This window comes from Phragmites australis, chromosome 3, assembly GCF_958298935.1.
Source record: "Phragmites australis chromosome 3, lpPhrAust1.1, whole genome shotgun sequence".
Lineage (NCBI taxonomy): Eukaryota > Viridiplantae > Streptophyta > Magnoliopsida > Poales > Poaceae > Phragmites > Phragmites australis.
The window spans coordinates 30,262,976-30,407,154 of record NC_084923.1 but is presented as its reverse complement, the minus strand read 5'-3'; the positions used below and the strand labels follow the sequence as shown (position 1 = coordinate 30,407,154).

The window sequence follows — 144,179 nt, the reverse complement described above, 5'->3', positions numbered from 1 at the left end:
ACTCGGAAGGGAGTAGTGTGCCAGTCTGAAAAAAAATAAGTATGTACGGCGAGGTCAGGCACGGCCTTGTTTAGGCAAACACACATTTTTTTTGGGGGGAGCAGGTGTAGGAGAGGAGGACGGTGAGAGTGAGAAGCCGAGGTGGGCATGCAAGCAGGGGTGGATAATGTGGCAAGAGGTTTGACACTACAACCGATTATATTATCAATATCGGCTAAAAATATTATCAGTGGTGGTTTTTAAACTAATAATAATTACTCAATACTCATAGTCACGGACTATCAGTGCCGATTCCCGATTTATGAACCGGCACTGATAAGACTATTAGTATCAGTTTGTTGAACAAGTCGGTACTGATACGGAGAATATCAGTGCCGACTTTTCATCATAAGCTAGCACGGATGGCCTTCCCCATGTACAGAAAACAACACACAAAATAGTTCAATTTCATTAAACAACAACATATATCCTCAGCATTTATCAGCACACAAAGCAAGCTTACAAAGTGCATAGCACTTTATTCTCAACATTTTCTTAGGGAAAATAAAAGCAAATGGTAGTTCGATTTTATTGACCAACAACATTTGCTCATACAGACAGAGATCTTTTTTATCATCAATCCTCAACATTTTCTTTTGGAAAATAAAAGCAAATGGTTGAAAGCAAGCTTGTTGGATGAGAACTAAAGTCTCGAGATTTTTGTTCAAATCACAGGTGGTGGCTGCTCTTGCTGATTTCTTGGAACCCAGCGGAGAAACCAAAAAATGGTTGTGGCTAGAGTATCTTCAATCTTCACTTGTGACGTCAAAAGTTGGCTTCAATGCCTTCTCAAATACTAATTGTGCGAAGCTTCTCTTCCGACAACTTATGCTTTGCACAATATATAAGACAACTATGAAAATATTGGTAATAGTTATAAGGCCTTGGCAAATTTGATTCTAATTATCACACATGTTCATGATTTGCTATATGTGATTACATTTGGTTCTAATTGGCCTCGGATTGAACACGAACTATTCCTTTTATATACGTGTGTGTGTGTGTGTGTGTGTGTGTGTGTGTGTGTGTGTGTGTGTGTGTGTGTGTGTGTGTGTGTGTGTGTGTGTGTGTGTGTGTGTGTGTGTGTGTGTGTGTGTGTGTGTGTGTGTGTGTGTGTGTGTGTGTGTGTGTGTGTGTGTGTGTTGGCTCAGATTAGGGACAATTTGAGCTCGGATCGGGATCAATGGGGCTTGGACAGCAAGTGGCTCAGATTAGGGACAATTTGAGCTCGGATCGGGATCAATGGGGCTTGGACAGCAAGTGCAAGGAGGAGATTTGAGGAATTTATAAGAACCCTAAAGTCAAATCTTAATATTTATCCCCAAATCCGAAACCCTAGAACCTAATTTTAGGAAATTTCTAGAATCTAAAGTCAAACCCTAAGATGTGTCCCCAATCTAAAACCCTAATCTCATTTTTGCCCCAAATCCAAAACCCTAAAGTGCAAATCCCCCAAAATCCCAAACACTATACCTAAAGGAGGAGGCATACTTACAATTTTCGGTCGCTGTTGCGGCCGTCGAAGCTCCTGGACCTTTCTTCTTCGGTGTGTTCATCTCCTAGGGCTTATGTCGCTTGTGGATCCTTTCGTCTCCTGCGCCTTCATGACACCACTGCCACCTCCTGCGTGCACGTCGGCTCCTCACTGGTGCAGTCTCCATTTTCATCGCGCGCATCGGGCGCCACCACAGATCCATCGACGGGTCCGTGCGCAAACTTGGTCCCACGCACGCGTCGGTGGGAGGAAGTCGGTGTGAGAGAGAGAGGCCGGTGATGGAGTGTGGAGCTGTGGGCGTGCAGCAAGAGATAAGAGAGAGAGAGAGAATCGGGGCTGGACCTGAGGGCATCAGCTAAAATCACAGTACATCAAAATTTCAGGTCTGCATTCCTTATTAGTGTCAGCTCAAATTATAAACCAATATTAATAGTATCAGTGCCGGCACTTATTAGTATCAGTGCCAGTTCAACCTGGCTTGATCATTGATCAAGTACGGGAAATTACGAACCGGCACCGATACTTCATCAGTGTCGGTTCTAGCGTAGCAGGTACTGATGATCTGACTTGGATGACTTGTTCTGTTGTAGTGTAATATTGGAGGGTGGCATGGAAGTTACTTATGCACACCATAGCTTTTGAATTTTTTTTCCTTAAGCACAGCATTGATTATTTCTCTGCCGAGGTGGAGAGATCGCCGGGGACGGTGGCAGTAGCAGTGGCGAGACCATAGATGTGCATAGCTTTCGATTTCTCTCAAGGGCAACGTTGATGCTTTTTTGGGTTCAGTCCCATGAATGTGTTGCTGGATAAGCAAATATAACTCTTAACGTATCTTAATTTTTTTTTAAGATATATACAAGAGCTCCTAATCCTGAATTTTCAACCATGATTTTTTTTTCTCTCTAAGATTCTTTCAGGTATATCTGTTTCAAATTTCTTGGTGCTTGTATAAATGCATGTATTACTGCACCAATGTAACAGTTGTCCCTATTGCATATTCTGCAGAATTCCACAAGCAAAGAAGACCAGTGAGTCTGTTACAAGATTGAAACACCTCCTCTCTGCCACTGTTGGTATTTTGTGAAGTACCTGAAAACTCCCTGTGTCGTCTGCTTACTCAACTCTTTTTTTCTTGGACTCAGCATCCTAGTGAAGAATTGAGTAGAAGTTTCTATAAGAACTGTTGCGATAGCAAGAAGGCGTTTCTCAAAGTATGCTCTGGATTAATTATTATTGATTTCATGCCTTTTGTCATCTCCCCTTCTGCTTTTTGCTTTTTTAGAACAACTTTTAACTAGTAATGTTGGTTGGCATGTTTGAGCAATACTATACCACACACAGTCCATTAAAATATTTTTCTTTTTTGAGAGACACAGTCACTCATTATATGGGCATGTAGGGACGAGGTTGATGTAGAAAAATCATCAATATCACCCTAAGATACTGTTTTAGAGACACAGTCACTCATTATATGGGCACGTAGGGACGAGGTTAAGGCTACCACACATAGTCACAATAGATAGGTTGGTCCAATCCGTTCAGAAGTTTCTCTTGCAGTACTGTAAGTTATATGATGAACTTCTGTTGTTACTAGACAGTTCCTGCTGGTTTTTTGCAAGCGCTCATTCTACTTACATGATCTGAAAATTCAAAATGCACAGCAATTCATGGTGTGGACAGCTTGTTTTGATCATAATGGCCTCTGCGTTCTTGGCTTTTTCATTTGATTTGACGGTCGCCATATAACTAGAATACAATGTTACATATTCAGTACGGAACACTTATTTAGTTGCACCCATTTTCAAAAAAAAATTCTGGAAGATCGGTTGATTGCACTCTTATGGACTGGGATTAATCGGGGAATGACTGTCGAAGTATTTTCGTATTCACATTTTTGTAGAAACAAAATGTTGAATTTTACAACTCTTTCATGCACAGATGCACTTCACTACTACTATTATACTCTTAACATTCACAACTGTGGACTCACTAAATTCAGACCTTTTTAAAGAGTAGCAATGTCTCGGTTCATCTTTTTCTCTCACAACTTTAATAACAACAATGGAACTCTCTTAAGTTACTTCCTAACTTCTTATTTTTTCCGAATAGGGCTGGATTATCTAAAATTAAAAGAAATACATCCCCACATTACACAGAGAACCCTAAGAAATAAAAAATTTACAAAGATAACATAACCAGGTCATCTTCTTTACCTCCAGTAATCTCCGTCATTCTTCGCCTTGCCCTGTAGCAGCTGAACAAAGTAAATTGTCAAAATTGAAGTTGAAATCTTCTACCAACTCTGACAAAGAACCGTAATCCTTGGATAGCCACAATAGCCAACATCTCAAATCTGCTATCCAAACACATATGATACTCTGAACAAACATTTGCAATATCCTCGTCAGAAGAGGTAAATGATCAAATTTGGCGCCACCTTCATCAAATTCAACAGATCTGGTAGCCTAGAAAAAAAGACAACCACGGCTGACAACGATGAAGCTATCAACCCGGAACAATAATCGACACAAGGGGATGATTAGTTCTCTAACCTTTGTTTTTTTTTTTAAAAAAGTAAAAAAAGAGAGGCACAATGCTGCTGTATCAGGAGCTCTTTGACGTGGAACGTCTAAAGAGCTTTTGGTATAGCAACTTCGCAATACCTGTTTCTATTTTTAGATTTAGGTATAAAATACTTTACCTTTAACATTTTGGCATAGAGTTTTTGTCTTAAGTTCGACATCAAATTTAAGACAGACTCATGCTAAAAAGTTCACAATAGAGTATTTTTGCATATCTAAAAAGATTATCACTGTCAGTTTATGTCTTGAACCGATAATGGTAATATCACTACTACAGAACATGTCATAAGTAACGTTCTATCAGTGTTGATTGTGCAAAAACCACTACTGAAGATGTATTAGTACATGTTGTTAAACTCCCACATATAAATAATGGCTAAGGCACTAAAAATCAACACTGAAAAGTCACTATCAATATCGGTTTATGGCTGAAACCAGTACTGATACATCATTATCAGTTCAAGCCACGATCTGACACTGAAAAGTCAGTATCAGTGCCGGTTCATGCCACAACCAGCACTGATAATGAAAGGACTATCAGTGCCGGTTCGTGCCATGAAATACCACTGATAGTTGATGATAACTGATTTTCCGAAATTCATTACTTTTTTCATATGGTGTCGGATGGAGATAAACTTTATATAAAAATTATAGCTTTTAATGAGATCTATAACTTTATAGTTGAGAACGTTTTTATTTGAAGTAATTTAGATACCGAAATAATCATGAAAAACTTTTAACATGAGAGATCAAAAGGAAAATATCTCATAGTGCTATCAGCAATTAGAGATAGACGAGATGGTAAAGAACATACGCGCGAGGGAGGAGATCGAGGCTTCGAATCCAATAGAACGTACATGCGTGAAAAAACATGACGACGGCGTGTGCTTGTGGGGTAGCTCAGGACTCGGTCGTTGGTTGGTTGCAAAAAAATCCATTTTTTAGCTTCGGAATGTCGATTTTTGGAACCGACTATCAGTACCAGTTTCAGTTAAGAACTGACACTGATAGCACTTTCGGTGTCGATTCCATAATCAATACTGATAGTCGGTGACTATCAGTACCGAGTAAAATCAGCGTCGGTTCAAGAACCGCCACTAATAACGATTTTGAACCGACACTGATGATCTGTTATGTGGTAATGTATGTAACACTACTTGTTCAAGGCCTAGTAGTAATACTCATGGATTATTATTGTGGCTAATTCACTATCGGTTCAAAACCGATAGTGATGTTAATTTTGAATCGACAGTGATAATCTATTTTATAGCGGTGGATGAAAATGGAGTTGAAAGTTGAGATCAATTAGTTGAAAGGTTTTCACACCCTTCTTTCTGTAATATTGAGTACGAACAAACAAACCTGGTTAAGCCACGTCATCATATAAATAATAGCCGTATATCATTCCGTAGCAAAATCTTGACCACTGTTATTCACTAATGGACCCACGCTGCTCCCGAACGAGAAGACGCATGTACTGCACACAGAGGCGCAACAGAGGACGAGTGCGTTCCGTCGGCAGCAATCCTCGTCTCGCCTCCATGCTATCCCTGTGACCCTCTTCAGGCGAAAAGCAAGAAGTGATCTATCTCTCTGACACACCCTCTAGAACCTTCAAGATCCCTGAAACCACCAGCCCAAGTTTTGATTCCGCATCCCCCGGTCTTTCATCAGGTATGACTTCATAAGAAGGAAAATCGATGTATAACCGAAGCATCACGGGCTTCAGGTGTTGGCTTGTCACGAATACAGGAAGAAAGAGAAGTTACGTGGGAGACGCGAGCGCTGATTGAGCCCACTGCATACCCGCTGCCTGGTATTAGCAGTTCAGCAGTGCACCTCGTAACTTGCCAATTAGGATTCATATGATTTGTTAGCACATCTTGCAGAATGTGGGAGCATGACATAGCCATCAGAAAAATACTAGTTCACACTATTATAAAATAAGTCATTCCTACTTTTTTTTTCAGTACCAGTTTATAAGTTCAACGCTCGATCAACCATTGAGTCATTAAGAATTGATATAGATACCCACTATCAGTGTCAGTTTATGCTACGAACCGATAATAATATATTACACCGGTTAGTGTCATACACCGATAGTGATACTTCTGTTATCACTACCGATTGGTTCCTAAAACCGACATTGATGTTTGCGTCATGGACTAACTGTTATACTTCTTTATCACTACCGATTGATGCATAAAATTGGTAATGTGTCATAGTATATAATCACTTGTTCAACTATCAAGCCTGAACAGAGAACTTCGGCTCTGTTCTGCTTGGGATGGCTCTTTGTGACGATCTTGCACGGTGAGACTTCAAAATTTAGAGGAATCCACATGACCCAGATGCTCTAAGATTAATAAGTTTATCTATATTTTATTTGTACTTAGATTTAATTACTAGATTACTCTAGATTTTAAAAATTAATGCTTGTTCCATGATGATGATAAATTTTGAAGGAGCTAGCTCTAATTGACTTAGTGAATTTAAGATAATTAATTTTAGATATGCATTATCTAGGTTAGTAAGTTCATCCACATTTCATTTGTACTTATATTTACTTATTACATTGCCATAGAGTTTGAAAATATGTGCTTGTTCTATGATGATAAATTTTGAAAGAGCTAGAGCTCTAATTGGCTTAGTGAATTTAAGATAATCAATTTTAGGTTTTTCATATTTTATGTATGAATTTATTTATCATTATTTAGCATTATATTATATTTTGTTGATAATAATTAATTAAATGGATAGTTATTTCATATTAATTCAATAAATTTGTAACAATTGATAAAATTACAGATGGACCAAATATAGATGTATGATGCTGTCTGTAGCGGTCCAGAGTTTTTTTAATATCATTGAAGCTTTTTTGAGCATTGCCGCGGCGTTCAAGTCAAATAATTGTGATGCTATACATATTGTCGATACACTGATTACAAGGATAGAAAATAGTTTTCAAGCATAGAGCAGATCCGTGCACACTTCTTTAAAGTGGTTTCAAGCCTAGATATACCCGTTGGACTAAACATAGTGAAAATGAGGAGATTGAACATGAAGGGCAACCCACTATTGAAGAAGATAGAGGGAACGATATGATGGCTAATGAAGACAACGATATGTCGGCGTTCGAAGATACTTTTGTCCACAACGATGAAGATGACATATCAGATGTTGCGCGATGAGGAGGGTGATTTCACTAGTGAAAGACAATATCAAAAGTTCTAGCTTATGATTATTAATTGTGAGGATGGACACACAAAGTTGCATGCGGTGTTAACATTGATGCAATTAAAGGCTATCAATGGTTGGTCGGATAAGTACTTCAACGAGTTGTTATCAATGGTGTGTTTGTCTCCACCGGCATGCTTGCGCTTGTCGCCGGCGTGCTTCTGTTCTGTGATGTCATTCGGCCATCGTGCCGTGATGCCTAGAGGCGTTAGGCCTCTTTTCTTTGCAGGTTGGCCCCTCCCCGTGCAGGGGAGGTGCTGCCCGTTTTTTCCCTGCGTCGTTGCCCCCTCTCCGGCCATGATATGGTGTCGTTCTTGCCACGGCCGCCGTCGATGAGCTCTCAGCTGAGTCAATTGTATCGTGTATTAGGCCGACGTGCTTTCGTCCTCGTGAAACCCCTGCCGGAACACTTCTTCGACGAGCTTCCCAGTGCGCGTCGCCGTCGATTCCTCGCTGCTGACCAACTTCCCCCTCCCCGCGCACGCGCATGAAGCGGCCTTGGACCGTGGCTTGGCTTGGCTGATTAGGCTAGCCTGGCTACCAAAGGCCATGTGTCCATGGGTCGTCTCAACTTCCTTAGCCTGTTAGCCACCAGCCCAAGAACTGAGCAGGCTTGCACTGTGCGGGCCCAGCACTATGCAGCCTAGCCCCATCCAAGCCCAGATTAAGCCCAACTCAGCCCATCCGATCACTGTTCATGTGGGCCCCACTAGGCTACTGTTCAGTGGGCCCCCATTTGCTGTTAATGTGGGTCCCACCCGTAGGCCCCACCATGAATAGTAACATTTGGTAATTTTCCTATTTAATTTAGATTAAATCTTCCAGGACCCATAACTTCTCCGTTGTGGCTCTGATTTTGATGATTCATTCGTCGAAATTCATCTAAAATCAAGATCTACTCATCTATCACATTGTGATATCTATTAGGTTTCTTTTGGCTTTTCATTTGGTGTTATTTGATTCTTCTTTAGTATAGCCAGTTGTTGACCGTAGCTGTAATTGTAGAAGCACACAAATTCTGCAAGTTCTGCGCAGAATGTGTCAGAGGCGAGGAGGATTCTGATTACAATCAAGACATTGGCGAAAACTCCGGAGAAGGAAAGTCGTTTCTCCTTGATTATATTGAACCTATGTTTTCAAATAATCTACATGCTCAACTTAAAACTGGACTTATATCACATGTGTTATGTATTGCGCTTTTACAACTGCTTATGGTAGCTGATCCTATTAAACACTTGTCATGCTATAAATTTTATCATCCAAAATACATATCACCCTAGGATTACCTATTATTATCTATATTAATGACAGATGACGTCTTGATATCTAGCATGGTTAGGATTTAATACATCTCCTCGGAGATAAGATTTACTGTATCAAAGATAACTCATATACCATGAATCCTTGATGGTTGTGAATGCTGTGATGGTTGTGAAATCCTTGATGTTGTATGAGATGTGGAGGGTGACGTATAAAAATGGGTGAAAACTATTTTGGCAGGGCCAGGTGGAGTAGTACTCTGGATGATGATGCTCTTGGGGGCTTGAGTTACCTTTGTGGTATTTATTGCCGAAAGATACCTGCCTTGGCCATTTAAGGACCGAGTCATTTCACAGCCATGCCTTAGCAACCCCCGTGCAACCATGCATCCTGAATGGGCAGGAATTGACCTCTCCTTAACCGGACTGGGTTGGGCATCATACTAAGAGACTGAGAGTAGCGAGCAGCCAAGAGTCCATATATCCCGCTGTTTGGAGGTTTTAGGAACCGACTTAGGCTTAAAAAGGGAAGCTAGCCTTCGGAACATGCAGCTTTGGTACTTGGTGTGTCTCGTGGAAAAGCCCAACAAGAAATGTGTTTGAAGGGTCTCGATATGATTCGCTCCTCCACTGACTATGGATGAAGGCTGATCATATCGTGTGGGTAAAGTTGTACAACCTCTGTAGAGTGTAAATCTATTCGAATAGTCGTGTCCACGGTCATGGACATGCGAAGTCAGAACCTTTTTGACTAGACTCTGGGTGCGTGTGTCTTGATGAGTGAGTGTGTGGACTAGATGTTCGTGTGATGAGGTTGCTGGCTCAATCTGCCAGGATTTGTGTGATACTAGAGGTACACTAGATATGACAAAAGGGACTGTGGAGTATAGTGTAGCCCATCCCAGGACCGAAAACCCCCCAAAATATAGCTTGTTGAACTACTTAAAATGTTTTGAAGTCGATCATAGTTGATACAATTGGATACCTGCATAAACTGTTTTACGCTTAAATCTAGACCGTAAAGCTTTATCCTTGAATAACCCCTTTATGCATCTATCAATAGCTTGAAGTAGTATGGGGCTTACTGAGTACCTTCTGTACTCACTCTTGCTATCATTTAGATAAGGAAGTCGATGCCAACTTCACCGGAGGTGAAGCTGAAGATGAAGAATAGTCTTAAAAAGGTCGCATTCGCACCCTAAGCTGCATGTGGCTTGGGCTTTTGCTTTCCGCTATGCTTATTGGTCTCTCGGCTAGGTTTGTAATATACAGTTTGGTTTGTAAACCTTTTATGCTCTAAATTGTAATACTTATGTACGAAGTTTGACTGTGATACTACTACTATTACTGTGCGTATCAGCTACTTGATCCAAAGAGTGATACAGGAGGTACAGGAGATCTCGGGTCTGAGGTCTTACAAGCTGGCCCTCCTTCTACAATCCATGGATGGGGACCATTTAGATGTGGCCCGGTCCCACCCTGGTGGCCAACCTAGACGGCTTCAGGGGGCACAACAAGGGCGGCCGCAAGGCACACAGTACCAACAGCAGTCGTGCCCTGGCATCCCCTCACAAGCATTCTTCGTAGGACCGCCCCCCAGTCTCTTCTTCATGCCGCCACAATCGGCCTACCCACCCCAGCAGGCACCTGCACCACCACCAACTATGCAGCACCCTCCCAGCACCTAGACTCCAATGTCTTTCTCATGGGATCAGCAGTCCCTAGCAACCACGTTCAACACCATGACCCTTGCTCTGCTAGCCCCGACTAATTGGTACATGGACTCCAGGGCATCCTCACACCTGACATCCGATGCCGATAATCTATCCTCCACTCATTCGCCACGGTCCTTTACTCCTTCATCAATAGTTGTCGGTAATAGGTCCCTTTTGCTCGTCACCTCTACTGGCTCCATTGCTCTCCCTAGTCCCTTTCATCTTCATAATGTTCTAATGTTCTATGGGCTTAAACAGGTGTCGTGTGCTTCGTACAGTCACTTCGCCTCATATTTGTTGTCCCTTGATTTTGTGGAGACCAAGACAGACACGTCGCTGTTCATCTTTCACCGTGGTGCTAACACTATTTACTTGCTTTTCTATGTTGATGATATCGTCCGGACAGCATCCTCTGTACATGTTCTCCACCGGATCAGTGCTGCCCTTCAGGGAGAATTTTCCATGAAAGATCTTGGCGCACTTCATCATTTTTTGGGTATCCCTGTGTAGTGGAGTTCGATTGGAATATTCCTCTCTCAACGACAGTATACTTTGGATATTCTGGAGTGTGCCGAGATGTCAGACTGCAAACCATGTAGTACGCCTGTTGACACTCATCCCAAAGTGTCTGCCTCTACTGGCTCCCCAGTGAGCGATGCTACTCAGTACGAAGTCTTGCTGGAGCTTTGTAGTACCTGACCTTCACAAGACTAGATATCTCCTATGTCGTCCAGCAAATTTTCTTTCACATGCACAACCCTTGGGAGCCTCATCTTACGATGGTCAAATGAATCCTTCGGTATCTACACGACACCCTTGATTATGGTCTCGAGCTTCACTGATCACAGTGTGCGTCCCATGGTTTATTCTGATGCTGATTAGGCAGGATGTCCCGATACGCGCAAGTTCACATCGGGCTACGCTGTGTTCCTTGATGATAATCTTGTCTCCTGGTTGTCCAAGTGTCAAAATATTGTGTCTCGCTCCAGTGCTGAGGCTGAGTACAGGGTTGTCGCCAAAGCCATTGCAGAGGCTTGCTAGCTCCATCAACTGCACCATGAACTCCACAGCCCTCTTTGTCGTGCCACTGTGGTTTACTGCAACAATGTGAGTGCCATCTATTTATCGACAAACCCGGTGCAGCATCAGTGCACTAAACACGTCAAGATTGACCTTCACTTTGTACAGGAGCGTGTGGCTTTGGGGGATTTTCGGGGTCTTCACGCCGTGACTTCATCACAGTACACCAACATCTTCACCAAGGGGCTATCGACTTCCATCTTCACCAAATTTAGGTCTAGTTTGAATGTTTTTCTTGACGACGTTCTGACTGCGGGGGCGTGTTAGACATGATTTCTTTCCTAGCTTAGCGTTGCTCTTTTCGTCTCTCATGCATGTCACTATTAGCCTTCCATGCATGGCTCTGCATGCCCGTCGCCTCGTGTGTGCATGACTGCTGGTGCCTCAGCTTCTTGCTTGCATGACGCTTGCTCTTCCGTGGTGAAGGGATCGGTGACGTCCTGTGAGGGGGGTGAATTAGGACACTTAGAATCTATCTAGCTCTAAAAACTACATATGATAAACCTATATCAATTTCTATCTAGATGTCCTCTAGGTTCATCTAGTGTGTCTACTCTACTGATCAAAGCGTTTGCAACCTATCTAAGAAGGTAAATCGAAAGAATGCAAATACGGAAACGTAAATAAGGTAGAGAGAGCAAACTCAGCACAAGGATATTTATCTCGTTGTATCGATCGCATGAATGCCACCCTTAATTCACGTTGGAGATCCTCAAAGGATATGCTCCTGGTCGGCACCCGGTCACGACTCTTGAGCTACCAAGTCACAAATACAAGGCCTCCACCTGAATGAGCCACCAAGCCACCAAGACAAGGTCTCACCACTAGCCTCTCTTTCAGTTCCTCGCCGCTGTGATCACTTCAGAGCTAGAGCCACCAAGGCAAGGGTCCTCACATCCACGTACATACTTCTCGTCGTCGCTCCCACAAAGTTGGAGGGTTAACAAGTTTGCCGGTGAGTGACCAAGACTCTAAGGTGCCGACATACCAAGAGGTACAAGCTTGGACCACTCCTTGGTCCACTCTCTAGACCTATAAGCACTAATCACTCTCTAATGATATGCTTGATCACCATGGATAATCACTTTAAGTATTTTGGTGGCTTGGATATCTTCTCAGGTGTAAATGAACTTCTCAGGACTCTAGCTGCATGCCACGCCTTCAAATGACTAAGTGAAGGGGTATTTATAGCCTCAAACCCACGCACTAGCTGTTAACCCAACAGCTCAAAAAAGTTGTTAACATCGGGAGATCCGGTGAGAACAATAGTACTAACACCGGATCATCTGGTGAATACACTCTCACAAACTAGCCGTTGGAACCCCACTCAAGCCTCTGTGAACACCAGACACTCTGGTGTATACTTTATCTCCATTACCGGACTATCCGGTGAATTATCCTGAGTCATCCGAGCCTTTCTTTTTTCTTTGTGTAAATTGCTCCGGTAAAAGCATCTGGTGCACATCATTTCATCGCTGGACTATCCAGTGCCTTGAACTTTGTTCTTCAACACTTGGCACCCTCACTGTGTAAATTAGTCTGGTGTTAAGCCTCCGGTGTGTACAACACATACATTGGACCTTCCGGTGTGTTGAACTCCTTCTGTCCATTTGCACTGTTTATTGTCCGGTGAGTGTAACACTCAACTTTAATGGCTACAACCTTCTCTGGTAGAAATACTCTGGTGTGTACATTTGCTAATCACCAGACCTTCCGGTGAGGTTTTGAGGGCTCTCTCTCCCCCTTTGTCAAATATGCTCCGGTGAGTTCAACCCCTAGAGAACGAACCATCAGGTGAGGCAAATCTTCCTGAGACTTCTCCAATTCAGTCCAACTTTATCCCGGCTGCGGTGGCTTCTTCATGTATTACATCCATGAGACCTACTAACATATATTCTTGACAAACATGTTAGTCTCATTGACTATGTTGTCATTAATCACCAAAATCACAATCATAGCCTAATATTACCATTTTCTCTACACGTGGGATGACGTGTTCACATGTTTGTTGTAATCTATATATATGTAAATCATGTACTCTATTTTCAATCAATCAAATATAGCGTAACTTTCCTCGCACACAACATTGTTTGATTTCTATTCCTTTGTCCTGCTACGAATAATCAAACCTTCTCCATGGGAAGTCGAATCTTTGTTAGACACCATTTGTTTCATCTTTTCCTTATCATGCAAGGCCTCATAAACATCTTTCAAGGTTAGAGTATCATGACTATATAATATGGTATCTGTGAAGTTTGCAGACATACTAGTTAGCAAGCACAAAAGAATAAGATACAAGTCCTCATCACTATATTTTACCTCCATAGACTTTAGGTCTGCAATGATCTCTTTGAAGACCGAAAGATGATTCAACATCGAACCACCCTTTTGCAACTTTTGTGTGAACAACTTCATCTTCAGATGAATCTTGGTGGTCAGATCCTTGGACATGCAGATCAATTTTAGCTTTTGCCATACGGCAACAACAATTTTCTCTTGCAAAACCTCCTACAAAATATTATTTGATAAATGATGATAAATTTGGAACAAAGCCTTACAATCTTTCTTTTTCTAGTTCATCAGAACAAAGGCCCTAAAACTAATGCAAACTCAAGAGATTCAATTGAAACCCATGCCTGTTTAGCCCACCTTTGTCGGTCGGTGCACACCTTGTACCAATTGGCAAGGCCTAGAGAAAATCCTCATCATGAGTCCCATGTTGATTGGCAGAGTTGTTTTATGGCTAAGTAACTCGGGATCTTCCAGGATCAATTGATATGATTGACTAGATATTTCGTTATGGAAATTCGAAGATTGCCAAAGATATGATCTTATCGTTAACTCAATTATGGAAATATATTTATGAGAAGGCCCACATGGAAGTCACAGACATCTTCTAGACGACCTACGAAACTGACTTCGTGAAGACTTAGCACCGAAGGCAACCAAGAGGGTCATTGCCGATTGGCAAGGCCCATTGCACCGATCGGCAACATGTGTCCCTCCATCATCTTGGGGGAGAGGCAAGTCCTCGACCCCTAGCCTATAAATAGAGGACTCCCGACACCCTGCCGATCATCATCGACCAGAGAGAGACAAGCCCACCTGGAGTTGAGAGCCAGAAGAGAACTATCTAGGGTATCTCTATTGGATGCAATAGAACTGTTTATGGATGTTCATTTGTTAGTCTATGTTGATTCGATTCAACCTTGGAATACTCTTAAGGAAAAGTTACAGTTAATATCGTGCACGGTTTTATAATTTGAGTGCATAGAAGTCACCAACAAAGTCCGGTTTGCTGAAGCCCTCAAGTGCATCATCCAGATCACTATGTGTAAGTACTGCTTGTGTCTTGACTAGTCATAAAAAATCTTTTATCTCAATCTAGTAGCATAATATCATACTTCATTGAAGCCATGACCAAGAAAAAATCAGCAACAAAATAACCTGCAAGGCTTGTGTTTACGTAGCAATAATCTGTAGACTCATGTATAGTTGTGTGTATGAACGGGAATGGCTTGTGAAGCTTCCTGGTAACCTTCTCAAGTGCGCTTAGTACGATCACCAATTTCCTCTCTCTCATGGCAGAGAAGCAGCGAGAGCGTTGAAGCCAAGGTAAGAGCAAGGTTTTTTTTCAAAACAAATTGCATTTCTTTCTATTGGTATTTTTTTTCTTATCATGCATCTAAGCAAGTAGTTAAATTCTATTATTATCCCTCGCTTTAGTTGTGTTATCACCAATCACTAAAAAGGATGAGATTGAAATATCAATGGCGCTACCATATGGTTATTATGTTTTGGTGATTAATGCTAATATGATCAATGGGATTAACAAGGTTTGCTAGTGTGTAAAGGTTTAGTCTTATGGATGAAGAAGATGAGTTTAGAGTTCCAAACACCTCAAAGGAGTTGACATCAAGGTCAAACAAGAGCTTCATAAATACATAGGACATATTGCTTATGCAGGTAATCATAATGTTAAGAGCATCAATTCTATAGATAGGTTTATTTATTTTAGCCATACTATAAAGAAGGGTGTGTGTTTCGTAGTTTGATCTAGTATTTTTAGGCTAATAGTGTAGTCTAGTGTTTATGCACACTAAGTTTATCTAGTCCTAATAGACAAGAGAAAGGTCAAGACATTGAGAATTGAAGCCGGACAAAAAGAAGCGAATCTGGCACAAAGATATGATTGAATTGCACTTGCCCCGTGAATTTGAATTTGAAAAAAAATGGGTTCGAGTTCAAGATTTTAGTGGATATACGTAGAGCTCAAGATTTTGATGAAGTCTAAGATCATCAAAATCCATGTCCGTAGTGAAAAATTATGGCTAAAATATGGAAAGTATTTTTTCTAAAAAATAGAGGCAGTGGATTGTCCGGTAGTGCAGCAGATTGTCTGGTGATTTTTGTAACTTTTTCAGGGCCAATTAAGCTCAAGCGGTCCATAGGAAAGTTGGAGATATTTTCATAAGCTTTTTTTATAGAGTCCAAGATCATTAAAATTAGGGTTCGGAGAAAAAATTATAACCGAAATATAAAGAGGATCACTTGATTGTCCGGTGGGGTCACTGGACATCCGGCGGCCACCAGACAAATTGTCCAGAGAGGGCTGTTTTTGAGGCTCCCACTCACTTGTTTGTCTGGTCGGATCATCTGATCGCCAAGTGCCCCTATGCTATTGCCCAACAGCTAGTTTGTTCTCTTCAATGGCTAGTTTTCTATGTTAGGCCTATAAATAACTCATTTTTCGGATTGGCTCTCACCCGTTGAAAAGCTTAGACATATATTGAAGAGGTTGAGAAGCACTTTGGTAATAATATTAAAGATCGAGGCAATTAGCATAAGATTAAGGATTGATTAGTGCTAATTTAGACATAGTATGCATCTAGTTAGATGATTAGTTTTAGAGTTGTATCAAGTGAGTTATTCATACTTGATACTCTTGGTGCTTACAAGCACCTAGACAGCTTGGTGGTATCATTGTCTTGAGACACCCTCAGAGGAGGTTGTATAGAGGCTGCAAGCTTTGCAAGCAGTTAGAGTGCACCATACCTGAATGACAAAGCACTATCTTAATGAAAACGGTGGTGAGCTTCCAGGGTGAGGCCTAGTAGAATACTCACTGGCGTATGGAGGGGTCTATTGGCTAAAATCCTTAGAGTAGCTGTTGGGGCAAGAGTTCGTCTTACCCCAACAAATACGGTGAGAGTTTCTTCTAAGGAGGAGACTCAAGCTTGGAGACGAAGTTTGAGAGGAAGGAACACCACGAATATATTGATGATAGGAAAATGTATTACTTTGGGAGGACTATCACAACGTTTGTTGTGATGCGTGTTCTTTTTCGCTGTGACCTTGGGTTTTTTCTTCTCTTTCCAGAGGATCATGACCTCCTATTTATAGGGTCATGCGTAGCTTGACGTACAAGTTATCATAATGTACAAATATCCGAGATTCCGCTAAATTGCTGAGCCTTATCCCGGATAACTACCTTCTATCATGTCAGGAGATAAATATCCACCGTGGTAATTATCGTGGTGCCTGCAGCCAGTCGCCAATTGCAGCCTAACGCTATACTGTCAGGGGTGTCAAGAAAGGTACCATCATGCCGAGGTGTCAGAGCGGCGTTCACTAGCCTAGGCATTTAATGCTGGTCACCTCCTCGCAGGCAAAGTACGACTGGTTCTTCCCTTTTGGCAGATTTTTCCTAAGGTCTGATGACTCACCCAGTAACCTCCGGGAAGCCGGCCCGGGCAGCGGGAGGCCGAGGCTTTGGGAGGTCGATCCTTCGGGAGGCTGAGCTCCGGAAGGCCGGCGTTTCGGAAGGCGGAGGCTTTGAGAGGCCGAGCCTTTGGGAGGCTGAGCTGATGAAGCCAAGGGGCCGTCGGGGGTCCTTAATAACGACCCCCAACAGTAGCCCCTCGCGAGGGCGGCCAGCGGAGCGGTTGGGCCCACGGTTCCTTCGGAGGAGGGCCCCCGATGGTCCTTGGCTTGTGGTTGATGGCTCGTGGTTCGAGAATCGCTTGGCTTGTCCAAGACGGCTTGACCCGGGTGACGGAACAACATGCTGGATGACGTTGGCGACAGGGGGCATTGAATGCGCCCTGGGGAGAGGTGTAGTCCTGCCCTATCTGGCGGGGCGTGGGACGCGTGTCGTCTTGTCGTTGGGGGGGGGGGCAAGAGAGTCAATTTTGCTCCCCCACGATTTTGGCCTGGCAAGCGAAAGGACGGCGCGTGCGCCCACCACCTGGAGGGGGCAAGTTGCTCCCTATTTGTAGCAGGAGGGGGATTGCCCAGAGCAACCCTTTCGCCGACTCCTCGTTCTCATATGCCTTTGTCTTCGGCACCTTTTGCCTTGTGCGAGTTGTTCTTTCATCCCTACTCTTCTCTCTCTTGTAATTCAGCGCCTTTCACCACCCTCTTACGGTTCATATGGCTGATTTGAGTACCCCGAGTGAAGCCGAAGCTCGGGCGGCGGGGGAGATGGCCGGAGTAGCTGCGGCAGGGGACCCTCAGGTGTCATCGGCTTCCCCGTTGCTGATGGGGCCACTGCCAGGAGTGGAGCTTTGGCGTGCCAGCAAAAGCCACTTCCAGCAAACCACTGCGCTGGGAGCATCTGTCATCGGTGACGAGGAGCTCGACCGGATAGTTAGGGATGGGAAGATTCCCACTCGAGCTGTCGCTTGGCCTTCGCTGGATGAGGAGGTCCTGAAGCCTCTGGCCCATGTGGTCGTGGTGTTTGAAGCCTTCTTCGAGGCGGGCCTGGGTTTTCCCTCGGTGTCATTGCTTGAAGAGGTGCTCCACCACTTCTATGTGGAGCCTTCGCAGCTCCACGCCAACGCCATTGCCCGCCTAGCCACCTTTGAGTGAGCCATGCGGGCAGAGGGGTGTGAAGGGAGGGCGGATATCTCCGCGGCCCTCCACTTTGCCAACTGCTGGCCGAAGTTGATCAAGGTTGAGGGGACGAAGAGGCCCCTTAGTTTCGGGAGTATCAATTTCCAGATATGGCCGTAGTATCGCGATGCCTTCCCGGCGAAGGCAATTAACGGCCGGTGGTATACCGGCTGATTGCAGCGGTGGTTTTATTACAGCGTCGGCCCTGATCGCCCCTTCGCTCCATGAACTGGGATATCGCGTATGTTCCGGAGCCGGAGAGTGGGATTACGGACGACCAGTTTGCCTCACGACTAGCCCTTCTCTAGAGGATGGCCGAGAAGATGAGCATGTGTGACCTCGTGGAGGAGTTCACCATGTTACGCATTCGGCCCCTTCAAACAGGCTGGAACTGCATTTTCGACCAAGGTGCAGAAGAGTGGCCGAAGGTGTATTCCTGTCCGCCCGTCAGTGCTGGTGAGTTCTCTTTGTAGTTGGGTTCTCGATCTGCCGATGTGAGCCGTCTTCTTTCTTTCAAAGAGCTGCCTCCCGCTGGAGTGCGCGGCGGAGATCGCGGAGGTGATCTTGGGCCCCCCTACTATCATGAAGCGGGAGCGGCGGGTAGCCCTGACACGGAGTTGGGAGCGGTACAATCGTGTTTGCTTTTACCTTGGTGTGGGGGCTCCGGCATGACGGGATCCTCCAGAGCCTACGGCTGTTGGAAAATGAGTACGTGCAGGCCCCCCCATTCGTGCGAGGACGCTCCAGGACTGATGGCCTTCTGCATCCAGAGGCTCGCATACTGGTTCGACAGCCGAGTCGTCAGAGGTGTCCCTAGTTCGCAAGAAGCGCCTGAGGCTGATTGGGAGCGTGAGCGATCAGTCCAGAGGCGAGGGCCAGGGTGGCAGTGATGACCGAGGGAAGGATCGGGCCTCCCCTGATATTGCGGGTCACGGCCAGAGCCAACGGGGAGGCGTGGCCTCCGTGGACTTTGACTTCGGTATTGTTGACTCAGATGCTGAGGATGCTATGGGTCCTCCTGAAAATGTTCGGGGGAACCAGGTGTGATTTTCTTCATTAGTCATATCCCCCCTTTTTTTGTCGTGCGCTGGGATCTTAATTTGTGTTTCTTTTTTGTAGTGACCTTCGAGGTGGATGCATCCTTAACTCCACCCCTCGAGGCCCCGGAGGCCAAGCGAAGATCGGGGACTCCTCGGGAGGGGTCTCTGAGGGTCGTCTTGGGGGACGTGGCTTTGTTCCTGCGGGGCCCTGAGTCAGCTGGTGGCCCACCCGCGACGACTGGTGCTTGAGGCACTGTGCCCTCTGCCGAGAGTCCCTTCGGAGCGGTTGAGGGGGGCCCTGGCCTCGGGGTCTTGACCCCAGACGACTTCGTGCTGCGCCCGGAGGCATCAAGGGCATTCTCGTGGCCTCCTCTCTACTCCAGAGTGGAGAGGTCGAGCGATCGTTGGTACAGCGTCCCTTGAAGGTGCTGGAGGCACGGTTGGCAGCGGCGGCCCTTCAGGTTGGTAGTATTAGTTATGATTGTTGGGTCCGGTGTTGGGTCTTGAGTAGCTCATCTTGTCTTTTTCCATCTTTGGTGGTGCCTTGTAGCAAGTAATTTTGACGAGGGCGCTGGGAGGTGGCAGACGCCAGGCTTTGGAAGAGGCCCGAAAATGGGCGGAGTCCGCGGAGGGCCGTCTTCATGAGGAGATGGTGCTTCGTGAGCGTGCGGAGGCCGAGGCATGGAAGGCTACCGAAGACCTCCATGAGGTGAAGGAGGTTGCCGATGCGGCCAACGCAACCCGCGTGTCCACCGAGAGTAACGTTTACACCCTTCGGGCGGCGGTGGTAAATATGCGGCGAGAGCTAGAGGAGGTTCGGGCATCGGAGGGGGAACTGCGTTCGGAGTGCCAGCAGTTAATGGTGCTTGCATCGGAGGTGACCCAGATTACCTCTGATGCCTTGAGCGGCCTAGGGGCTAGGTGTCCACCACTGCCCTCCAACTCGGAGTCATCGGTCATGCCACTCTTCTGGCTTCGATCCGTCATGAAGGTTATGGTTAGGGCTGCGGAGGTCTATGCGAGGTCCAGCGCTCGTATGGCCGCTGCGCTTCAGCTAACCCTGCTGCACCAGGCAGGGGTTGGCCCCTTCAAAGCTCTGGAGCGGCAGGTGCCGGACTCCGTGGTTGAGGCTTTTCAGCCAGAGGCACCTTCGGTGGAGCTTTGCGCAGCTTTGGAGAGCTTTCATCGCTTCGTACGGGTGAAGCATGGCCAGAGTGTGACATTGCACTTTGTGGCTGGTCAGGGGACTCCGGGTGCCTCGGGGGGCCTTTGCCCGAGTTCTTCATTGGGGGGTCCGGTGCTTCACCCAGAGTCTACGGCCCTCTGGGGGAGCTTTCTCTGGCGTCGTTGCTCCGCCGAAGCCGAGCGTGGATGCCCCGAAGGTGTAGCTCTACCACGACTGTCTTTGTTTTCTTTTCTTTCTCGGGGAGTGGGGTTGAGTTCTAGTATGTTGACCGCCTCCTTCTGTTTCATGTATATAACCTTTCCTTTGTTTGATGGAAACTTCACCTGTCTTCCTGTGTTTTACCTGTGTTGTTTCTGGGATGTTTGTGCCTTTGAGTTTTAACCGGAGTCTGCTCTGCGTGTATAGGTACGGCAGCCCGAGGCCAGAGGAGGCCTCGTCCGTACCTTGGATAGTGCCTCTAGGGAGGGTCGAGTGCATCTGGTGCATCGGGGGCTACTCCGTTCGTTCGTCGGCATAGTCGTTTCGTTATGCCCCATGATCCTGAGGGGCGTATTGACTCGCAGGTGGCCGCCGATGTCTTGGTTAAGGTCGAGCCCGAGGATCCCCTGGTGTCCACTCCGAATGTATGTTTTACCGCAAGAGACGACTGGTGTGCCGCCCGAACGGCCCAGGAGGTTGCCGGCTCACACTTCTTATGACGCTTCGTCTTTCCCCGGGGTTCTGACAGAAGGGTGCCCTTGAAAATCCTCAAGTCTATCTTGGGTGAGGTGAAGGTGGAGGAGGCATAGGCCGCCGAGGAGGAAGAGTTCGTCTTGCCCTAACAAATACGTTGAGAGTTTCTTCTAAGGAGGAGACTCAAGCTTGGAGACAAAATTTGAGAGGAAGGAACATCACGAATATATTGATGATAGGAAAATGTATTACTCTAGGAGGAGTATCACAACGTTTGTTGTGATGCGTGTTCTTTTTCGTTGTGACCTTGGGTTTTTTCTTCTCTTTTCAGAGGACTATGGCCTCCTATTTATAGGGCCATGCGTAGCTTGGCATACAAGTTATCATACTGTACAAATATTCGGGATCCGGCTAAATTACTGAGCCTTATCCCGGTTAACTATCTTCTATCCTGTCAGGAGATAAATATCTACTATAGTAATTATCGTGGTGCTTGCCCCGTGAAGGGTGCGAGCCGGTCGCTAATTGCGGCCCAACACCGCACTGTCAAGGGTGTCAAGATAGGTACCATCATGCCAGGGTGTCAGAGCGACGTCCACTAGCCTAGGCATTTAATACCGGTCACCTCCTCGCAGGTAAAGTACGACTGGTTTTTTTTTTTAGCAGATTTTTCTTGAGGCCTGATGACTCATCCAGTAACCTCTGGGTAGTCGGCTCGGGCAGCGGGAGGCCGAGGCTTTGGGAGGCTGAGCCTTCGAGAGGTTGAGCTTTGGAAGGCCGGGGCTTCGAAAGGGAAGGCTCCGGAAGGCCGAAGCCTCGGAGACCGAGCCTTCGGGAGGTTAAGCTCCAGAAGTCCGAAGCTTGGAAAGGCGGAGGCATTGAGAGACCGAGCTTTTGGGAGACTGAGCTGATTAAACCAAGGGACCGTCGGGGTCCTTAATAACAACTCACAACAGTAGTCGATCAGAGAGCTTAGCTATTGTAAGGGTCTCCAACATAGGTCTTGGAAAAAATCATCGTGCAAGTTTGCATTATCTTCCTTTAGATTCCACGTTTCTTTCTTCCACTTACTTTTTCGTATTTACCTTTTCTAAAATTATCATATATAGTTTGTAGAATTAATTCCAAAGATGCAAAACTTGGTAGCGGTAGACTAGAAATATTGGAAAAAATCTAAAATAAATTAAGATTGAAATTTATTTAGATTTATCTTATTAAAATTAAACCAATATTTATAAAATCCATATTTCAACCCCTTCTTAGGGTATGCTCTACATGTTCCTATGCATATTTCTTTTCTCCTGCCCCATGCGTGCACGTCTCGATGAAGGATCTGACACCCCTATATATTTCTTATTGCCAATCCAACCATATATATCTCGAGTCGTGATCTGAGCATACCTCGGCGATAGCAACTCTGTCCCACACAGTCTTGGGACTAAATTAGAATGTCTTGTCCTTGGATCATAAGTTGTCGCAAATCAGAAGACATTCATCAAATTGGAAGCCTTTTATTCCCCAAATCAATAGTTTATTGGCCGAATCAGAGCATTGAATCGGAAGTTCGATGCTTGAATTGTAATTATTTGCTACCAGATTGAAAGTTCTAGAATGGGGATAAATAGGAGGCGGACATAAGCTTTTGAGGCTGCCTATGATAAGTGGACGAAGGAGAGGCGATGGAGAGGAATGAGATGGCACCATAGGGGAAGTGGAGGCAACCTCGAGCTCTAGCTGTAGGGAGGGGCAGGGGAATGGGAGTACGGGCGCGACGAAGTCTAGGCGGTGGGGAACAAAACATAGGAGGAAGACAACAGATAGCGCGCCACGTGGCGGGCACGGAGACGGGCCACGCGGTAAGCCAGAAGAGACCGGCCTCTAAATAATGCCTTTTTTTTTGGCAATTGCGAAGCGACATGTTTCAGTTGTGGGCTGTGATTCGGCCCATTAGAGGACATTGGGCCTCGTTTACTGTCACGTGAGTCTTCTCTATAGGGTGTAAATTGAAGGGATATTTTCTGACATTCCGACCGGTTCTAAATAAATATGGAATTATCGATATCCGTGTTTGATATTGTTCGATACTATTAACATGTATTTGATTTAATATCTAAATTATCTAAAGTATCTAAATGTTAGGTGTTACAATAAAATATATTATGATTTTAATTAAAAACATGATAATATATAGATAGATTATCATATATCTATACACAGATAATATTGAATACTTTTATTTTTACATCTCACAATTGCTATCTATTTGTACTCATTTTGATTGTACCTCTATACTATTTAATGTGATATGTGGAAATACAAATAAATTCAAAAAAAATTATCTATCCAACCATCTAACTGCTCGAAGAGATCCAAAACAAATATAGAATGACCAATATTTATGTCTGATACTGTTTGATACTATCTATATCTAATCTAAATTAAAAAAATATAAAATAAAATATAAGATGAACAATATCCGCCAATATCCGTCTATATCCAATTACACTCCTGTCGAAGATTAGTTCCCGATAATATATATATATAAATTGAATGGGTACCTTCGAGAGTAAGGATTAATCACGAAGAGAGACAAAATGATGTATACAGGTTCGGGCCTCCAATTGGAGTAATACCCTACGTCCTGTAGGCATGTTGCTGCTTTGTATTGATGATCTTGAGTATAAGCAAGGTGGCTAAGACTATTACAGGGAGTTGATTGGATCTAATCTATCCTAGGGTTAACGTCGTCAAGTAACTCCCCTATTGTTGACTTTCGTGTTTCTCGTAGTTCCTTGTTCGTGTCTAGTTGTGGTTGTCCTCTCCCCCCAGCCTTTCCACCTTATATAGGGGTGAGGTACCGACTCCTATCTAGTCGTAGTCGATAGAGAGTTATTTTTCTTAATGTCCAAGTAGATATATCTGTTTTAAATACAGCTCGTATCGGTTTGGGTAACCAATCTAATCCTTCTCAGTATGTACTTCCTTGATTTTGGTATATCAGGTACAGCTAATTCGGTTCTGCGATATTTGGGGCTGCCAAACATACTTCATATATACCTTGTTTGTATATGATGTACTCCTTATACGCATATACCCCATAGTTAGATATTCGACAGTAGCCCCCTAATTGTACTCCGGAGAAGAGATTTCCATAAGCAGCTACTCGAGTACTACCAAGTTTAAGCTTGGCCGAGTAAAGTAGATCAAGCTCATGGTCAAAAGAATTGAGTATGGACGGATCCTTTCTCGAGTATTGCATTGCCTGCTAGTCGTGCAGCTCATCCAGGGCCGGCAGTTAACGTGTCATGGCCACCACAGTGGGGTCATTCTCACGCATACCCATGCCTTCTAGGGTCTTCATCCGAGCCATCCAGGTAGAACGACTTCTTTCCACCGGGGGAAAGAACCTTATTGAAGTGTGGCCGATGGGCTTCTCATAGATCTGGCAGAGGTGACGCAGGGCCTTGCAAGCGGCAGTCTGGTAAGTGTCTGCGAACCTAAACCCTATGGTAGTCACACTCCACGGCATCTTGTCGGGGTAGTCCTCGCTGCCTCCAATGTGGATGGTGACTTCACAGCACTCGGTGCCGTATTCCTCATACTTCTTGCCAACATACTCCAGGTGCTCCATGATACCCAGCCTGGCTATGGTAGCGTACAACACCTTCGGGAACCCAAGGGTATCCAAGAGTACTCGGTAATTCATTCTTGATCTTCCATTTGCAGAGGGAAGGACATCGCTTGAAAAAGGGTTTTTCAATGGATGAGAGAAGAGCAGAAGGTTTTGTAACATAATTTTTAAGAAAAAATTTCACGTCCAGGTCTATGGTCTCGTCCTACAGCCAAGCTTGGCTCTGATACCACCTGAAGCGCCCCGGGTTATCCCCGGTTATACCAGTCTCTGGAAAAGTCGCTGGTAAATAAGAGTGTTACAACAGATGATATCTTAGTCATACACGCGGGGAGTGGTGATTACGACCCACCCTCCCATAAATACATAAAGGATTCCAACAATCAATAGGATCCACGTTATCAGAGAGCACAGCAGGAACGACATGGAGATCACGCCACTCCACAATCAACTCGGGTGTGGACGCGGTCGAGACCTATTCATCAGTCTCACCGTTTGCTCCGGTAAAATCCGGATCGTCCTCTGAAAGTATGAGAAAGGGTGAGTACAAGAGTACTCAGCAAGCCTCAACCCTTGCCCTACAGCAGGGGTAAATATACATGCATATGATATCAACAAGGATAGAGCTATATGGTTAACTTTGTAGAAAGTCTAAGTTTACACATGCACGGTTTATTTTCCATTAGGCAAGTTTTATGAAATCAACATATCATTGTTAGTGAATGAAGGGGGTATTGGCTATGGTGGAAAGTCACCAGAGCTCAGGTTTTAATGTTGTCGGACACCCTGTCCACAGCAACCCATGGCACACGGCCGGACCTATCATCCAAAAACGTGCACTCCTTGCCCACTCACATTCCAAGGAAATGCACACAACCCATGCTAGTTGTTGTGATCGAACCATAATTCGTTCATGACCGTAGACATGGCTATTCGAATAGTTTAACCTCTGCAGAGTGGTACATTTTATCCACAAGCTGAGTTTGGCAACATACCACCATCGTGACAATGCGACTCAACAAAACCATTACCCACCACAGTATCATCACACTAGCCGCCTACGGGAGCTAATAAGGGGTTCATGAACTTTAATTAGGCCTCCAACCAGGTCGCCAAGCCTGCACTGCCTGCACCTTCTACATGGTTTCCTATTGCACACCTGCCTCCAGACGACAGTAGACTAGCTGGCGGGGTTTAGGCTAAGTCCTGCCCATACAGGGTCATGTGGATGTACTATGAAGACTAGGTAGGATGTCACATCAATTCGGTCCTTATGCGAACCAGGGCAAACATCTCCACATGAAACCTGTCACACAAGCAACACTCCTTACAAAGCCTAACACGCAGGCAGCACTTCAACTCCCAAGGCGTCCCCAACGAAACCTTGATTTGCCCCAGCTCTAATCGGTTCTCATTTGTTATCATCATCCGACAAGTTATCCCACCCCACAACTCACTCAACACCAATCACCAAATTTTACACAGTTCAGAAAAATATTCTTGTTTAAGCATGAAATAACAGTAGTGGTTACCATCCTAAGAATACTAGCAACAAGGTAATCATCTTAGCATAATTACAATAGCGAAGAAGAAAATCCTAGGGTTACCAAAATTGCAATCAGGGTATTCACAAGTAGGCCGGCTAATCTACAATAGGACATAACCAGCTCAACAGTTTAAATTATGCCAATAAGTAATACATCATGCAATTAATCGGTGGAAAACGGTTGCTAGGGGATGTGGGGATAAAACTGGGTTCAATTGATCAAAGGGAAATGGATTGAGACTTGCCTTCGTTGAAGTCCTTGAGGGGGTCCTGCACGAAGTCTGGCGTTCCGGTTCCTTCTCCTCCTTGAACACTCCGGTTTCTAAAATACAGCACACAAACAACGGCACAATACACAAATAAATACAAATAAAATATAAATAATTTTGGAATAAATATGAAATTGGTATGAATAGATAGAGCTTGAATTTAGATGAACATCGACGGAAGAATAGTTGAAATCAGAGTTGAAACGGAGGAGAAATGGGCTTTGGAAGTCGGTCGGCAAATTAAATCGGAAAAAGGGAAAGAGGAGTTGGAAATCCGGTTTTTCGGAAAAATAGGAAAAGTCACTATTCATTTGGGCTTGGCTTGAGCTGGGTTGGGCTTCTGCTGCTGGGTTGTGGCTGGGCTGGCATTGCGGGCTCGGCTGGCCACTAGGCCGTGGCAACCTTGTGCAGCCCGAGAGGAAATGGCGCCCGGCCGAGAGGCTCACGGGAGGCGCTGCCGTCTGCTCGCCGGGTCACGGCGGTGAGCACGCCGGAGCCTCGTCGGAATAGGCCTCCCGGCCGCCGTTCTCGATGGCGAAGACACCGGGAGAGAGAAGGAGGTGCGGGGAATCCATTTTTGCGGAAGCCCGAGTGAGCGAGGGAATGGGGCTGGCTAGTAGTGAGCCGCCATGGGAGCGTGTTGGTGAGCTCGTGGAGAGGCTCGGTGGAGGCCGAAGGGGAGGAGATGAGTGCAAGGGAGGTCGGAGGTGATTGATGTGGTGCTCTGGAATGGCTCGTCGGTGGAGGATTTGCTAGTGAGGTAGACCGACGATGAGGGGCAGAAATGAGAGAGGCAGAGTAACAAGGATGAGAGAAGAGTCGGAGCCTCGCCGGAATAGGCCTCCCGGTGGCCGTTCTCGACAGCGAAAACACTGGGAGAGAGAGGGAGGTGCGGAGAATCCATTTTTGCAAAAGCCCAAGTGAGTAAGGGAGTGGGGCTGGCTGGCGACGAGCTACCATGGGAGCGTGTCGGTGAGCATGTGGACAGGTTCGGTGGAGGCCGGAGGGGAGGAGATGAGTGCAAGGGAGGTCGGAGGAGATTGATGTGGTGCTCTGGAACGGCACGTCGGTGGAGGATTTGTGCTAGTGAGGTAGATCAACAACGAGGGGCGAAAATGCTTGTCTCGGCGGAGAGAGGCAAAGTAACAAGGATGAGAGGAGAGTAGATCTTGCCTTGGTAGTTTGGCTAGCGGTGGTGATGGGCAAGGGGGCAGTCGGCCGGTTTTTATAGGCAACGGAGGGCGACAGTGGCTGGCAATGGAGTCCACGGTGAAGAAGCACACACGGTACGACGCAATTTTGGTCAAGGCGAGTAAATGTCGATGGTGTAGAGGCGTGGACATGCGCAGCGTGCAGCGAGGAAGTTCGGTTTGACAGTCGAGGCAACGACGAGCTGTTCCACGCGCGCATGCTCTCGGCTAGCAGTGCTCTAGGGCACGGTCGCCGTTCGCGGTGGCAGTGGCAGCGAGGTGGCTAAAAGATGGTGTGGATGGCGACTTCGGGGTGGTACGGTGCGGCAGAGTAAAGGTCAGTAGCTGGTAGGTGGCAGTTGGTGGTGTTGCAGCGGCCAATGGCTTAGCATGAGCGCACGGCACGGCACGTGCGCGTGTGCACGTGAACAGGACGAGAGGAGGAAGAAGAAGAAGGGTGCCGAACCGGTGTGGCGCGCGGGCCGTGAGAAAGAAAAGGAAAGAGGTCGGGGAGGGAATTGGGCCGGAAAGAAGAGTGGGCCGGCTGGGAAAAAGGGAATTAAGCCCAAAGGGAGGGAGGAGTAAAGAGAGGTTTTGATTTTGATTTTTTTGTTTGGGTTTTGAAATTGGAGATAGATTTGAATTCTTTTGCAAAGATTTTTGAAATTCAAGTTCGGCCAAAAACTAGGATGTTACACTCCATCGACCAGAGTTATGGAAACCTTGATGTTAAGTATGGTCGACTGAACTACGACTGGGTATCGTCCAGGATGTGGTACCATGGCTGGATGGTCGGTTTGATCAAAGGTGATCAGCTGTTCTGATCACTTAAGATACCGAGTAGGCCCAGTCGGGCCAAGTTAACTTATCGCTCGACCGCCTTGTACTGTCTCTTGGACTCCTACATGGTGGATCCTCCGAAGATGTGCGTCAAGCTATGGTCAGCCTCGTGGAACTGAGGCTTGTCACCCTCAATATTAGGCTTAACCTACTTACTATCACGCTCAATATTTGCCTTGATCTTCTCATCAAGTTTCTTCTTGAAAACAAAGCACTCGTCAAAGTCATGCTGGTTGCTCCGATGGATGGGGCACCACTTTCCACCACCTCGACTGAGGCCTTTATTGTCCCTAGTGTTGTGCAATTTGCTCATGTCGACCTTGGCTATAGTCGTATCGGGACGCTTGCGCTTATCACCAGGTTTGTTCTTCTATCCTCTATTCTTTGAGGACTCGGGTCTATCCTTGCTAGATTGGAGGTTTTAGCGTGTACCTGTTCTTTTGCTCATTTTGCGCACTTGCCGACCAACTTGAAAAGCTCTTTGATCGTACGGATCTTCTGAGTAGCCATCTTTCCATGTAAGTCTATGTCCTGAACACCTCGTTTGAAGGCGATAATTACCGATTTATTTGAGATGTCTAGGATCGTATTACGCTTGTTGTTGAACCTGCAGATGAAATCTCAAAGAGATTCGTTGTCACCTTGGTGCAGCTGGTGGAGGTCGTTCTCCGTTCCTGGCCACTCAAACGTGCCGTAGAAGTTGGCTATAAACTAAGCCTTGAGTTCTGCCCACGAACGAATCGAGTTGAGCGGCAAGTTTAGCAACCAGGACCTTGCGGGTCCATCAAGGGTGGTTAATAGATAATTGTCCATTACTCGATTGTCACCGCCGGCTGCTTGAATTGCAATGGTGTAGATCTGCAACCACTCGTTGGGATTGATCTTCCCGTCGTATTTCTGGATTGGGCCCGCTTTGAAGTTCTCGGGCCACCGAACCAATCGTAGTTCGCGTACAAAATCCTCGTAGCCCCCGTCGAACTCTTCAGGAGGAGGTGGAGGAGGATTGCCACGCCTCTCTCTCCGAGCGGGGGAGTCGTATCGACCATCTCGTCTTGTAGATCTGCGGTCGTAGTAGCAGCGATCGTCTTCACGGAGTTCCTCACGACGGTTTTCGATTGCCATACATAGATCACGCCGGTTGTGAGGAATAAGGTTCCTTAGATCTTCCTGATACCCGCGCCTATGGATAGGGTAGCTACAGTTTGGCCCACAGTATCGTTTTTGGGCTCGACCACCTGAGCTTCTAGTCTGGGATTCCCCTACTTGAGAGCGTTCTCACCTATGGTTCCTTGAGCCAGGATAGTTCCGACTGGGGGCCTAGAGTTGCAGGGATTGTTTGCTCGAGCGACTTGGTTCTAAGCCGCATCGAGTAGGATCTTGACTTGATTGATCATAGGAGTCAGTGGATTCGCCGGATCCAATTCTGAAAGGGATCTGAGAATCAGATGAGCTCCTTGCACGTCAGCATCTTATATACTGAATATGTCACTACTGAGGCTCAGTTGCGGTCGAGCCAATGAAGCCTCACGATGATTGTTCAGAGGGAGCTTGTCCCTTGAGCCGTGGGCTATTGCGGGCGAAGGTACACCCACTAGAAGTCATCGGGAGAGGCCAGGAGGCATCTGCCTTCTCGTGGTCCGCTGGTGGAGGGCCGTGTCGGGTGCACGTATGGCTCCATATGTAGATGTTTCGCGTGGTAACTCAGCGCCAGTACCATCGGCATCGACTGCTGTCACTCAATCTCCAAGGATTTCCGCACCGTTATCGACCACAACGTTTGGATCTACTGTCGCTGGGTCAGCCAATGGGAGGTCTTCGCCTCTAGCCATAAACACGAATCAATCTATTCGGTTGCTTTGGCTAGCGTTAGAGTCACTGTCGCCACCCTCATCGCTATCGGTGTTCATGCAGTGGAGAACATTAGGTTCCGCGGGATCCCACTCGAGATGTCCCACCTCGCAGTACGCATTCGATGGTATGGACTCGAGGGTACCAGTGTGGATTAGTCCACCTTGATCGTGCCAACGGAAAACCTTAGTTCTAAAGAAGATTTTCGAGTCGACAGAAGGGGACTCGAAGACGTCCTCGGTCAACTCAAAGCAATCGTAGAAGTCAGTGTCGGAAAATCCGACGCAAGAGTGAGTCTGAGACATGATTAATCCTACAAAACAAAAGAATGCCCCTACCTGGCGCGTCAACTGTCGAAGATTAGTTCCCGATAATATGTCCATAAATTGAATGGGTGTCTTTGAGGGTAGGGATTAATCATGAAGAGAGATAAAATGATGTATACAGGTTCGGACCTTCGATTGGAGTAATACCCTATGTCCTGTGGGGATGTTGCTGCCTTGTATTGATGATCTTAAGTATAAACAAGGTGGTTAAGACTATTACAGAGAGTTGATTGGATCTAATCTATTTTAGGGCTAAAGTTATCGAATAACTCCTCTTGTGTTGCCTTTCGTGTTGCTCATAGTTCCTTGTTCGTGTCTAGTTGTGGTTGTCCTCTCCCCCAGCCTTTCCGCCTTATATAGAGGTGAGATACCGACTCATGTTCAATCGTAGTCGATAGAGAGTTATTTTCCTTAACATCCAATTAAATATACCTGTTTTGAATACATATCATATTGGTTTGGGTAACCAATCTAATCCTTCTCGATTTGTACTTCTTGATTCTAGGTATATCAGATACCGCTGATTCGATTCTATAATATCTGAGACTGTCGAACATACTTTATATATGCCTTATTTATATATAATATATTCCTTATATGCAAATACTTATAATTAGATATTCGAAAGCTCCTACGTCTCTTCCACTATTGCCCTACTTCATGGCAAAAATGCAAAATTAGACAATATACGTGACCGTATCTACTGAAATAGACAACATATTATCGTATTTATAATTTTAGCGTTCATATTTGGCACTTTATTTACCAAAAATTAATTTTCAGTACACCATTCCCCGAAAATACGTGTGCAGAATATGCGGCCATGAACAGTGTCACGCATGAACAGTAATATCACCACGTTTGAATTTCGCTTTCCCTCTTCTTCAAAACGGTGGTCTTCTGTTACTCCAAAAATTTTAAAACTTTTTTGATGTGTTCCATAATCCATGTGCAACCCATTTTAATTAGATTCACCGAAAAATCCTTTGTATATTTTAAACTAAAATTCTCCAAAAAAAAGATACTTTTATAACTTGTAACAATTGTTAGTGTCTCAAATAAATTCCCAAAAATTTAGAAAAATTCACTAATATTCTTCTTATGTGATGGACTAATTTTTAAAATTATTTCGAGCCTTAGGTTATATGATGAAAAAGTGAATTCCTTTGTACTGCTCTATTTATATGTATTTTTATCATTTGTTATATAAATAAAGCATTACAAATGAACTCACTTTTTTATCATATAACTTAGAGCTAAAAATAATTTTAAAAATTAGTCCATCACATAAGAAGAATATTAGTGAATTTTTCTAGATTTTTGAAAATTTATTTGAGACACAAACAATTGTTTCAGTCATAAAAGTAACTTTTTTGAAAAAAATTTAGTTTAAAATATAAAAAAATCCAATTAAAATAAGTTACACATTAATTATAGAACACGTAAAAAAATTTAAAATTTTTTTAATAGCAGAAGACCACCTTAGAGGAGGAGAAGTGAAATTCAAAACTGATATTACTGTTCATACGAATATAGCACTGTATACGAAAATCAATTTTCCGCTAAATACGAACACTAAAATTATAAATACGATAAATTATCTGTTTCTATCACATACGTTATCTAATTTTGGATTTTTCCCCTGCTTCATCCACACAAGTCTTCACCGCCGGTCTCCTCCCACCAGATCTACGCGTCGTGAACCATCCGCCATGGCGATTCCACCGCGCCGTCACCTGCTGCTCCTCCTCCCACTCCTGCTCCTCGCCGTCGCCGCCGCACCCGCCGGCGCCGACGACCTGGTCGCGGAGCTCCAGTCCCTCCGCGCGCGGTCACCCTCCGGCGTGATCCACCTCACCGACACCTCCGTCACCCGCTTCCTCTCCGCCCCGGTGCCGCGCCGCCCCTACTCCGTGCTTGTCTTCTTCGACGCCGCCTCGCTCCACTCCAAGCCCGACCTCCACCTCCCCCAGCTCCGCAACGAGTTCGCGCTCCTCTCCGCCTCCTTCCTCGCCCACAACCCCGGCTCCGGCGACCTCTTCTTTGCCGACATCGAGTTCGCTGAGTCGCAGCACTCCTTCCACCAGTTCGGCGTCAACTCGCTCCCCCATGTACGCCTCGTCCGCCCTGAGCACGACCGCCTCGCCGGATCCGAGCAGATGGACCAGTCCCACTTCGCCCGCCTCGCCGACTCCATGGCCGAGTTCATCGAGTCCCGCACGGGCCTCGAGGTCGGACCCATCGTCCGCCCGCCATTGCTCTCCCGCAACCAGATCATCCTGATGGTCATCCTCTTCTTGATCTCCATCCCGTTCATGATCAAGAGGGTCATCGAAGGGGAGACGCTGCTCCATGACCCCAGGGTTTGGATGGCCGGGGCGCTCTTCGTCTACTTCTTCAGCGTGTCTGGGGGCATGTACGGGATCATCAGGCACACGCCCATGTTCCTTACCGACCGGTCGGATCCCAACAAGCTCGTGTTCTTCTACCAGGGGTCCGGGATGCAGCTTGGGGCCGAGGGGTTTGCGGTTGGGTTCTTGTACACACTCGTGGGTCTGATGATTGCTGCGGTGACACATTTGTTGGTGAGGGTGGAGAGCTTGCGGACGCAGCGGTTGGCAATGCTGGCTGTCATGGCGATTGGGTGGTGGGCAGTTAGGAAGGTGATCTACTTGGATAACTGGAAGACTGGGTACAGCATTCATACCTTCTGGCCAAGCAGCTGGAGGTGAAATACTGGTTGCGAGGTAATGAATGCTTCTTTCCTTTGGTTTCAGAGGTATGAATAATATCGCTCCTTCATTTTACCTTTGTGAGATGGCATGTTGGTTGAAATTGTTGGATTAACATTGGGGCATCCATGAATGTCAATGTTGCTAGCTGGGATGCATAATTTAGTAGTTCAAAAATTGGTTTTCAGCAAAAAAGAATTGTTTAGTGAGTCGAAAATTCAGAATTGACATCCCTAAATTCTGATGATAATCCAGCCTACAAATAAGTGGCATGAGACGTCTTCATGAAACTGCCAGCTTTGTCTCGCTAGTACTTAGTACTGGTAGCTAGGATACATCCTTGAACTTAATCCTAATATTCTAAAAACTTATTATGCTACATATTTGGTCATCTTTCTGAAGATTGTTATATTGGATATTTGAATATTCCTTGAGATTTGCAACCATAAAATATTTGATGATGTCTCATTGAGTTTTTAGCTGAGTTTTCTCTTATGTATCCTTGAGCTACTGTGACTGAGCATTCATGCAAACTGGGCAGAGGTTTTAGAAAAAGATTTTTCTTTTTTCCTTTGCCACTGCTGTTTGGGATTTTCATTTTCTTTCCATCTTTTCTCTCTCTCCTTCGACCCTTGTGCATATTTTGTCTTTAAAGACATATTTATACATATATGTTTTAGGAGTCCTCCCCTACTGTTCTCATTAAGAAATTTGACAATTGACATCTATTGGGTCCTCCCCTACTGTATTCAACATCATATTGTATTATTTAAATAGAAGGTGCTATTGTACTTTACTCTAAGAATGTTCTTCTATTGGGGATTTTGACTGCCTGTATGCTTTTTGTTTGGGTTCTTGTGGAAGCCATGAATTTGCTTCGTAGTTTTTATGACATATTTTGTTATCAGCTTCCTCAATGGAAACTGGGGTCATGCCCTTAAAAGAAAATACAATTTGGATCTAGAAAAATTGGTATTTATTATATATGGAGAATCCACTCAGCCTGCATGTAAGCTAAATCTGTTGCATGTCCTGAAACATGGATAATATCTTTTAAAGTTTTATATAGTGTACTCCGTCCAGTCACAAATACTTGACGTTTTGGACAAGATCCGGACAAACTTTAAAAACTTTGACTATCAATAGCTTTTGAAATATTTAGTTTGGAAACATGAGAATCATATGTGTAGATTAATATTGAAAAATACTTTCATGATATCATAAACTTTTTGGACCTTATAAATGTATTCTAATAGAAAATAGTGGTCAAAGATTAGCTTTTGAGACCGTATCTTGTCCAAAACGTCAAATATTTAGTACTTGAGGGAGTATTACTCTAGGACTAATACTTATCTTTAGTCTAGTGTAGTTTGTCCCATGCACTATATGGCTCTATACATCGGCCCTATTCACATGGGGCACAATATCAATACATCAGTTGTCTATCTTTGTATTGATATAAGTGTCTTCTTTAATTGTCTTGCATGAACCAGTAATTGTTAGAAGTTCTTGAAGGATTTGGAAAGTCCAAAAGTGTGATGAAGATGTATAAACAGTTTGAAACATCAAGTATTATGCATCTAATGATTCAGATGTGCTACTTGTTCAGATGGCTCCTCAAAATCCTTTTTAGTACTTAAGTTAAGAACTAACTCTTGTTTTCATGACGTACGACGCCATTCGCTTACAGTACAGTGAGGTATTACAATCTATAGTGAATAGATGTTTCTGGTTACTTACAAAACCTACATCTTCATAATTCAAAGTGTGTTAAACATTTGTTTCTAATAGTTGGAAAAAAGATTACATGATTGAATTGAATTAGTTTGTAACTTCTTCACAGTGTTTCAATAGCGGGCTATAGAGGTAATGTGTCCTAGAAGCTTAATCAAGCATGATGATTGCTGTCCGCGTTTACCACGCGGTAATGTGTCCTAGAAGCTAAGCTACAGGCTAAATCACTGCTATTTTGGCCACAGATGGAAATAGCATCACTGTAGCATGTAGTGGATAGCAAAACGGCTCCTTTGCTACATGCAATACGACTATTAAGTTGAAGGTTTGCGTTCATATAAGTTGAAGGTTTGATCTTGTTCAACTTATCAAATACAGATGACACCCCGTATAGGTGTAGCATATGCATGGTAAACTTATAAAGTAGTTCAGCATAAGTCCAACATTCATAGCATGGTAGCTGCACCTAATTATTTAATTGCATTAGTGAAAAATTATAGGTACTGTCCTTTGGCTAATGTCTTGATCAATATAGATTTGGTAAATTGTACATATGTGATGCCTGGTGGTGTGTTTTTTATTGTGTTAGTATCTTTCTGCAATGAAAGGTCTCCGCTTCAACAACATGCCACACTGCCACTTGATTTGTTTGGTTCGCATCAAAACCACTAATACTTTCTTATTTTTAGGTCAAAACCACCCATTACTTTAGAGATCCTGTTTCTACAATTTCTGTTCACTTAAGCTTCTACGCCGATTGCATTGACATATTTGCCCTGCTTAAATTCTGATAGCTTGTTGATATCACTCTGTCCTACCTATGTCTATTCTCGTAGCTTCTCCAAATAGAATTAAAGACCCAGATGGTTGATCGTATGATGTAATTTGTGAAATGTCCCTTTGTGCAGTCTGTTATTTTGAGGTCCTCGTAGATGGTTAGTATAAGGTAGTTCTCTTCATGGAAGATGCTGTGTGGTGCTGGGTGCGACTGAGAGGGTGGGATGGAGCACGGCGCATAAGATGTGATGAACTAAAACAAGGGCAGCAAATGGATGAGGGTTATGTTGCAGTTTTCAGCAAAAGTCTACTTTCCAAATTGTGCAAAGTAGCAGAACAGACGGTTATTGATGGAATGGTAGAAACAGTAAAGAGTGAAATTTAATTGGTATTAAACTGAATAAGTTCAATGCTATTTTGATATAGTGGACATTTATCAGTTCTGCATAGGCATTATTATTATTATTATTATTATTATTATTTTTGTAAGGGTCTGATCAGATAAAACAGTGGGGACTCTGCACAACCTGTTTTGACATGTCTAATAACTGGATAGAGGGGTTTGTCTAAGCTATTGGCTGAAAAGTGCTACGGAACCAACTGATACTCTCTCTTATACTATTTAGTGACATTTTCTTGCAAGTCAAAATTGAGAGGATCTAGTTTGTTGTCTAGGGGCATGCAGCAGCACAGAAAACCACTTGATTCCTGTACTGATGCTGCAGGCGTATGCATTATCATGGTGCCCTTGTAGTTTGTATATATGTGCAATGTTGATTTTATGCTTTGTTTGTCTAGGATCACTTTTGTCATGTTCCTCAAAGACTTGTTGCGAATATTTTGCAAAGATCAACAAGTTTTTAAAATTTGAAAGAATATGTCATAGTAGCTAAAAGATTGTAAGTTATAGTTGTGTGTAACAATCTCTGGTTCAGGTGAAGCTTGTCTGCTGAGGTTGTGAGGTCACTTCTATATGTATCCCTATTCCCTCCATCTGAATGTTTGACTTTTTGTTGTGCTCCAACAATTTGTGGTTCAGGTAGAATGTGTTTGCTGAGGTCTGTTCTATGTATTTCCATACTCTCTCCAGCCACAAGTTTTTTGAGTGTTCAAGGTTAATGAGGTGGCACTTTGACAACTAAAATTTATAACTCATGTTCAGAAAAGTGTTATAAATTTATAACGCTATGAGATTATTTCTTCTGGGAAATCACTGTACATTTTCACATATCAAAATTACTTGTTCTAGAAAATGCTCTTGCAAAAAATTAATCTGGTTTGACTGCATGTTTCAAGAGTGTCACATTTTATTCTTGTGGATGGAAGGTTTCAAATCGTGATTTTTGCGGTCTAGAAAAAAAGCTGTAGGAAATATTGCAGAAGCTATTCTGCATTTTTAATTTTACTTCAAACCTTTTTGAGGCATTTAATTAATATTTAGTGTGGAGCTGTGGCCTAAAACTAATGAAAATGCTACCATAACATAAAGATGATTATATTACGATTACAAATAAAATATCAAGTATTTTCATTTCACATTTCCTACTCTATTGAAAATCATGAAAAAGTTGTAATGAGATGGTCTAAACAGTTGTTTCCTGTTAGGAATAGCAACCTGTATTTCATGGAGGCCATAAGCTAGTATATGTACATATACAGGTGAGCAATATGCAAAGAGCCCCCTTATTGCATGGGGATACTACACGGCCACAATAAATGACAACATATCTCAACATTTCCAACTTGCGGTGCCATGCTTGGGCTGTAGTATAATAAGTTGAGTTGTTAAATAAGAATGGCTACTGTATGTAATAATGCACTTCACATACAGTTTTTCCCACCATCCACGAATCCTGCAAACGGAGGTTTGGAAAAACAAGTATTGGGGGAGGATAAAGGGCAAAAGCATTTTATAATTAGATGCATGCTCTATAGCCATCTCCCTTTAGGTATTACAGTGATGTTTTGGCTTAACCTTTGGAAGCTCAAAAAAAAAAAAAGGAGCTGTAAAGTGTCCTGGTGAACAATACGTGCATCAGATTTTATCGCAGTTAAAATATGCGCTCGACTTGCATTGTGGCTATTAGTGTACGCCCTTAGTTAAATACTTTGTGGACACTATATATTGCATGGGAGTCTTTACTACATTTTTCAATGTCAACTTAAATGCTGCAGTAGCATGTTTTTTTTTTTTTTGTACCGAGTGATTTATCGAATTTTGATCAATTTTCGTGTTATGACCATAAATGTATGCCTGTTAGTGTGTGCATGACCTACAAAATGTGAACTCCCTCCGATTAAAAATGTAAATTGTTTTAGGATTCTTGCTAGTCTGACTTTTTTAGCTTTGACCATCAATATATAAAGAATCACATAGATCAATGACGAAAGTTCAGTCTCGCGAGATTCATCAAAAAATTACTTCCATAAAATATAATTCTTTTATTTGAAATAGCACATGTTCATAGAAATTGACAGTCGAAGTGTCACCTCGCAGACCGTATCAATGTGCTAAATGACTTGTATTTTGTATCAGAGGGAATAGGAGAGAACTATTCAAGGAAATTTTTAGGGGCCTTTTCATTGTCAGTTAGCATCATCATGTCTCGAAGCTACTAACCTCCGGTGGTCAGTATGCGGTTCTTTGACTGCTTTCAGACCCTTCTGCCGTTGGGTTTGATGATTTTACCAGATAGCCAATACTATTGTATCAAGCAAAGAATAGACTGGAAGCAATACTACTGGTGTAATGTTTTTTTAAAAGATACTACTGTGTAATTTATGTGCTCTGGAAAGTTGAATTTGAGTTACCATTTTATGAAACAAGTGCATAGTTAATTCTAGTGGCCCTCTATTAGTTCTCATACATCTATAAACAACTATTTCATGGGTTGCTTGTTTTTTTGCAGAATATGGAATCATCCGATTTGACTTCCTGAGATAGAGCATCGTTTGGATTGTGACAACGGACCACAAGTTTAGATTGCAGTTTTCAGCTGCTGTAGTATGACACAGAGAGAACCAATGTCATTTTAGCACTTTGCACTTCTGATGCGCAATCAGTGAAGTCCAGATTTTGTACTTCCATGCGATATGATATGATATTTTTCTATATGATTTTACAATTTACAGGCTAGTAATTTGTGGGTTACAATGCTTTCTTGCTTCGGGAAACTGATTATGCACCCAAGATTGTCTGACACGTGAGGTCCAAGCCTTGATTTTATTTTTCGGGTTATCCTATCGGTTATGGGAAATTTGAAAAGGCTTTTTCGGTGTAAGCATTGTTTTCTGTTTTTTGAGCGTAAGGTCTAGCCTGTGGCAGAGTGGATGATGAACATTTTGCAGTTCTGGGCTTTTATGTTCCGAGATGCCAAGTTGGAGAGGGCAAGACTGTAATCTTCCTGTTGGCTCTTGAACAGGGTTAAAAAAACATCGAAAACTACTCAATATTTATGAAAACTCGTCAACTTGATCCGCACCGAAATTCTGAATTCGATTGGTTTTTAAATTTCAATTTAAAAAAATCAAACAAATAATTTTTTTAAAATATTATAAAAATATTCTAAAAATATTAGAGATAATTTTAAGACCTTCCATGAATTTTTTTTAAAATAATGTCATACATCATATTTATATATTTTATATGGAGAAGATTTTAAAAAATATATTAAAATGGGTTGTATGAACATGATGATTTGGTCTATCACATTAAGAAAAAGCTTAATATATAAACAATTTTTTTAGAAGAGGTATTTTAAGAGGATTTTAAATTTTGTTTTATTTTAATTAGAGTTTTATTGATTTCTCTATATTTTTTATAAAGTTCACAAGTATAAAGTGAACATGTTAAGAAATAATATTATAATTAACTTTTTCATGTCTATCATTATTTTTCCTATCTAAAGCATAGTATAAGTAAACTAATAAAAGTGGTTTCACTAATTTTAGAGGTGTGATGAGTTAGTTATGAATTAATGTAGTTGTAATAAATTTACACAATCCTGCGTATTACAATAGCTATTTCATAAGTGCATGCATTTTTAAAAGACATAGCATCATGTAAGAAAACTAAAAAAGTTGATTTCATGATTTTCAGATTAGAAAAGAATTAACTATGTATTTAACTAGGTTTAGAAAATATATTTTTTCACAAAAAATATACAATTTTTTTACGAGTATAAATACTTTTATCATGTAGATCATGTTACAAGAAAACTAAAAAAATTTGTTTCACTTGATTTGAAGCTTAGGTGAATTAGTTATCAATTTACAAAGTTGAGCAATTTTTTTTCTTGAACTTCACTGAAATTCGATAAAACCAAACGGTTTTTGGTAAAATCGAATGGTTTTTGATGGAATTTAAGCGGTTTTTTATTACAAACAAAATGCGGGAAATATGGTCGGTTTTTGATGGAATTCAAACGGTTTTCAATGAAATTCAAGTAGTTAACAAATGGTCGGTTCGCTCAAATTTTGCCTCTTTAAAAATGGACCAAGTGAATTTGTCGGAATTCTCGCTGGATTTTGATATTTTTTATTTATTTTCACTAATATCAAAGAAACGCTGAGGGGCAGTTTTTGTGTCCCAAACGAATTTTCAAACCTTGCTCTAGAAGCATATGGAAACAAAGTATATCGAGCTTAACAAAGGCCATTTTGAAATTGCATCCTATGTTGAGCAATACACCTATGTTGCGCCAACCAACAACATCCGATGTTGCAACGGTATATGTCGTGTTGTTGGGAAACATGGAGCGTATCACCTGACGGATCGAGCGGACACAATTACATTTGCTGCTGAGTCATGATCTGTATATCTTTCACAACGGAATAAGAATTTCAATTAGGATGAGAAACAAAAACATTAAAACAGCGATAGCTAATCACATGATGCCTCATAGTTTATGGATGTAAACTCTATGAAAAGTCAATTCTACACAGTGGCAAACTCAGAACTAAAATATTCGGATGTCTCACTTGTTAGGTTAGAGATTAGGGTGTCCTATTTACTATACCAAAAATGTCCTATGAGCCTGATACATATAATGTATCGCTGAAAAACGCAAAATTATCTGGTATCCTATACACTCCCTAACTTCAACATAGGTTCACCCCCATTCTACACCTAGGCCGCTAGGCGCATACCATACATTGATTTGTATACTTTTGTATTTTCAAAAATCCTAAAGAAAAACGTAAAAGTAGAAAAATTCTAGAACATGTTCACCAAAAAAATAATATGGCCATATGTAGCCTGTAAATAAAAAGAGAGTTTTATTCCTTTTTTTTCATCTGGCCTTTTTCTTTTTTTCACAGCTTACATATGGTCATTTTTTGCATAAGTTTTTTGTAGATGAACATTAAAAAAGGAAATTAAAATTTTTGGAAACTCGCAAGTTAACTTTTCATCCCAAACAAGTAGGGCCTTGGTTGTGTATCTTAGTTTCTATGACAATGGATTAACGACTTTCTCGAGTAGCAGTTTATGGTTGGCTTCTGGATTAAAGCTAGCTACTTGGCTGATTTCAGCCAGTTGCTTTTAATCCATAGCCATACACCGTGAAGATTTGAGGAAAAAAACTCATGTATCTTCTCAGAAGGCTTGTAGTATAACACATCAGTCACCATCGTTATCAAGGTTGGAATAATCGTGTCAAATCCTTCTTAATGAACTAGAAAGAGACAATGCTTTAAGTAAACTTGCATGTGTGCTTCGATTGCAAGATTAATTATTCAAAACAAGGAAAGAGACAGTGTACTTACGGTGGCCCTTTTCGTTTGCCAATTTTCATGTTGACTCTAGAAGTATGAAAATATAGTGGACTCACCCACAGCTATTATTGTGTTTGCTTTCATTTCCAGTTCCATCTCGCTAAGATAGAGCATCGTTTGGATTGTGACAATGGACCGCATCTTCAGATTGCAGTCCTTAGCTGCCGTTGTACGAAACAGAGAACCGATGTCATTTTAGCTGACTTCGCACTTCTGACGCGCAATAAGAGAAATCCCAGATTTTGAAATGCGATGCCATATGATGTGGTATTTTTTAAAAGAAAACTTACGAGACAACGGTAATTTGTGGTTGGTAATGCCTTCTTGTAACTGGAAACCGATTTTGCACCTGAGATTCTATCTCCCATGTTCACTCGTCGAGGTTCAAGACTTGATTTTATTTTTGGGTTATCTTCTCGATTATGGAAATTTTTGTTCGAACTATCGGTTAGCGCATCTTTTAGCCTGAGAGTAGCCTGTTATTTTTGGATTCTTTTTCTCTTCTTCCTGTATGTACCCTCCAGGCCACATGTTTGTAAAACTCACTTCTTTTATCAATAAAATAGGCACAACCTCACACCTATTCATTAAAAAAACGTAGCGAGAGGAGTAGAGGTGAAAACGGATTGAATATAAAATAGAAAGTGATCACCTATAATTGTATTTATTTTTTCTAAGCTCGAATACGAATCGAATGTTGTAATTGTAATGAACACGAATAGAATATCTACTTATAACGGAGGTGGTTCATACCAGCCACTATCGCTAACATGTTTTGAAAATTATGGATCGGTTATGTCAGCTTCTACGAATGAATAGAGACAATTATTTAAATGAACTTACCCGTGCTTCCATCCTAAGAATAACCAAAACGACGGCATTCGTTTTCCATTTTTTTCCTGTTGATTCTAGAAGCACGAAAGCAATGTATATTGAGCGTATCTAACAACGATTGCGCGTGCTACATTTCAAATTCCGTCTCGTCGAATACACACTTGGGCTTACCAAACGCCCATGGAGCATAGGACCTGACGGAGCGGCTGGACACAAAATTACATTTGCTGCTGGGTCCTGACCTCTGCTGCGTGCCCTCTATGTTTCACGACGCAGTAAGAAGTTCATGGAGGATGAGATAGACTATCATCTCCTGGCCGTGACCGGCCTGTGCTTCCATAGAGAAATATCAATGGCCGGCCGGCGTCGTTACCACGGCGTGTCGCGATGAATGATTGGCACGGCCGATGGCTGCGTCCCCGGTTGCAGCCTCTCTGAAGCGCCCGGCAGCAGGTGAGGCGTCGACCTCGGCGGCGGGGGTTGTCTGGGGAAGTTTCCGAGGCAAGCAAAAACAATGTCCAAGTTGAATGTGTGTGTGACTTGGACAACCTTCGTATGCGACAGAACAGTGGTAGGTGGTAACCTATGTTACTCTTTGAGCGTATTCTAATCTCCTAGGCGAAAGCGACGCGACTTACTCAGCGCAGTGGTCACTTCGCGCCAGGTACATGATACATCGCGTCGGGACCTTTTTCAGAAACTGATCGAAATTGTTTCTTTTAGTGTAAGAGTAGAATGAGAACGATGATCAGATGATCAGAGAGGGTAAATAAATGTTTTAATAAATTTTTTTAAATAGATGATTTTTTTTAACTTAACGCACTCAAAATGCTCAAGCGGAAATAAAAGATTCAGAGAGACAAAATCAGAAGACTGATTCTATGGCAACATGACTTTATGGATGGAATATGAACCATATGTTACATTTAAGACTATTCCATATGTCTTTGTACTCAAAACTCGTAACTTTTAAAGAAACTAGAGAAGATGAATACCGAGCAATGTTATTCTCCAAAATAATAGTCTAGTGACAAGGGGACTCAAGACCTGCTCAAATACATAAGTATGTGAGTGTTTAAGCCACTAGCATCAAGAAGAACAACCCTGAAAAGATGAAAAACTGCAACTCAAAGAAAAGATCACCGGGAAAAGAATCCCTCCAAGTTGAAGATCTAGAGGCAAGGATACTCAAGACTCATAAGCATACACTTATATGTAAGTTTTTATGCCTCTAGTAACAAGAAAAATGACTTCACAGGGTGCTGAAATTTCAGTCTAAAATCAAAACGAGAATTAAAACCGAAAACCGAAAAACTTGCAAACTTGTAAAGAAACCAATAGAGTGAAACTAGAAGGAGAGGAATTCAAGCATATGAAAAAAACATAAACTTCATTATAAAAAAAATCAGTCTTATTTTATACGGATTACAAAGATTTATATCTCAAAATTCTCACCTATTACATAAGCTAAACACTCATCATTCTCTCGTCTAAAACCCTAACTCTAAGGCTCTCAAATGGGTGGCACAAGGGATGTCAAGTGGCTAGTTCAAACTCTCCTATAGCTCTACCCCTCTATTTATAGACTAGGAAACTTAACTCCTAAATTTTATAGCTTTTTTTCAAAACACTCATCTCTTGTAGTACACTCATACTTATCATTGAGGGTATTTTGGTCCATTTTCTTCTCCACTCATCGGACGGCCGCGGCGCCTTCACGACTTAGCTTCGCCTCGACGTAAGTTTCGTGATGGTGCTACGTACTCCTCCAGTACGTTTGTCAGTAACCTTATTTTGAGCATGGCTACAAGGTCTTCTGACAATTTGTGATGCTTCCACGAATATGCTTGATAATATAATTCTTCATTAGCGATAAACAGCGTGATGTTTAGGTGACACGCGCTGCGTGTGACCAAGTCGATTCCCTTGTAGAGCTGCCAATGCAGACCATGGTCAGGTCGATATGGTGCTGTCCTCGTCCTCGAGCCACCGCCTGTGAGCCGCAGACATGGTTGACCATCGGGACGAACTAGAAGCACTCTGCCTGCAGCATTCAAAGCAAATATGCAATCCCCCTTACTCTGTTCTGGATGCCCATTGATAACGCCTGGACCCGTCGGCCAAACTCGTTTCCTATCCTGCAGTGTATGGCTCTCTCATTTCAATCTCCTGGTACGACCTTTCGCTTATCGCCCAATTAACACTTACTTAAAGGATAACAAAGATAAAACTTAACTATCGGTTCAGTCCAATTGGTGTGGCACTGATTTCTTGGCTAAAAAAGAGCCACACCAACTGCAGGCCGGACGGTTATTTTGGGTAGAGAAAATGAAACGATTCGATAACAGTTCCTTCTTTTATCAGACAGATTATTAGCCTTGGAGCAGCACCAGAGAGGAAGAGGATAACAAGAACATGTCTCGTGCAAAACCGCGTGTTGCGAGAGTCATGGTCGGCGTTGGGGGTTTTTCCCCCTTTTTCAGGGGGGTCAGCGTTGGTTGCTCCTCGTTTGTTTGTAAGACCTTCTCTTGTCCAGGCTGCCGCGTAGCAAGTAGCCCGACAGAGGGAGGCCGCGGATACGACCTCGTCCAGGAGGCGCCCAGCCTGCTGTCCTCCATCCGCGGTCCAATCCCAACAACTGCTCCACACGCCTAGAGAAGCTCCATCGTTTCAAACCACTTCATCCTCTTGCACCTTCTTCCCGTTCTTCTCCAGCTGCCCACTTCTTTATAAGGCACAGCGTCACTTGGATGTTCGCCTCTCCCTAACATGCAATCCACGACTCGAATGGTTTCACTCGCCAGCGCAGCCATGATTCTCGAATCCGCATTCCTTTTCCTACTCCTCCTTGCCTCCTCGGGGTCGTCGGAGGCGGCTGCTGCCGGCAGCTCCGTCGACGCGCCCGCCGCGTCGTGCTCCGGGGCGGGAAGCTTCGCTGCCGACAGCGCGTTCGCCAGCAACCTTCGCCAGCTGATGTCCTTCCTCGAGACCAAGGCCCCGGCCGTCGGATTCGAAATCGGCACGGTCGGTGGCGACGGCGACGACGGGGAGCGCGTGCACGGCCTCGCCCTCTGCCGTGGTGACGTGGCGCGCGCGGAGTGCGCGAAGTGCATCCGGTCGGCGACGGCGCACGCGCGGCGCCTGTGCGCGTCCAAGAAGGACTCCGTCGTCTGGCTCGACGCCTGCATGCTCCGGTACTCCGGGGAGCTGTTCTTAGGCGAGGTCGACCGCGACCACCGCGCCTTCGTGCCAGGCGACGACGTCGTTGTCCGGAGCGCGGCGAGGTCGGCCGAGTTCGACAGGGAGGTCGCCGGCCTCATGAAGAGACTAACGAGGAAGGCGTACCTCTCGCCGCTGCTGTTCGCCGCTGGGGAGGCCCAGGTGGTCACCGGGGCGCAGAGGCTGCACGCGATGGCGCAGTGCACCAAGGACCTCTCCGGCGGGGACTGCAAGATGTGCCTGGAGGCCGCCATTGGCCAACTGGTATCGAGGGGGTGCGCCAAGAAGGCAGGGAGGGTGCTGGGCGGAAGCTGCAGCCTCAGATATGAGCTGTACCCGTTCTTTGATTCCTAGATAGTAGCTTGATTTGCAGTTCTAATTAAGGTGGCAGGTTCTTGTGTCCACATTGTGCATAGGGATTCCAAAGGAATCAAAATACAAGAAAGTGATACTTTCTGTTCGTGAATTGGCAAGTATCACTAACTCCAGTTACAGATCATCGGCACTTGGTACTTTCCATTTTTCAAGGCTTATCGGTAGTGAAATTGACCATCGAAAGTATGCTTTCTTACTACTATTACTAATTAGAGACTCTTTAGAGCCTCTACGTTAATTATCAGATGAGACGCTAAAAAAAAAGAGAAATCATAGAAATCTCAAAAGAAGCAAAACATTTGACCATCGATTTGGTGGAGTGTAATTATCATTGACAACAATAGCCATTGGATCTAACACATTTCTAAATTATCCACCTTTGCCATTATAAAAAAACTAACACAAATTTCCCCCAATACATACTTCTAAATTATCCACATCTGTCATTATAAAAAAACTAACCAAAAGAACCCAAATATTTGTTTCTAAATTACCCACATATACCATTATAAAAAAATTAACCCAAAATGCCACTAGATTGCAAAGCTCCATATGCTTTTCACATAAACATTAATTTAGGTCTCTCTCTTAATTACGTTGTGGAGTCCGGAGACAAACTAAAAAGAAAAAAATATTATATCATAGATGACCACACACATATTGACGAATATCATGAATGTGAGGAAAAAATAAGAAAAATAACTTTGCGCAAGACTTTGATTCAGTAGAAAAACATAGTAAGTAAATATGGTCAATATACATATATCAACCACATCTAAATACTAAATTATAGGCATTTCACAAAGTTCTATTATATCATGGATGACCACACACATTTCACGAAGTTCTATTATTCATAATTCTCAGTGGTTTTGCTATATCGCAACTGGTTGTTTTCTAACCCTCCAACATCCGAAAATTTTCTTCACTATTTTTTTATTTACATTGTGTGCTTAGTGGTAATGTATGAGAAGTTCTAGTGTTTATAGACCCAAAACACACGGAATTTTGTTCAATTTTTTTGTTAGTCCAAGTTACAGTCAACTTATGATATTTATAGTCATTTATTTGTTGTGGTTTTCCAAGTAATCCTGGTGTAAATTAAGAGCTATGTAACAATTCATTAATCAGACAGATATATTCATGTGTTTTCAGACGAGAAAACAACTGAATACTGAGTAGAGGGAAGGGAAGCGGTTCCGCAATATTGCAACCTGTTTTTCACATTGTGTGCTTAGGGGTGAAGTACAAAAAGTACAGGAGTTTCTAGAGCCCCCCCCCCCTCCCCAGCCTTTCATACCTTTGGAGAACTTCCTGCTATCAAAGAAACAAAAAAAAAATAGAAATAAAAACAATATATTTCATATTTATAAATTAAAAGGCCTCTTCCACACACACACTATTTGTTTTATTATCTGTGTCTTACAGTCACTTTGTTGCTTCCTAAAATAATCTATATAATGTAATTTTTTAAGTAGTCTTGGTGTAAATCAAGATTTGCGTACCCTTATTGAATTAACAGAGGTATCTTCAAGTGTTTTTAGAGTGGCCAATCTAAGCATTTTACAGATGTAACATGCTCAAAATAGAATATTTTTTTTCCACGTCTGTTGAAGTGAATTTGTGGATATGCTTATGCAGTTTGGCTGACGAGCTCGCGTGCAACACCTGCTCCTAGTCCTAGAACATCCCCATAGATAGGCTAAGCGTACACCCCTGACTTTATAAGCATTTCCTTGCCCACCATAAATAGGCATCTTCTAGCTCCAAAATTTCCCAAGTTGTACAATATTTTGTTGGAATAGATGCTGCTTCATACGCCCCACTAGTGTAGGCAATACAAGATATGTAGAATCAGAAGCCTCTTGCTGGGTCTCTTCACTATCGTGACATATACTATGGCCAATTTCATACAACGGTTAACTAACCCACGAATAGACTCTTCAACTTGTTCCTCTAAGTCGGAGCAATATCTTCGATCTTCAAGGAGAAATTGTTTTAAACCATAGTTATTGTAAAAATAGGAAGAGGCCTAACAAAGCTACAGAGTTGACGATTATTATAATTGTAGCAATGGAGGTGCTAGCAAGTAAAAACAAAACAAGTGGTATAAGAAATTGTGTTTTACTTTCGAAGGAACAAACAGATGGAGGTACTTAGGAGTGTCTACAGCTGAGTATATTTACAGGGAAAATAGCTAGATCAAAGATGGCTTGATTCAATTGTTTCCACTATGATAGACATCGAAGCAATGATAGCAGAGCAAATAATAGCATGCTTATTTATAACATAACAACAGAATGGTGCACTCGGTCCATGTGTTAAAAATATCAAATCATGTCTCTGATTATTCCAAGTCAGATGAATATATTAGTACAGTGCAAGTAGACTTAAATAGTTTAGGACTAAAAGACTTGTTGCACAATGACTTTGGGCATAAATAAGAAGCATGTGCTAAAATAATTTATAAGACCATGGCCAAAGGTTCCTTCACGGTCTAAATTCCCATCGTGAAGAGATTTTTATTCCCTTCAACGTTCCAACGGTTTTTCTTCACGGTTCTCGTCACGAAAGGATTCCTAAGGTCATTCCTTTCAGGACAGAATTCTATCTCATTTTCCTTCGCGATTCCGCTCGAAAGAAATCTGTTGGAGCTGAAAAAAAAATAAAATGAATGGGAACTAAAAAAGGAATCAGAAAGAGAACGAAATAAAAAGAATATGATTAAAGATGATCTAACTCCTATAATCTAAGGAGAATTCACATACAGCAACTTATCGACAAAAGTGGCGCAGACTTTCCAGGTTGTGAAGGTCGACTCCTATCGCCTGCCAGCAGATTCACTTTGGTTGGCTCAGTTCTCTCCTCCGTGCCAACCTATCATTTGACAGTGCTTCCATTGCGACGATAAGAAAGGAAAATTGATAAACCAAAAGGAGCAAACGAACCAGAAGGAGGGCACTGAAATCTAGGAAGTTTTGGTAGAACCCTACGTCTGAGATGGCTTTGGCATAAATGGCATAGCCCTAAGTAGATCTTGGGTTAGGACAGGCACTCCATGTGACGAAATTAACAAAATACTTTTTTTTTTGACAAACATTCCGATCCATGTGAAGAAATTGACAAAATCCTTTTTCGGCACCCACTGCACAGAGGTGGGACAAAAGGCAAAGTTTTGGTCCGACAAAGGGTTTGAAAACGAAGCCCAGAAAGATTTGGCTAAGGAGCTATACAAACTAGTCAAAAGGAAAAATAGATCAGTGACTCTAGATCTGAAGAATGGCACATGGATTTGGTCCGTACGAACAATCAGTGCGGCTGAGCAGTTAAGGCAATTTCGTTTTGCTTTGGTCGAGGAATAGGAACGTGCAGCTTCAAGGTGGTGTGCCTGGACCACTGATGGTACGTACACCGCCAAGTCGGCTTATGAGTTGCAGTTCCAAGAAAGCTACCCTCCTTTGAGCACAACTAAAACTTGGCGAGCTAAAACAGAAAACAAGTGCAGATTATTTCCTATATCCTTCTTAAAGAGTGGCAGTGTTCCTGCCTTCCGTTCAGAAAAGAAATATTTTGCACTTTCTGGTTTCTAAAAACAAAGTTAATTCATAAAATTTTGGGTAGATACTAATCTAAATTATTCCTGGCCATAATACTCAAGATAAAATGCATTAGAGGTTCTGAGATTAATTTAGAATAAAGCCTGAATACACACGCATAACATGGACAATCAACATTCTACATACCAAGAAAAAACCACATAGCATTTTTCACATATGTTTGACTTTAATCAATATTGCCCTTCGAAAGGATTGTCCCAAATCACATATGCCCTACGAAAACAAATAAAGTTGGTCATCAGAAGTCATGACTCGCAAAGATTATCCCAATCACCTGCGGAGGTTATGCACAACCATCACTTCAAAATGCATCTGTTACGGCTCGAGAAAATATACACAAGTTGTAGACTGCATCTGAGATACCTGTACCTTTACGCTGGTTACTTTTCTCTAAAGTACCTCGCTTTGCGCTCTTCACTCCTGCCGCACGTGTACAATCAATTTGTCAGACCCACGAAAAGAATCATTGGTGGCAATGCTTCACGTCAAGTACCAAACAATTCTCAGCATAGCATTTCCATTAAACACTTCGTAAAAAAGAATTGCTCGAGCTAAGATGCAACTTAGCAGGGACAAAAGCATGAATATCAACTGACAAATCCCCAAATAAAAGGCACACTATTAGCCCTTAGAAAGTAGGCAGTGTGGGGCACTCAGATGGGAAGAGGCAATTCCAAATGCGGTTATGAAAGGCTTGCAAGCTTGATCAATCGGTCATGCTGCCAATAGATGGCCCGGCATGACGGCCAGTGGAGGCAAAGTTGGAACACAAGTACTGTGAAAGGGATTCACATGGATCAGAAATGCTGGAGGAGGCTAGACCGAGTTGCTGATGGATGGGAAGAAGCAGGGTCTGATCATGGAGAGGAAGAGTGACTTCTGAAAAAATTGTCACCGAGAATGGCAACCTCATAGTACCTATAAAGAAAGACTAAACCATAGAATATTCAAATAATGATTTTTTCAGGATGAACGATAGATGGAGTTAGAGAAGCTAAAATCCGTGTTATGCCTTTACAACAGAAGTTACAGAGATTATACATTTTACCTTTCTTAGATGAATTTGGAGGAGTGGTCAAAATATAAGAGTTTCTAAAGATGTACAATTGAATGTGTTTTAATACCTGGACATAAATGTTTTTGGAGGTTAAGGACCTCATGGATGAGAGATCCATTGCATGTCGAATTTCAGTTTTACTATATACAGTGTAATAGATATTATAATTATTTACTAGTTCAGTCCAGCATCCTTAGATTTCAGGAGAAAACACAACATCATCAGAAACCAACAAGGCTGAAATAATGCTTCTATGGTTCGTTGAACAGACTATTCAGGCACAGGTTGAATCATCAATTGTGATTATATGGATTTTAAAAAAAGAAAAAGAAAAAAATTCTCAGAAAAAAAGAGCATTTCGAATTCATCCTAGGGCAAATAAATATCTACTGGTTTAAAATAAGCATGAATTAGTTAGACAAGATAATTCTGGAAGGGATGTTTTTGAAATGAAATTTTCTTTTAGAATTCTGATTATTATTATTACTATTCAGTATATCACCCATGATAACATAGAGTATTTAGAGTCTGTTTGTTTCGGTTTCAGATTGTGGCTTTCAGCTTTTACAATCCGAAGTTGAAACAAATAGACAGCTTTTTGCCATAACTTTTTACAATCCGCTTGTTGGATCAGCTTTTCACAGATTGTGAAAGTCCATTTTACTAACCTGTCCATCAAAGTTTTTTAGAATCCACAATCTAAAAACTTTTCATAATCCAGCTTTTTACAATCCACAATATATAAACTGTTTTTCAGAAAGCTGAAACAAACAGGCCCTTACTTATGTTTATAGTACAAGACACTGGATGTAACATGACAGCAAGTGACACATTGCATTATTCGCTTTAGCATAATAAAAATCCTGACCCATCATGATGGCATAAAATTCAAGACAGGTCTGAACTTCTCACGGCCATATTTTAAATATTTCACCAGCACAAGAATATGGATAGGCCTTTGATAATTTTGGATGCTACAATTTTTCATTCTTACATATGACTTTTGGATATGAGTAACTTAGAAAGCTAAGCTTGGGCAGAGAACTCACATGAACATTGCTAAGACAAGGGTGAAACTCCATGAATCAGCATGAGAGATCACTTCCATCAAGTAGACTGCAGGTAAAATCATTGTTTACAATCTCTATTCTGTCCGCCTTGACAACAGCATCTAGGTGAAGAGGTACGAAGCTCCCACCAGGGCCATAGAAATGAGGAAAGTAGTTATTATCATCACTTGACTCATAAATTAACCCATCTGCAAGCTAAGATAAACAAGAAGAACAAAGAATCGCCATGTGAAATTCATTACACAGTACATATCAAGTTATTATATGATCACATTTCTTGGCACATTATTCACTGACAAATTGCAGTGAACTATAAAGAAGAGAGCAAGTTGTGAAAGAAAAAAATCCAACAGCTTCGCATTTTTTGATAGTTTATCCAACTAGACAAACATGAGCAATAAAGTATGTTAAATCTATATATTTTACAAAAGAGATAATAAATATTTGCAAATTCCAGAATAGTTAGAAATCAACAAGCTAACATGAGATAGTATTTAAAGATAATTACCTTGGAAGTGTCAATTTGTAGTAGGTATAGATCATTCCTTCCAAGAAAGAAGTTCTTTAGTGTCATCTTCACCTTCACCAGGTCCAAGGATTAAATAGTATTCAGTTCTCAAGAAAAAGAAAGATACAAGAGTGACAAAATGGATGCATGGATGGAGTTCATATGAAAAAAGTTCGTCTATAGTCACAATCATCCTACATAAGTTGAAAGATTCAATCCGCAGTGCCATCTAGTGTGGACGATTGGACACAAACAGAGCAACATGACCCAAACTTCCACACAGAGCTTTGAGACCATACAGCCCATCAAATCGAACGATCATAATGGGGATGAGAAATTCTAAAACCACAAAACGGGGCAACAGAGCTAAGGGCATCTCTTGACAACATTGAACTGCTCCGTAGCATAGATTTCAGGACTTATAGGCCCATCCCTAATTCCGTACTACAAATCAAGAAACACAAGAGCAGCCCAAATCTTCCCAAGCAATCAGGGAGACTGAGTTCAAATATGTAGCGAAGTACGCATCTGATTATCTGAGAGATCGGGAGAATTTACGGAGCGCGTACTCGGAAGAAATCAAGCGATATTAAGGTGGGGATACCTGGCTTAGGTCGCTGAGGTGGATGCAGGCGGTGGAACGGTCGAGGTCGCCGCCGAGGGTGGCGCCCGTGCGCTGAAGCTCCGCCCACTCATCGGCCGTGCTGATCCGGTACACGAATGCTTGGGGTGCTGGCTTTGCCATTGCGGCTGACGCCAGGGCAGGAAAACCAGTAGTGCCAGGATTATTAGCATCTCCAACTCTTCTCACCCTCTATCTTATATTTAAGAAAAAAAAAGATAAAAATTGATCTCCAATCGACCCCTTTTATTTGAGGAGCCCTCAAATCTCCTCCCTCACCCCCTATATTTAAGGGCTCCTCATCCAACCCCTCATTTAAGAGAGAGGGGAGAGAGAGGAAGAGAGGGGAGAGAGAGGAGAGATAGTTACCGGATATTAATAAAATAGAGGTGATTTAAATATAGGAGATCAAATATGAGGGATCAGTTGTAACACGTTGAAAAATAGAAAATGAAATCTGAATGAGCAGCCCCTAAATAAGAGGAATAAAGGTCAAATATGAGAGCGTGGTTGGAGATGCTCTAACCACGCGATTTTTCGATTTTCTACTCCGGCCATTTTAGGGCCTTCCTTAATAGGGATCCAAATCCTTCGAATTCATACTAAACTCTAAAGGTTATGTAGCCATATCCTAGTACAAACAGGAGTTAGACAGTTTTTTCATTAACTTTAGGTTAATATACAATATAAATAGAGATATGTCACTCTATTCAAGAAACGTAAGACGTACTTTATTTCGAACAAAATCAAATTTTATAAGTTTAATCGATAATTAGTTAAATTGTATATATGTTTATATAAATATAGAAATTATTTTTAGTGGCGGTTCGTAATCAGTTTTTACAGGTGTTTAACGCAACCATCTGTGATTGAAGCCATGTGAAAATGAATAATTTTTACAGACGGTTCCTTAGGACAACTGCCTGCAGAAATAGATTTTCACAGTCGTTTCTGAAAAATCAATACCACATACGGTTACTTAAGTGAACCGTATGTAGAAATATATTTTCATAGCCGGCACACTTTAACGTCCGCCTATAGATAGATAGATAGATTTCGACATGTGGGTGACATAATGTAACACCCTAAATTTTTAATTTTTGCAATAGTTTAAAATTTTGTTAGAATTAAATTAGGAGTTGTAAATTTTGTTTAATAGAAGAAATTAATTTCTAAACTTAATTTACCATATGTTATATTTGTGTTTGATGCATTCATGCTGTCGTAGTTGCAATAGGTTTTTATGTGTGTAAAATATTTGCAAAATTTCATTAGAAGATGCTCGTTTAAACCTCTTTTGAATTTGGTTCAAAATGTAAAAAGAAAAATAATTTCACAATTGTTAAAGTGCTCCCGGACCAAATTTCCTTCTTCTGACCCATCTCCTCCCTTCCCCTCTCTCTTCTCTTTTTCCTGCATGGGCCACCTCCCCCTCTCCTATATGGGCCGTCGGGCTAGCCTACCCGCGCCTGCTTGAGCCGGCCGCTGCCCTCGCGCCCGAGCCAACCCTCTCCCTCCTCTGTCTCTCTAACTCGTGGGCCCGCAGACGAGGCACCCGAGCCGACTCTGCTTCTTCCTCCTTCCGCCCGCCTGAGCAACCCCAAATTTCGCCGTCCGATTCAAAATCACCGCCCCTCCCGAACCGTTCCTTCGCCAAATCCGACCGTGACGTGATCTCCGCCCCTCCTTCACTCGCTGCATGGAAACCGCCCTTTTTTCCCTTTCCCTCTTTCCTTCTCCATTACTCCGATTTATGGCAATAGCTCGCTGTATGGAAACCACCCCAGGCAGTCCACTTCCTCCCCCTCTTGCGCCTATTTAAGCTGGCCATTACCTTCTCGCAAAGTTTCGCACCTGAGCCACCCCTTCACCCTCATTTCTTTCACCGGAAACTCCACTGCCGACGCCTTCTTCTTCAACTCCGGTGAAGCATGCCGCCGCCCTTTTTTGAGCCATCTCCGGCCATTTTAACTCTTTCTCCTGCCCTGCAGGACTCTTCGGTGTCGAAACCAAGGCTTCCCATTGTCGTTTGAGCCGCTAGAGCCCATTCCCGATGCTTCACCGACCATCGCCACCGTCTACCTCGTCGCCGACTATCCACCGCCCTTCTCGCCCTTCGAGCACCCCAAGGTGACGATCCCCACACGTCCCTCTTCACGCTCCATCGCCTGTCGGCGAGGTTAGGTCACCGGAGCGCCGGTCTGGCCGCTCTCCGGCCACCCCGCCGCCGAGTGCATGCCCGCCGGCTCCCTCAGTCCACGGTGGATTGAAGTCCCTCCCTTTGGTTCACAAGCCATAGACCCAATCCATCGCCCTTTTCCTATTAGAAAATAATTCATATTTGCTTTATGACATCACCATGTGCAGTAAAAAAGGATTTTCAGTATAAAAACAAATTGATTTAATCTCTGAAATTAAGTAAAATTTACAAAAAAGCCACTAAAATTTCAAAAGCTTATAACTTTTTGCTCGTAGCTCCGATTTGGGCAATTTTTGCGCTCAAATGTTCGTAGCAACATGTAGAATCTTTTTATTGGGGGTTTTAACCTAGTTTTAGTACTATTTGGTATACTGTTCTTAATATTTTCCCTTGTGTGCTTTTCTGGTGTGTCGATTAGGAGGTGATCAGTTTGGGATTCTGCAAGATCAAGTTTTCAAAGACTTCGAACAACCCTCAGCTGAAGGCAAGTGTCCTTGAACATCTTGCTCCTATTTTTGGATTCTTATGTAGTTAGTTATCCTTCATTGCATGCTTGTCTAATTTGGAATCCCATGTTAGGGTTTACTAGCTTTTGTATGATTATCCTTGTCGCCGTTGATGAATCATGAGTAATGAAGGTAGATATGCTAGTGGTGTCATAGTTGGGTAAATGCTAATTTTGATTAATAAATATGCAATAAGAATCGGATATGGTAATTTTGTAGCAACATGGTATAGGGATCCCAATAGAATTGTATGATGATGGTGTGGGAATGCATGTGTGCGGGTAATGCACAATTGGTTTGTGGTTGTTCTTGTGTGGGATCCTAAGGATCGGTTCTTGAAGCATGTAACCCAGCTAAACCACACAACCACAAAGCTTATATGGGTACGATCTGCCAAATAATTAGCCACCCCTCCAATTCTGTAGGCACCAATGGACAGTCAAGTGTTACAAGAGGGGGCTTCTAAAGCGATAGAATCGTCTGTTAGTAGTGAAACCTCAGTGGGTGCCTACGAATCAGTGGGAGCTTAGTAAAGGCCTTGTAGTAAAATCCTGGCTCCATACCCTGGAAGTGTGAAGCAACACGGGAATCACGACTTATGGGGAAAGCTATGCAAACTCTACAGAGTATAAACCTGATCGATCAGCCATGCTCATGGTCAAGAGTAGCTTGAACTTCTTCTTGATTAGATGGGATTAGGGTTTTGGTATAGTTGGTCGGGTAGCTGGGTAATGGAACTACCTAGTGAGTCTTGGTAGTCGTATGTTATCCGATAAGTTGTTCCCCCTTGTCATAGTTGTGTCTCCTCACTTAGTAAATAGGATGCCCATTATTGAAGTCATAGGTAAAAGTTGCTTAGTGCAGTTAACCAGTGTCTAAACTTTCCTTGACTTAGCCCCATAGCATGTTTTTCCCACACTTGCGAAGTACATTTTGTACTCACACAAGTTGGCCCCTTTATTGCATCCTTCTGCTGTTCAGAAGCTGTCAATGAAGCTAGTTCCTTCGATGAGGATGACTTTTATCCGGAGTTGCTGTTCTAGGCTGGTGTGCCCCCGGTTGATGCGTGTGGAAGATGAAAAACCTGCTGGCGCTGAAGCTCTCTTGTTCCGCTGTGTTTTCTTTTAGACCCTTGGGTCCTTTTGTAATAAGTTAATAGCGTTATTGTAATTTCATTATGATGATACACTGATGATGTAATGCATGTATGAAACTTGATCCTGGCATGCATGTGTTGTGCCCAGTTTTGTTCCTTTGAAACTGGGTGTTACACATAAGGACCCGCTTGTGGTGTATATTTCATTTAAAATTAATAATGAGCATATATTTTATTTCCTCCAAATTTTAACACATTTTCAAGACAGATTTCAACAACATTTTAATAAGCACAAGTTCAATATTTAACACAAACACAATAATATTCACAAGTATACTATTTTTACATCACAAGCCAAATATTGAACACAAGTATTCTTTCGTCTCCCACTCACAAAGCCTTGGATGGTTAGCCAATTCATCTCCGAGGTCAAAAAACCTGTCACTCTTGTGAATGACTTCGTGCATGATGAACCAACACATGTCACGTTGGATGTTTTAGATATCTTCGTCTTTGAGTGAGGTGTGTGTACATTCGATCATCCGTGCCTGAAATAAAAACACAACTAAAAGAGCTAAAATATTACTGACAATGGAAACAGAACCAAATAAGAATGTGCAAGCGCAATAATGACTTATGTCCTCGGGGTTCGTTGTGTACCTCCTGTTTATCCTAAGAAACTAGCAAACATAATATCAACAAAGAACAGTGTTGAAACCTTGCTTATGACACTTCAAATAAAAACACAACGTATTCGTTAGTTCAATAAGACTCTTAGTCATAAATAGTGAGATACAAGCATTAGAAGTGTGTTATTACAGAAAAGTGTGTACGGACCGTCATCGTATCTGGCTTGGCCGTATCTTGTATCCCACCTTTCATTACATACCACTTGTAGGCTCTATTGAATGCCAATAAGTAATTATCAATTCATAAATGATTCATAAGAGTTTTCTGTATGTGGACTTTCTTTACCTCTGTATAACATCGATGAGATCTTGGTAAGATTTTTGGGGGAGATTGGCTGAGTCAAGGACTACAAGTCTGCTCGACTTTGGCATCAGCATTATACAAATAAAGTGATTGCTACATGAATCTTTATGTTAGGTTCTTGATCGATCAATTAAATTGAATCCTTATGTTAGGTTCTGAACGTATCTCACTTATTTAATGTTGTACGGAGCCATGATGTAGTCATTATCTTGCATTACGTGCACGACTAGGGTGCAATTTTCAGCTAGAAATATAGAATAACTTAGTTATATTTAAATATTCATGAATTAGCTCAAAAGAAGCCCTCTTGTATGAACCTTTGTACATATCCATCTTGATAGGCCAGTACTCAAATCCAGTGCAAGGGAAATCGAAAGATATAGCATTACGTGCATGACTAGGGTGCAATTTTCAGCAAGAAATATAGAGTAACTTCAAGTGCGCCACTAGTAAAACTAGTTCAACAAGCATGTATCTAAAGATGCATAATTCTATGATACCAAATTCGTAGAAACTACCATCAATTGGTAGAACAACCTTCCAAAATAAGCGAATCCCTCCTCGCCCACAGCCTTGGCAGAACAGCCTTGGCTTCCCCCTTTGGAAGGCTGTGGGCGAGGAGGGATTCTTGATCATTAGCCATACGGGGATGGAGTGGTTTCGAGGTCTCAAAAGAAGGGCATGGAAATAGATAGAAACTCTTGAATGCCTTAGGATTCATTAATTCTCTTTCTAGATGGGACGAGGGATTTTTCTTGGGAAGTTTCAGGAAGAAATTAGAATAATATCGTTATCAATGTGAAATGGATCCAGAGGGACTCGATTTTTTTTTCGTCTTTCATAATACGGTTAACTACCATGTTAACTAATCAATTACGAAAAATCTATGATCGAACTCATGAGATTCATAGTTGCGTTATTCCCCCAAGAGGTTTTTCTTAACACCAAAGAATTCCGTATGGGTGGAGAACCTGTCGTTGTTTCAGCACGGCTACCACTTGAGCTGTACTGTTTGAACAACAATGAGCTCAGTCTGAATCGAGCTCCCCACGAACAGACACTATTTATAGAGATATTTCCACAGGCGGTTCACATAAGGAACCACATGTGAAAATGGATATTTTCCGAGGCGGTTCCTTATGTGAACCACATGTGAAAATGGAGCTATTTTCACATGCGTTTACACAAGGAACCGCCTAAATTAGTTTCCACAGGCGGCTCACATCTGCATGGAGCCGCAACCGAGTACTTAGGTGGTTTCTCATATGAACCTCCTGTAAAAATGAAACCTAGATGTCTCGAAAAATAGCTTTTGTAGTAGTGTTAGTATAAAAATTTATTTTAATAGGTGTGTATTTTAAAGTACTTTTAATATGATGTTGATTCACTACTACATAAAATATCATCACTGCCAGTTTAAAAACGTCATTACTGTCGGTTTTTGAACCAGCAGTGATTAAACAGCAGTGATAATTCCTTGTTATAGAACCGATAGTGATTGTACATATCACTTTCGGTTCATGTGGACCGGTAGTGATAATCTAACTATCATTGATGGTTTATATAATGGACCAGTAGTGATAATCCAACTATCACTGATGGTTTATGTAATAAAATGGCAGTGATAATCCCCGATCCCCCCCCCCCCCCCAAAAAAACTAGCTATTGTCGACAACATTATATTCAGAAAACAACACATATACATACACAAATCATCACATATCTTTATAGCTCGACACATTTAATTCACAAATCACATATATACACACACAATTAATATGTCATTCGCAATTGTTTCTTGGTTGGTTGGGACAGAGCTTAAACTCTGTAAATGACAATTTATTTAAGATAATCTCAAGGTCCCCTTGAAATATTCATGCAAGAAAAACAAATAAGCAGTTCAACCTCTCTTACTACCAGAAGTTATCAAACTTAGCAAGTCCCGAGTGCTCATTGAAGGTGCAACTTTATATGCCGGTTCATAAAACTCGCATTTTGGACTTATCATTTCATCATTAATGAACTCGATAAGTTGTTTTTAAATGGTGTTGAGCTAATGTTGCAGAAGTTTACTTGTGTTCAACTTGATTAGCTATCATTAGAAGAATTTAAGAAATCAATCCTACAGAACACATGTAGAAATTGGGAAGCTCACATCAATATGTATTTACATACATCTATATCATCTTGGAGCACCCTGTCTCTAGTGAATGTGTGCATGAACTCACACACATAGAAGCTACATAAATTACTGCCCTATTCTTACCTATTATACTGAAAAAAGATATGAAACATTAGCGATATGAAACTAGTCATTTTGTAGGAATTTGTGATATGAATATTCCATACATACCAGAAAGTTGGTTCAGACAGTGAAGGCCTTCTGGTATGGATGAAATCGAACACCATCCATACAATATCGTACGAATGCCTTGTGCATAATTTAGTATTACTATACTTAGTTTCAATATAATTGAAGATCATTAGAGAGAATAACAAAATGATTAACTTAACATGTATAGCAAGTCTATTACATGTTGAAATTTCTAACATGTTTACTTAACATGTTTAGCAAGTATATTACATGTCGACTTAACATGTTTAGCAAGTCTATTACATGTGGTCTCCTTTGTGAGTCAAATACAATGATCTTGCTAATGTCTGGCTGGATGACAAGGAGGATCAAGTGATACATGCAAATATATATATATATATATATATCCTAAAATCAAGTTGCTCATAAAAGAGTAGAAAGATCATGTAGGGAGACATATATAAATTTGTAGGGTCAAAGTATATATGTCATGTATTGTAGCTTGACCATAGCCTTCCACACATAGATCTCAGTTTTGTGTCGATTATCTCTGACAAGCCTCTCATTGATAAGTGATGGGTAAAGGAATCCTACTTTGTAAATGCACTATTTCCTGTATTTCTGTACCTTCATTCTACATAAGAAATAAATTAGAGATTCAATTAAATGGTAGAAGAATGCAAATCTAAGACACTTATAGTGTCCAGCAACTCAAGATAGACATCTCGATGGCATCAAGCTGGTACACGTTTTAAAGTTCCTTGAATTCCAGCAACAATACGCCGGGACCATTGTGGAAATCTTCATCTTTGTACCTGGGGACGACGGGAGTTGGAAATTTTGGGTGTTACGGCTAGAGGTTGGGGATGCCAAATTTATACTCAAAAGTATCATTGCCAATAGTCACACCCGATTTTAAGACCAAAACCAGATGTAAACTATATGTATGCCAGGATTAGTTTATTCATACATATTGCGACGTCATCAGTGCATAACAAACACAATGCTTCTCATTACAACGCTATTTATTAAAAAATAACCACACACGGGTCTAAAAGAAAATATACCACAGCGGAACAGAACAGCGCAGCTCCACACCAACAAGCAGCCGACCGGGAGCTCCACAAGCCTAGAACTCGGCATCATCTTTAGGGAAATCATCTTCAGGGAATTCTTCAAAAGATTCACCTTCTGAAACAGCAAGCGTGAGTATTTCCAATACTCAACAAGTGGGGGAAAAATAAATTTGACATGGTGGCTTGAACCAAGATCTCCTATTCTCTAGGGTTTCATTTGCATAAAGCCAATTTTATTTTTTAAAAAGGAAAAGATGTACAAAAGATTTTCTTTAACCTCTGAGAATTCAACCAGTTCTCAATCATAAAAGATGTCCACCCGACTAATCATGTGAGGGTCCATGCTGCTCATAATCGTGAGCACGGCTAAATATTCAGTTTGACACTCTTCAGAGTTTGTACACTTTACCCACGAATCGTGATCTTCTCTGTTGCCGGTACCTTACACACTTCCGGGGTGTGCGCCAAGAGATCACTACGAGGCTTTTTCAAAGAGTCTCCCAGTATGCACTTGCCCACTGAGGTTTCACCGCTGTATATAAGTGGAGTAACCCTCCACCCCAGAAGCCCCCTCTTGTGCCGGGTAGAATCGGGAAGTAACCCTTCCTTATCTACACATCCAATTGGCTCATACAACACTGGGAGAACATCTAATTACTAGGCCAAGCCGTACCATATTGGTCTCGTGGTTGTTCTGTGGCCATGGATGGTTGCTCTACAAACCGATCCTTAAAATAGTCTGGGCAAGACCACCAATAACCCCATAAGGGTAGATTACCAAATATTTCCAATCAACCAACCATGCCGGGAAATAACCCCTTTCTTGCCCAAAACCCCAATTATCTCTGTTGTTAACTCCCTTAACAACATCAGTTTTCATGTCATACTTCCTATATCAACTTTTAGTTCATAACTCATGGTTCATCACCTACATACTATATGTTCATCTAAAAGCATGGCTAAGCATAAACACGATGTTATTTTAAGGATAAAACATCTAAAACTAACACTAGTATTTGCTATACTACCCATTTTGTGAAACAGCATGCATATTTGATAAAGACTATCTTTATGTAAAAACTGGGTTCGCAACATGGTCAAGACACTTGCCTTTGTCGAAATGATGCACAGTTCCTTCAAAATCTTCTTCCTGGAAGTTCCCGAACTCTTGGACTGAATCGTCTACATGAGCACACAATCATACATAAGAACAGTATACCAAACAGTCCTAAAACTAGGGAAAAACCCTATAAACAGAATCTACATGTCGCTACGAGAATATGAGCGCAAAGATCACCTAAATCGGAGCTATGAGGAAAAAGTTATAAGCGTTTGAAGTTCCAGGGGTGTTTCTGCAAATTTTACTTTATATGAGAGAAATCCGAATTGTTTTTTAACTGGAAATTGGATTTATGATGTCATAAAACGAAACCAGATTTATTTCTCAAAAGAAAAAGACATGGAAAAGGTCTACGGGGCTCGTGGACCACGGAAAAAGCATCGGTCCACCGGTCCATGGGGACCGAAGGGGTAAAGTATCGGCCGGTCTAATCCAGGCCGTTGGTCGGAGATCCGATGGCCGAGATTTAAAAGGGGCGGTGCCGGTAGCTTTCAACGGAGGGGGCGACGGCCGGCAGTGGCAGGGGCGGCGGCGAGCTCGCCGGTGATGCGCCAAACAGCGCATCTGGCCACGGAGCTCAACGGCGAGCGGCGCAAGAGAGAAAGGGGGGAAAGGGGAGTCTCACCGCAGGCTCGACGACAACAGAGGAGCTCCAGAGATGGCCGGCGACGGAGAAGAAGGCCAGCGGTGCTTCTGTCACGGTAGAAATGGTGTCCGGCTGCGAGAGACACTCCAAAAAGCGCCGAGGGATGTTGACCGAGACCCTGCGACACCGATTGAGCGAAGAACATGGTCAATTGAGGCTCAGCCATGAAGAAAATGGGCGGCGGCCGAGCTTCTTACCATCAACAATGGCGGACTCAGCGGAGAGCTCAAATCCGTGTGCAAATCAAGGGGGAAAGCGGTGGTTCAGTTGGGGAATAAAGCAAGGAAGCCGAAGGAGGGCTTAAATAGCCGAGAGGGGGAGGAAGACGGCCGGATTTGAGAAGATTGGCCGGCAGCTCTAACTGCAATCAAAGCTTCGGTTTCCATGCAAGTGAGAGGGGAATCAAGGGGGAAACAGTCAGACTGGGGGTAAAGGAAAGAGGGGAATGCGGCCATGTACTTTGATTGCCGAATCAATGCGCGGGGAGGCGGTGATTTGAAGCGGCGGCGGGATTTGGGAGCTCAGGAGTCTGGCGGCGGGAGGAGGGAGAAGAGGAGCCGATCGGGCGACAGCTCGGCTCGCGGCTTGGCGGGACCCACGCGGCAGCGAGAGAGGAAAGGAAGGGGCGGCTCGGGCGGGCGCTCGGCTCGGCTCGGAGCTGGGCCCACCGGGCGATGAGAACGGCGGGGTGAGGTGGATCGGCTCGGCGAAGCAGGCCGACTTGGGCTGACGCTGAGAGAAAGGCCGACCCACACGGGAGGGGAAAGAAGGGAGGGGGAGGAAGGTATGCTGGGCCGGAAAAGGAATTCGGCCCAAGCGCAATTTCTTTATTTTCAAAACCTTTTCTAAATGAATTTCAACACATTTCCAAATGAGGTATTAAAGCGGCGAATCCTAGCGAAATTTTTGCAAACTTTTTCCACCCAATAAAACCTTATTGCATCTACAACGGCATGAATGCATTCAAACAATTATCCTAGGCCAAGTTAAATTTAGAAATTAATTTCCTATTGAGCTAAGTTGCAACACCTGATTAATTTCTAGAAATTTTTTAAATTATTGCAAATATTGAATTTTTGGGTGTTACAAACCTACCCCCTTTGGATGAATCTCGCCCTCGAGATTTGTGTTGATCTTCGAACGGTTATGGAAATTCTGCCTTCAGATCATCTTCTCACTCCCAGGTTGCCTCATCTTCTGAGTGATGACTCCATTGAACTTTGCACATTCTAATAGCCTTTCTTCTTGTCGTTCGCTCTGCAGTGTCCAAATTTTAAATTATTGCAAATATTGAATTTTTGGGTGTTACACCAATTATAGTATACAACTGGCAATGATGTTAGACATAGCACAGCCGGTTGTATACAACAACCGGCCGATGTTATAAAACAACCGGTAGTGACGAGTATCACTGCCGATTATAAAATACAACGGTAGAGATATTTAGATGCATTTTTTAATTTTATTCATGTAGTTTAGTAATCATAGTATTTATATTAAATCACGTTCTTAATATTTTGTATTGTATTTCTTTACAATATTCATTTAGTTTACTAAAATAGTATTTACATTAAAGCATATATATCCTTCAATATTAATTAATACAAAACAACATGTCATTAATTAATACAATTTTAAGAAAATCCGTAATGAATACATCAAAGCTTTTTCAGTTAATGATTAGATCTTCGTTATTATTACGGTATATGTAAGTAGCTTCCTCAGTTTCTTCTATTTGACTTAGGTCGATGTTCTCTCCAAAAGGAGGGAGGTCGTCGAATTTATTGTAGTCTTCCTCATCGATGACATTTTTAACTCTGACAATCCTTCTTATTTCTTGAAGAACCATGTGGCACTACTTGTCAGCCAAGTCCTTTACATAGAAGACTTGTGTAACATCATTGGCAAGTGCCAATTGTTATTCTCTGTAACCGACGAGTTTAAGATCCATGGTAGCTATACCGTACTTGTCGATGTTCACATCTCCTGAAAGTCTGACCCATTGGCACCGAAAAATAGAACATTCAACGGTCCATACTGGAGCTTTGAAATCTCCTATATGAATCCATAGTAGATCTTCCTATTATCATTGCTGTCGTAGGCATCAATAGTACATCGCTATTTTGGTTGGTGCTCTTATGATCCCATGCTCTCGTATAAAATGTATATCCATTGATGCTGTATCCTTGGAATGTCAGAATTGTAGTTGATGGTCCATGAGCAAGCAATTTCAATTGAGCATCCTTTGTATCTTTACCCATCATGTGTCTACATAACCAATCATCAAAATGATCTCTGTGCTCTCTTTCGTGATCCAATCCTCTGATTTTGTCAGGTTCACATGCATATTGACATCTGAGCACACTACAACTGATTGTTGCAGAACTGTGAAATATGCTCCTATCATCCCTATCCCCTGTAGCCTCCCCTCATGGCGAGATACAGTCACACCAACCAGTTTGAGATTCATGTATTCAACTTAGAACTCAACGACCTCCTTAGTTCCCCACCCTGTGGCAATACAACCTTCCGGCCGACCTCAGTTATAAATATATTTCTTTGGAAGTCCCATCAATCTCTCAAAAGGATACATATGATGAAAAAACATAGGGCCAAGGATCTTTATCTCTCTTACGATGTGAACCACGAGATGGGTCATAATATCAAAAAAAGATGGAGGAAAACACATCTCGAGCCGGCATAGAGTATGGACCACGTCATCTTGCAGCTTTTCTAGTTTTAATGGATCGATGATTTTCTGTGAGATCGTGTTTAAGAATGAAGACAACATTATGATCGGGTCCCGGACTTTCTCCGGTAGAACACCCCCCTTATTGCAACTGCAAATAACTGTGTCATCATCACGTGGAAGTTATTAGACTTCATGCCAACTAATTTCAAACCTTTCATTGATACTAGTCTCTTTACATTGGTGGAGTATCCGAACGGAACTCTAACTTCATGCAAGCAACCGCACAAGTTGTGTTTCTCTTCCTTGCTCAGAGTGTAGCAAGCCGTAGGAAGTCGCTTTCTCCCATTGTCCAGTTCTTCAGGATGTAGGTCCTTCTTGAGTTTCATATCTTTCAGGTCTATCCGTGCTTGGAGTGTATCTTTTGTCTTACCTGGTATATCTAGTAAGGTACTAATCAAGCTGTCAAACAAGTTCTTCTCGATATGCATGACGTCGAGTGCGTGTTGAACCTCCAGGTTCTTCCAATAAGGTAGGTCCCAAAATATTGATCTCCTTTTCCACATAGGAGATGATTTTCCACTCCTGAATTTTGTATTGTCTCGCCCCTTTCCAAAAACAACTCTAATATTCTTTACCATCTTAGATAACTATTCTTGCGTGAATCTTTAGAGCTTAACTAGTCTCCTTTGTCCCATCAAAAGCCCTTGCTTGATGCGATACGAGTGATCCGGGCGAAGGAACCTACGGTGACGTATGCAAACCCTTTTTCGATAGTTCTTCGGCCACCAGCCCATTGTAACTTTCAAGCCTTGGACACATTCATTGTATAATTTAATTGATTGTCCCGATAGACACATTTATTGTTGCCGATATGAAGCTTGTATGAGGGCAACAATAAGGTTTATAGGCAGCATATCTGCGTGACCACTCCACTTTCTTGATGATCTGCACTTCTTAGTCTTCGATCTGCACGGCCACAAGTTGTCGCTGCATCCAACATGCGCTGCTTCCATGTTATATCATCAAGCCCAAGCCCATGTTGATCTTGATAGATCTTTGGTTTTTGCTGTCTGTTGCTAGTACTAGATTATGTTACAAAGGAAATATGCCTCTTGGTAGAGTATAGACTTAGATTATTTCACATATTTCCAACAGAAAATCCTCAAACAGTGGTATTTTTGGTAGTCGAAAAAAAATTCCATTCCATGGCTGGTTCGAGTTTCTTGTTGGCCATGAAGCATGTTGCAGAATCGTGTCCAAAACATGGAACATATTATGACACTAAATCAACATTACAGTTTTTTGGGAAAACTGAAGGGACGTGGTCTCTATATATTATATATTAAGAAAGAAAAAAAAGGATGTGTACAAATACAGAGATAGGGAGGGGAAAAAAATAAAGGACTTTGCTAAATTTTGGGCGCGCAGGATTTTTTGGTTCGGCATGCACACCCCTTTTAAGCAAAATCTGGTCGGGACTCACTCCCCTCTTTCTATTTTTGGGCATGTAGACCTTTTCCGATGCTCAGCATCCGGGGCTGCAGGTTGCATGCACTTTTTCATATCCCATTTGAATGTGCGGCAAAAACAAACAAAAAAAGTTGAAAAAATACATATGTTTTTCCCTGTTCACACAGGTCATAAGCATTTTTGTTAAAAGTTATAAACAAATTAAAATGAGCCAAGCAAGATAAAACAAAGGAGCAAGCAAATCGGCATGAATTCAGAGATCATAAAGTAAGATTTGCTTGGCATAATTTGGATAGCTGCAAACAAAATGTAAAAGTAGTTTTATGTATTTTGCTAGCCAAATTTCAAACAGTGTATACGCCAATTGGTAGAACTGCAAAAAAAAAAAAAAAACTGAGCAAAGCAATTTAATATATTTTGCTAGGCGATGTTGATGCAGTATATAGGCAATTTTGTACAAAATGCAAAGAAAATTTGCAGAGCAGAAGAGAAGAAAGTGGGCCATGAGGGGGGGGGGGGGGGGGGAGGCGCTGTGGCGCACGCCACGCTTGGTGATGCGCAATCCTCTAGCATCCTCCTTGATTGGCGATGTGCATGGAGAAAGCTGGATCAGGCAGCTATATGCTTGACGAAGGACGTCATTCCAAGGGGAATGAAATGGACGAAGATGGTGGTTCCACACCTAATGAAGGTGGAGGGGCGACACCATTCTGGAGCCTACACCGGTGCTGTAGCCCTTTGCCCCCTCCCCAGATCTAAATGAAGAAAGTAGCCTAGAGGATAAGATTGAGTGGGAGAGGAGCACTGGTGGGAGATAATAAGGTTGAACGGGAGAAGATGATAAAGTTAAATTGGGACACTGTGCTTTTTAGAGAGAGAGAGTTGGTAGAAAGAGGATAAGGTTGAGTGGGAGAGGAGCACTGGTGGGAGATGATAAGGTTGAATGGGACAATGAGTTCTGAAGAGACCTCCTTGCATCTCATTCCTATGGACGCACATGGTTGCAGTCTTCCACATCGGACGAAGTAGGAGGCATGCGGGCGGGAGGAAAAATGACTGCACACTCAGAATTTAGTCTTTACCAAAAATAAAATAAAACCAAGAGATTACAGCCTTGAGTTTATCCATTGAGAGAGTTGATCAAAATACTTCCGTTTGACCCTATAAGTGACCAATCTTAACTCATGGAGAAATCTGGTTCTGCACTGCATAATTGTTGCGTCAACATTATTGATGAGCCAATCATTTTGAATTGTCCAAATGCTCCAACACATAAGAATTATCATCTCCATGTAGAATGGCTCATTGATTTTCCTTTTCATGTAATGCCATATCCGGTTGGGACGAATTTGTTGAGAAAGAGCTATGCCAATAGATAGCTAACAGACCTTTTCAAAATTGCACTCGAGGAAGGGATAAGAGGTTGTTTCTTCTCTTGCCAAATGCACAGCTTACGGGTATAGTCCTCCAAGATCATATTTTTCCTACGCAACATACCTCTTAAATTTATTCTGTCTTTGAGAAGCAGTAAGAAAAACATTTTTTGTTTCTTTTGGCAAGAGGATCTCCAGAGCCATATGAAAGCGCAATGGACATATATATGACCCATTAAAATTGTATAAGTTCTTTTTGAAAAAAAAAACAGCATTGCCCCAAATATATGTCCAAGAGTCTGCTCTTGTTGATAAGTGTATTCCTTCAACTCTGCCTTGAAGCATCTGGAACTGTTAGAAATTACTTCGACCCAAACGTTCATAATCCCGAAACCTAAACATTCCTAAAATCTGTATAAAACGGAAGTAATTCCACGTTACAAATACCAACTTATAGGTAAGATACTAGCTTAATTAGGTAGCTAGTTGACCACGGCACATCTCCTCCGGATCTCCCCCTTGCTGCCGGTGAGCACGCCCACCCTGCCCATGTTCACCATGGACACCCCAAAGTCCTGGAGGAAACTCTTCTCCGACCGCAAGTAGTCGAGCACGAGCCGTCTGGTCTCGTCGTTCCTGAGCAGGGCCTCGTCGGAGTGGAAGAGGGCCTTCCTTTGGACGACGAGGCGGTAGTACGCCGTGTCGAACGTCGTCGAGCTTCCCGGTACCATCTCCAGCTCCGTCGTGTTGTCCTCGGACCTCCGGCACTGCTGCCTCAGCTTGGCGCCGTACGTCGCGTCCAGGGTCGGGTCCGTGTTGTGGTGCGCGGTGAAGTTGCGCAACCGCTTGGCGATCGACGGGCAGTGTGATTCCCCAATTGCGTGGGCACCTGAATGCAGAGCATCATGTACTATATTAGTATTGCAATTAATTTTATCACCACTGAATTCACTGAGCCCGTTCAAAACGATGGTACTACCTCTGCTACAACATAGATACGGTTAAAATGATGCGGTCAAAACATTTATATATTACTAGTTAGCACCATAAACGTATTTTAGTATACTTGTCATAAGAAATCACTTTAAGACATCATAAATATCATAATTTTGGAAACATATAAGTTTTTAAAAAGTTGAAATGTGTATTGAAGTAACGTTGATGTAACCACTTAGAAACTAAGTGGTAGTTTTCCCTAGGATGCCCTATGCACTTTCTTGGTATATACTGGGCCGCACTAACTGAATCTTCCGATCAGCATCTTTTCAAGAAAAGACAAAAAAAAAAAAACTGAAAAAACTAAAAACGTCAGTGTACACGCTTTTCCTAAAGTCGTCTCAAGAAAATATTTTCCACACATGAGGCAAAAATTGAATTCTCGACAGGGAAAAAGGAGGAGAAGAAAAACATGCCAAATATGTACTTTAATTATTTTTTGTCATACAAAAAGTGGATAATTTTTCAGGACTTATTTCTTTCTACATCTTTTACTACATATTATATGTAATACTAAAAAATAATAATAATAATTTTAATGTGATCTTTTAAACCGTTGCTCGGTTGAACGATCGGAGACCGTGGATGCGTAGATCTCGTCGAGACGATTTCGTTTTGCTATCTAACATCGTATTTGGGCACTCGGTGAGTCTGTGGCGACCCCAATGAATTTAGACGTTGGTAAATAAAAGGATAAGGCTCGGTATGATACGCTCCCACCCGATCCCACCTCACACCTTTGTGCGTAGAAGCGTCACCTTCTTTTTCTTTGTTGTTGCGGCGTCTTAGTGCTAATTGTGTGTTTGCTCAGGTGGTGCCGCTTCAGGTCACAGATAGTGTCACCTACATCGCCGGTGAAGGCAAGTGAATGTAGCAGATGGTACATTTTAGCATGTTATTTGGTTGCTACAATTCGTTTAATTGCAATGCATACATTTAATCTGATATATTGTTTATGAGCTTATTTCCATGGTGTTTACCTTTCATAAGTTGACTCGGTTGTTGAATTATGCAGTGCAGTAAGTGTGATATGTCATTTGCAGTTGTTCTATGCTATATTGTGAAATTTTGAAGTATGAAGCATATCTTGGAAGTGATATATTTGGTTATGCACGAAGCATGTCATGCAGATGCATCTCATGCATTGGAAGTTATGTCACTGTCTTATGGCCTGACCATACCGGCACAACATCGTATGTTGCCCATGGAGGAGTATGGAACACACCCTTATGTTGCTTGTGGAGGGGTAAGGGTGAGGATGAGCATTTCATACGCACGCATACACATTCATATGATGTTTCTTATTTTGATCACATCAATGTATTATGCCGAAAGGAAGTCTTTAACTTTTGCTCATATGTGATGCGGTTATGAAGGATCGAGCTAGAGGATGTTATAATTGGTGGTGCTGCTATTGGTTTGGCTTAGCTATATTCTTTGGATGTTCCTAGTCTGTTCCGTTTCTAGTATTCTATTTAAAGATGATTGCTTAATCAATTGAGGCTAAATAGCTCATTAAAGCAAATTTGCTTGCTAAGATGATTGAAATATCACCCTTGCTTTCTTTCCAGATACATTTTGAGGTGATGGCGCATATGTGGGATGGGTAGCTGCACGTTGCTTACACTTTACCTTTCACTTTTGGTTAAACATGCTATATTATTTGATGGCGATACTTTCCCCTATGATGTATGTTTTGGGCCCGTGGTGGCTTGGATGTATGGTTGAGGCTCGTTGACCTGTTGATAGGATGTATATGTTGCTAGTGTGATGATCATAATCTATTATGTTCCTGTGTGTGTTTGTTGCCAATTATACCTCCAGTTTTAGGAGAGGTGCTACCGAAATTTCCTTTAAGCTTCGACAGCTTGTATATTGGCTAACATTCCGAGCTTGTGATTGTCCCCGGGATGTTACAGTTGGTATCAAAACCTAGACTTTAGATCCTAGGTAGTTAAATGCTAAAACTGACACACTTACACTTGTAGGATGGGTTTTGGTTGCATTTTCATCGCATGTGCCTGTTTTTATAAGTTTGTATGCTTAATTGTTCCTTAAGTGTTATTGTTGTATGCTGAGCTGTTCATTGTGGTTTGTAGATGCTACCTAAGGTTCAGGGTCATTGATCTAGCCGTGGAGGGCCTGGAAGACGTGGTCGCGCTGCGGTGCCAGGGCATGGCAACAGGCAATCGGCGGCTGAGTCATCTGTTCCAGAGGTTGGAGATCAGGTAGATCTGGTTGCTGCCCTGAGAGGAGTACAAGAGGTGTTAAGGACACTGGGGTAGAGCTAGGGTTAGACTGCTTGTGTTGGTCGCCCTACTATGGCGCCCAGGAGCGCTACAGCTAGGCTTGGTAGTGGGATGAAGCTGCGAGACTGGGTCGAGTTGAAGCTCAATAGCTTCGACGGGTCTGGCAGTCCGATCCAGGTAGCGGATTGGTTGGCCTATATGATGAAGCAGCTTGAGGCTTTTGAGGTGGGGATACAGGACTGTGTGCACTGTGACTCAACTGCTAAAGGGAGAGCCTCATATCTAGTGAGACGATGTGTTGGCCTCTAGGTCTGTGGTGTTGGGCAGTCATTCGTGGGAGGAGTTTGCTCGATATTATGAGAGGCGGTTCTACCCTATTTCCTCGATAGGAGCAGTCCACTCAGGATAGGAAGTCAGTGGCAAAGTACGAGGTTGGCTTCAACCATATCGTATAGTTCATGCCCCACACGGCGCATGATGAGACAGAGAAGGCGAGACACTTTCGGTAGGGCTTTCACCTTGCTATTCGCCACACACTCGGTGTCTTCCCTATCACTGACTTTCGTTCAATGGTGGATCATGCACTTGATGTAGAGTTGCAGGTGAGCTACACTGACGATCTTCGCAAGACTTCATGTGGAGGAGGGGGAAGAGCTACCGTCACCAACCCTACCGTGGCAGCTCTGGCCGTCGTGTGCTCTATGCAGGAGTGCACCCCAGTATTGTGCTATTGCCAAGTCTGGCATGGGCGTGGCCTGCTTCTATTGTGGTGATCCACACTACCGTAATGAGTGTACCTAGAGCGGGAAGTGCTCCATGTGTGGCCAGGAGGGCCATAAGGTGGTGGTGTGCTGGAAGAACCCCAACTCCAAGGTGCATTAGGAGCATGTGTCGTCCTCAGTTGGTGAGTAGTGCTCAGGAGGTTCAGTCCAGATGCTAGCTACGCCTCCCACTTCATAGTACCTGTCCCTACACCTCCACATGGGGTTTATTGGGTTTCTTAGCTTCTTCCACCGTCGGGTCCAATACCCCTGCAGTGGGGTTCTGCATCGACACGTTCGGGTGTGGGGACTTCTTCGTCACAGGCTGCTCTTAGGGTCTACACTATGCCCGTAGCTAAGGGTGTGGACCATGGTGATGTGGTGACATGTCTCATTTTAGTTGATTTTGTTGATGTTAGTGCTTTGTTCGATTCTGGCGCTAGTTTCTCTTTTGTCTCTATGGGCTTCGTTGGTTGTGCTGGTCTTGTTGTGTAGGAAATTGGACATGTCGTGGTGGTTAGCTCACCCTGTGGCCTTATCTCTAGTTGCAAGGTTTGTCCGGGTTGTATGTTATTATGGGATGATGAGGAGTTCATGGTGAATCTGGTGGTGATTCCTTTGGAGCCATTTGACGTCATCCTTAGCATGGACCGACTATCTTAGTACCAGGAAGTGATCGATTGTTCATGGAAGACCGTAACCTTGCAAGCGCTGTCTGGGTGAGAGACGATCTTTAAGGGGAGTGCTCTCCAGTACACTCTCGTTCCTATGCCAGGTGTTTTTAGATCATAAGATGCTAAAATTTGGGGTTCTTTGGTCATTGGTTGATGGTGGGGAAGCCGAGGTGCACTTGGAGGATATTCCAATGGTTTGTCAGTATCCAGATGTGTTTCCCAGTGAACTTCCAGGATTGCCACCTGAGTGAGAAGCTATGTTTCACATTGAGCTTGTTCCTAGTATGAGGCCAATCTATAAGACTCTGTACCGGATGGCTCCATTTGAGCAGGTGGAGTTAAAGAAGCAGCTAGATGAGCTCCTGGCCAAGGACTTTGTTGGACCTATCACATCTCCTTAGGCTACTCCTGTCTTGTTTGTGGAAAAGAAGGATGACACCAAGAGGCTTTGTGTGGACTATCGAGTGCTTAATCAAGTCACCATCAAGAACAAATATCCTTTGCCTCACATTGATGATCTCTTTGATTAGTTGAAGGGTTCCAAGGTATTCTCTAAGATTGATATGTATTCTGGTTACCATCAGTTGCGAATTAGAGATGGGGATATTAAGAAGACGGCTTTCAGCACGAGGTATGGTCGTTTTGAGTTTGTAGTTATGTCCTTTGGACTAACAAATACCCTTGCTATTTATGGAGGAAATGAACATGATGTTTCATGAGTAACTTGATGTCTTTGTGGTGGTTTTTAACAATGACATCCTTGTCTATTCGAAAACTAAGGAGAAGAAGCACACTATACATGTTGGCTTGGTATTGGATACTCTTCGAAAGAACAAGTTATATGCGAAGCTCAAGAAATGCACTTTTTGGCTATCTAAAGTGGGTTTTCTTAGGCATAAATGAGAATGGTATTACAGTTGACCCAAAGAATGTTGCAGCAGTGGTCAAATGGCACAGGCCAATCAGTGTGACTGAGGTTAGGAGTTTCCATGGGCTTACGGGCTATTATCGGCATTTCATGCAAGATTTCTCCATCAGTGCTAAACCCACGACCAGACTCACTCAGAAGGGGGTTCCTTTTACTTGGACTGATGAGTGCGAGGCATGCTTTTAGATGCTGAAGAATAAGTTGGTTAATGCACATATTCTTTCTCTGCTCGTGAGTGGCAAGTGCTACACCGTGTATACGAATGCTTATCGGATTGGTTTGGGTTGTGTGCTGATGCAGGAGGGTCGTGCCATCACTTATGTTTATAGGCAGTTGAGGTCTCATGAGCAGAACTATCTCACTCATGATCTTGAGTTGGCTGCGGTTGCCTTTGCATTTAAAACTTGGAGGCATTACCTTTATGGGGAGTCGTGTGACATCTTCAGCGACCATAAGAATCTCAAGTACATCTTCACTCAGTGGGAGCTGAATTTGAGGCAGTGTCGATGACTAGAGTTGATAAAGGACTATGATATGATGATTCAGTACCATCTAGGCAAGGCTAATGTGGTGGCTAAAGTTCTAAGTAGGATTGGTGTCCCTAGAACTGTGATGCCTATGATCACAAAGTTCGAGCGGATGCATATATCTTTATATTTCACCGATGTTGCGCAAGAGGAGACACAGATGATCATTCAGTCTACCATACCCGAGCATGTTCGTGAGGCTCAGTAGTATGATCGGCTTCTTTCTAATGTAAGGAAGATGATCTTGAAGATGAGGATGGTGCGGTTCGTTTCAAAGGCCGTTTTTGTGTGCCACAGAAGTTAGAGGTGAAGACATATATCCTTCGTGAGGCCCACCGGAAGGCATAAGTTGGTTAATGCATTCGTGTGAGACTAAGATGTACCGTGATCTGAAGCAGATCTTCTGGTGGAAGCATATGAGGGTGGACATCGCTAAGCATGTTGCTTCTTGTGGCGTGTGCTATCAGGTGAAGGCTGAGCATAAGCGGCCTACTGGTTTGTTGCAGCCCCTTCTAGTTCCCGAGTGGAAATGGGAGCATGTCATGATAGACTTTGTTGTTGGGTTGCCTCTCTCTCCTCGTGGTCGAGACGCTATATGGGTTATCGTGGATAGGCTTACCAATTCCACGCACTTTATTCCCATGAAGACGACTAACTCTGCATAGGATTTGGATCCCTTGTATATTAGATAAGTGGTTAGATTGCATGGAGTGCTGAAGTTAATTGTTTCAGATCGGGACTCCAAGTTTGTGTCCCACTTTTGGCAGAGCTTGCAGAGTGCTTTGGGCACAAAGCTCACTCTTAGCATAGCTTTCCATCCTTAGACGGATGGTTAGTTAGAGTAGACTATTTAGATTCAAGGGGATATGTTGTGTGCCTGCGTTTTTTCTTGGAAGGGTAGTTGGGAGGACCATCTAGCTTTGGTTGAGTTTGCTTATAGTAACAGCTTTCAGGCAAGTATCAATATGGCTCCTTTTGAGGCCTTGTATGGTCAGAAGTGCGTCTGTCTCTTTGTTGGGATGTTGTGGGAGAGAGATCTTTACTTGGTCTAGGCTTCGTTCAGCAGACCGCGAAGAAGGTGTAGGAGATTCGTCAAAATCTATTGGCTCATCAGAGCGGACATAAGAGCTATGCTGATGTTAGGCGTCGTGATCTAGAGTTTGTTGTTGGGGATCATGTGCTTCTCAAGGTGTCACCAACCAAGGGGATTGCTCACTTTGGTATCATCGGGAAGCTCAGCCCATGGTACATTAGCCTGTTTCCTGTTGTGTCCTGTGTTGAAAGTTTGGCCTATAGTCTAGATTTGCCGGACTCAATGAGGGGAGTGCATAATGCGTTACATGTATCTATACTACGGAAGTTTCTCCATGACCTGAGCATAAGATCGATTTGGCGTCTATCACAGTGGAGTAGGATTTGATTGTGGAGTGACATCCAGTGTGCATCTTAGACTTATCTGAGCGAGTCTTGAGGAGGAGGACCATCAAGTATGTGAAGGTCCTTTGGTCGAATCAGTCTGAACGTGAGGCAACCTAATAATCTGAGGACCAAGTGCGAAAGAAGTACCCTATTTATCATCGTTTATGCTTTTCCCCCCCTTTTCTTATCTTAGATTCAGAGCGAGTAGATTCGGTTATGAATCCTTTTAAGGAGGGGAGAAATGCAATATCCAACAACAACAACGACAATAACAACAACAACAACAACAATATTAATAATAATTTTAATTTTAATGTGACCTTTTAAACCATTGCTCATTTGGACAATCAGAGACCATGGATGTGTAGATCTTGTCGAGATGATTCCGTTTTGCAATCTAATGTCATGTTTGGACACTCGGTGAGCCCGTGGTGAGCCTAATAAGTTTAGATCATTGGTTAAAAAAAGAGAGGATAAGGCTCGGTGGGATCGGCTCCCACCCAATCCCACCTCTCACTCACTTGCTCGTCCTGACCTACCCTCATCCGCCACCTCCTCTAGCCCTAGCCACTGGCCACCGCCGCCGCCTGGCTTCGACTGCCCCCGTGTTGCCCTCATCGGCCTGGCCGCTGTCGGCTAATGCTAGTGTACTACTGGCTGGGGGAGGCCAAGTAGGGGAGGAGCAGGGGTATGGGGGAGGGATGAAGAGCATAGGCTGGCCCGATGCTGCGCTCGCCAGCCCATCCGTGCACCATGCCCGCCTAGACACCGCCAGCTGACACTAGTGTAATACTGGCTAGGGGGAGGCTGGGCATGGGAGGAGCAGGGGCCGTGGGGGAGGGAGGAAGAGCAAGGGCCAATAAGTGAAAGGAAAAGAAAAAGAAAAGAAGAAAGGGAAGAGGAAAGAAGATGGAAGATGAAAGAAGAAGAGGAAGAAGAAGGGAGGAGGAGGGCTTCCGCAAGTTCGCCGATTTTATTCACCAATTCACGATTCCGCTCCAAAGGTGACTCCTCTATAGTCCTTAGATTCTTGTAGGAGGTTGAGTTTTGTTGTCCTCGTCGTCAGTTGAGTGTGTTGTTGGTCCGATTAGTGAGTAGCGCATCAGTTCTATTTGAGATCTAACCGATGTCAGATGTGAGTGTATGGTTGTTATGGAGGTTGTAGTTCTTGTTATAAGCTATCTGTTGGTGTTGGTGCTTCTCCTTTAGGTTAAGCGGCATAGGAGTTTTTGGATAATCAGTGTTGTTGTTCGGCGAGAGTTAGTCGTGCGTTGTGACATGGTCTTCGGTCTTTGATCGAGGTAGAGGAGGTTTTTGTTCAGAGTCTAGCGAGCTAGTTGGTAGATGTCTTCTTGTAGCTTTCGGTTGTCGAGATTGTGGGGTTCTGTGCTTAGAAGCGTGTGCCTTCTTTTTCTTTGTCGTTGAGACGTCTTGGTGCTAATGGTGTGTTTGTTCGGGTGGTGCCGCTTCACGTCGTAGCTAGTGTCACCTACATTACCAGTGAAGGCAAGTGAATGTAGGGGATGGCTACGCTTTAACCTATTATTTTGTTACCTCGATTCTTTTAATTGCAATGCATACATTTAGTCTGATATATTATTTATGAGCTTATTGCCCTATTGTTTACCTTTCAGAAGTTGACTCGGTTCTTGAATTATGCAGTGCAGTAAGTGTGATATGTCATTTGCAATTGTTCTATGCTATATTGTGAAATTTTGAAGTTGAAACATATCTTGGAAGTGATATGGTTGGTTATGCATGAAGCATGTCATGCATATGTATCTCATGTATTGGAAGTTATCTCATCGTCTTATGACTGCGACTGTACCGGTACAACGTCGTACGTTGCCTGTAGAGGGGTACAACCCACACTCTTACGTTTCCCATGGTGGGGTAAGGGTGAGGATGAGCATTGCATATGCATTCATATGATATTTCTTATTTTGATTGCATCAATATATTATGCCAAAAGGAAGTGTTTAACTTTTGCTCATATGTGATGCTGTTGTGAAGGATCGAGCTAGAACATGTTATAATTGGTGGTGTTGCTATTGGTTTGTCCTAGCCATATTCTCTAGATGTTCCTAGTCTGTTTCGTTTCTAGTATTCTATTTAAAGATGATTGCTTAATTAACTGAGGCTAAATAGCTCATTAAAGCAAATTTGCTTGCTGAGATTATTAAAATCGCACCCTTGCTTTCTTTTCAGGTACATTTTGAGTTGATGGCGCGCATGTGGGATGGGTAGCTACACATTGCTTACACTTTTATCTTTCTCTTTTGGTTAAACATGTTATGTTGTTAGATGACGATGCTTTGCCATGTGATGTATGTTTTGGGCTCATGTGGCTTGGATGTATGGTTGAGGCTTGTTGCTCCATTGCTAGGATGTGTATGTTGCTAGTGTGATGATCTATAATCTGTTATATGCTTGTGTGTGTTGCTAGTTATACCTCCAGTTTCAGAGGAGGTGCTGCCGAAATTTACTTTAAGCTTCAGCTACCCTGTATGTTGGGCTGAGTGACATTCCAGGCTTGTGGTGGTCCTTGAGTATTACATTATAACTCCATTGTTGGGGGTCATTGTTAAGGACCCCCGACGACCCCATGGCTCAGTTAGCCCATCTCTCAGAGCTATGCCCGAAACCTCCCTCTCCCGGAGCCATGCCTCCCGAAGCCTCCATCTCCTGGAGCCATGCCTCCCCCAGAGCCCCCATCTTCGGGGCTTGGGTAGGCTTCCCAAAGGCTACAAGGTGAGTCATCAAGACTCAAGAAAGATCGGCCAGAAGGGCAATGCCGGCCATCCTTGCCTGCAAGGATGTGATCGGCATTAAATACCTAGGTTAGTGGATGTCGCTCTGACACCCTAGTACAATGGAGGTTATCCTAACACCACTGACAGCACGGAGCCAAGACGCAATTGACGATCGACTCATCCCTTAGGATGCAGGCGCCACAAAAGTTACTATGGTAGATATTTATCCACTATGCAGGGTAAAAAGTAGTTATCCGGGATAAGACCTAGTAATTCGGTCAAGTCCTAGATATTTGTACATCGTGATAACTTATACACTATGCTACGTACCACCCTATAAATAGTGGGTTGTTGTCATCTAGGGGAGGGAGAGGTCAAAGGAGAACGTTCAAGGTGACACACAGTACACAAAGGTGCCTAAGAGCTAAACCACACTGTGATACTCCCCCCAGACCGATCCATTTTTCTACTATCAATATATTTGTGGTGTTCCTTCCTCTCAAACTTCGTCTCCAAGATTGAATTTCCTTCTTAGAAGAAACTCTCGCCGTACTTGCTAGGGCAAGATGAACTTTTGCCCCAATAGTGGCACCGTCCGTGGGGACTCGAACATGAAAGTGCTAAGAGAGGTAGGATGCCACCCAAGAAGAAGACCACCAAGGCCGCAGCAACGGCGGTCGACCCCCCGCTCACGCCTGTGCGATAGTTCAGGCGACCAAACATAGGCTGTGCCAACGACCGCCCCCAACCGAGGGAAACGAGGGCCTTACAGCCACAACCAACCCAGCCATGACCATAGTTGCGGCCGGCACTGAAGGGCCCTCTACCCCAGAGACCCAGCAGCAAGGCTAGGCCCCAACTACGACACTAGGGACTGTGGCAGGCGCCACCGCCGTAAACACCATTCCAACTGAGCGTCAATCACGCTTGGCGGCGCTTCTGACCCATATGGAGGAATTGCAAATGGCCCTGCGGGTCGAGCAGTAAGCTACTTGTATGACCACCACCGCCCCTGTGACGACCGGCACTATTCTGACCCAAGCCCTATGGGCTGACAAACTCTTCGACACTAGGACCCTGCCCGTTCAGCCTCCGGACCCTCAGGGCCGGCGTCGCAAGGATCCCCTGCAAGATTACGACTCTCCCTTGCAGGCTGACCTACAGGTTATGCCCTTCCCGGATGGCTTTCGGACCCCAAAACTACCTAAGTTCAAGGGCGATTCGGACCCCGATGAGTTCATCCATTCCTACGCCCTTGCCATAGAGGCCAGCGGGGGTGGATCGACCACCATGGTTAAATGCTTCCCTCTTGCCTTGGAAGGGGTGGCCATACACTGGTTCTAGGCACTGGACCCTGGCGCCATTCACACATGGTCCCAACTCTGAGACCTCTTCCACAACAATTTTCAGGGCACCTTCATCGAGCCAGTAACCTCCGGAAGCCTGTTCACTATCAGATAGGAGCCGCATGAAACCCTTCGGGATTACTTTAGAACGTTCTCCTAGACCAAAGCCCATATTAGGGGTATATCGAACTCTTCGGTTATTGATGCCGCAACCGAGGGTCTGGCTGAAGGCCCCCTATACGATTGGTTGAATCGGTGTCCCATATGCACGGTGGAAGTCCTCATGAGCAAGCTCGAGGAATATGTGCAGGCAGAGGAGGAAAAACTCCCCCGAGGGTGCTCGTGAGCTATCGAGACTTCCCGTGTCAACCATGAGAAGTCACACTCATAAGCGGGATCGTCACACGCCCCCCTCCCTACCAGCAAAGAGGGGCTTCGAGGAGTCTCATACCTCCGGGTCCCAAAGGGGGCGTCAGCGATAACGCTGAAACATCAACAACATCAGGCCAAGACGCAGGGCTCCAAACCAAAACCATCCCAGGGGACGCGGCCGAGGATGCCCCGGAGGCCTCCCGGAGCGAAGTCATGCTCCGAATCGCTATTCTGAGGTGGAATCCTGGTGCACTCTACACGGTGCAAGACGAGGACATAACACTGATGACTGCCGGACCCTCACCACCTTCCGAGAAGAGTACCTCAGGAGGCAGGCAACCTTTGCCTTGACTGAAGGGGCCACCAAGGAACAATCTGAGAATCGCAGACTACCAGCCAGCCGGTGGGTTGATCATCTGACCTTGCAGAACCCTTTGCAGTTGGCCCTACTTTCTCCACCCCAATCATTCGTAGAGCGGTACAACGACGAAGGGACGTGGGGCAAACAGATCTTCCTCGCTATAATCGACAGAGGGAGATCTGGCTGCACTTTGAAATGGCAGCGGAGAGACTTCGCCCCAACATCCATACTATTGACTTTATCCATTTTAAACATCTTGATTCAACTAATTTTATAGTATTGTTTTACTTATGGACTCATATTTTTTTCTTGGATTGGATGAAGTGTTACTCTTTCAAGATAATTATAATAATCATACATGCTACATGTCATACCTCGATATCAACTCGCTAGGACAGGGGACATGCACTTGGTCGATTGGATTACTTAGGTAATATTTGGTTGGAGAGTAAGGTAGGATAAAATAATTCTATTCATATATTTAAGAATAGATAATTTAATTTATGTATAGATGCTTATTTAGTGGGTGCGATGAAACGATTCCATTTTAGTATCTCGGGTCCACCGTCAATGTCATGTTTGAAGTGGGGTAGCTACGTTCCACCGTTTTTTTGGAACGACTCTATTCCGAATCTTTGAAGAATATTATTTGATTTCAAACAACTCCATCCCGTTACTCACCTTCCAAACAGCTCAAAAACAAAATGAATCTACTTCATCCTATCCCTGCCCACAAACCAAACACTACCTCAGTCATACTATACCGAATCGAAAACTCTCTGCATTGGCTTTCTATCCCTCTAATATGTTCCGTCTTCTTAATCTATCCTGATGATCACTGTATTAATTGTTTTTTGAATGGTGTGCCCTTCTTCTCATTTGAGAATACAATAAAATTATTTCTCTAAAGATAAAAGAAAAAAAAGAACTGGATAGCAAATATCCCAAGACAGAACATCATCGAGGCAGGAATGGGTTTTACACACTTCTATCTCAGTTGACAGTGACACCTTTTCTTGTATGGGTTATCTCAGTTGACACTTTAGAAAAGATAAATTCCTCCCAAAGCGGAACGAAATCGAAACGCAAAACTGCATTACTAAGGATTATTTCGAAGAATCAGGATTAATTCCAAAGAAACAAAACAATCATGATTATTACTACTTCCAAAAAATTGAACTTCCTTATCCATTGCTACTCTCGGTTAATAAATATTGATTCTTACTGTTCGATCTTGACATGTAGTTTTGGCCGTTGGTACAAATAAAAGTATACTCCATCCATTTCGTTTTATAGGGTGCACACGCGTTTGAAGATGCAAACTTTATGATTCATGACCAACAAGTAGCAATATGTAGATTCTGTGATATAAAAGTGGTATTATTGGATTCACATTTGAAAGTGTTTCTTATAAAAACAGTTTTATTGTCATGAACAACGTAATATAGAGGAAATTAACTCTCCAAGTGTAGTTTGGGTGACCGCACCGAATCAAACTATACATTATATTATGAATATGGAGGGAGCAATATCCTAGATTTATACTATTATTTTAGAGGCATAAATTTATCAATTTGGTCAACATCCAGTTAAATAACACAATTCTTATAAGGTGACTTATTTTTTCTTAAGAATAAGTTGCATTTCTTATTGACCGGATCAAGATCCAGTCAAGTAACACATCAAACTCTTCACAAATATTCTAATATAAAAGCCTTAAAAATTGATTTACAATGTACTACTATGAGCTTAGAGTTAACTTGCCCAGTCAAATTAATACATACATATATAATAGGGATAGAGCATACCTGACAGAACAGCGAGATCCTTGAGGCTGAGGCCCTTGGAAGCAAACCTCTTGGTGAGCTTCCGGATCCCATCGAAGGAGTCGGGCAGGTTTGTGACCGCCTCCTTGGCGCTGGACGCGCGGCCGTCCCGCCTGCCGGTCTCCACCTCGTACAAGTTGCCGTTCTTGCTCCAACCTCCCTCCGTCACCAACTTCGTGGCCTGAAACAATGCCATTGCTTCACGGAAGGAAGGAATTACAGTAGCTATAGCCATGGAAAAGGCCGGAGCTTAAGTATATACCAGGGAGACGGCGTCCCTGGCGGCGATGGCGAGGATGTCGGCGCAGGAGACGGTGCCGGGACACTTCTTCTCCAGTTGCTCCTTGATTTCGTCGATGACGTCGAACGCGTCCAGCGTGTGGTTCGGCTTGGCGTCCTTCTCCGCCTCCTTCCCCTTGGTCGAGTTGATCAGCACCGATCCTTCGCAGCCCTGTACCGATCATTTAGAAGAATTGACATCTAACATCTTATCACAGAGCTTAAAACTTGAAACATTACTTTTTGTTTACTCGTAAGTGTTTCTACTCCACGACGGATATATGTTTGTTTTGTGAGATAACAGAAAAAGAGACAACCAAAGACGGCAAGGGAATCTTTCCCTAGTTTCAGATTCACTTTTCCATCTAGTCTAGTTTGTGGACAAGTGACTGAATCATTGGAAAGAACCAACTTAATAACTACGACAGCAACCCACAAAGACATGGTCAGCATACAAAGACAAGGAAACAATTTTGCGTACCCTGACGAAGCAATCGTGGAAGTGGAGCCTTAGCATCGGCGCGCTGGCCGTTGGGTCCTTGGCGATGGCCTTGGCGACAACCTTGCGGACGATGGCCTCGGCGTCCGGGCACGACTCCTTGTAGAACCCAACCCTGAGCCCGCCATAACCTCCATAGCTATGGACTGAAGCAACCAGCAGCAGAGGAAGCAAGTACCACCAGCTGGGAGGAGGAAGCACTCGCACGGCCATGGCAGTGCAGTAACACTGGTGCGGCTAAGGCACCTAGCTTGCAGCTACTGCACTGCAGCTTGTCAAGTTAAAAATCGTTGCTTCGCTCTGCTTCCCTTTTTTGGTGCCTCGAGCCTCCCGCTCGCCCACGTGAGCAGCAGAGCAGGCAGTGCATGATCGGCTGGCCGGTGTTTGTGGAGTATATATAAAAGGGTGTGGGAGAGTAGATGCCATCGATGGGCGGGATCTAGGGGAGCGTTATGAGAGTCGTTTTTCCCGGATGTGATGGGCATGATGGCCATGGATTTCCGGGTTCTTAGGGTGTGGAAATGCATTGATGTATCTGGTGGAGATGTCATCTGCCTAATTAAGTTACTAACCTTCTCGGGTTTGATTTACCTAGTTGAGGGTGTGGTTGTTGATATACCTTATAGCTGACCACTATTCCTACCGTTTCATAATGTTTGTCTATAGCTTCAAAAATATCTGTCTCAAATTGTTTGTCTATTGCGATAATCAATGGTGATTTATGTTCTATTTTTCTATTATGCATTTGAGTGCATGTATGCTTTTACTTTAACGCTGGTGAGTTACTTGCTCTCATCCTTGTATTGATTAGGGGTAGTATGGTCATCTCACTGTATTTTTTTCACCTGATTTCAGTATTTCTTGGTTTGTACGCAATAGTGGACGTGAACAAATATTGCGAAACGGATGTAGTAATTCAGAATGAATACGTACGTGAGGATTACATTATCCGTGAGGAATTGGAATCCTAATGGACTTTCAATGTAAGAGTCTATTAGCGAGGTCTATATAAATAATGTATGGGGTTGTGGGCTATACAAATTCCACCACTCCAAAACTCTAGCTGCCACCTCCACCTAACCTCTCTACGAATACCTAGCCAGGCGTGATGTGCTAGTATACTGACGTACGATGTTCCACCTCTAGACGTGTGGATACCATAAAGATGCTGTTACTACGGTGCTAATCGCAACGTGTAGATACCATAAAGATGTTGTTACTACGGTGCTGATCTGCGATGAGGACACGAGAATGAGACGTTAGGTTCATGACGAGAATGACTACTTCTTTACACAGACGTGCACAATATTAGATCGACCTATTACAACTTTTTTCTGTTGCACTATACGTTTATTAGTAACGATCCATGATCCCCTACTCATATGATTTTTCGGATGAACGATATAGAAATTTGTATTTACACTAGCGTAGGGTATCTGCTTCCCAACAATGAATGAGTATATATAGATATCTAAATTTCTTACGTACACATTATATAAGTACTATTATATACTCCCTTCGATCTTAAATATAGATTGCTTTGACCATTAAGAGTTACAAGATCATATAGATTGATAATATAAAGTTGATGTTATTAGATTTTGTCACACCCGGTTTTAACGACCAAAATTAGATGCGGCTTATGTGTGCCCAGGATGTTTAACACACATAAGGACGTCACAGGTGAAGTAACAAAAGCAATACTTTTATTAAATAAACGTTAAACTCTTACAACAATTGACATATATTATCTTCTATGAAGATATCTGCAGCGGAATAGAAGCACTGGTGCCCAACAACACAGTAGGCAACTGAACGGGAGACACACACCTAGAATGTCACAACCTCGTCTTGATAGTCTTCAACATCTTCACTCACTGAGCAGCAACATGCATGTCTCATTGTATAGGGAAAATAGCAAGTGTAAGTATATAGAGTACTCAGCAAGTGGGGGAAAGTAATGATATGCAGGCTTATATCAAGAATAGGCTAACAAATGGTATATCGTAAATGCGAGTAATGGAAACATATTTGGACTCAAAAGCATTAAGCAATTATTAAGTGATTGTAACCCATATAGTTCAATACGCAGCATACAAGGCTCCCCACCTTGCACACCTTAACCTTCTAATACTCCCTATACTATAACCAAAAGCATCTAGTACTCCCTATACCAGAACCATAACCACAACCATCTAGTACTACCTGTACCAGAACCATAACCACAACCATCTAGCACTCCCTGTACCAGAACCATAACCACAACCATCTAGTACTCCCTGTACCAGAACCATAACCACAACCATCTAGCACTCCCTGTACCAGAACCATAACCACAACCATCTAGTACTCCCTGTACCAGAACCATAACCACAACCAAACCCATAACCAAAACCCACTAATCATGTGAGGATCCAAGTCTCTCATATCCGTGAGCATGGATGTTATAACAGTTTTACACTCTGTAGAGGTTGTCCAGCTTTCCCCACGAGTCAGTGAATTCCATGTTGCCGTGTTCGCGAAACACTTAACACACGCCAGTGGTGTGCCGCCAAGAATCACTGTATGATACTTGCCACTAACCAGAGACTAATCCAGTATGTGTTTGCCCACTAGGTTTCCCCGCCAGGCTTTACGCAAGCTAAGCTCCTACCCAGAAGCCCCCTTTTGTGCTGACCCAACACACACTGGATAGACTTTAATCAGTATGTCACGCCTTACCCATATCAGCCTCGTGGTTGGTACGTTACTTCTTGGGTTGTCGCTCCACGAACCGGTACTTACTTAGGTTACTTGAGCAAACACTAAACCAACATCATAACCATGACAACCATCAAAACTACTCTGCTCAAGGCCTAAGGTTCCATGTTGCTAGACCATTAACAAATTAACCATCAATGTTGTATATGTTCATTAGTCAAGATTTTGACACTTCTTAACATCCCAAAAGAATGGCTAAGCAATCTACCCACAAAAGACACCTAACCATAAATCATCTAGGTTACAAGGAATGATAAGGGAAAATCTAGAAAAAATCCTAACATAGGTGACTACCCATCATATTGACGGACATTGCATGCAGTTTATTAAAACAAAACATTTAAAAATGTAGGTTCAATATGATCAAGGACACTTGCCTTTTTCTCAATGCTGCTCAGTGTTGTCGAAATCTTGGTCTTGGAGTCCCTCGAACTGCTCTGGAATGATATCGACTAATCGCGAGAACTACCGACAAACAACACAAAGAAAAACACTAAGAACAACATACCAAACATCATTAAAACATTTTAAAAGCACTATGGTTGGATAGGGATTATTTTAGGAACATTTAGACGCAAGAATCGCCTAAATCGAAGTTAAGATGAAAAGTCGACCCGGATCATTCAATACGACAGTATGAACACGATACCAAGGCAAACCTATGGTTCAATTGACAGGTGGTTGTTTTTTCGAGAACACCTTTCAAGAGATGGATTAGGCTGAAAAGGAAATACTGATTTTCCTGAACTATCTTCCTATGGGAAAGGTTTTATTGCACAATCACTGTATTAGGCTTGACAATATTATTACGCAAGATTCAAGAAGCGTAGGGCAGACTAGACTTCACTGGCTAGGCTAAGGAGAATGATGCGGTGCTGACTTGACATGCTATGCAAGTACCATCTTGGATTAAAGAAGGGATACGCGGAGATCTAGTCTCGATCACCTATGATGGATCAAAAAGGTGAAATGTTACGCTTCTAGATTAAGGATACTACTAGTGACTCTATGTAGCGGTGGTGATTCGGGTTTCATCGGAGATGGCGATCGGGCATGTGACCACAAACATCGATGTCGGCTTCAGTGGTATTTCAGTGAAACGAGGGAAGCATGGAATAGAACGCGGAAAGACTAACTCAGCGGTATGGTTAGTCTTGGAAGTGATCATCTGGTAGTGGCAAAACAGTGATGACTGCTTCTAGGTTTGGTGGTGACCGCGAACAAATTCAGGAACGAAGATGCTCACTTTCTAGGAGATCGGCTATGAAATTTGAGAAACCATTTGAACAAAGATGTTCATATATCCCGGGGACACAATTCTATGGCATGGGTTCTGGTAGATCATCCACTGAGAGGAAGGATGATCAGCATAGATGAGACGGGTGATGGCTCTAACGTGCTATGGTTGGCAATGGCGTCCTGGTCGTGTCGCTGCATAAACGTGGATGAGCTCCTAGGGTCACATAGAAGACTCCATGGGACACGCCGTGACGCGGTTGGTGCATCCATACGGCTTTCGAATTGACGGGGGATGCGAATGCAAATCCGGTGCGCGTGCAGAACACGTCCAGAAACCGGACAGCGGGTATGTTGACCTTGATTTTGATAGTTTGGCTAATCTACTGGCCGACCTGGTTGGTGAGGAAGTGGGGAACATCATGGGGCATGCATCTGTGAAAGGGCTTGGATGGTCGATTTTGAGTTTGGAGCTTAGGTTATGAAGTTATGGTGTTCTTGAGCTTTGGGGTAAATTAAAGGATTTGGATGAGTTTTGAGTTAGGATCTAGTTGCTAGGTTAATGAGTGAATTCTAAACCCCATGAACTATCCTAAACATGTTCCCCTTTGGCTTGGAGAGGCTCCCAAATCTAACCGGCCAATTTTTCCCTCAAAACGGAGTATCCGGATCAACCCGGAGTATCCGGGCGGCCCCAGCCAAAAATGACAGAGAACCCCCTCCCGGAGAGTCACTCGAAGACTCCGGTACCCTGCGTATCCAGATTAGCCCGGAGTATCCGGGCGGTCCCAGCTGAAGATGACAGAGGACCCCCGCCCGGAGGGTCACCCGGAGACTCCGAAACCCGGAGTGTCCGGTCCAACCCGGATAATCCGGATTTGCTGTTCGTCAGACTTTTTCCTTTATGCTGATAGTTTGTAAAATTCATAGTTAATTCATACAAGCTAAAAAATTATGAAACTAACTTTGTTGGTTTCAGAATAACCTACTCTACCTGTTAAAAATGTCCCCAGCCATAAAATAGTTAATTAAATTTCTGAGATTAATTAATTGGGTTGAGGCTTCATTAATTCACCATTAATTCTCTACAAGTCCAAAATTAGCGAAACCAATTTTGATAGTCTCCTTATGACTTGTTCTAGCTAGGAATAATGTTTTCATGCTTTATATGGCATATTTTATGGCTATTCATCATATGCATATTGTAGCATGCATTGTTGCATTTCACTCATTCTCATCATTGCATGCGCTCTTCTTTAGTGAACAAGGAGCCGGAGCGGGAGACGCCCGTGGTTGAAAACAAAGCCAACCTACCAGATTTCTGTGAGTGTTGCTTGGGTAATTATAGGTAGCCACCTGAGCAGCAAGGCAAGCAACTAAGCATATTGCACCTTTGTTCAATTGAATGAAGTCTAAAATTGATAAACTATGCTTATGTATGTTTGCATGTGTCGAGTCGAGATTGGGTACAAGTGGGTAAATCCCATGTTGAATGCATTACTTCTACCTTGAACTGTTGTTCATCCATTCCTTGTCACCTTGAGTATGTTGTTGATATCTAGATTACAAGTTAAATCAAGCGGTAGAAGTCGAGCGTGAATTGTTTCATCGTTCGTGAGCATAGGCTTTATTTACTTTCGTAATGATCACAATAATGGATATGTGTTGATGATGGTTGTATGAGTGGTGAGTATGAGACAAGACGTGGGCGGTGCTAGGTGGTGTTTATCCTGCCCGAATGTGAAGTTCCCCTGGGTAGGTCGGAAGAGGAAACCGAACACCGTAGACCACTTGCGTCGTTTAAGCACCGATCATCGGTGTAGTCGACTTTAGCACTTATCGTACTCACCACATGTCGATCTAATGGTAAGGTGAGCCGAATACCTTTGTAGCCGTGGTCATTTGGGGCCTGAACATCGATGGTGTGAGCGAGTGGGCTTGTAATGGTACTAGTTTGCTCCGGGAGTAGTTCTAGTACCACTGCATCCAATGATGCATGTTTCGAATGATTAGGGCTTATTGGAAAAGGTTGACACGAGTACCCCTTGTGTGCACTTTAGTGGGTGGCACAAGCCGTATGGTTCTCGTGTCGTGTGGGTCCAGGAGTATCCCCCTGCATGGTGTAAAAACATTTTGAAATGTCGCGCTCTCGATCATGAGCATGCTTCTGTCCATCCGCATCGGTCGTAGAGTTTTCGCTTGTGGTTGATGGTTGGATATGTGGGAGATGGTTGAGTTGGTATTTATTACATGTATGTTCATAATGGTTCCAATTATTTATGTTCAGTTGGTTATGGCAGGGTAGAGTTATGTTGTTATTGGTTAAGTTAGTTTCTCACACATATGTGTCCAGGTTGCTTACCGCTTATGTTTAACTTAACCATGTGGCTTTTCCTTACTAATGGCTCAATGCATAATCCATGGAGTCGAGCTATGTATATGTGCTCTATATGGTTTAAATCTTGCGAGTAACTTCGTACTCATGCCTTCGTTTTCAGTTACTGCTGGTGAGGAAGAGCTAGTGTTTGGCTACTTCGCGCCTGCCGATCAGGGTGGCGGGGAAGACTAGTTCATCCTACTCTCAGAGGTCGTGCTTTTGGGGTGGAGCCTAAGGGCATGTGGCTCCACTCTCTTTTGTTGTATAGGTTTATGTTTCTGCTGTGTAGATATTGTTACCTTTTGATGTAAATTGTTGGAAATGGTTGCATGTTAAAAACTTGTAATATAAATGTTAATTACTTGCTCTTTTTTAAGCTATGTTGTGATGCTAAATGTTGGAAGGCATGTGTTCTGATCTTGGGCACAAAACATGTGCCGGGATTACCGGGATGATATTCTGGTTAAACATTGAGGTTGTGATTATGAATAATGATCCTCCTGGTGATTAATTAGAATATTATTTGGATGATTCCTCACATTAATTTCCTTGAATGATCACTTTAAGCATTGTGGTGGCTTAGATGTCTTCTTAAGTGTATATGAGCTGTTTCTAGACTCCAGCAGCATGCCACATGTCAAATGACTAAGTGAAGGGGTATTTATAGCCTCAAACTCGCCAACTAGCTATTTTCCCAATGGCTCAGAAAATCTGTTAATACCAGATAATCCAGTGAGAACAGTAGTATTAACACCGGATCATCCGGTGAGTAAAAACTCACAAACTAGCCATTGGAATACCACTCACAGCCTCAGTGAACACCGGACACTCCGGTGTCCCTTCAAATCCATCACCGGACATTCTAGTGAGTTATCTTGAGCCATCCAAGCATTTGCAGCCTCTTAGTGTAAAATGCTATGGTGCATTCATTCGGTGTTCATTCCATTCACACCAGACCATTCGGTGAGTTGAAACTTCTCTTCTTTTCCCTATAAATGCTCTGGTGCAACTATCTCTGTGATCACCAGACTATCCGGTGAGTTTATCTTCATTCTTCAGCACTTGCAGTCACCTCTGCAAAATGCTTTGGTGTGCACAAACCAAGCATCAAACCTTCCGGTGGGTTGATCTTGTGTCTTCTGCACTTGCATTCTTCTCTGCAAGAAATACTCCGGTGTTACAATGTGCAGATCACCGGACTATCCGGTGAGGTCCTTAGCCTTCTCCCCTTTTTTAGAAGTACTCCAGTGAGTTCAACACAAAGAGCACCAGACTATCCAGTGAGGTTATCAGCCACTATGCACAATGCTCTGGTGAGTGTAAACACTTCTGCACCGGACCTTCCGGTGAGATCAATTCTCCTAGTACTTATCCAATTCAATCAAACTTTGTCACGGTTGCAGTGGCTTCTTGATGTATTACAACCATGAGACCTACTAACATATATTCTTGACAAACAAATTAGTCCCAGTGACTATGTTGTCGTTAATCACCAAAATGACAATCATGGTCTAATAGAGTCATTTTCGCTACAACGGCATATTCGTATGAAGCATACCATGAGTAGACAACGCACGGGCAGACGCCCTAACAAAGGCTGCTACCAGAGGCAGAGACCAGCCATTGGGCGCCTTCTTTGAGACCCCATATCGACTGATGGCTGACTCACCAGACTAGGCGGCCGCCACCATTCTCCCTATCGAAACCATAGACTGGAGGGCTCCTCTCTTTTTCTTCCTAAGTAGAACGGAGGAGCTGGACGACCTGATCGTGCTCCGCTACATTGAGCACCATGCTAGGGGCTACCTCTTAGTTGACGGCACTGTTTATAAAGCAGGGGTCTGTCCTCCCCTCCTCTGTTGTGTCACAAGGCAGGAGGGGGTTGACCTCCTTTGAGAAATTCACAAAGGCCTCTGCGGCAATCATCTTGCGCCATGTGCCCTGGCCGATAAGGCACTCCGCCAAGGGTTCTACTAGCAACCAGACATGTCAGATGTGGAGAAACTCGTCCACACCTACCATGGATGCCAATGGATGGGACGTCAAAACCATAGGCCCCCAGCTCCCCTGTAGCCGATCGCTCCCATTTGGCTCCTAGCTCGATGGGGCATGGATCTCATCGGATCATTTCCCCACACCAAAGGTAACCTTTGGTCCGTGGTGGTAGCATGGGAATACTTCTCCAAATGGGTCGAGGTTGAGCCCCTCACGGCCATCACATAGAAGAATATCCCGAAATTCTTCTGAAAAAACATAATCTGCCAATTTAGCGTCCCGTGAAACTCACAGTCGACAATGGAACACAATTCGACTCTGGGCCATTTAGAGAATTTTGCACCAACCTCGGCATTGAGTTGTGCTTCACTTCCATATGTCATCCTCAGTCCAATGAGCCGTCGAGCACACCAAAAACAACATTCTCTCAGGCCTAAATCGCTGTCTTGTAGGCTTGGCTAGAGGCCTATGGCTTGAAGAGCTTCCAAAAGTTTTGTGGTCCCTCTGCACCATGGTCACGCGACCCATAAGATTCACCCCCTTCCACCGCCTATACAGTGACGAATCTATGACTCCAACCGAGATTAAAGGACGCTCACTCTAGGTGCAACTGTCGTAGACTTCTCGAGAAAGAGAGCTCTCCCTTGACCTCGCTGAAGGCACACAGCTCCATGCCATCCGTAATCTTGACCACTTCATTGCCGAAACCAAGGTCTGGTACAATCCCAAGGTATCCCCTCAAAGCTTCGAAGCCAGAGACCTAGTACGCTGGTGTGCCCTGGCCCGAGAAAACTACGCAACAAATGGGAAAGCTCATACCTTGTCCTCGAGTCAAACAGGCCTTGCTCCTTCCATCTGGCGAACACTGAAGGGAACCCTCTAGAACACAGCTAGAATGCAGAGACCCTCTACAAGTACTATGTGTAGAATTCCTCCCCCCGCTCCCCTCGTAATCAGCTGCCACACAATTCGAAGGCTGCCAGGCTCAAGCCTCCCGAAGGGGCCTAATACAAGAAAGGTACGCCATATCACACACCTCCCCAATTCAGCATTATAGTTCTCTTTCGATCTTCACATGGCTTGCTAATAGCGTTAGGTTGACGCATGCTAAGAATAGCCACCTTAGCTAGAGTTGTACCCTATAGACCCTCCACCATCTTGAAGGCATTGCCTCCGTGCCCAAGGGGAATAAAACCTCCACCATCTTGAAGGCATGGCCTCCATGGTGAAGGAGTAGAACCCTCCGCCATCTTGAATGTATGGCCTCCATGATGAAAGAGCAGAACCCTTTGGCATCCTGAAGGCATTGCCTCCGTGTCGAATGGGTATAGACCCTCCACCATCTTGAAGGCATGACCTCCGTGGTGGAGGGGTAGAACCCTCTGGCATCTTGAAGGAATTTCCTACATGCCGAAGGGCTATAGACCCTCCCACCATATTGAAGGCATGGCCTCCGTGGCAGAGGGGCATAGACCCTCCGCCATCTTGAAGGCATGTCCTCCATGCCGAAGGGGTATATACCCTTCGCCATCTTGAAGGCATGTCCTATGTGGCAGAGCAATAGAACCCTTCGGCATGTTGAAGGTATTGCCTCCGTGCCGAAGGGGTATAGACCCTCCGCCATATTGAAGGCATGGCTTCCGTACCGAAGGGGCATAGACCCTCTGCCATCTTGAAGGCATGGCCTCCATGGTGGAGCAGCAGAACCCTCTGACATCTTGAAGGCATTGCCTCCATGCTGAAAGGGTATAGACCCTTCGGCATCTTGAAGGCATTGCCTCCGTGCCGGAGAGGTATAGACCATCCGCCATCTTGAAGGCCTAGCTAGCCTCCATGATGGAATGGCAGAACCCTCTGGCATCTTGAAGGCATTGTCTCCGTGCTGCAGAGGTATAGATCCTCCACCATCTTGAAGGCCTAGCTAGCCTTTGTGGCGGAGGGTGAAAACCTTCAGCATCTTGAAGGCATAGCCTCCGTGCCAAAAAAAACATTGAATCCTCCAGCATCTTGAGGCCTAGCCTCCGTGCCAAAAAGGTTCAAATCCTCCGATATCTTGAAGGCTTAAAGCCTCTGTGCCAAAGTCGCATGACCCCTTTTGTATCTTGAAGGCCTAGCCTCCGTACTAGAGAGGTGTGACGCATCGAATCACTAACCAACGAAGAGTTTCGCTCTGCTCGCTCCTAATGTAGCTAAGTACCCCTCAAAAAATCGCACCCCCGGCTGGTAGTAGTAGCACAGTGCGAGGGGGCCAGATAAGGGAGACAAATGAATCATCGGTGCGATCAAAATTATAAAGGAAAAGGAGTGAGATTAACATAGTGTGAGTTTATTCACATACAAATATTACGCTTGGCTGGGTGTCATACATTGAATCTATGCCTAACAAATGCGCTAGCTTGTTGCGCCTCCCCAGAGCACTTCAGGATGTGGAGGCTCTAGATCACTACGCCTCCTCGAGGTGCCTTGAGATCTAGAGGATCGACTTGTGTAGCGGCGCACGAAGCGGCGACATGGGTACCCCCCACGCGAAGACCTCCTATAAAAAAATAGAGTCCCCCCAAAGCTCAAGAAGACGGAGGTTCTGCCGGGAAGGTGTACGTATCAAAAGCAGAAAAGTCCAACTCCTCCCCCTCCTTCTGCGAAGCCTCCGTAGCTTGCATATCCTCTACCTTTACTTCAACCATGATGAACTCGAGGATTTCCAAAGGCACCTTCCTATCAGGACCTCGTGGAAGAATAAAACGCTGAGAGTTGTGTAAACCAGTGTCCTCCCAGGCTATCCAACAGCCACCCTTCTCAATGAAACACATCTCCGAGGTGGGAGCAGAAATAAAAGTAGTGGGGTCTTTTGATTCCTCCTTAACCAAGATATCGGTGGCCACCTACAGATCCACGCGCCCTTGGGAATCACGAGGTAGAACAAAGTGATCCTGCCTCCGCTCCCTAGACGCTCCAGATGCACTAGACCCCTCCTCGAAGGTGGCATCCCGAGCATGAGCAAGGCCCCTTCCAGCCTCAGGTCAACGTACCTGTATGCACAATTCCTACTCAAGTCAGCCATAAGGCACAAGCATTCTAGGACAACACAAACACAAACAATCACAAGCAAGAGGCGGATATGGCTCCATTTGGTGAACAAGGTCAAAATACATGAAGTAGGAGAGGGTGGCCAGTAGACTAAGTTTTGACCCGCTACAAGAAGAGAAGGAAAACAAAAAAGTAGCCTACTCAGAACTACACCTCCAGCTGCAGAGCTCGCAAGGTGTCGCCCGCACATGAAGACTGCTCCTACGGGGCGATGACCAGACCAGAATGATGTCCAGATGATAGTAGTACGTCCGAAGAGTCTTGGCGGGGAACATGAACTCCCATAGAAGGGCCTGGGCAGGAAGTCCCTTTGGCACCTGGCTTCACTCGAGCTACCATATACCATAGCATAGCTTGTCGGTTGAGCCTCGTCCATACCCCTTAGCAGAAGTTGTCTGAGGCTGCACGAATGTCTACCGTAAGTGTCTCGAACTGGAAGTCACTAACCACAGAGTACAAAACTGGCTGCCTCAACTCATCGAATTGGTGGAGGCCTGCTTGCTATAGCAACGCCAGCTGGAGCTCTGAGACCACACATGTGCTAGACCTCACGTAGGCCTCAGCAACGTCGGTCGTCACCTCCGTGGCAGTCTTGAGCCGATGCAGCATCTAGGCTAGCACCTATGGGGTGGGATACTGGCGGTGCCCCAGCTCTGAGTCGACTCAAAGCATTATAGGTGACACGGGCTACCTTCGATGTGCACTTGTATAGCACTTGGCGCTCAACACGAAGTGCCTCCTCTGCTGAGTGGGTCACCTCCAACTCGCCTCGAACTTCAGCCACCATAACCCGAAGGCCCCAAACACTATCCTCCATAGACATTCGAGCCCTGGTGGCCTCCTCGAGAGAGGCCTTTGTGGTCCAGAGGGCTTCGGTGATCTTCAGCGCGATGGCCTCAGCACGTTCTCACGACACTGCCTCTTCTCGCTGAAGGCCCTCCTCATGCTCATGAAGCGTCGTCTCCTCCTGCAGGCAACCCTCCACAGACTCCACCTGCTTCTTGGCATCCTCCAAGGCCTGAAAGAGCTCTGCCACCTCATCTTGAGCCTCTTCATGGGTCGCAGCAAGGGCCTGGTGCAACGCACACCACAACCCCCTCGCCAAAATTAATTGCTGCAGAACACAGCATAGGAACGATAAGATTAGCTACCAAAGAAAAAAAAATAGATGTTGGATCCAAGAAACTCTGGTTCACTATCTACTAGTAGGGCTGCCACCTCCAAGCATGCCTCCACTTTCTCCAGATGACCCCGATACACCAACTGCTCAATATCTCCACTCCTGAGGAGCGACGAGGCTGAGGCAAAAGCCTTCAACGCCTCGAGGCGCAGCATGAAGTCATCAGGGGTCATGACCTCAAGGTCGGGGTCCCCCTCAACTGTTACAGAGGTAGCTCTTGTAGAGGATGTGGCACCACAGGCACTGGTCACCATGGCTTGGTCGTAGATCGGCTCAGCATCCCATGGCAGTAAAATCACGCCCTCTGGGGTGACTATCGGGGACACCTCCGGAGGGGTCATTGATTCCCACTGAGGCCCCATAACCTTGGAAATGGCAGCTGAGGACCCGTCTATCCCCGTGCCTCCTAGAGACACAAGAAAATTACAGAAGTCAAATCTATTTGTGAGCCCACAGGGCGGAGCTAGTCCACCAAGGGACCCATGACCTCCTCCTCGTCAGAGGGCATCAGCCCCCACCTTTCGCAAAAATCCAGGGAAGCTTCACTGCCTCCCCCTCCAGTATGGTCGTGGCTAGCAAGGTCCAGAAAGGCTAGACCCTTCCCATGATCACCTCCACAAGGCTTTGCCTCGTCTTCGGGCTGGCCGCTTGCACTTTCAGCGCTCTTGACCTACCTCTAATGCTTTATTCCGTCCAATGATGCCTCGGATGGCTCGGCCTCCGAGCTAGCCTGTGAGCCTTCGGAGGTTGGTGGGGGCCGAGCTTGGGGTGGGCTAGCGGGGGTTACAGAGGCCGTGGTGCCAGAAACCCCGCCCCCACTTCCCGGCAACCTTGGGCTCTAGCGGGTTTGACCACGCCGAGGCCTCCACCCGGAGATGAAGGCATACGCGGTTGTGCTGCTCCCAGCTCCCAACCATGTTATGTGTTGGTTCCGCTCCGTGGTGGTAGCCAGGACCAAGAACTCCTCCATGATCTCCATCGCTCGCTTTAGCAAAAGGCAGTTCTTTGAAAGAAAAAGGTGTTTCACGTCTGCGGATTCAAAACTAGACAACGAAAAGGAGTCACCAGATCTATTAGTGGGCCCGGAGTACACGTTCGGCTCTTCTTCCCCACCTTTCTCAAAGACATGATTCCAGTCCGCCCGGAGGGGTCAGATGCGCATCATAGTGAATCCTCTGCAAGATCATGCATGCTCATCCTTTTAGCCACCCTTTAGAAGAGCATCAGTCGCGAAGCAAGCTGGGCATTCAAGATATCTGGCACCAAGGTCTAGACATACTCGATATTGCAATTTGTAGAGCAAAGGGGGGATCCGAAGCCAACATCATACTAAAATCATCGCTTGGACCACTTGGTGTACCAATGGCTGTTGTTAGCCTTTGCCAAAAATGCATCCTTGTACTCTGACCGGAGCTGGAAGTTCACGCTCTTGAATCTAAGGGCCTTCATACCTCCATCCTCTATCTGGGTCTTCCGTTGGCAACTCGCATAATGAAGGGTGCAAAAAGGTCCACCCTCCCTTCGCACCCCTCCGCTCGCATAGCCCACTCGAAGATGGCTAGGTGGATAATGGCATTGACGTGGAGCTGTGGGAGCTCCATGTAGAAGTAGCAGTGTACCCCTTCGAGCAGTGACACAGTTGGGAAGCCCAGACCCACATCGAAAAAGGCTTCAAACATCACGGCTTATGGCCCAGAGGCTCCGGAACCTCCTCTCCCTACAGAGCCTAGGCGACGGATCTGGAGGGGATTTTCTCCTCATCGACCATCCAGTCGAGTTTGGTGTCATCAATGGTGGATCCTCTGAGTACGACGGTCTACTGGGGATATTTCTAGCTAGCATGGTGGAGCTCCATGGCTACCAGCGACCCGGGCAGCGATGTAAGAATCGATGCCACCTGGGTGTCTCCCACCCCACGCGCATCAATGGTCCTGCTCGTTGCCAACATATCGGTTCTGCCATGGGCACCAGAACTAGCCATATGGATCTCTGGGAGGTGGCGAAGGATGCTAGGTGGCGAAGAAGATGGGAGAATAGTGACCGGTGGATATGCACGCATGCTAAGACAAGAGCGGTCGAAAGCAGATTAAGATGAGAACAAGGCGCATAGCAAGACAACCATTTGTCCTAAACCCTCTCCATATAAAGATAAGGGATGAGTTATTCCACCTGGGGAAACGATGCACTCCCCGTCCCTTAACCCATAAGCCCACATTCATGGAGGAGTGGAACCGATTCCCACAACCCTCCAATGATGAGGCGCTATGTACCCCACTATCGCTCCCACACAGTTAACCACGCCATCAATCGCAGGTCGCATTTAATATCCCCTTCACGTCAAACGGTCAGTTCAATTCGATTGGACTGGACCTTCCGAAGCAATTCAAGGAATATGAATGACCATAGGCCATCAACTGTGGCACCAGGAACCACCAGAGACCCTACTCCAAGAAAAAAAACCGCAGGGCCGACCGCTCCGCTGGCCGCCCACCCGAGGGGCTGCTGTTGGGGGTCACCATTAAGGACACCCGACGCCCCTTGGTCGAGCCAACTAGTGCCTATGGACCTCGGGTCCCCAAATGCCTTTCGAATGATGGGGCTGCAAAGGAGCCCCAGTCTCCCAGAGATCCAGCCTCCCGGAACCTGGGCAGGCTCCACGAGGCTTGAGGAGTGAGCCATCAAAATTGGACAAAAATCAGCCATACGGGACCCACCAGCCTCCTCCATCTGCAAGGAAGTGACCGCCATTTAATGCTGGTGTAAGTAGGAGCCATCCTGACATCCCAAGTGAAGGGATCAGTGACGTCATAAGAGAGAGTGAATTAGGTCACTTAGAACTATTTCGTCTCTAAAAACAACACAAGATAAACCTATATCAAATTCTATTTAAATATGCTCTATGTTTATCTGTTGTGTCTACTCTACCGATCAAATCACTTGCAACCTATTTAAGAAGGTAAATTGCAAGAATGTAAATGCGAAAACATAAATAAGGTAGAGAGAGAAAACTCGGCACAAGGGATTTTTTCCCATGGTATCAATGGCATGAATGCCATCCCTAGTCCACGTTGGAGCTTCACAAAGGATATGCTCTCGGTTGGCACCTGATCACAGCTCTTGAGCCACCAAGTCACAAAGACAAGGCCTCCACCCGGATGAGCCACTGTCAGTGACATAGGAACCAGGGGTCCCCGAGTCCCGAGGCCAGGATAGCAGAATGCCACGTGATGCCTTCCCTCGGGGACTATTTCCCTGAGGACCCGAGAAGGCAGTTCCGGGAGAGGGCGCTCGAGGTCCTGAACAGTGGTCCCCGAGTACCCGAGTTCCCCGAGGACCCGACAAGGCAGTTCTGGGAGAGGGCGCTCGGGGCCATGAACAGTGGTCCCCAAGTACCCGAGTTCCCCGAGGACCCGAGAAGGCAGTTCCGGGAGAGGGCGCTCGGGGCCATGAACAGTGGTCCCCGAGTACCCGAGTTCCTCGAGGACCCGAGAAGACACAGTTCCGAGAGAGGGCGCTCGGGGCCATGAACAGTGGTCCCCGAGTACCCGAGTTCCCTGAGGACCGAGAAAAGACATATCCGGGAGAGGGCACTCAGTGCTATGAACAGTGGTCCCCGAGCACCCAGAGTTCCCCGAGGACCTGAGAAGCCCCTTGCCGGTGGACCCCATAAGGGCTTAGTGGTGAGGTGTCAATTGGTGAGAGGCCCGATGCTGCATTTAAGAGGGAGCGTGGCCTATCACTTCCAACCACTCCCCCCACGCCTGTTGTCAGTCCCTGCCACCGCCCGTTAGGGAGGCGTGGGGGCATTTAATGCAACGGGTCCCATCGGATGTCACCCTGCGCAGCTTGGAGATATCGTCACTGGGCTCGAGGCTTATTGCCTACCCCCCCTGCTGTGTCAGGCCCGCTCTAACCGAGCGGGCATGTTGGGTGGTTCAGTGGCTGCCCGGTGGGCCCCCCTCCTGCAAACGGCTAAAGCCGCGTGTAATGAGCGACAAGACCGGCTGGGGACGCACTTTTCAACTCCCCGTAACATCAAACTACAGCCTTATGATGGTTGCTTTCCATTTATGGCTCATGGGGACTCGTGCCCTCCTTTCTGGGCATGCTAAGCCGCCCCGACGGGATATAAAAAGGGGAGCGCACCCCAGAGAAGGGAGAGGACCCCGAAGGACAGAGAAGCTAACAAAGTCAGGACAAACGAAACTCGAAGCAAGACCGAAGCTCTAGACTTAGACAAAAAAACTTGTAACACAAGAGATCTAGATAAAGGCATTCCTAGAGCATTTATAGCATACACACATGAGTATGGTATTACGCTCCATGCGGCCCAAACCTGTCTAAATCCCTCGAGCATTTACTCCCACCAGTAGTCAATTGTCTGTCCCGCCTGCATCTCATTTACTCTCATTTAATTCATGTACGAGGTAGATTCAGAATCATCCCTCCTGCCGAATCTCAAAGGGGGTCCCACAGGATCCCCGCTTGAGGAGTTCATCCACCGACAGCCACCAAGCCACCAAGTCAAGGTCTCACTACTAGCCTCTCTTCTGGTTCCTTACCATCGTGATCACTTTGGAGCTTGATCCACCATGGCAAGGGTTTTTGTGTCCCCGCACAATTGCCTTGTCACCGCTCCACACCAAGTCGGAGGGTCAACAAGCTTACCAATGAGTCACCAAGACTCTAAGGTGTTGGCATACCACTTGATACAAGGTTGGATCACTCCTTGATCCACTCTCTAGGCAGCAATCACCTAGCAACACTCTCTCTAGGTCTATAAGCACTAATCACTCACTAATCTTATGCTTAATTGTCTTGGATAATCACATTAAGCACTTTGGTGGCTTGGATGTCTTATCAGGTGTACATGAACTTCTCTGGACTCCAGCAGCACGCTACAGCTTCAAATGACTGAGTGGAGGGGTATTTATAGCCTCAAATCCATGCACTAGCCGTTAATCCAATATCTCAGAAAAGTTGTTGACACCGGATGATCCGGTGAGAACACTCATAAACTAGCCGTTGGAACTCCTCTCAAGCGTCTGTGAACACCGGACACACCGGTGTATACTTCATCTTCATCATTGGACTATCTGGTGAGTTATCGTGAGCCATCCAAGCCTTTCCTTCTTCTCGGTGTAAATTGCTCCTGTGTAAGTATCCGATGCACATCACTTCATCACCGGACTATCCAGTGAGTTGACTTCAGCCAATTGAGCCAATGCAACCCTCTCTGAAAATAATGCTCCAGTGTGCACAACTTTCATCATTGGACCATCTGTTGCCTTAAACTTCATTCTGCATCTTGGAATTGTTCATTGTCCGGTGTGTGCAACACACTGATCACCGAACCATCCGGTGCTTTGATCTTCAACTCCAATGGCTGCAACCTTCTCTGAACAAAATGCTCTGGTGTGTATATTCTCTGATCACCGGACCTTCCGGTGAGGTCATCAGACCTCTTCCCTTTTACCAGATATGCTCTGGTGAGTTCAACACCCAGAGCACCGGACCGTCCAGTGAGGCCAATCTTCCTGGGAATTTTCCAATTCAATCCAATTTTGTCCCGGTTGCAGTACTTCTTCATGTATTGCATCCATGATACCTACTAACATATATTCTTGATAAACATATTAATCACATTGACTATGTTGTCATTAATCATGAAAATCACAATCATGACCTAATGGGGTCATTTTCGCTACACCAAGGCAAGTAGGAGCCGGCCTGACACCTTGGCGGTGTGGTGCCACAATAGGTGACCAGCCGAGCACCACACCTTTCAGGCCACTTGCGCCTCTGTATTTGTTATAGCAGATAGTATCTTCTGATTAGGGGTAAATGCATCCTACATAGACCCATACCATGTGATTTGACTGGTCCTGGATCCTTGTGGGATTGTGATGGTTTGTATCGCTATCTCTGTAAGGGTATACTTGTATATTTACATCCTGGATGACACTATAAATACCAACCCTTGGCCATCAAACCAAGGGACAAATACTTGAACGATCAGTACATATGGTTTTCCTTCCTCTCCACCTCTTCTCCAAGCTTAATCCATTCGTGTGAGTGTGCTCTCGCCGTACTTGTTTGTAGAATACATTTTTTTTGCCAACACCCAGCCTCCTCTCCTCTCGTTGCCCTCTCTCCTCCATGCACTCGGGTGCACAAGCCCACCTCTCATCTGCCGCCCCCTTTATCCTCTGGCCACCGCATCGTGTCGACCCCTTCCACTCTCTCTCTCAGTATCGACCAAACAATGGTCAGGGAGAGAGAGGGGGCCAGTGCGGCAATTCAATACTAGACTATTTTCACGCTATGTCACACCCTGATTTTCAGATTTCTCAAATTTCTGAATTTTTCTAAGATTTGATTATAGGTTGAACAATTAGAATTGGAAAAGTCCTAATTTCTAAATTCAAATTCAAATTTGAATTAGGATTATTATTTGTTTGAATGCATTCATGCTGAAATTATGCATATAGGTGTTATTTGGATTTTGTTGGATTTTATTTGAGCTCCTTTGGACTTATTTAAATTCAATTGTATTAAAATTAATTTTCAAAATAACAAAATATTTTCATAGCTCAAAATATTTTCTTTGGCTTCTAAAAGTTTTCAAAAGCTTGTTGGAATTAGTCATCTAGGTTTTTCCTTTGCTTTTGCTGGATTTTGGTTTGTGCCCTTTGATTTGAATTTTCTTAATTTGTTTTGAATTCAAAAGGTTTAGAAAAGAAGTTGGGAAAGAAACGAACAGGGAAAAGGAAAATAGAAATGGAAAAAACCTAAACCTACCTATCCAGCCGACCTACTCTCCTTTCCCTAGCCCAACCCGAGCTCTCCCTCCATCCTCCCCCCTCGGCCAGCCTTAGTTTCAGCCCGAGCTAGCCGCACCCTGCCTCCCGGGCCGCGCTCGGCCGCTCCGTTGGTGCCTTTCCGGTTACAGACTTCTCCGCGCGCCACTGCCATGTGGGGCCTGCGTGTTAGATTCGTCCCCGTACCTAACTTGTTTCTGCGCCACCGTGTCCGAGTCTGCCACCACCCTTTCTTAGACTATGCGCCACGGACTTCATGGTCCCGCCGCCCATATAGGGCAACTGATGTACCCCTTCTGTGCCATCTCGCCAATAGCTGCCGCCTCCTGTGCTTGTTCTCGTTGAGTCACCGAATCCCAAACCTTGCACCGCCGTCCGCCATTGGAGCCTCGGCCAAAGCTCGCCAATCCGCCACCCTAGCGCTGATCTGCTGTCGTCGACTGGTTCTCGAGCCTCGATGCTACCCCTGGAATGTGCCAACACCCTTGCCTTCACCTCTCAACCACCGGAACCCCTTCACCGACGAGCTCCGAGAGCTCTAGCTACCTCTCGCCATCACCAAACCTCTATGGACCACCTTGTCGCCGACTTGTGCCTTAGGTAAGCTCGCCTTGCCGTCCTCTTGCTCCTCCGCCGCTCATCGTTGAATTCCAAAGCCAGCGTTGAGTTTATGATATTAAAATAATATGTTAATTTTCTAGGACCCACATGTTAACGTTTCAGTTAATCTTTTTATCATTTCATATGAAACCCTAGTTCCTATAACTTTACCTTTCTTCGAGAGAAGTCCAATCAATTATGTTCTCCTTGTCCAGTTCACTAGAAGATCCCGGTTTATCGTTCTTTTCTTTTTATTTGCAATTTGGAGTTTATTTAGTGTTTATTCGATGTTGCTTTTGTTTGTCGGTAGAATTCGCGATTAGTCGATAATGCTTTGGATCTGTTCGAGGGATTTCAAGACCAAGATTTTGACAACACTGAGCAGCATTAGGTAAAAGGCAAGTGTCCTTGATCATCTTGAATCTATGTTTTAAATGTTTTGTTTTACAAAATTGCATGTAATATCTGTCAACTTGATGGGTAGTCATCTATGTTACAGTTTACCTAGTTCTTCCTTTGCATTTCTTGAAGCTTAAGTGGTAGTTGATATAAGCCTCTTGAATAGATTTTCTTAGCCATACTTTTGAGATGATGGAAAGTATCATATACAGGTTTAATGGACCTATGTAATGGTGATGATTACTAGCTTTAGTAACATGGAACCCTAAAACTTGGGCAAGAAGTTGGTTTGATAATGGTGGTTCATGCGGTGGGCTTGTGGATATGTTCCAAGAAAAGGTGTTAGGTTTTGTTGGTTATTTTTCCCTGTTGGATAGTATTTGCCCAAGTGACACATATAAGGACCGGTTTGTAGAGTGACAACCCAAGAAACACTGTACAAAAAATAAGACTGATATGTGTAGGCATATCAATTAGACACCTGACTGATATTCGTTGGAGTATCAGGACCTAATTGATGGACCATGCTTTATAGTGATTCTCCTATGACACACCACTGATGTGTGTTAAGTGTCTTGCAAACACGGCAACATGGGTATTACGACTCGTGGCTAAAAGTTGGGTAACCTTTGAGAGTATAAAACTGTTATAACAGACGTGCCCACGGTTATAGGAGACTTGGATCCTCGCATGATTAGTTGGTCATGGTCATGGTTTGGCTATAGGTTGATGATACGGGCGATGGTTGGATGGTTATGGTTTTAAGGTGGTTAGCCTTGGGTAATGTCTAGTTGTTAGGTTATATTCACTTAATAACTACTTAATGCTTTTGAATTAAATTACCGTTTTCTTTACTCATTTTTACCCAAATATACCATGTGTTATCCTATTCTTGTTGTAAGGCTACATATCATTATCTTTCTCACACTTGTTGAGTGCGTCATGTACTTACACTTGCTATTTTCTCTATCCCACACGACATGCGTGATGTTGCTTAGTGAGTGAAGATGTTGAAGGTTATCAAAACAAAGTTGTGACGTTCTAGGCGCGTGTCTCCCGGTAGATTGCCTGCGGTGTTATTGGGCACCAGTGCTTCTGTTCCGCTGTAAATATTTTCATAGAAGACAATATATGTTAATTATTGTAAGAGTTTAACGTTTATTCTATAAAAACATTGTTTTTGTTACTTCACCTGTGACGTCCTTATATATATTGAACATCTTGGACATACATAAGTCTTATCTGGTTTTATCCGTTAAAATCACCTGTGACACGCTACTAGGCCAGATAATGACACGCGTCACGCGGGGTAGCACGATGTACTGTGCTCAAGACAGCACGCCACTGCATTATAGTTTTCACGCTACGGCTCTACGAGTTATGGAAATTTGTGTAGGTTGAACCGTGAATTTTTTTTCATCTCCGTACCATGAATTTTACAGTTTTAGTGCCACGGTCCTAATAATTCTATTTTCGCGCAATAGGGTATTATTTCTGCAAATTTGTGAATTTACGTATTATTTCCGAGAAATCCGAATTAAATAATATTATTAAAAAATTCTCAAAACGTGCGATGCAGTCAGATCTCGGTGACTAGCTGACAAGGGCGGCGTCATTGAGCACGGAGTTTAACAGAGGTCTTTTAGCACTGGAACTGGATGCGAGATGTTCCTGACAAGGAGTAGTTGATTTGGATTACCTATTGTATAGCAGTTAATGAACAGATAAGCAATTCCTGCTTAGAATTATGACAGGATCGGATTTCAAGGATTTAAGTGCCGCTCACGTGGGTCAGAGATCGCTTAGCCCAATAATTGGAGGGATCTGATTGGCCTTGTGATGGTCCTAACTGATGCAGTTTGTCGAAGGCACATTTGACCAAGTTTTTACTGCTGTTCATGCTCAAATGAGAGCAAGGGTCTCTTTCAGTCTTTCCCTTGAAAGTTAAAAGTGTTTTTCCCAGTGTTCACTAGAAGAAACAACATATTGCCCAAGTGGATGTTCACAATATTGTGTATGACTTTCTTTCTCCAGTACAAGTAACTTGATCGTAGTATTGATAGAGCTGTTTATAGGGTAATCAGTTTGTTAATTAATTAGCTTTCTAGAACAAAAGCAGGGGATAAATTTGACCGAGATTTAACTGGTGTCCGTGCTCAATGTGGACAGCTAGCTCATCTGTTTCCCATCAAAGGTTAAGAAACATTGCTCTAGTGTTCATAGGAGGGCGAAAAAAGAAGTGCACGGGATAGATGGGTCGATGTGTGTACATTGTACAGTAGTGCCTAACATCATTTTTTACCATGGGCAAGAACTCTTAAATGGGTCTGTTTGGTGGCTATTTTACCAAACTTTCTTTTGATAAGAAGATCTATCAAATTAATCGTCTTGATACTGGGATCGAAGGATGGAGTATTAATAGAGTTGCAGATCTATATATTCAATAATCGCACTCACATTCTTGTAGATTACTGGTCGCTTCCAGCCAAAAGAAAAATAAATTGGACACTCCAAAACACAGTATGATGTTACCTTAGATTTTTGTTGCAGATACACAATGTATTTTCAAAACATAAAGGAGGTTTATACAAGGAAAAACTACTTTTCTTATGGCGTGAAAGATCTATGAAGATATTGCTGGTGAAAATTAAATAGTTTGACTGCTATTTCTAGACTTAATCTTATGGGAGTGAGTGACCAAAAAGAAAGTACACAACGTAACTTTTTTTTTGAGACGGACACCATTGTGGTGATCTATTCTGGCTCTGTTGTGCGCTAGATAATGCATTTGTGCGCATTTGTGTGGGTTCATACATAGGTGCAAGGTGTCTGACGGTGTGCATTCGACTCATAATCCTAAAAAAATGAAGTAATTAGGATCTAGCTGGTTTTGATTCAAAAATAAGTTTGTTAAGAGTACTTCGCAATAAGCTACACGTGCTGGCTATGGTTGTACCGGGATCAGGATCCACTTGTTAAAGTGCACTGCACCGTTCAGACAGCACTGAGTGATTGGTGGAGTAGATAAGCTCTCCCAGCGCTGAGATAAAAGGGCAGAGCAGCACGTCACTCAACGCTGTTGTTTCTCTGTTAAAAGCTAGCCTTCTTTTCACTTATGCCCAGCTTTCCGCCAGTTGCCAAACAAGTCATCATCGTCTGTTTTACCACAAGAAACCGTACTTGTATTCGGTTATATTTCATCTTCTTTTTAATAATGAAATACAGTTATGGTCTTTTGCATCCTTTGAGGCATAGAACTTTTGTTCATTATTACAGAGTCTCATCGTGGATGATTCAAAATATCAGGAGGTAAAGGGAAACAAAAGGATGATATAAAAATTATCCGCATATCCTGTAATTAAGCCACCACGGATTCTTAACAAACATTTCTATGGCCACCGACTCTAAAACTTGACATCTTTTGAGTTTATACTCCCGGTAAAATGTATGTGTTCTATACTTCAGCAGTCCCTACGTCTTAATTCCTCAATCAAAGCCCATAGAACTCAGTTAGATCAAGCCTATGATATGGATTAGAAGTAACTTCAATCATTTATCACGAAGTTGTGTTAGCCAAGGTTGGAGCTAAACGAAGAACAAAATTGAGGGATTCACACGGATTTTGTTGACAGAACCCCACAACCAATCCCGCACTCATGGGACCGTTGCTGTTTCTGGGCGTTTTACACCACTGTGCTTCTTCTCCTTCCTCCCACCACACAGCCGTTTAGGGTGGATTCAAATAGCGATGAGATTTGGTGGATTCAAGATAGGGTGGGTTGAAATACACCACAAGTTAGAGAGTGGGCTTATGGAAAGACATTGTGGTAGAGAGCGAGACACGACTGTCACCAACCTCCGGCGATCAGCCAGCAGGCGAGGTGATCGTATCAATCGGAATCGCAAGGAAGAAGAAGCAGCAAAGAGAGGGAGAGATATCCAGGCAGAGCCGTCGGGCTACAACCTTCTTTTCCGTCGAGTGATTAACCGTACTCGTTTACCATTTAACCATCACGTATATACATGTCCGGTCCTGGCTCCACTCCAGTTGGCCATGACCACACAACACACGCCAAGGCTTCTCCCGCGCAACTCTGAAAATCTCACGGCGCTTCTCTGAACTTCTTCGTCAGGCTCACGTTGTCGGACATTCTTCAGTTAAGCTGTTGCCGGCAGAGAGTCGTCACAACGACGAAAGTAATTGCTTGGGAAGTGAACTGCAATTCAAACCACTAAATTGGCTCTTGTGGCACAAAACACAGGTCAGAAACCTTTACGCATAACACCCACTAAGCGCTTGTTTGGATACCCCAAACCCCGCCGGGAATTGTTGAGTGCACATAAACGTTATCTTTTTTAAAAAAAAAATAACATGGGGAAATGGATTATAAACCAACCAGAAAAGGAAAACAAAGGCATTTGGGCTTAATGGGCCGTGCACTTTGCCAGGACCCCTCGATCTTAAGAGTTTTTTTTATATATTTTTTCGAGTTTAAATTTAAATAAATAGATTCCCGGCGAAAAAATTTGCAAAAGTAGGTGCCCACCGCCCTCTCAGAGGGCTGCAGCCCTCTCAGAGGGCGGGTACGGGTGCTAACCGCCCCCTGAGAGGGCGGTAGGCCTAACCGCCCCCTCAGAGGGCGGCAAGAGGGGCTAACCGCCCTCTCAGGGGGCGGTTAGGCCCTGGGGGGGCGGTTAGCCCCTAGCCGCCCTCTGAGAGAGCGGTTAGGGGCTTTTTTCATGTAAAATTATTTTTTTCCATTTTATCCTATAAAAATGTATTATTTTTGTAATTGAAGAAAAAAAAAAGAAGGGGTGTAAGGAAATTAAGAAATTAAATTTGGAGTAGGTTATGTAATAACGGGAGGAAAAAATCAGTAATTAGTAGTTGCAGCATTTTACGTGGGTATGGTGCGAACGAGGATAAACATAGTATTGAACATATGGTGAAAACATTATAATACACTGTAACCGCGATGACATGATGAGGAAACAAAGGTGGCATGTACGGTTCGCACTAAGACCTTATTAGTGCGCCGATCCTAATCATAACGTGCCTTAGGGAAGGAAAGTATGTCGGGTTACATTAGGTACTCTCTACTGCGTGCATCTAGGATACTTTCCCTTTCGGAGGGCATCGGGACCTGCTGCCTTAGCACGGCGGGCTCTCTCCCGCTTTTGTTCCCTCTCAGCCTCTCGTGCCTGAGCCACGGTACGGTCGTGCGCCGCCTTCCTCATGCGCTCTTCTTCCTCCCGCTTGAGACGAAGTTCCTCTTGCTGTTGCTCGTACTCCCAACGTGCATACGCTTCCCTTCTCCACCTCATGTTCATGTCGACCCACAGCTTCTGTGAGTCATTTTGCTCATTGTCGAGCCACTGAATAAAATCACAGAGCGGTGGAGGGGACTGAACAAATGGAACAAGATGAGCGGTTAGTAAAAGATGGTGCGTAATTGGAAGAGATGAGGCGGACATCTGTTACCGTACCGGTCGATAACCAGTTGTTGCATTGCCAGGCTTGTCATACTCGTAGTTGGTACACATGAAGAAGCGTAGTCCATAGGTGTATGAGATGTCCTGCGACTCGCGGAGCTTACAAAGGTCACCACAGAAGCACATTGGTGGTTCGAGACCTTCAGGTACGGTAGTCCCCCAATGTTTCTTTGGTGGGCTTGATGGAGTTGAGGAAGACATTGCACTTGAGAGATATGAGAAATGAGCGATGCTTCTCCGTAAGGAGGTTTGGCTACTTATAGTTGGGAGAGGCAGGAGCATTGGATTCGCTCTTAAAGAAAGGAATTAGGGCATGGGCGTAGCTGGCGGGAGGAGCATCAGATTCCATCTTGAAGAATGTGACAGTTTTGTCGTTGCCCATGGTCAGAGATTCCACGTTTATTGGTACCCGTGTTGTCATTTCCTGATTTAAAAAAGCTGGGTAGTGTTGTCACATCTTGTTTAAAGCCTGCGGCAGGAGGCATGTGTTGTCAAGTCATGGTTAAAGTTTAGTGGTGTGGTCACTTGTTCATTGAACGTGTCTGAATATGAAATGCATTTACGAAATGCTAAGTCGACCATACAAAGTGAACGTGTCTTAATACATATGAGCACATCACGAAGCGAATACGCATATGTTAGTTACAAAAAATGTAAAATGCTACTTATGCCTCCCTCGTTGCCGTCGTCCGTGCGCCCCATCGTGGTCCCGATGCCGCTGGTTAACCCTCACGTGACCCCTGGAGTAGGTGAGGGGGTCAGGTGGGCCGACGTGTCTGGTAGGCCTAGTAGGGACCACCGGTGTCGAGGGCTCGTCGTGCGTGGGCTGGGTCCGAAGCGGTGCACTGGAAACCTGGGACCGCTGAAGGACGTCGTAGTCAGGTGTGCCCCCGAAGAAGTCACGGACGATGTCGTATGCAGTGTCGGGGCCAGCCTCATCCTCCTGACTAGGGTAGGAGGACTGTGAAGGCTTGGCAGGCGTCCATGTGTACTGGTTGGAGGGACCTGTGAACAAATAATCACGTTAGATACGAACAATATGGTATTGAAAGTAGTAGTAAAAAATGTATAATTGTACCTACGTGGTACGACGGTGCAGCAGAAGAAGGCCACGCTGACGTGCCGTAGTACGTTGCGGGGGGGGGGGGTAGGGTGTGGGGCCGCCGAAGACGGACCGGCCTCATCACCGAAGTAATCTGAGCACAGTTGTAACTTATTTTGCTGAAAGTACTAGAAATTAGGAAGAAGGGTTCCCGGAGTACCTGACTGTGGACGTACAGGGCAATCTGCGAGGCTGCGTCGAGACTTGTGCAGACGGACCTAATGAATGTTTAATAACAATAAGTAAAGGATATTGATCAATAATTTTCAAAAGTATAATTCGTACCATATTGCTCGGACCCTCCAAGACGTGATAGAAGGGGTCGTGTGGGTGTCGACACTGAAGAACGTCGGTGCACGTCTGACGGCCGAGACGACTCGGCGTGTACACCACTCGTCCTGGGAGGCGGCACTGCTACATCTGTGGTAGATCGGCAGGAGGTGAGTTTCAGGGCGCGCGTCATCTTGTCGAAAACCCGTCTAATGAAGCTCGCAACATCCGACGCACTTAGGTGATACCCTTGCCGGACGCGGTCCATGGCAGCAGCTGCATCCCTATTTACATCATAAATGATATCTGTCTGCGGATACGAACAATAGTGAACAATTAAAGTATACGGTTATGTTCATTCAATATGTAGTACGGACTTCAAAAAATGACTTACTGCTAAAGAGGCGTCCTCGTCCCAATGCACCGGGTATGTCTCTATTGTCGATGCAACGTGGCCCCGGACATCATCAGGGGTGTAGGTGACACGAGTCCGCGTATGAGGTACGTACCACCGTAGGTACTCCCTAAAGTTTCCCTCGGTGTGGGGACGCGCCTCATCAACGACGTCCTGTAGCGCTTGGGCCCATGTTGCCACGTAAGGGGCCAAGCGGTCCGCCCAGAGGTGGCCGGCTGGCTGGCCTTTCCGCGTGTACCTGCATTGAAACCACGGTAAATGTAAGGCAAACTGAAACGAAGGTTGCTCAAACTAAAATTTATCAAATGTACCTGTGGACATGCAAGGGGACTGTACGGATGGGGACGAGCGGGAATGCCTGGTGACGGCCAAACTGCCGCATGACGCGCTGTGGTGAGTACTCTTCGACGTAGATGTCGAAGACAAGGGGCGCCTTGGTGAGCCAGTACTCCTCGTCACGGGTGCACAAGGGTGACAATCCCGACCCTGCACGTGTATGAACGGACCGAACGTTGTATGGCTCCCATACCACATCGTTAGGACGTAGCCTGTCAAACTGGGTACGAAAATGCTCGTACGCGCTGCGAGGCTGCTCGTGGGCCCAGTGTGACTGAGTGACAAACATCAATACAGATATTTAGAGAGTAACATAGTACGAACAAAACTGTTAATGTAAATTACGTACCCGTCGACGACACCACAGTGAGGCCATTGTCGGCGCGTCCTCATCCATCTCGCCGTACCACACCTCTGGGTACGGGGAGCGATCCACCACCGGCCTACCTATGGCGAAATGCTCGTACGACCATAGCTGAAGAAGAAGTGGACACCCGGCAAAAGTGGCTAGCGCCTCCTTCTTCATGCATGCGTCGCAGAGCGCCCGATACGTCGCAGCAAGAACAGCTGATGCCCAGCTGAACTGCGGTACATCCTTTGCATGCGCGTCCGCTATCGACCGGGCGTACGGCACAAGGGTCCTCGTAACCAGGTGGCCTTGGCCACTAGTGAACATCACCCACCCAAACAACCAAAGGAGGTAGGCCTCCAAATGTCTCGAGACCGCGTATGCGTTGGCTTGTGGGTGGATGTACGCCGGCTGCATATATGACTGGTGTCAGAAATAATCATTACGACATAATTTGTTAGAAATCGATAGGTTGCATGTTACCATACCTGGAACTGTAGGATCCACTTCTTCGTTGGCCCTCGTGCATCGGCTAAGAACTCAGGCACGTACGGGGGTGCATCCGCCTTTCGCTCCACCGGCCCAAATCGCTGATGCATGGCGTTCATCCAGTCAGTCTGCATATCGATCACCCCAACTGCAGCTCCCGCGCAAGGAAGGCCTAAGAGGTAGGAGACGTCCTGCAGGGTCGGGGTCATCTCTCCGCACGGTAGGTGAAACGTATGTGTCTCCGGCCTCCAACGGTCGACCAGTGCTGCTATCAGCGACCGATCGAAGTAGAAACGACGGGCCGCAACCTCGGGGTTCTCCGTCGATCGGGCCTCGACCAACCGGCAAAGCGGTAGGAGTCCGGCCGCTCCCAACCTATAAGTATTGCAGTACATCAATAATATGTAACAACAACAGAGAAATGATATGTAACACCATCAGCTTTTCTAAGTACCTGAGGGTCCAGCGCTCGTTTACCGTCAGCAGCTCTCCAGGGCCTCGTGGGCGAAACACTCCTAGGTCCGTCTGGTGCTCGGCGGATAAGAAGCTACGATGCTTCTTGTCCACGGCAGGGTCCAAAAGCTATGGGGTCGAAGGCTGAGCCATCTCTGCATTTGAAAGACATGTACATTAATACATTGAGAAATAAATACAAGAACAACATACTTCGAATGCAAATTAACCGTACGCGAAATTAACACATATTAAAATGGTACAAAACTAGCTGACCTAGACAACAGGTGCATCACCGCCTGCACTTTTGGGACAATATTTGTAAGTGTGACCTACTTCATTGCACTGACTGCATCGCTTAATCCTAGGGCCAGCCTCGGATTCATCCATATCGTTACGAATCCGCCGAGATTGTCTTCGGCCCGGTGCGTTCTTCATCTTTCCCAAATCAGGCACATATATTCTTGAAGGCCCTGGGTTACTTGTAAAAGTGTCAACAATGCCGTAACCATACAGCTCCTGGTTCCAGGTGTTCAGTACTTGATCTTTCATGAAATATTGTGACACATATTGCTTTGGAAGCATATGGTGCTCCGCGCACGCAACTATGACATGTGTACAAGGTTTGTGGAGTAATTGTGGCTTCTGACAACTACATATGCATGTCCCACTCCTTAGCACACACTCTTGAACATGCCGCTCACGTCCACCCCCCTCCGACCCTTATCCCGACACAGGACACTGAACCTGTGCTCTGCTGTGCCCTCTTGATTTGCGCGATGCATGTGGGCCTTCCTATTTGCCTTCTCCATGTACTCACATAGCATCCGGCCATAAAGCATACGATTGTCCTCCATTACAACCTTAGCAGCTGCAAATCGATCAATGAAGTACTTGCAGGTGCCATGCAAAATGCCTTCTACAATTCCAACTAGTGGTAGGGACCTCATTCCTCGCATGACCCAGTTATAAACCTCTGCAAGGTTTGTAGTCATTACTCCATACCTGGCACCACCACTGTCGTACAGCAGAGCCCATTTTTCATTGGGCTCATTGCGTATCCACTGTGAAAAGCTCCTAATAGATGAGCCAGATCTCCGTACAATCTGCGGAGTATCGGTTGGGAGCCGACCGAGAGCTATTGGTTCCTCACGGTTAGGTGCGGCCTCCGCAGTTTGTTTAAGAGTCAGTTCATCAAGTCTTGCCCATAATGCATTGAACTTACGTTGTTGGTTCTGACTGCACAACTTCTTGAAGAGCTTCATTAACTTTTTGTTTTTAAACTGTCTGTAGAAGTTCGCACCCATATGGCGCATGCACCACCTGCTTTTGAGATCTGGCCACTGTACTGGTACACCCCGTCGCACGCTACCGTGTTGCATATCCAGCAAAGCCTGCAACAATCCTGCATGTCTATCATGAATGAGACACACATCTGGTCGGTCAAGAACAATTGCATGCTTCACCCGCTCTAGGAACCAATACCAGCTGTCCCCATTCTCACTCTCCACGAACGCAAACCCTAGTGGCAGCACTTGGTTGTTACCGTCGACCCCTATTGCAGACAATATCTGCCCTTTGTACTTCCCAGTTAGGAATGTTCCATCTAGGCATATGATGGGTCGGCAATATCTAAATGCTTTGATAGTTGCACCGAATGCAAAGAAAGCACGCTGCAACACTCTTTTTCCGTTGTACTCCACATCAGTAGAGGGGTAATGCTTGATATCATAGTAGCTGCCTGGATTTCTTGCACAAATTGTGGCTAATTGACGAGGTAGATTGTGATACGAATCTTCATATGTACCGAACCTAATCTCAATAGCCTTTTGTTTCGCCCTCCATGCCTTCGCATAATTTATTGTGTACTAGAACCTTTGCTCAATAGCACGGATTATTGATCGTGGCTCATACCTTAGGTTGTCCACAATCTCTCCGTACATAACATTTGCAATGAAAGCAGAAGACAGGTTTCGATGGGCGAACTCTATTTCCTCAATATGACAATTATGTTCCTTAACTATTGAGCATTGCCAGTAGTCTGCCTATTTCCCTCTAAATGCGTGCACCCGCCAAGGGCACTCAGGAACCAAGCACTTCACATCATACTCTCTTTTACTTGATTTAACAACCTTGAATTGCCTACGAAGAGACAACGACTAGAATTTTACAGCATCAATAACTGCCTCTTTTGTAGGGTACATAGCACCCTGTGACACCTCGTTCTCATGGTATGGCCATGGTGTCTGGTCAGCCTCGCTAACCACCAACTTCGAAAATTCTTGATCCCGCCACTCTGCAGGAACTGCAGCATTACCCTCCTCATCAGAAGAATCCCCCTCAGCAAGGCCTTCCTCCAACTCTTCATCCTCCAAATCCATATCTTCAATGATGCTAGGGATGTGCTCCCCTTCATCAGCTACACCCATCGGCTGCAGGTCTGGAACATCACCAACCTCCTCTCTGGACCCTACATTAGCCGCCTCTGACTCATCTTCCACTGCCTCACTTGGTCCTGCTACTGTTTCTTCAGAGTTCACCTCATTTTGATCTTTCAGGTACGCTGCAGCTAATAAAACAAGCGGCATGCCACGTTGACAGCATATATCTACATACTACCTCCAAGTTGATGTGGCTTCGATGGGAACAAGCTCACCAAAGTATTCATGACTAGCACGGCTCAGAACACCTTTCAACTTCAGCTCATATTGCTACAGATCCAGTTGGAAAAGCCGCATGAGCCATTTGCACACCCCCACAATAGTCCTCTCATTAGCCTTACTAAGCCCCTTCATAACATGGCGAAATCCAGAGAGATCTACACCGTTGGGACCGTACATAATTTCACCCTCACCATAATATATCTGAAAAATTAATTTATCTCCCATTCCTGGAAACACCCGTAAACATAACACATGTTAAGACAACAAACTATATTTCTGATTATCGGATAAAATAGTTTTTAAATGCTACCCTAGGTTCGCAAATTATCATCTACTGTTGACTCATACGTCCGCATGTACAAGTAATATACTATAAACTATATACTACAAACAACATACTAAAAATAATATACTACAAATAATATACTACAGGTAACAAATTGAAAATAATATACTAAAAATAATATTCTATATTCAACTATTATCGTGCAATTTTCTAACTAAATTTTATAATTTTCTAAACCTAGATCTAAATATCTAAAATCTATGTCATATACTACTACTGCACTAATTAACAACAATAAAAAGGATAAAAAGATTGACCTGAAATTTTTTTCCAAATCCGCAGCCGAAATGCAGCAGGGCTTCGCCGATCTCTCTTCCTCCCCTCTCCTCTCCTCTCTTCTCCTCTCTCTTCTCAACTTTTCTTTTTTTTTTTCCGAATTTTATGGTTTTTTCTCCAATTTTTGGGGTTTTTATAGACTCAGGGCGCAGGGGGCCGACGCGGGGCGGCAGGCAGGAGGAGCCCTTACCGCCCCCTGAGAGGGCGGTAAGGACCTCTACCCGCCCCCTGAGGGGGCGGTAGGCTGTGGGCACCGGGCGGGAAGGCCTACCGCCCTCTCAGGGGGCGGTTAGCACCCGTACCCGCCCTCTGAGAGGGCTGTAGCCCTCTTAGAGGGCGGTGGGCGCCTACTTTTGTAAATCTTTTTGTCGGGAATCTATTTATTTAAATTTAAACTCGAAAAAAATATAAAAATAAAAAAATCTCCGATCTTAACATAGTTCAAATAATTTACAATCTAAATTGATCTAACTGTTCAAGACAGTACCCAAGAGATGTTGGACTCTTTTGGAATGCTTGTCCAGCGCAAGCCCACTAGCGATGTTAGGAGACAACTGGAGGAATGCTTCGAGCAGTTTGAGATTTACATTGGTTTTATTCTGATCATTCACCATTTGTGTCAATAAATTTTTTTTGACATGCCAAAATTACATTGATAAGGTCAAAAAGAATAAGGCCGTCATGGTTCACTAAGGGATGAAAACTACTAAAATATATGTTGCATATAAACTATTGCTTCCCTCACAATAGGAAAAACAAATTATCAGGATTTCATTATGTCAGGAATAGCAACTTGTATTCAATAGTAGCCTCAGAGGAAGATATATAGAGCACATGAGGAGTACAGGATAAGGACTGTAGTAAAGCTACGGAAAGATCTAGATGACTAAATTGAATAAAGAACAACAGGAAAGAAATCGACTAATGAATGAAGGAATATATGAACTCGTATTGCATAGATAAACTTAAAGAAAGACTAAAGGTCTGTTTGGATGGTAACACCAGAAAAAGCCAGACCAAATATTGGACATGGTCAAAGTCAGGACAATGCCAAAATCACGTAAAAAGATAACATTTGTTTCGTGACCAAGCCAATTTTAAGGCAGTGCTAAAATTAAGTGTAGAAAAGGACGTTTGGATTATAGCTATGCAAAAAAATTTGAAAGCTGTTAGCATGACATGTAGAACCCATATATAATGAATTTTTGGCACCAAAATATAGTCAATATGAATCTTAATTTGTAGATTTAATTATAAAGAATACAAAGATGCAAACCGATAGCAAACCGGATACATGGATTATGATATATAATCGTTTGAAGCTAGCTAATCCAAGATCCAGCATTTAATGCAACTACTCTGCTGCCGCCACCTCATCAGAAACATGGGCATTGATTGAACCAAAATTTGGCGAGCAAATGGCTGGCCCCAAACTTGGCCAACGATTTGGCTAACGAACAACTGGGCATGGCCAAATTTGGTTGGGCACGGCCAAATTTATGCTCCAAAGCAAGCAGTGGCCAAACTGTCTGGGCGGAGTCAAAATTTGGCTGGGCATGATGGGTACCGATCCAAACAGACCTAAGATTTGGATGGACGCAACAGAATAAAAAGATTAAAGCGGAACGCTCATAAAGCTAGCAGCAGCAGACATCCAGGATATCAGCGGCCAAATAGAAGAGGCTGACCTGTGTTACATAAACACGGGTGTGGGTGTCGGAATCCGACTCGTGTCGGGACGTCCGATTCGGCAAATAAATTTAGGACACGCCAAATACCATTTGGAATCTGACATGAGTGTCGGAATCCAACACGGATACGCGAGTGTCTGACTCGGCAAAAAATTTTGAACACGGGTGTCCGGGTAACACAGAGGCTGACGCAAGCAGCAATGCACCAAGCATGGCGTAGTGGCCAGAGGAGAGAAAAATAGCACCTCCAAAAAAACACAAGAAGACATGCGCAAGTGGCGCACAAATTGAAACATGGGGGATTTGTTTAAGGGCCAAAAGGAGCCAAGCTAAATTTTGGTTGTTCTCTGAAAATTTAGTCTTTGTTTGGTTTGAGCCTAAAATTTGATAAAAAAAATTGGCCGGTCAAAATTTTTCTATAGCATTTCCTAGGAAAATGTCTGTCAAAATTTTTAGCCGGTTAAATTTTGGTTTGGTCTCAAACCAAACGTCATTTTGGCAGCTAAAATTTTGCACTGCCCTGATTTGACCTTGGCTAATTTTAGCTTGGCTTGTTGAGACCAAAAATCAAACAGCCCCATGATGCTAAGAAAACTCAATGAAAGGCCGATCCAGATGTAGATGGCTAGACGAGGCACGGAAGATGTACGCCATACAACTAAGGACTCCAGCACCGCACCACAGTAAAGGCCCCGCTAGGAACGACACTTATACCATGAGCCCTACCTTGACCATATCGAAGGTGCTTCTGTCAATCTGCTCCCTACTCACAGACCCGAACCCTGATGACCTGCTTGTGCCCGAGATTGCTCATATCTGGATGTAGAAGGCTAACTGATAGGGCCAACCGGCCAAGTATGAGTCTATTGCATGCTCATGGACATAGAAGGCCAACTGATAGGGCAAGGTGGCACGAGGGGTGTAGCGGCCGCCTCCCTCTCTTCTCGGAGGGGCGCAGGAGGTGGCCGAGCTGAACCACGCACCTTTAGGCATGCGGCCAAGCCAATCCACGCACCTGGAGGCGGCGCTCCAAGGCAGAGAGTGGATCCGGCCAAGCAAAGCGTGTATCCAATCGAGCAGAGCCATGACGGTAGCAGATGAGTCGGGGTTGGGGGATGAGCCACTCCAGGTAGCGCGTGCTGAGGAGGTCAACGACGACTTCGAGTCCCAATCCAGTGGGATCGAGGACGACGAATGCAGAACGTCTTCAGTTCGATCCAATCAAGCACGCGCGACAGCTCAATTCAGCGGAGGGCGAACTAGGGGAAGGCGATGCGGTCCAGGGAAGACCCGTGTGCACATAGTCAATGAACTCCAACGGTGGGTAGGGAAGCCTCTGCTGGTGGCGTGGCGGTGTGGGGAGGAGTCCGGTGACGGCAGGTGAACCTTGCAGACGGGATCGGGAAGGAGAGCCGACAGGAGAAGGAAGCCGACGGGAGGGCGGGCTAGATCGAGACATGCGTGGAAGTTACAACACGGTATAAAAAACCATAATTCTAATTTGAATTTTGCTATTACAGATTTTTTTATGTTAAATCTGTCTAATTTGTGATCTCTTGATCTGCTTTGAAGGTTGTGCTAACTTTCGATTTCATTTGATTTGAAAGTTATGCTAATGGGTACTACTGTTGTCGAATTCGGATCTACATCTGCAACCAGATAGGAGTAGCGGTGACCGGATGGATGTGTATTTGACTTTCTCAAAGACCACGCCCCTCTATCTTCCCCTCTCTCTTCTAGCACTTTGTAACCTCTTGCATCTCTTCTCCTTTCTTAAGGTGACACCTAGCCAATGCATCACTGCGTCCAGTTCTTCCTCGTCGCCTTCACTCTCCTCACACAGCAGGCGAATCAAGGTTAGTTTGTGTTGATTGGAGCATTTTGTTGTTTGATTTACTCGATTGGATGAGAGATTTGTTCATTTCCCAGTGGTTTCTGTGTGTTCCTCTTGAATTTAGGGCTTGATTTGTGAGCAAATGATTGAGAGGGAGAGAGGAATCCAAGTTGCTTCTGTAGTAAGGTGTTCAAAATATGCAGTTGTGTTGTGTTGATTATTACCTCTGTTCACCTCTGGTAACAGGAGGTAGAGGTGAACGGAGGAGGTTCATTTTTGTTTGTTTTAGATCCATTCATTTGTTGAGAGATCCAGTCACTCCCTCTTGGTTTTCAATTGTTCTCCTATTTTAGAGGTTTGATTTGTGCCATTTTTTTTAGATTTGTTTTGTTAGGGTTCAGCAGTGTTTAAAGTAGGGAGGAATAGAGCAGTCTCAAGATTCCTGTTCTTAGTGAGTTCTGTTTCTAGTTCATTAGAGATGAAATGTCATTTAGATTTCATCTGTTTATGCAAGTTCTTATGCTTTTCCTTGGTCATGTAATTTGATTGGTTCAATGGTTGTTGGGTTAGGCTTCTACAAACCCTGTATAAATCTATCTGATTCACGCTTGTGATCTATTTGATGAATTTGTAGTTCATTTTCTTCTGTTATGTTAGGGTTGGGACATGCTGGAGTAGTGAACCTGGGGGTGTAGTCGAGTAGGGTTCAGATCCCCTTTGTATTGCTTTTCCATGTTGTATTGCGATGAATCTCCCTCTTTATTGTTATCTAATTTTTTCTATGTCCCACTCTTTTTTGTGTGTAGCTTTCTGGAGGTATCTCAAGGCAAAGCAGCATCTATGGTGTTTCAGTGGGGCATTTTAGGTGATTGTTTGATATGTTCCTTTTGGATGTTCAATAATTTTACTGTATGCTTGAACTCTATTTTGCAAGTTTGCTAATTCAATATATGTCTGAACTTGAGTTTGGACTTTTTAGGTTCAATTTTGCAAGCTCACTAGCATTAGCACATGGTTGATATGCTGTCTGTTATGCTTTCTAATCCCTGAATAAATCAGTTTGTCCATTATTGTATGTATGAACTCAGCTGCTTTGATGCTTAAAAAACGTTTTAGGTGTTATGGATATGTTCCAAGTTCGTATAGTATTCCAATTTTAGTTTTTTTTAAGTTATACTTCTAGTCTGTATGTACCTTGCTAGTAATTCTGTCATCATTATTAGGTATTTTCTCTGAGTATATACATGCATCATCATGAGTAAGCAACAATGTTAAGGTATTTTGTAATGAGTATATATATGAATGCCAAATGATCTGCAAATATCTATTGATCGACTAATGTCCATGCCATTAGTGGGACAATCATAAGTGATAAACAAGAAAGAAATACCTTTGGTTTAGTGACCAATATCATGCACCAACTAGTTGTTTCAGATTCTATATTTTGTCAAAATGTTGGCACATTTCATACTCATGCTTCGGATATAGTTAAGTATCTTGTTGAACAAAACTTATATCTAAAAGTTGCCAAGAGCTAGGAACCTCACTGTATGATGTAATCTTTTTTTATGTATCTTATTAAACTTTTTCCTCTATGTGTGTGTTGTGTTTATGCTGTTCTGCTTCTTTACATCTCCCCCTCTGTGTCCCTCTTATATGTTTCTATCTTCTTTTTTACTCTCTTTTTTTCTCTATTTATGTATTTCTCTCTATATGTATGTCTCTCTCTATCTCTCTTGATCAGTATCTCTCGTTGTGTATATATGTCTCTGTCCCTCTATTTCTTTATATACTCTACTCTTTATTTCTGTCTCCCCCTATCTCTTTTTTTTTATCGTCTCTATGTGTCTACCTCTCTATCTATCTATTTGTCTCTCTAGATATGTCTATGTGGCTTTGTTTCTTTATTTACTCTCTCTATATATATTTCTCTCTATCTCTCTCTCCTTCTGTATATCTTTTATTGCTCGCTTTGTGGCAGTCTAAGCTCCTTCTTTCCACATTTTGAAGTTGTAGGAGATAAAGCGCAATTGTTGCTTCCACTAACGTAGTTTGTTTTGTGAGTTACGTGATCTTAGATGAGTTGCATGGTTTTCACTAGATGAGTTATGTAGTCTGAATATTATTTTTTGTGTTACATAGTGTGCTTCTTTTATGAGTTATTGTATTGTGAGTTATACAGTGTAGTACGTGCATTTGTTAGTTAAGCCTAGTCGTGCTTCTTCTAAAGAATATTGCTTCTCAATTACTTGGTGTTGATATTTGTGAGATGAAGGTTATGATGTTGGAGTTTTTCCTTCCTACTTGGCGTTGATGTTGAGATGATGGATGGATTGTGGTTGCTTTTGAGTCAATAAGGCCAACCTGGCCATGAATTACGTGTAGTAGGTGCAATGATGGTTTTATTGATATTTTTTCTTGGCTGGAGTTTTTTATAGCTGCTTCTTTTCTTTGGTAGGATTGGAGGCGATGAGTTACTCATGCCCTTTTTTGTAACTGGTGACATACGTTTCTATGTTGTTGCGAGAAGTTTTGGTGTGATTGTTGATTCTATTCTGGTCCTATTGTTTACCTCTACAGCTTGGGGTTTTACATCTTATTCTTGTTGTCTGTCTTGCACCCTTCTTAGTTTAAACCTTTTTGTGTTTTTTCCTTCTCTAAGTCGACCAAGGGGTCCACCTTTTTTGCTGATTTATGTCCTTTTTTAGGCTAACTCCTCCAGAGCCTATTACAAGGCATTATCCCTTGCGCCTATTATATAAACTTTTTGTCACTTATCAGAGGCCATTACTAGGCACAATGCCCCCCCCCCCCCATCGACTTGTTTTTTGAGTAAATATCATACAATGCACCATGTGTTGCATTTAACACACCTTCAATGCCATGAATTTTGATTATATATGCATTTTTTTTATCTTTGTAGGTGCCTCCTTCAGGCATGTGTGGTATGAATTTGTATATGCCGAAATTCCTTTGACATATTTAGGATTGGCTATCCATAAGTACCAAAATAAACCAATATGTAAGTTCATCGAACTGTGGTCATTTCTATCTTTCCCTATGCTAGCTGAGCATTTTATGCTCAAGATTTTCTTTTGCAGTGTTGATTGCAGTGTTTTCATGATCAAGTATATAGAACTATAGAGGTTTGTTGCTAAGTTGGTGGACGAATTCTCTTAAGATGACATTCAGAACATTAAGAGTTCCAAAAAGAATGGAGAAATAGGTTGAGTGGAAAGTTGTCCGAATAAATTGGTCAAGTCAATACTTCGGGCTATTTTTGATTTAATTCTGAGTTAATTATTGCCTACTGGAAAACCACATGTTTTTTATATGGGCCTATTTGTTTGGGTTTGTTTTTGAGTTTCTTAGTGGGGTTTGGGCCTATTTTTTGGTTCTACTTCTTAGCGGGCTTTGGGTCATTTCCTAGACCCGTTTGTCATACAGCATAATGCTTCTTTATTGAGCTAGGTTTTTTATCAGACGAACTGGTATAGCTACATAGTAGAATATGATTGGCTCAAAATTTGACATATTCTGAACACCAAAATCTGTCGACCGATAACTAGAGGGACCCTTCTAATTTTAGCTTTATATGTTATGTTAGGAATAGCAACTTGTATTTAATAGTAACTTTAGGATAATATATATAGTACATGACTTTATTAACTAACTTATACGTAATGGATAAACACTTTATATTCCTAACGCATTCCTCCTTTACTTGTTCATTTCGTTTAAATAATAAAATGAGTTTGTTCATCACGCAAAAATTATGAATTAGTCACTTTATTGTTCTGGGCACAATATTTATCATTCCGCACAAGCAGAGGAACTCTCTGCTGCCCTGAAGGCTGGAACAAATGTCTAACATTGTTACATTGATGCTATGTATGGATATGAATATAAACCAACAACAGATACTATCTACTTTTGGCATTGACACTGAATCTTGCGAGATTCAGCCATTGGATTCTGACTCTACAAAACCATCCGTCAGCTGTTGACCCTTCGACAGTTGAGCCTGACCTCCCCTTGCCTCCCCGTGAGAACATTCACGCTCCCCAGTTTCACCATGGACCTCGCGAAATGCCTCTGGAAATTCCTCGGCTGTGCCGCGAACATGGCCGCGATCCTGCGGGCCTTGCCGGAGGACGTGAGCTCCTGGTCGATCTGCAGGACGGCTCTCCCGGCGAGCACGCTCGGGTAGAGCGAATTGTCAAGGCCGAACGGGCCGAGCGGTGCGACGAGGTTCATGGGCACGATTGCGTCGTGCGACTCGTTCTGCGGCGTCACCGTGTGCGGCGGGCACCGGTGCCGGAGCGTGGCGAGCAAGCCGGCGTCCATCGTGGGGTAGGACGCGCCGGTGTTGTTGTAGTTGTAGAGCCTGTCCATGATGAGCCCGCAATGGCAGAACCCCATGGTATGCGAACCTGTCACGTTTTCAAGAAAAGTGTATGCGAAATGTTACCACTTTGATCCAAAAATAGATGGAACATTTACTTACAGTAAATTGGATAAATATGAAATATAAGTTGGAAAAGATATCAAATATAATTTGGTTGAATTGCAAAAGAGTTTTACCATCAATCTCCGAAATGCATGCAACTTTTGGAAGTAATCAAATGTACCTAACAAGGTTGTGAGATCAACAACGCCGAGGCCTATGGATCGAAAGGCCGACAAAGCCTCGGCGAACGACACCGAGGGGCTCGGCAGATTAACCTCTGCCGCGCTCGACACGGTGCCGTCTCTTCGCCCGGTCGGCAGCTCGTATCGCACTCTCCCGGCCATGGCCGCGGCGTCCCTGGCGGCAAGCGCGACGATGTCGGCGCACGACACGACGCCCGGGCACGCCTTCTCGACCACCGCCTTGACGTCGTCGATCACGTCGAGCATCCTCAGCGTCAGGTTCGGAGGGGCCTCCTTCTCGGCCGCGTTGCTGGGCGTGCTGTCGATGAGCACGGAGCCATCGCATCCCTGGTGCGCACAAGACCAAACCACTCGGCTTCAGAGGAGATAAAAATTTGGACATGGTTGCGTTGACATACGGCCAACGTGTTGTTTGTCTTGGAGGACGTACGTACGTACCCTGACGAAGCAGTCGTGGAAATGCAGGCGGATGAGCGCGGGGAGGACGGAGCGGTCCTGCGCGGCGCGGCGGCGGACGACGCGCCGGACGATGGCCTCGGCGCGAGGGCACGACCGCGCGTAGAAGTGGAGCTGCAGAGGCGGCGGCACTGCAGAGGCCGCGGCGGCTTGCACCGCGAGCGCCAACAGAAGCAGGAAATGACGCAGCAGGGCCATGATGAACGTGGAAAGATCGATCGATGTGAAAATGTTCTCGGGATCGGATGACCAACTCCGGTTTTAGAGATCGGTCGGGTAGAGTTGGGTGCACTCAAGGGCGCCTTCGTTAATGCATAGGCCTAGGAACCGGTGCGCCTCGGAATGCTGGTGACAGTTCACTCTGCATGTGGCAAGCACATGCATCTGTATATGGAGGTAAAACTAAAACCTCGCGCCGTGTATATGGGCAGCAACGAAAGAAACGAAAATCACAGTCTCTGTAAATGGGGGTAAAACTCCAGCACCGAAAAAAGATTCTGGATTATAATATTCCACGTTTTGATTGCAATATTTCTTTTATAAATCTGTTGGGAATTGAACTGATTGCTATACTTATAGTAAAATACATACGTTCTAGACATGCTAAGAAATCGGAAGTGACGAAGACATTCACAATATAAAAAAAACAAAGTAAAAAAGATTTTTTTTTTTTAAAAGAGAGAACTTTTATTAACTCTTATCATTACATCAAGCTGATACAACTCCATAAAAATTATCACATACCTCTCATATTAAAGATACACACAACCAAAAAATAAAACACACCAAAGACGCTAAGACAAAAACAAAGAAGAGCTGAACAAGTTGTAAACAAATCTCCGCAGCTATGTTATTATGCTTAGGTTTGGATGCAGAGTTTAGACTACCATTCAAACCAAGTGAAGAGCTCCTTGGCCACTCTCGCATGGAGTAACCAGCTCATGGTGCTCCTGTCGTTGTAGCACAGACCACGAACGAAGAAAGTGTGTATAAGTAAAAATAACCTGCAAAGGAGAAAACAAATTTACTCCTATTAAAAAAAAGTATCATTTCTGCATGGCTATAGGGACCAACAGAAAGTAGCCATCACCACCAATATGTTGGCTTTCAAACTTTTACTAAGACTCTGGAGTCAATTCCTAAACATCTTCGGTATACTTCGTGGTTGGTAAAGATTTATGACACATGGACTATAAACCATGCAAAACAGGCAAAGTGACAATCAAAGTAGAGGTGCTTAATTTTCTCTAGTTTGTGATAAAAATAACACTTCTACCTAATCATTATCTTTTACTTAAGTTATACTTTGTTAGTAAAAAGCCTTTATATAAATACCAAATTAAGATTTTAATTTTTAGTAGTATTTTAAATTTCCACATTTGGCTGTTCTAGATTGGCTCTGTCCCTTGCACAAGTGCCCTATAGCGAGAGTTCACAGAAAACTTTTGTCACATCCAAAAATCCTAATCATGTCATTAGGCATAAGTATGTCATTAGTGTCATAATCATCATGTTTATTTATTAAGCATGTTGGATTTTTGGCTTGTTATTGATTTGGTGTTTTGATATTGTTACACGTTTTAAAAATAATCGACGTTAAATTTTATTTAATTCGTGTCTTGCTTAAAAGTTTTAATCGTTGCACTTGATTTTAGTTTGCAACTGAAATTACTTATCTATCTTATGAGTGGGCCCACTTTTTGGCCGGCCCCACCATCCCTCCCTTTCTCCCCCACCAGCAGCCCCACCTCCCTCTCTTTCCCTCACTCACTCTCCTCTCCCTCCCTCATGCCACAAGCGAGCTGCTGCCCCCTCCCCCTTTCTCTCAAGTTCTCACCATTTCTTCACAAAATCCCAGTCAAAAACACCATTCAAGTTATGCATGTATTACCACTGCAATCCCCTTTTCCTTAGCTTCCAATCCATCCAATTCGTTCTCACAGGCACGAAGATTTGAGGGAGTTGTAATCAAATTCGTCATACTAGTTTTTCTGAAATTTTAGCACTTTGCCTTCCTCTTCTTCAAGTCATTCCTTCGTTTCTTCCCCAATCGACGGACGCAAGCTTTGGCAAAGATTTGGGTAAATCTCCTTAGTTATCCTTGTGAGAATGTACATTTTGATTGGTTAGATTTTGAGTTTAGGAGCTGCAAAGTCGAAGAATGTTGATGCATGCTCGTTCTTGAGAGGATAGAACTAGAATAAAGGTTTATATGAGTTTGAGTTAGTGTCTTGTGGTTCCAGTGAGTGCATTAGGTCTAGAACTAGTGTATTAGAGCCTATGCATTCTTAGGTGGGTCAAGGTTTAACATGCAAATCGAATCAATCAAGAAATCATCGTAAAACACAGTTCTGGAAGGTATTGGAAGTTCCGATATGTATTTCAGAAGTTCTAGTTTACACTCGAGTTAACCCAAGTGACGGCCCTGTATAAATCCAGAGTTTTCGACCAGATCGGAAGTTCCGATCTAAATATCAGAACTTTCGATTAACTAGGGTTGCTAACCGAGCGTCCAGTTTTCAAGAAGTGCTGGATATTCCGACAAGATCGGAAGTTCCGATTTCCATACCGGAACTTCCGATTAAACGTTTTGCTAACCGGGCGCCAATAATTCAAAAGTTTTGGAAGGTCCGATCGATCAAAAGTTCTGACTTCCAAGTTGGAAATTTCGATGTAAGTCGGAAGTTTTGATTTTTATACCGGAAGTTCCGATGTTACTCATATCATAATTTCGTTGTTTCTTCACGTGTTTTGTACCTTGAACATGTAGATGTGCTACTTCTTATATTGTTATGCATCTGGCAGCATGCATCTTTGCACCTCATTCATGCTCATCACATTGCAGGCGTTCTTCTCTAGTGAACGAAGGACTGGAGGGTAACGCGGGTGTGATCGAGGGCGATCCGGATATCATTGCTGTGAATTGTGATCAAACTGAGCACCAAGGCAAGCATCTAAGCATTTTCATCCTATTATTTTAGATCGTATATTGTGTCAATTTATAAGTGATGCTTATGTATGTTTGCATGTCAATGATTCTTGTGTCGGGTTTTGGGAGTAGATCCTAATTGTTGCATTACACTTTCTTGGTATTGATATCTCTTGATCTATGGTAACCCTGTGTATAGCACTTAATAGTCTAACTTAAAATGAACACGTTATGCTTAACAAGGCTTAGGTCACCGGTAGAAGTCGAGCGGTGGTTCGGCCATCGTTTGCGAACTTAGGGCTTACTTCTATTGCACAAAAATAATGATGGGATGTGTGAGTCAGTGAGGATGAGACGAGATTTGAGTGGGCGATAGGGATGGCTCGAGAAGGGAGTCTCGGATGCTTTAGGCCTGCTTGAGTTGATTAAGCACCGTCTATTGTTGCCATTGACTTTAGCACTTTCCGTACTAACCACATATTGATATAATGGTAGATAAGCTGAATACCTTTTGCAGTTGTGACCTTTTGGCTTGTGGTCCTATGGTGTCGTGGGCATAGTAGGCTTGTAGAGGTAACGTCGTAAAGGTGGTGTGGGCATAATAGGCTTATAGAGGTACCTAGTTTGCTCGTGGAGTAGTTCTAGTTACCTCCACACCTTTAGGTGTAACTAAGGTGCTCCGGGAGTAGACCTAGTGGACCTCCGCACCTATAGGTGCATGTTCAAATGGTTGGGGTTCAATTGGGAAAGGTTGTCACGAGTACCCTCTTTTGTGCACTTTAGCAGGTGGCACAAACCGAATGGTCCTCGTGTTGTGTGGGTAAAGAGGTACCCCTTGCAGGGTGTAAGATCAATTCGAATTGCTACGCTCTCGGTCATGAGCAAGCTATTGTCCATCCGTATCAATTGTAAAGATTCGATATTGGGATGTTATTGTGGTATGATGGCTAGTGGATTGTGATGTTGATGATGAGTTAATATGATACGAGTACAATTTTGGTTATGTTGACGATCTCAAGTTACAAGGAAAAGTCTTGGTTAGGTGTAGATGCTTACACTTGAGTCCAAATTGCTTTTGCATATGAAGTTACTTAACCGTTGTGGCTGAGTCCTTGCTAATTACCCAAAATAGATTCTCCTTGGAGTCGAGCTATTTATAAGTGCCCATTATGGAATAAGTCTTGCGAGTACCTTCATACTCACGTACTTTGTTTCCTTTTGAGGTGAGGAAGAATTAGTTTTTGGCTACTTTACGCCCGTCAATGTTGGTGACGAGCAAGAGTAGTGCCATCTACTCTGTGTGTTGTTATTTTGGAGTGGCGCCTTAATCCAAATGGCGCTACTCATCTTTTGTTATCATGTATTTTATTCCATTGCGTAGCTACTCTAACAATGTCCGGTTCATGTATTTGTTGTAAAAGTTTAATCTACTTAAAGACTTGTAATCTAATTTAGTCACTCTCTCTTTATTATGTCTTGTGATAATGTGCTTGTTGTAAAGGCGTGTGTTCCAATCCTGGAAGAAACACATGCCGGGACTACTAGGGTGATATTCCAGTTAGTCCTGAGAGTCGTGATTCCACAAATGATCGACTTAGTGACTAATTAGAATATTATCTAGACGGTTCCTCATAGCATGGCATCAGAGCTCGGTTTAGTAAAGTAGCCAAAAAATGCTTAGGATGGGTTAATAAAACATGTTAATATCACTAATACAACACACTAAAGTTTATCCTTGGTCCCTAAGTGTTTGCTCTGTTTTATTCCTCATCTTATCTTAGATCTTTGCGTACCTCTGCTTGTTCATAATTTGCTGAAACATGATCTCTAGCTCATCTCCTTCTTAATTTGTTAAGGATGGCCGCTCTTACGTTGGTGATGGCTACTCGGGCTGAGGGTGTGGAAGGTTTTCCCGCACTCCTCCGCGAGATGCTTTGGCGCGCAAAAATTTCACCTTTGCGCCGGAGTACGCAGTGTATGCTCGAGGAGTTGGGCTAGATTTGGTAGATTACCTGGCAACCATGGACATTCGAGCAAGGATCATAGAAGGAAGAGCCAACCCTCACTACTCCGAGGCAATTGGAACTTCAGAAGAAATGGCAGTTCAAGTGGTGGCATACAAGGCGATGGCTGCCCTTCGTGGCGAGCTACCAGTCCTACGAGGATGACCCTTCATCTACTTTCTCATCTGGGGCAACAATGTCAACTACTTTGAAGAACTTCCGAATGTGGCCCCACTGAACGAGCACCGCATGGTACAGTTGGTTCGCTCCTTGGACCAATCCTACTGTTGCTTGGTGGCTAAGTTGTGGGAGACGAGAAGGCGCTACAACTGGCTGCAACATGCGATGGAGCCGTAAGTTCATTGCGGACTGGTGAACCGCGAGGTGTTGTATGGAGAGGGCCATATGATGTTGTATAGCGTGGCACCTCAAACTCACTATTTTCTGGTGGTGCAAGGCACACGGGTACCTCATCCCTATGGCCGAGGTGTGAGAGCATCTATTGGATTGCAAGTGCCACAGTTTCACAATTCGGGCTACACGAGGGAAATGTTGTTGGGTGAGTCACAACCTCTCTCACATCCTGAGGCCATTGATGATACGGGCTCCCCTCAACATCATCCTTTGGATGAATTTTCAGAGGACTTTGTTCGAGATCCGTATCGTGGGTGGTTTTAAGTCGGTGGATATAAGAATTTTGTAATAGGGTGTAGTTTCTTTCCGCGAAACTTATGGACAATTAAAAATTTGCTATACTATGCCCTATGTGTAAGACTTGTATGATGTACCATTGTGTTGTGTGAGTATTATGACTGTTTAATATATCTTTTAATTTGGTTGATTGTTATTTATTATTCTATCATTTTACCCATGTTGCATCGACACAATCGACCAAAAAGGTAAGAAGGTAAGGGATGCATCTCGATGGCGGTAAATATCGGGGGCTCAACTAGTGCGAGGTAGGGGCCTAGTATGTCCCAGCGATGGTACAGGAAGTGAATATGTTAGCAATAACGTATGAACATCCACCATATGATGGTAGTTATGGTCGTCTACCCATGTAGTGATTACATGGGGTGTTCCGTAAGGCGACGGTATGAGACGTGAATACGTTGGTAACAACCTATGAAATATCACTTGTGCGGCGAGTTGCACAAGCACAGTTCGCACGAAAACTTTTCTTCTCATGCCAAGGGTGATGTATGTGGTTGTGTTGTTTGTGGGGAGTGATGCACTCGAGAAAGAAATGAGTAGATAGGGATCGAGCATAAAATTTTCCTAATTTCTCATCTTGCACGCATTTACATATCGCGGGCTTTAAAAAGGGCCTGACCACATTCATGTTGGCTGATCCATTCCTTGTTATTCTAAATTCCTTCGTATTTCCTTTGTCGATATCTTGTCGTCACTAACCTTGGGAAATGATGACAGGATGAGGACTCGCGGCAATTCCGGTGGTCTTCCTGAAGTATCCAACAAGAACAACCCCATGCCGCCTCAGTTGCTGAGTATGGCAGATATGCTAATGCAAATCGAGCGGAATCGCGAGGCATAGACTACTCTGCTTGAGGCGCTTGTCCGCAATACGACTGCTCAAGGAGGAAGAGGAGCTGGCCACCGTGACGACTACTCAGACTTCCTTCGTAGTAGTCCTCCCACTTTCGCACGTGCAGATGATCCTCTTGACGTGGACCACTGGCTACGCACCATCGAGCAGAAGCTCGCTCTGCTTTTGTACGAAGACCATGAGAAGGCCCTCTTCGCCGCACATCAACTTCAAGGCGCAGCCAACGCGTGGTGGATAAACTACCTCGCCATGCACGCCGCCGATCATCATGTCTCATGGGCGGAGTTCTGTCAAGCCTTCCATGACTGTCACATTCCCAAGGCGATAATGGATATCAAGCGGCGGGAATTCCTGAAACTCAAACAAGGAAGAAGATCGGTCATGGAGTATGTGCAAGTGTTCAACCACTTGGCACAATATACGCCGGACGAAGTCAACACGGATGAGAGGAAGTAGTACCATTTTGTCAACGGTCTCACTATCAAGATGCAAGATCGTTTGTCCGCGCACGAGTTTGTCGAATTCAACAAGATGGTGAGCATCTCTCTTACCATTGAGCACAAGCTGAAGAACCATCAAGAGGAAAAGAAGTGCAAGAGGGTCCCACCACCCTCATTGGGCGGGAGCTACCAACGCCCATGTTCATGAATTCAACCCCCTCCATCTCATTCGGCGACTTTAGCTGCTCCACACCCAATGTGGATAGTGCAGTGTTCCTTCCCCGTTTCTCAAGGGTAGGCTGCAAGACCTGCGGGGTCACAAGGGAGTGTGACTAGTGGCCCTGGCGGCCCATGTTATAACTGCGGGCGTGTCAGAGACTTCGCACGTGACTGCCGATCCCCGAAGCCGGGAGTCGTGGTGGCTGCTCCAAGACCACCACTACCCGGGCAACCCTCTCAGCAGGCATCGAGGGCTACACAAGTTCCCAAGCGTGGTCAAGTGAACCATCACCGCTGAGGGAGCCCAGGAGGATGATGGTGATCTTATGGGTATGCTACTTGTAAACTCTCAACCCACCATTGTACTTTTTGATTCTGGAGCATCTCATTCATTCATCAAGGTGGATTATGTGTTGAATCATGACCTTGTCACCCAGCCACTTTCCACCACTTTCCACATAGATGCGCCCAGCACAGAAATCCAAGCAGAGCTAATAGTTCCCATGGTGAAAATTCTCATCGATGAGGTCCCTTTCCTTGCAAACTTGATCTTGATCGACACCAAAGGGATTGACGTCATCTTAGGGATGAATTGGCTAACGAAGAATGGTGCTCTCATCGATTGTGCATGAAGGATCATCTCTCTCAAGAATTCAGCTAGAGTTCAGATCCCCCTCCATCTTGGGGAGGGTGGTCCCTCTCTTTATGCCTTGGAAGCTGCCATAACCACGGATCTCTGGAATATTCCCGTGGTGTGCGAGTACCCGGATGTTTTTCCAAAGGAATTACTGGGGATGCCGCCCAACTGGGATGTTGAATTTGTCATCAAACTTGCACCCGGAATGACACCGATATCGAAAAGACCCTATCGTATGCCTCCAAATTAATTAATGGAGTTGAAGAAACAGTTGAAGGAGCTCCTAGAAAAGGGATTTATTCGTCTGAGCTCCTCACCTTGGGGATGCCCGGCGATCTTCATCAAGAAGAAGGACGATACATTGAGGATGTGTGTTGATTACCGTCCTCTCAATGCGGTCACCATCAAAAACAAATATCCTCTTCCCCACATTGACATCTTGTTCGATCAACTGACCGGTGCTCAATTCTTCTCCAAGATTGATTTAAGGTTGGGATATCAGCAAATAAAGATTCGATCGGAGGACATTCCTAAAACAGCCTTCTCCACTCGATATGGACTTTATGAGTACACGGTCATGTCCTTTGGCCTAACTAATGCGCCAGCCTATTTCTTGTATCTTATGAACACCGTGTTCATAGAGGAGTTGGACTTTTTCGTCGTGATCTTCACTGACGATATCCTTGTTTATTCCAAGACCGAAGAAGAACATGCCCATCATCTTCGAGTCATTCTTGAAAGACTCCGTGAGCATTGCCTTTATGCCAAGTTTAGCAAATGTGAATTCTGGCTCAAGGAAGTTGCATTCCTTGGCTATATCCTTTCCTAAAGTGGTGTTGTTGTCGACCCAAGCAAGGTTCAAGATGTGCTTAATTGGGGGCAGCCGCAGAACATCATCGACATCCAAAGTTTTCTTGGACTTGCAGGATACTATAGTCGGTTCATTGAGAACTTCTCCAAAATTGCTAAGCCTATGACCGAACTCTTGCATAAGGGTGTGGAGTTGATTTGGTCTGATGCTTGCGAGCAAGCCTTCCAAATTTTGAAGCATCTTCTCACCACCGCACCCGTCCTTGCTCAACCAGATGTGGAGAAGAGTTTTGATGTGTATTGTGACGCTTCTCGTATAGGCCTCGGTTGTGTTCTCATGCAAGAGGGTCGAGTCGTCGCCTATGCTTCTCGCCAGTTAAAGCGCCTTGAGGAAAATTATCTGACTCATGATTTAGAGCTTACGGCCGTTGTGCATGCTCTAAAAATCTGGCGCCACTACCTCCTTGGAAATCTCTGCAATATCTACACTGATCACAAGAGTCTTAAGTATATCTTCACTCAATCCGACCTCAACATGAGGCAACGGAGATGGCTTGAATTGATCAAGGATTATGAATTGGACGTTCATTATCATCCCGGCAAGGCAAATGTCGTTGCCGATGCCTTGAGCCGAAAGGCTCGGTGCAATTGTCTTATCATCAGGTTCGAAAATGCCACACTATGTGATGAATTTTGGAGACTTGGACTCCATATGGTCGCAGAGGGATTTCTTGCAAATCTTGAGGTGAAATATACCCTCCTCAATCAAATCAAGGAAGCACAGAAGAATGACAAGGGTATGACCCGAATTCGTGATAAAATGGAGGAGAATAAAGCTGTGGATTTATTGGAGGATAATCAAGGCATCTTGTGGTTTAGGAAGCGACTTGTGGTCCCTAAGGTCCATGAGTTGAGGAAAAAGATCTTGGATGAAGTTCATGACTCGTTGTTATCTATTCATCTCGGGAGCACCAAAATGTATCAAGACCCCAAACAAAGATTTTGGTGGACCCGCATGAAGTGTGAGATCGCTCGGTATGTCACCGAGTGTGATATTTGCCGGAGAATGAAAGCCGAGCATCTCAAGCTGGCTGGTTCACTCCAACCTTTGCCGGTTCCATCACCGAAATGGGAGGAGATCAGTATGGATTTCATTACTGGACTTCCTAGGACCTCTCAAGGCTACAAATCAATATGGGTGGTCATTGATCGATTTACCAAGTCCGCACATTTCCTTCCCACCAAGACCCTTTATAGTGTCAAGGAGTATGCAGAGGTATATCTCTTGAGGATTGTATGCCTTCATGGGATTCCGAAGACGATCATTTCTGATCAGGGTACCCAGTTCACCTCTCATTTTTTTGGAAAAGCCTCCATGAAGCCATGGGTACCGAGTTATTCCATAGCACCACCTACCATCCTTAGACTGATGGACAAACCGAGAGGGTGAATCAAATACTTGAAGATATGCTAAGGGCTTGTGCTCTCACCTATGGGAAGAGGTGGGAAATTTGCTTGGAATTTGTGGAATTCTCCTATAACAATAGTTTTCAATCGAGTATCAAGATGTCCCCGTTAGAAGCACTCTATGGAAGGAGATGCTGAACCCCATTGAATTGGTCCGAGTACAGCGAAAGAGCTTTTCTGGGCCCAAATTTGGTCAAAGAGGCGGAAGAGCAAGTCTTAACCATTTGCAAGAACCTTCTCACAGCTCAATCTCATCAGAAAGCTATGCCAATCATCGTCGGCATGAGCTCATGTGTAAGATTGGAGATTTCATCTATCTCTAAGTCTCTCCTCTCAAGGGGACACGACGTTTTCAACTCAAGGGAAAGTTGGCGCCATGATATGTTGGCCCTTTCCAAATTGTTGCCCGGCGAGGCAAGGTGACCTACCAGTTGGAGCTACCTCCATCCCTCTCCACCGTGCACAATGTTTTTCATGTCTCGCAATTAAAGAAATGTATCTGCATTCCAACTGAAGTTGTGACCATGGATGACCAAGAACTTCAACCTAATCTTTCTTATTGCGAGCATCACATTCGATTCTTGATGAAGCTAAATGGAAGACACAACGCAATCCATTTAAGTTCCTCAAGGTTCAATGGAGTAACCATTCCGAAGATGAAGCAACGTGGGAGCAAGAAGATCGACTTTTTGCCGATTATCCCAAGTTCTTCTCCAACCTGTGAGTGTTGCATTAGTTTCCATCTCCACAACATGGTTTCTCAAAAAATCATGAAGTTCCTTGTTTCGCCGAACTCTTCCCCGACTCGTACTGAATCTCGGGATGAGATTCTTTTAAGGGGGAGGGGGGAGGTTTTTCACATCCCAAAATCCCAATCCTCATTAAGCATAAATATGTCATTAGCATCATAATCAACATGTTTGTTTGTTAAGCATGTTGGCTTTTGGCTTGTTATTGAATACGCATTTTAAAAATAATCGATGTTAGAATTTTCTTGCTTAAAAGTTTTAATCGCTACACTTCATTTTAGTTTGTAGCTGAAATTACTTGTCGCTCTTATGAGTGGGGCCCACTTTTGGCCAGCCCCACCACCCCTCCCTTTTTCCCCCACCAGCAGCCCCACCTCCCTCTCTCTCCCTCACTCACTCTCCTTTCCCTCACACACGCCACAAGCAGCACGAGCTGCTGCCCCCTCCCCCTTTCTGTCAAGTTCTCCCCACTCAAGAACATGATTCAAGGTATGCATGTATTACCACTTCAAACCCCTTCTCCTTAGCTTCCAATCCATCCAATTTGTTCTCACAGGCATGAAGATTTGAGAGAGTTGTAACAAAATTCATCACCCTAGTTTTTTCTGAAATTTCAGCACCTTGCCTTCCTCTTCTCCAAGCCATTCCTTTGCTTCTTCTCCAAATTGACGGACGCAAGCTTTGGCAAAGATTTGGGTAAGTATCCTCGGATATCCTTGTGAGAATGCACGTTTTAATTAGTTATATTTTGAGTTTAGGAGCTGCAAAATCGAAGAATGTTGATGCATGCTTGTTCTTGTGAGGATTAGGTCTAGAACCAGTGTATTAGAGCCTATGCATGCTTAGGTGGGTCAAGGTTTAACATGCAAATAGAATCGATCAAGAAATCATCGCAAAAACGCAGTTCTGGCAGGTATCGGAAGTTCCTATATGTATATGGGAAGTTTCGGTTTACACTCGAGTTAACCCAAGCGATCCGGATTTCATTGTTGTGAATTGTGATCAAGTTGAGCACCCAGGAAAGCATCTAAGCATTTTCATCCTATTGTTTTAGACCGGCGGAGGGAGCTCCAGTGGCACTTCGAAACGGTAGCAGTGAGACTACGCATGCGAGGTACACCACATCGGAGCGACTAGTATCCATCGACAGGCCCCTGACTGGGCTGACGCCCCCGTAACATTCACCATCAACAACTCCGAAGGGGTAAAATTTCCCCATTCAGATGCCCTATTCATCTCAGCCAATATCACGGAAGTCGAGGTCTGAAGAATACTGGTCGACAAAGGCAGCTCGGCAGACCTCCTGTTTGTGCATGCCTTCAACTAGCTCCGAATCCCATGAAGCCGGCTCTCACCAAGCAGCAGACCCCTCCAGGGATTCAATGGGCTCCCCCTCAACGCCCTAGGATAGATAGAACTCCCGGTCATCTTTGGCAAGGGCTCTGCACCACGATCCGAGGTTATCACCTTTGACGTTGTAGACGTACCGTATGCCTACAATGCCATCCTGGGACGAGGGACCCTGAACAGATTTGGAGCTGTACGCCATCACAATTACCTCTGCCTGAAAATACCCGAACCCCAGGGGCTAATAACCATCCATGACGACTAAGACCAGGCTAGACGCATCGAGTACGGACACCCTGCTCTGCTCCCCAGTCGCCATATCCACACTATGACACGGGAGGACTCGAAAGATCCTCCGTCAGCACACCCCGAGCACCGTTGCCCTTCGAGGCCATAACCAGAAGGGGACATAAAGCTGGTCCCCATACACCAAGACCAGCCCGACCGGGCCTTCTGAATAGGGGCGGACCTCACCTCTGGGCAAGAAGCCCAACTTCTGGCCGTCTTATGGAGTAACCTCAACATCTTCGCGTGGTCCCCGCAGGATCTCCCAGGAGTCGACCACAGCATCATTGAGCACTCGCTCCAGGTCGACTTGAAGGCACGGCCTGTACGCCAGGGGCTTCGCAAGCTCTCTCCGGAGCAGGCAGAAGCCGCAAAAGAAGAAGTCTAGAAGCTGCTGAAAGCTAGTGTTATCTGAGAGGTCATCCACTCTAATTAGCTCTCCAACACCGTCCTGGTCAAGAAACATAGCGGAAAATGGCGTATGTGCATCGATTTCACGTCATTAAACAAAGCATGCCCCCAGGATTCGTACCCTCTCCCCCGCGTCGACTAGCTGGTGGATTCCACAGCCGGCTACGAAATGCTAAGCTTCCTTGACGCCTATTCCGGATACCATCAAGTGTGGATGGCAACGGAGGATGAGAACAAGACCAGCTTCATTACCCCCTTCGGAGTATGCTGCTACGTTCGGATGCCCTTCAGTCTTCGAAACGCCGGGGCCACCTTCTCCCGCCTAGTATACAAGGTGCTGCAACAGTAGTTGGGCCTACATAGACGATATCGTGGTAAAAAGCCAACTAGAAGCCACCCATGTTGCCGACCTACAGGAAACATTCAACAGCCTCCGAGTCATTGGCGTACAGCTGAACCCAGAAAAATGCGTATTTGGCACTAGAGGTGAAAAAATGCTAGTATATCTTGTCTCCCGAAGAGGCATCGAGGCCAACCTGGGCAAGATTCATGCTATCACAGAAATGTCACCTCCCGCCAATCCGAAAGAAGTACAACGCCTGGTCGGCCACCTCGCGGCCCTTAGTCGCTTCCTCGCAAAATCCGCTGAGCACAACCTCCCTTTCTTTAAAATGCTAAGGGGCTCCGAGCCATTTAGCTGGACATCGGACTGCCAGATAGCATTTGAGGCCCTAAAGGCACACCTTTCCCACCTCGAAACACTCACGATGCCCCTCCCCGGAGAAGGACTACTCCTGTACCTATCCGTCTTCGCATCCGCCGTCAGCGCCGCCCTGGTACGATAGGAAAGAAGTAACGGTCGCCCCACTCAAAAGGCTTGTATACTACATCTCGGAGGCCTTAACCGGGCCAAGACATGCTACACTGAGCTCGAAAAAATAGCCTACGCCCTGCTGATGGCCTCGCGCAAGCTCCGGCACTACTTCCTTGCCTACGACATCACTGTCCCAACCTTGTACCCACTGGGTGACATGTTTCGCAACCGGAAGGCGACGTGACGCATCGGCAACTGGGCGGTAGAGTTAGCCCCCTTTGTGGTAAGGTTTGTAGCCTGCACCACCGTCAAATCCCAAATCTTGGCGGACTTCATCGCTGAATGGACCTCGGCACCCACTGAAAGCACCATTACACCTACCCAAGACATTTGGACCATCTACACTAACAGAGCATACTGCTCCACAGGCACCGGAGCTAGCGCCGTCCTCATCTCCCCCATAGGCCAGCAGGTTCAATATGTTGCTCACCTAGATTTCAAGACGACCAACAACATAGCCGAATACGAGGTCATCCTTTTAGACCTCCGAAAGGCCCGAGCCTTAGGAGCAGCCAGAGTCATCATCCGAACCAACTCTCAGATCGTCGCCGGTCACATCAACAAGGACTTCCAAGTTCGGCATCCAGACATGATAACATACCTCGAGGCACACTTCCGTGGCATATCAATACGAAGCATACCATGGGCGGACAACAATTAGGCAGACGCCTTAGCAAAGGCTGCAGCCACGGGTAAGACCCACTAATAGGCACCTTCCTCGAGACCTTGCACCAGCAGACAGCCAAAGCTCTTGACGAGACAACCGTCACCATCCTCCCCCATCCAAACTGCGGACTGGAGGGCCCCCCTCCTATCCTTCCTGAGAGGAACAGCAGAACCGGATGACCCAATTGCACTCTGCCGCATCCAGCGTCGTGCCAGGGGCTACCATCTCATAAATGACGCCCTTTACAAGACAGGTGTCTGCGCTCCCCTCCTTTGATGCATTACTAAACAAGAAGGAGCCGACCTCCTCTGGGAAATACACGAAGGCCTTTGCGGCAATCATCTGGCGCCTTGTGCTCTAGCCGATAAGACACTTCGCCAGGGGCTCCATTGGCCTACGATCATGTCCTATGCGGAAGAACTAGTCCGCACCTACCAAGGATGCCAATGGATGGGACGCCGAAGCCACCGACCTCCAACTTCTTTGCAACCAATCGCCCATGTCTAGCCCCTGGCTCATTGGGGTATGGACCTCATTGGCCCATTTCCCCGCGCCAAAGGCAACCTCCAGTACGCAGTGGTCGCATTGGAATATTTCTCCAAATGGGTTGAGGTCGAACCCCTCACTGCGATAACATCAAAAAAATGTCCAGAAATTCTTCTGGAAGAACATAATCTACAACATCGGCATCCCACGATAGCTCATGGTGGACAACAGCACACAATTCAACTCCGGGCCTTTTAGACAGTTCTACGACGACCTCGGCATCGAATTATGCTTCGCACAGTTCGACACCCTCAGTCCAATGGAGGCGTCAAAAGGGCCAACGGTAACATCCTCTCCGGTCTAAATCGCCGCCTTGTCAGCTTAGCTCAAGGCCTATGGGTCAACGAATTACCCAAGGTTTTATGGTCCCTCCGCACCACTATCACGCGGGCCACCGGGTTCACACCCTTCCGCCTCCTATATGGAGATGAGCCATGACCCCCACTGAGGTCAAGGCCTGCTCACTTAGGGTACAACTCCCGCAAACTGACGGAGAAAGGGAGCTCTCCCTTGACCTTACCGAAGGCACGCGGCTCCACGCCATTCAGAACCTAGATCACTACATTAAGAAAACTAAGGCCTGGTATGATCCAAGGGTTGCGCCATGAAACTTCAAACCCAGAGAACTAGTGCTCCAACGCACCCTAAAAAAACCTACAGCATCTTGAAGGCATAAGCCTATGTGCTGGACGGGCATTCCGTCTACCATCTTTAAGGTCTCACAAACCTACGTGGCGGATAGACAAAGACCACTCCAGCATCTTGAAGGCATAAGTCTCCGTGCTGGATAGGCATTCCGTCCGCCATCTTTAAGGTCTCGCTAACCTACGTGGCGGATAGGCAAAGACCGCTCTAGAATCTTGAAGGCATAAGCCTCCGTGCTGGACAGGCATTCCATCCACCATCTTTAAGGTCTAGCTAACCTACGTGACGGATAGGCAAAGACCGCTCTAGCATCTTGAAGACAAAAGTCTCTGTGCTGGACAGGCATTCCGTCCGTCATCATTTGGGCCTAGCAAACCTAAAACGGCGGATAGAAAAAGACCGCTCCGGCATCTTGAAGACAAAAGTCTCAGTACTAGACAAGCTTTCCGTCTGTCATCATTTAGGCCTAGCAAACCTAAAATGGCGGATAGGAAAAGACTGCTCTGGCATCTTGAAGGTAGTGCCTTCATACCGATTAGGCATAACACCCCCTTTCATTTCTAAGGCCAAGCTGCCTTAAACATGGCGAAGGGATAAAAACCCCAACAAAACTGAAAGTCTATGACCCGACCCTACCGATGCCCCTCGAAGTCTCGTACCCCGTGGCCGCAGAGCAACCACAGGATGCAAAGGGGCTGGGACAAGGGGCACAGGCGAAATGTCGGCGCGATCAATCATAAAAAAGGGATATGAAAGGAAACAAAAACAACAAGCTAACACAACACAAGTTTTACACACATGACATACAAAAGGTCTTTTTATACAGTTAACCGCTGTACATCAAATATATGCCCAGCAAACTGGCTAGCCTACTACGCCCCCCTGTACCACTACGGGAAGACGAGGGTGCCTGACCACCACGCCTCCCGGACACACCACGAGACCTGGAAAGTCGCCCACGACAATTGTGCACGGGAGGCCGACGCAAGCCCCCTCCGCAAGAAGGGCTACTGCCTGAAACAGAGACTTAGCCCCGGGAAGACAAAGGATCCATCGGGAAGGGATACAAGTTGAAGACCGAGAAGTCCAGCTCTTCCTCCTCCTGCCCCGCCGACGAGGCCTCCGCGGCCTATGCCTCCTCCACCTTCACCTCACCCAAGATAGACTCGAGGATTTACGAGGGCACCCTTCTGTCAGAACCCTGGGGAAAGACGAAGCGCCATAAGAAGCGTGAGCCGGCAACCTCCTGGGCTGTTTGGGCCGCACACCAGTCATCTCTTGCTGTAAAACATACATCCGGAGTGGACACCGGGGGATCCTCTGGCTTGACCTTAATCAAAACGTCAACGGCCACCTGCGGGTCAACACGCCTATTGGAATTGTGGGGCATAACGAAATGACTCCGCCAACGAATGAACGGAGTAGCCCCGGACGCACCAGACACACTCGATCCCTCCCCAGAGGCACTATCCAAGGTACGGACGAGGCCTCCTCCGGCCTCGGGCTGCCATACCTATACACACAGAGCACACTCCGGTTAAAACTCAAAGGCACAAACATTCCAGAAACAACACAGGTAAAACACAGGAAGACATGCGCAGTTTCCATCAAATAAAGGAAAGATTATATACATAAAGAAGAAGAAGGCGGTCAACATACTAGAACTCAACCCCCCTCCCCGGGAAAGAAAAGAAAACAAAGGTAGCCGCAGTAGAGCTACACCTCCAGGGCATCCACGCTTGGCTCCGGTAGGGCAACAATGCCAAACAAAGCTGCCCCAGAGGGCTGCGTAGTGCCTGTAGACTCCGAGTGAAGCACCAGACCTCCCAACGAAGAACTCGGGTGAAGGCCCCCCGAGGCACCCGGAGTCCCCTGACCAGCCATGAAGCACAACGTCACGCTTCAGCCATGCTTCAGCCATACGCCGTGATGGAAGCTCTCCAAGGCTGCGCAAATCTCCACCGGAGGTGCCTCTGGCTGGAAGGCCTTGACCATGGAGTCCAGCACCTGCTACTCCAGTGCTTCGAAGGGACCAACCCCTGCCTGGTGCAGCAGGGTCAGCTGAAGCGCAACAGCCACACGAGTGCTGGACCTCGCATAGACCTTCGCGGCCCTAACCATAACTTTTCGCAGCTGACCGAAGCCAGAAGAGCAGCATGACCGACGCCTCTGAGTTGGTGGGCAGTGGCGGACACCGAGCCCCTATGCCGCTCAAGGCATCAGAGGTAATCCAGGACACCTCCGACGCTAATGCCGTTAACTGCTGGCACTCCAAACGTAGTGCCCCCTCCGATGCCCGAACCTCGTCTAGCTCTCCCTGCATATTTACCATCGCCACCCGAAGGGTGTCAACGTTACTCTCGGCAGACACGCAGGCTGCGTTGGCCGCATCGGCAACCTCCTTCGCCTCCCGGAGGTCTTCACAGCCTTCCGCGCCTCAACCACTGCACGCTCACGAAGCACCATCTCCTCATGAATACGGTCCTTCGCAGACTCTGCTCGTTTTCGTGCCTCTTCCAAAGCCTAGCGTCCTCCACCTCCCAGTGCCCTCGTCAACCTTACTTGCTACAAGGCACCACAAAAAATAGAAAAAGACAAGATGAGCTACTCAGGACCCAACACCGGACCCGGCGATCATAACTAATACTACCGACCTGAAGGGTCGCCGTAGCCAACCGCGCCTCTAGCTCCTCCAGGGGACGCTGGGCCAATGATTGCTCCACCTCTCCACTCTGGAGTAGAGAGGAGACCGCGGTGAAAGCCCTTGATGCCTCCGGGTGCAGCACGAAGTCGTCCGGGGTCAGGATCTCGAGGCCAAGGCCCCCCTCAACTGCTCCGAAGGGACTCTCGACGGAGGGCACGGTGCCTCATGCACCAGCCGTCGCGGGTGGGCCACCAGCTGACTCAGGGCCCCACAGGAACAAAGCCACGTCCCCTAAGACGGCCCTCGGAGACCCCTCTGGAGGAGTCCCCGATCTCCACTAGGCCTCTGGGGCCTCGAGGGGTGGAGTTAAGGACGCATCCAGCTCGAAGGTCGCAACAAAAAAGAAACACAAATTAAGATCCCAGCGCATGACCAAAAGGATATGACTAACAAAGCAAATCACACCTGGTTCCCCCGAACCTCTTACAGGAGGGCTCATAGCATCCTCAGGATCCGAGTCAATGAGACTGAAATTGAAGTCCACGGAGGCCACGCCTCTCCATTGGCTCTGGCCATGACCCGCAATATCCGGGGAGGCCTGGTCCTTCCCCCGGTCATCGTGGCCACCTTGGCCCTCTCCTCCGGACCGATCGCTCACGCTCCCAACCCGCCTATGGTGCTTCTTGCAAACTAGGGGCACCTCCAACGACTCAGCCGTCGAACCAGTGTGCGAGCCTCCGGATGCTGAAGGCCGCCAGGCCTGGAGCATCCTCACACGAATAGGGGGGCCTGCACGTGCTTGTTTTCCAACAGCCCTAGGCTCTCGAGGATCCCGCCAGGCCGGAGCCCCCATGCCAAGGTAAAAGCAGACACGATTGTACCACTCCCAACTCTGTGCCAGGGCCACCCGCTGCTCCCGCTCTGCCTCCGTGATCTCCACTGCGCGCTCCAACGGGAGGCAGCTCTCTGAAAGAAAAAAGATGGCTCATATCGGTAGATCAAGAATCCAA

The 144,179-nt window shown here is 44.6% G+C and overlaps 6 protein-coding genes and 1 long non-coding RNA gene across 16 annotated transcripts; 2 read left to right on the top strand and 5 right to left on the bottom strand.

Annotated features, from left to right (window-relative positions):
• The first annotated feature begins 32,484 nt into the window (after positions 1-32,484).
• Positions 32,485-39,249, top strand: LOC133912790 (probable dolichyl-diphosphooligosaccharide--protein glycosyltransferase subunit 3). 4 transcript variants are annotated; one of them, XR_009908905.1, is made up of 3 exons: positions 32,485-33,631; positions 38,632-38,723; positions 39,005-39,249. XR_009908905.1 is itself a non-coding variant. In XM_062355701.1 (2 exons), exon 1 carries the CDS (start codon positions 32,565-32,567, stop codon positions 33,582-33,584), a length of 1,020 nt encoding a protein of 339 aa, XP_062211685.1. In that variant the 5' UTR covers positions 32,485-32,564; the 3' UTR covers positions 33,585-33,599; positions 39,005-39,249. The 4 variants fall into 4 exon arrangements, 3 of the variants coding, with proteins under 3 accessions (XP_062211685.1, XP_062211684.1, XP_062211683.1); XM_062355701.1 differs by lacking the exon at positions 38,632-38,723 and having other exon boundaries at positions 32,485-33,599; XM_062355700.1 differs by lacking the exons at positions 38,632-38,723; positions 39,005-39,249 and adding an exon at positions 36,227-38,625.
• Positions 39,250-45,228: 5,979 nt separating this feature from the next.
• Positions 45,229-46,389, top strand: LOC133912788 (cysteine-rich repeat secretory protein 38-like). The gene has a single exon (XM_062355698.1). The coding sequence runs from the start codon at positions 45,474-45,476 to the stop codon at positions 46,275-46,277; it is 804 nt and encodes a 267-aa protein (XP_062211682.1). The 5' UTR covers positions 45,229-45,473; the 3' UTR covers positions 46,278-46,389.
• A 3,562-nt stretch (positions 46,390-49,951) lies between these two features.
• Positions 49,952-53,335, bottom strand: LOC133912787 (uncharacterized). 7 transcript variants are annotated; one of them, XR_009908903.1, is made up of 5 exons: positions 53,155-53,335; positions 52,551-52,622; positions 52,022-52,237; positions 50,279-50,335; positions 49,952-50,189 (listed from the first exon to the last, which is right to left on the bottom strand). XR_009908903.1 is itself a non-coding variant. In XM_062355695.1 (4 exons), the coding sequence occupies exons 1-3, from the start codon at positions 53,293-53,295 to the stop codon at positions 52,058-52,060; spliced, it is 393 nt and encodes a 130-aa protein (XP_062211679.1). In that variant the 5' UTR covers positions 53,296-53,335; the 3' UTR covers positions 49,952-50,335; positions 52,022-52,057. The 7 variants fall into 7 exon arrangements, 3 of the variants coding, with proteins under 3 accessions (XP_062211679.1, XP_062211680.1, XP_062211681.1); XR_009908904.1 differs by having other exon boundaries at positions 49,952-50,128; XR_009908901.1 differs by having other exon boundaries at positions 50,285-50,335.
• Positions 53,336-66,008: 12,673 nt separating this feature from the next.
• LOC133912786 (uncharacterized) lies at positions 66,009-68,243 on the bottom strand. Its single transcript, XR_009908900.1, has 2 exons — positions 67,371-68,243; positions 66,009-67,328 (listed from the first exon to the last, which is right to left on the bottom strand). It is a non-coding gene; the product is annotated as an uncharacterized LOC133912786 (long non-coding RNA).
• Positions 68,244-68,927: 684 nt separating this feature from the next.
• LOC133911129 (peroxidase 56-like) lies at positions 68,928-84,002 on the bottom strand. The gene is made up of 4 exons (XM_062353333.1): positions 83,631-84,002; positions 83,133-83,321; positions 82,853-83,051; positions 68,928-69,547 (listed from the first exon to the last, which is right to left on the bottom strand). Exons 1-4 carry the CDS (start codon positions 83,859-83,861, stop codon positions 69,141-69,143), a joined length of 1,026 nt encoding a protein of 341 aa, XP_062209317.1. The 5' UTR covers positions 83,862-84,002; the 3' UTR covers positions 68,928-69,140.
• A 12,008-nt stretch (positions 84,003-96,010) lies between these two features.
• On the bottom strand, positions 96,011-112,929 carry LOC133910645 (uncharacterized). The gene is made up of 4 exons (XM_062352967.1): positions 112,557-112,929; positions 112,065-112,479; positions 96,334-96,689; positions 96,011-96,217 (listed from the first exon to the last, which is right to left on the bottom strand). Exons 1-4 carry the CDS (start codon positions 112,764-112,766, stop codon positions 96,011-96,013), a joined length of 1,188 nt encoding a protein of 395 aa, XP_062208951.1. The 5' UTR covers positions 112,767-112,929.
• A 10,741-nt stretch (positions 112,930-123,670) lies between these two features.
• Positions 123,671-125,224, bottom strand: LOC133911128 (peroxidase 57-like). Its single transcript, XM_062353332.1, has 3 exons — positions 124,912-125,224; positions 124,452-124,800; positions 123,671-124,253 (listed from the first exon to the last, which is right to left on the bottom strand). Exons 1-3 carry the CDS (start codon positions 125,125-125,127, stop codon positions 123,817-123,819), a joined length of 1,002 nt encoding a protein of 333 aa, XP_062209316.1. The 5' UTR covers positions 125,128-125,224; the 3' UTR covers positions 123,671-123,816.
• Between the last annotated feature and the right edge of the window lie 18,955 nt (positions 125,225-144,179).

Coding starts and splice junctions, on each gene's coding strand:
- LOC133911129 (XM_062353333.1), bottom strand. CDS start 83,861: ATGGCCGTGCGAGTGCTTCCTCCTCCCAGCTGGTGGTACTTGCTTCCT. Junction 83,322..83,630: donor TCCACGATTGCTTCGTCAGG/GTACGCAAAATT, acceptor TGATCGGTACAG/GGCTGCGAAGGATCGGTGCT. Junction 83,052..83,132: donor CCAGGGACGCCGTCTCCCTG/GTATATACTTAA, acceptor GCATTGTTTCAG/GCCACGAAGTTGGTGACGGA.
- LOC133912790 (XM_062355701.1), top strand. CDS start 32,565: ATGGCGATTCCACCGCGCCGTCACCTGCTGCTCCTCCTCCCACTCCTG.
- LOC133912788 (XM_062355698.1), top strand. CDS start 45,474: ATGCAATCCACGACTCGAATGGTTTCACTCGCCAGCGCAGCCATGATT.
- LOC133912787 (XM_062355695.1), bottom strand. CDS start 53,295: ATGGCAAAGCCAGCACCCCAAGCATTCGTGTACCGGATCAGCACGGCC. Junction 52,623..53,154: donor ACCTCAGCGACCTAAGCCAG/GTATCCCCACCT, acceptor GACCTGGTGAAG/GTGAAGATGACACTAAAGAA. Junction 52,238..52,550: donor TACAAATTGACACTTCCAAG/GTAATTATCTTT, acceptor TGTTTATCTTAG/CTTGCAGATGGGTTAATTTA.
- LOC133911128 (XM_062353332.1), bottom strand. CDS start 125,127: ATGGCCCTGCTGCGTCATTTCCTGCTTCTGTTGGCGCTCGCGGTGCAA. Junction 124,801..124,911: donor TCCACGACTGCTTCGTCAGG/GTACGTACGTAC, acceptor TGTGCGCACCAG/GGATGCGATGGCTCCGTGCT. Junction 124,254..124,451: donor TGATCTCACAACCTTGTTAG/GTACATTTGATT, acceptor AAAACGTGACAG/GTTCGCATACCATGGGGTTC.
- LOC133910645 (XM_062352967.1), bottom strand. CDS start 112,766: ATGACCCCGACCCTGCAGGACGTCTCCTACCTCTTAGGCCTTCCTTGC. Junction 112,480..112,556: donor AGTGGATCCTACAGTTCCAG/GTATGGTAACAT, acceptor TCATATATGCAG/CCGGCGTACATCCACCCACA. Junction 96,218..96,333: donor GTCATCTGGAGAAAGTGGAG/GCATGCTTGGAG, acceptor TGTGTTCTGCAG/CAATTAATTTTGGCGAGGGG.